Source organism: Lampetra planeri, chromosome 51 (genome assembly GCF_965212315.1).
Source record: "Lampetra planeri chromosome 51, kcLamPlan1.2.h2, whole genome shotgun sequence".
Classification (NCBI taxonomy): domain Eukaryota; kingdom Metazoa; phylum Chordata; class Hyperoartia; order Petromyzontiformes; family Petromyzontidae; genus Lampetra; species Lampetra planeri.
In genome coordinates, this window is record NC_136157.1 from 6,587,111 (window position 1) to 6,701,299 (window position 114,189).

The following is a 114,189-nucleotide window of genomic DNA, read 5'->3' on the forward strand; positions in this document are numbered from 1 at the left end:
GGTGTGTGTTGTGTTTGGTGTGTGTTGTGTTTGGTGTGTGTGTGGTGTGTGTGGTTTGGTGTGTGTGTTGTGTTTGGTGTGTTGTGTGTGTGTGTACTCTGTAATGTTGTACTGTCTGTGCTGTGTACTGAATGTGTCTTGTATCCCTGCGTACTGCCTCTGTGTCTGTCTATGTGCACTCTGTGTGGTCTACTGTGATAATTAGCTGTGCGTACGGTGCATTTAATGCGTAGGGTGTGTACGGTGTTAATGTACTGTGTGTACTGTGTGTGTACGGTGTATTTCATTGGTAATGTGAGTACTGTACTGTTATAATGTACTGTGTGTGCTGTGTGTGTACGATGCAATTCATTGGTAGGGGGCCGTCCATAAATGACGTCACGCACCTGGGGGGGGGGGGTCAGACATTTGTGACGATGTGTGACGAGGGGGGGGTGAGAAATGTGACGTCACATGAAAATGCGAAATTTTTAATAAATATAGAATTGCTATAACAACACTGATTGTTATAACAACACAGGCTATACCGGGGAGGCGGGGAATCTTTGTCTTTATGTACTGTGGGGCTAGTGGAGGTCGCCACGGTGGCTAAGAGATGTTAACTCCCTCGCCTGGTGTGCAGGAGGTCGTGCGTTCCATCCCGACCCTGACACCTGCTGCTGTATATTTGGAGTTTGCGTGTCTCTATCTCATCATCATCACGGTGGCTAGGAGATGTTTACTACCTCGCCTGGTATACAGGAGGTCGTGGGTTCGACCCCGACCCTGACGCCTGCTGCTGTATATTTGGAGTTTGCGTGTCTCTCTCTCTCATCATCATCACGGTGGCTAGGAGATGTTAACTCCCTCGCCTGGTGTACAGGAGGTCGTGCGTTCCATCCCGACCCGTGACGCCTGCTGCTGTATATTTAGAGTTTGCGTCTCTCTCTCTCTCTCCCCGTGTTCGAACGTATTTTGTTCTGGGTTCCCCCACTCCCCTTCTCTTAGTTGTCCGCGGCCAGCACCACCCACTGGAGATGTCCCTGAGCGCCGTGCAGGCGGTGGAGGTGTCCCACGACGCCATCTACAAGTACGTCCTGGTGCGTGTCCACGCGCAGGACGGGGCAGCGCACAAGGACGTGGTGCGAGGCTTCCCCTCGGCAGAGTTCCACGGTGAGGAAGGCCGTCGCGTTCCGACCCCGTTGCCGCCACCCCTTGCTGACCGAGCTTGCGTTACGGTGGAGGAAACGGAAGAGCCGGGAGGGAGCACGTGCAGAGCAGGGGGGAAGGGTGCAGGCTCCGTGCAGAAAGGTTGCCCGCGCGCCGCCCCTAACGTCCGTCAATCGGAAACGTTCACCTGCAACGTTAGCCAGATGCAGGTGGCCGGTTTGCAAAGTCCAGCCTCCGAAGTGAGAGGTCTCACTTGGCTCATACCAGAGGTCGCAATCGGGTACCCGATACCCGTACCCTACCCGATACCCGGCTACCCGTACCCGGCCGGGTACGGGTACCCGTTTGCGACCTGGTGCGGCCGGGTACGGGTAGACCGTGAGTCACTGGTGAGTAACCGTTTGTCACTCATTTCGGGTAGGGTACGGGTAGGGAACGGGTACCTGTACCCGGCCGGTTACGGGTACGGGTACCCATTTGCGACCCTGGTGCGGCCGGGTACGGGTACGGGTAAGGAATCAAAACCCGTTTGCGACCTCTGGCTCACACCGATTTTTTTTACGTGACGAAATAAAGCAAGGCATTGATTTGAATATTTGATGCACCTGACCCCAGGGGGATTTTTAAGCTTCAATTCGCATGCCTCTAACTCACTGGAGCTGTGAGATTTCTGCTCGTAAACGTGGTGGCACTCCCCAAAGTGATTGCGATGGTACGCGGCGGCTGGGGGGGGGGGCGGTTATTTTAAGCAAGACTAAAGATATACTGACACTCGCGACCGGGCTAACTTTAGTTGAAGCAGGTCTTCCGAAAGTGTGGGTGTGTCTGTTTAATGCACAGAGGAAGCTTCAGTTATTCGGTCTTCGTGATTTGAATTAAACGACAGAGTGACCACGTATAACAATACTAATGATTTTGATTTAAAGCTTTCGTGACTGCAGGGATTCATCTTCTTGGTTCTTTCGGTAAAGTCACGTAGAAGGAAAATAATAAAATAATAAAAATAAAACATGAGTAAATAATTCTCACGACGTTTCGGCCACAACGCAAGCAGCCGTCTTCAGGTGGAGAACAGGTCTGTCGAGGAGGCAGACTCTGAATGCGACAGACCTGTTCTCCACCTGAATACGGCTGCTTGCGTTGTGGCCGAAACGTCGTGAGAATTATTTTATTATGTTTTATTTTTATTTTATTATTTTCCTTCGACGTGACTTTACCGAAAGAACCAAGAAGATGAATAACCTCACTCAATTATGAGACTTTTTCACAAGTGTCCTCCTATATTGGAAGTGTTTGGCCTATCTCCTTTTTTGTTTGATAGTTTTACACTAATTTACAATCTATTTTACAAAATACTCCATTAATTCTAGATTTGATATTTTCGTGACCCATACTCTTTGGATCTTTCGGTAAAGTCACGTAAGTGAAAATAAAAATAAATTAAATAAAAATAACTAAATTAAATCATCTCTTTGGCATACCTCAGCGAGTGTTTTCGCTGTTGGTTGTCACCACCTGATGACGGACGCTTGTGTTGCGCCCCAAACGTCGTGATTTAATTTAGTTGTTTTTATTTTAATATGCATGTCTCAGATCCTGGGTGCGTATCTTGCCAGGCGGTTGCAGGTTCTGTCCGTCCACTGCGCGGGAATTAATGCACTTATACAATTTGTACTTGCACAGTAAGGTGTCAGAGTACGCGGACCCGCTGATACGTGACCGATCCCGATTCACACTTACAGTTTGTGACTCGTACTTTCGCTACACGCACGGGGCGAGAAGCCAGGAGTCAAATCACCGCCCCAGCCATCACGCGCGCGATGGGTTTGACGGCGTGTAACTATATCACCAGGCGCAAGAAACGAGTCCAAAGCAATATCTAGTGTTCTAAATAGTGTTATTTATAAATAGTGTTAATAATCTCGTGTTATTTATAAAGTGTTAATAAAATATCTAGTGTTCTATCTGACCCGGATGCTACCGATGATTAGTGAATTATTTACTGTGCACTACCGTACTTTATTACACGTGTGTACATTTATATACATTTTATATCAACCCATACGGTTTACCCCGTATTTTTGTACGGGGAGATTTATTTTTGCAGGTCCATACGGCGTACGGCCGTTTCAATACGGCCAAAAACATATATTTGTCTATGTGTTTGTGTTTTTCCCTTGTGATGGGATTTTTTAGGATGAACGCTGAGTATTATAAGGGGCACGGGGTGACCACTAAGGTCTGAATTGGTCTGTAATAAGATAGGCACTGATAAGGGGTTGACAGGTTTGTTATATCCACTCTTACATTGCACATACTACACTCCTATAGTATACGGTAGTATTATATTACACATCGGGTACGGATACCTATGTAAAAAAAAAACATTTGCACTGCGGAAACAAAGGCGGTCGGGTGTGGTGCTGGCCACCCACCCCCTCGTGCACCATTCTGGCCTTCAAAGGCGCTCGCTAACAGCACTTGCCCCAACAGTCTGTCGAGGCTATACGGGGGATCTTTTTTCTTCGTAGGCGGGTTTTAATTGGCAGCGGTTGTGCAGCGGTTCGTCTTGACGATTCTGATTTCCGTGCCGGGTGCCGCCCCCTTTCCGCCCCGCTGTGCAGCGGACATCTACGACAAACTGAGCGCCGAGGTGGAGAGGCTGGGCCTGGACTGCGAGTGCCTGGGTGGTGGTCGTATCCAGCACGACTCCGTCACCAAGACCATCAAGGTGTACGGCCACTCTATAGTACGTACCGGCCAGACCAACCGCGTCTCCCCGTGCGGCCACGCTAAGGGAGAGGGGGGGGGGGGTCCGCGCGCAGTTCGGATACCGCTTGCCACTAATGTTAGCCGTGGCAGGGAGTCGAACCCAGGTCGTGGGTTTCACGGCAAAGCGTGCCGACCTCTGTGACAATTCGGCTTTGAACGCAGGCGAACAGGGTCTTGACCTAATAGGGTTTTTTCCCCTTTTTTCTGGCAACAAAACTGACACCTTCTGCAAGGAATCGTGTTAACATTAACCACAATACTTGCAGTCAAATGCAAAAAAAAACAATTTTCTGATAATTTATGCATTGTCCTTGAAACTGATTGGTCCACACCAGAGACAGCTTTTCTTAGAGCCTAGTCTCATACGGTGTTCGACCAGATGACGTCGAAAGGCACACAGTTCAAAGACAACGCACCATCAGAGTATTGAGATGATGGGTACAAACTGAGTAATCATTGGAAAGATGTTAATAACCATGTAAAAAAGATTTAACTACACATTTGTACCATCTTATTTGACAGGTACTTTTCTACTTTACCGAGTGTTGACATCCCCAGCGTTTAACAGTACTGCTTTTTAAATCCTTTATATTAAGTTCACTTGCGCGCTTGCTTGCTTGCTTACGACCGTGCAATCTTTCGGTCGTTTTTTAACCCACTTCCCGTGATCCAATCGAGCTGACATTTTCCACACAGACTCGTTGAGCGTGACAATTAATGTTCGTGAAAATTTTTTTCAAAAATTTTACACTTTTTAGGACAAAAATATTATGTTTAATTACCAATTGCTTAATGCTGCCATGCAATCATCTGACCCATAGGTGGCAGCCATCTCAAGCCAGAGGACGAGAGGACTCTAGCCGCCACGCATATAAAGGATTTATAGTGAAAAACTTTGTTTTTACGGGTTATACTTGTTTGTATTTGTATTCTCAGCCAACACCGGTTTAGGTTGAGGTACACCGATTGTTTTCTATTGCCCAGGTCGACGTTCGCCAATTTCTCTTGTAGCCCCGCCCACCACCCCAACACATTCCATTCCCTGGTTACCACATTCAGATAAGCCCCTGCCCCCTTAACTTGTATTTAAGGACTTGTCTCTTGGAATTTTGCCTCACTTGATGCAGTACATTTAGCTGTGACGGTCCCACCTGATGACGGAGACTTGTGTTGCCTCTGAAACGTCGTGATTAAGATCCGAAGAGTATGAATCCTTGCAGTCACGAAAGCTTCAAATCTAGAAAGAAAGAGTAATATGAGCTCGGGGTAAGCATCTACATCATGAGCCCTCCTTTGATGTAGGGTCTTGGACCGTTCGCGCGCAACTCCCGTAATTGTGTGTCTCCCCTGTGCGCACAGGGATTTGGGAAAGCTGACCATTCCGTGACCACGGAGAAGCTGAAGACCAAGTATCCGGATTACACCATCACTCATTCCGATGAGGGCTATTAACGTGGAACCCCCCCGCGGAGATAGCGGTAAACTCGAAAAGGCTTAAGCATCCGCTGCCCCGTACTCAACCACTCCTGAAACGGACGCGCTTTCTCGTTACACTTTGACGTTTTGCATTTTCAATGCACTTCTCCCCGTTTGCTGTCGCGCAGAGCTCGCAACCGGGTACCCGATACCCGTACCCTACCCGATACCCGGCCGGGTACGGGTAGGGTACCCGTTTGCGACCCTGGTGCGGCCGGGTACGGGTACGGGTAAGCCGTGAGTCACTGGTGAGTAACCGTTTGTCACTCATTTCCCAACGTCTTGTCTCTTCTCACAATTCAAGTTCCTAGAATCAACCCACCCGCGCCTGCAACATGGCTTCATCCCAGAGGTCGCAATCAGGTACCCGATACCCGTACCCTACCCGTACCCGGCCGGGTACGGGTAGGGTACGGGTACAGCCGGGTATTGGGTACCCGTTTGCGACCCTGGTGCGGCCGGGTACGGGGAAGGAATCAAAACCCGTTTGCGACCTCTGCTGTCGCGTCGGCATGTGCGTGCGTTTATGAAGCGCTGGTTAGTCGCGTTGAACAGGCGTATCTCGGTGGCTAAAGACCACGACAGGGAATTGTCCACTTTTCCTCTACCGACCCGCACCACTACATACCTGTCAACCCCTTATCAGTGCCCCCTGCCGTATTACAGACCAACTCAGACCTTAGTGGTCACCCCGTGCCCGCATAAATCTCAACGTTCATCCTGCAAAGTCCCATCACAAGGAAGAAACACGAACAAATAGACAACTTTTTTTTGCGCCCGTATTGAAACGGCTGTCCGCCATATGGACCTGAAAACTCAATTTCCCTGTACAAGAATACGGGTGAACCGTTAACAGGAGTGTTGATGTCCACCTTTTTGCAATTGGAAATAAAGGCAGTCTATGACAACATAATGCGCGTATCCTCGAGTTGGTTTTCCGATGAAAAATAAATGAAAAACAAAACGAAACTTCTCCGATGCGTTTTGCATTCGTGCTGCGCGTCTTTCGGCGTGACGTCCCCGACGTTTCGCTCCACGCGCTCGAAGCTTCTCAAGGAACTGGTCGGCTTCGGCTGTGAGTTCCACGTCACCCCTCTCTCGTGCGGTGCAAAGGGCCCACACGGACACATGAGCGCGCACGGTTGGCTACGTGCGGTGCGAAAGAAGTCAAATAACAAAGACACAGCGAGCGGCAACTCGTTTAAGGCCGGGTTGACCTAGGAGAGGGACACGAACCGGCTCAGATGATTATCACTTGACGTTGGCAGGTTCATAGCGCAGAGCGCAAACCCAAGCCAACGCCACTCCTTGCACAGAATTACAGACGCAGACACACAACAGCACACAGACGCGCACACACATATGTAACACGTACAATGCACACATCGAGATGCATACACAACCACATACAAAGACAAAGATCCCCCGTATAGCCTTAACAGACTGTTGGGGCAAGTGCTGTTAGCGAGTAGCACCTATGAAGGCCGGCACGGCACACGAGGGGGTGGGTGGCCAGCATTCACGCCCGGCCGCCTTTGTCTCCCCAGTGACGATGTTTACACACACAGCACCAGGTACTCATTTGAGGCTGAGTCTACCTAGGGGAGGCACAGAACCGGTTAAGGTAATCGTCGCCGGGTTCATAGCTCGGCGTGCTAACCGCTACACTCCAGCTCGCGTACAACATTCGTCACTAAGTGGCGGTGACGTCACCACGGCGCTTGTGCCAGGCTATGTGCACGTTGAGGCTTGCATGCATACACACGCACGCACATGCACGTGTGTTCGGCTGAACCTGCAGCCAATCCCATTCGTCTGCTCCCATGCTCGGTTGGAGGATTTAGGGTCAGAGACTGCAGGGTTACGGTGTAGAATGTTGTCCTGCTTGCCCCCCCCCCCCCCCGTACTCTACTCACAGTCTATACACCTCCTGCTGCACCTATTCTGCCCGGTTGAGCTTCACCGACTGATCTCACCGTGCTGGTGTCGGCGTTCGCGGGGAAATCTCCCGAGATTTGTTGTTGAAGTACGGCAGGCTAAATGTTGCCGGAGACAAAGGGACGAGTTGAGATTTGGATTCTAGATTTGAAGCTTTCGTGACTGCAAGGATTCATACTTTTAGTTTTTTCGGTGAAGTCATGCAGGTAAAAAATGAAATTAAAATTAATAAAAATAAAATAATAAAAATCGCGACGTTTCGGAGGCAACACAAGTCTCCGTCATTAGGTGGGACCGTCACAGCTAGATTTGCTGTATCAAGTGAGGCAGGGATTCCAAGATGCAAGTTCTTAAATACAACTTAGGAGGGTGGAGGAGCTTATCAGAATGTGGTAGCCAATGAATGGAACGTATTGGGAGGGGGGGGGCTAAAAGAGCACGATGTGTACGTGGACGTATTTGTGCGCAAGCCCCTGTTAGTGCACATGATAGAAAAGAACGAAAATGTTATTTTTATTAATTTTAATTTCAATTTTTACCTACGTGACTTTACCGAAAAAACTAAGGGTATAAGATTTGGATGTCGGAGTGAGATTGTGACTTTCATTCTGTCTGCCTTAAAAAGCTGTTGGACGAAATGTTCAGCTGACGCGTGAATTGTGTTTCTGCTGGGAATCTGTTGGGGGGGGGGAAAGATGATTTTTTTTTTACACAAATATATTCAAGTTCTCAAATGTTTCGATTTAAAGCTTTCGTGACTGCAGGGATTAATCTTCTCGGTTCTTTCGGTAAAGTCACGTGGAAGGGAAATAATAAAATAATAAACATAAAACAATAAAATACAATTCTCACGACGTTTCGGCCACAACGCAAGCAGCCGTCCTCAGGTGAAGAACAGGTCTGTCGGAAAGACAGCGTCTGAATGTGTTCACTTTCCATTTCCAATTTTTTTCATGTTTCCCTTAATTTCTAGAGTTAATTAACCGTTTACGTTTGTTTTAAGAGAAACAAAGCTGGCATACAGACGACGCTTTGAAAAATGGAGCTTGTGCTCACATTCGTTCGTTTCTCAGGCCGCTTGTCCTGGTGAGGGTCGCGGTGGCAGCGTGTTGAGTAGTGGCGGTCCACATCTCCCATTCCCTGGCGACAGACTCTAGCACTACTACACTATACACTACTACACTATACACTACTACACTATACACTACTACACTATACACTACACTATACACTACTATACACTACTATACACTACACTATACACTACTACACTATACACTACTACACTATACACTACTACACTACTATACACTATACACTACTACACTATACACTACTACACTATATACTACTATACATTACTATACACGACTACACTATACATTACTACACTATACACTACACTATACACTACTACACTACTATACACGACTATACACTACACTATACACTACACACTATATACTACTATACACGACTATACACTACACTATACACTACACTATACACTATATACTACTATACACTATACACTACACTATACATTACTATACACTACTATATGATACACTACTAGACACTACTACACTATACACTACTATACACGACTAGATTATACACTACTACACTGTACACTACACTATACACTACTAGACTGTACACTACTATACACTACTACACTATACACTACTATACACTACTACACTATACACTACTATACACGACTACACTATACACTACTACCCTATACACTACAATATTATACTATACATTATCTGGATTTGAAGCTTTCGTGACTGCAGGAATCCATATTCTTTGGTTCTTTCGGTAAAGTCACGTAGGTAGAAAAATAAAATAAATCACGACGTTTCGATCGCAACACAAGCAGTCGTCCTCAGGCGGAAAAACTATAGTCCAGCAGTGGAACTGCAGTGGATCTTTGTGCGAATCTATGGATCTCTGTTGCGAGTCTATGGGTCTCTGCAAGTCTATGGGTCTCTGTGTGAGTCTGTGGGTCTGTGTGAGTCTATGGGTCTCTGTGTGAGTCTATGGGTCTCTGCAAGTATATGGGTCTCTGTGTGAGTCTGTGGGTCTGTGTGAGTCTATGGGTCTGTGTGAGTCTATGGGTCTCTGTGTGAGTCTATGGGTCTCTGCAAGTATATGGGTCTCTGTGTGAGTCTGTGGGTCTGTGTGAGTCTATGGGTCTGTGTGAGTCTATGGGTCTCTGTGTGAGTCTATGGGTCTCTGCGAGTCTATGGGTCTCTGTGTGAGTCTATGGGTCTCTGCGAGTCTATGGGTCTCTGTGTGAGTCTATGGGTCTCTGTGTGAGTCTATGGCTCTGTGTGCGAGTCTATGGGTCTCTGTGCAAGTCTATGGGTCTCCGTGCGAGTCTATGAGTCTCAGAGTCAATGTATGTTGAACTTTCGCACCTTACGTAACCAACCGTGCTAAACGGCGGTGCTGGTGGCGGGGGGGGGGGGGAGGACTTGCATGCAAATGACAAGCCCTTCGGAATAAGAATATAAGGTCTACGCTCACACGACCCGTGACTTCTTGGCTCACGTTCTTTGGAGGTTGTAGCGTTTTATGGTCAATTTTTACGAAGCACCTCCGCGTCACAAACACATATATAGCTCAGCAACCTCGCCTTATGCAAATGTTTCAATGTCGTGGAGCCATTCTTACACGGGAAAATGTCAAAACTGGGTGGTTTTTAACTTTTGCCGACAAAACTGGATCCCAAATGTCAAAACTGGGTGCACCCTGGGTGGCCAAAAACTTGAGTTTTGGACACTCAGGGTGCACCCAGTTTTGACATTTGTCAAATACACTTGATAATTGTATACTAGCACAGTGTGCCAGCACCCCATTCATCCAAACACTTGGTATTTGTATACTGGCACACTGTGCCAGCACCCCATTCATCTAAACACGTGGTATTAGTATGCTGGCACAGTGTGCCAGCACCATATAACTACACACACTTGATATTTGTACGCTGGCACAGTGTGCCAGCACCCCAACGACCAACATTTCAAGCTACGGCTCGGACTCGGAAGTGAGCTCGGGGCGGGCTTGCGACCAGGCGGGCGCACTGCCACCTTGCTCACATTCGAATGGCAACCCTCCACCCCAAGAAGACTTTTACCACGCGCCGCGAGGCCATCCACGGCATCCAAGACTTTGCTTTGCAACAAGGCAAGCGTGCGGTCCTTGACCTCAAGCGAAGCGGCGGACGGCACGTTGCCATCGTCTGCTCTAGTTCAACACCTTGTTCCTTCAAGGTGAAGCTGACGAAGCTCACGGGGGAACGACGCGGCTTCTGCGTCTCGGCGCTGTGCACGGATCACCACGGCTGCACGGGCACTACCAAGATCACGCAGCGCCAAGTGGAGGCGAACACGACAGCCCGTTCGGCCTTTCGCGCCAACCCCCGTACCTCCGCACCGACTGTCATTGCCCAGGTCGCCGACGTTGCTCGCGTCATTGTCCCGACCCGGATGATGTACCGCGCCAAGGACACGTGCATCGCGGCGAACGAGAGTGCGGCCCATGCAGGCTTCGAGTTCATCAACTCGCTGGTGGAGACGTTCGGCAAGCTCAACGCGACGACCTGCAGTGTGCGAGAAGACGCGGGCATCTTCTGGGGTGCGTTCATCTGCAACCCGATCGCACGCTCGTTGCAGCCAAGTCTTCAACGCGTCGTCGGCATCGACGGGTCGCACATGAAGGCGCGCGCCTACAATGGAACCATGCTCGTCCTCGTTGGGCGCGACGGCAACAACCGCAACGTCCTTCTCGCCGTGGCGCTGGTGCCGTCCGAGACGGCAGCGGCCTACGACTGGTTTCTCAACTGCTGCACGACCAACGACATCGAGCTCGACGGCACGCCGGTCTTCTGCGATCGTGGCACGGGCATCCTAGCCTCCGACTGGAAGGACCTCATGCTCATCCACTGCACGCGGCATTTGATCTGCAACGGCGTGGACAACATCGGCTCCGCGTTCACGCCCGACCTCCAAGGCATCATCTACGATGCCCAAGGGTGCGCCTCCGAGGCCGCGTTCCGCAGCTCCTTGGGCTGCTTGGGCGTAGCTCTGCCTGCGGCGGCCACGTACTACAACAAGATCGACCCCCACACGTGGGCGCTCTACCCGCACCTGCACACGACGCCATTGTACGGCTGGCGCACGACGAACTTTGTGGAGTCCACGAACAGCGAGGCCCTGCCGGCTCGCGAGATGGACCCCTTCCACTTCCTCATGCACCACATGGAAGACATGATGACGACGGCCTTTGCCCACCGCAGCGACGCCGAGAAGTGGGCCGCTCAAGGGCGTGTCATTACGCCGTACGCTCAAGGACTCATCGACGCTCAGCAGGCGTTGGCCCCGAGGTACAAGGTCTACGAGAGTACCTCAACGCGTGCATACGTCAAGGATCCAGACGCCTACGCCTCTGCCAAGCGCCGAGTCGATCTCAGCTCTCGGTCGTGCACGTGCGGGTACATGAAGCAGATGGGCTTGCCGTGTCGGCACTACATTCGTGCCCTCATGGCGTTTGGGCGGATGCCCGAGCTCTACGACGCATGTGCGGTGTGTTACCAAGTCTCTGCCATCAACACGACATGGACCTCGGTTGCCGGTATCGAGCTGCCCATTGCCGAGGAGCTGCAACGCGACAACACCATGATGCCACCTCCTCGCCAGAAGAAGGCTGGCCGCCCGAAGAAGCGTCGGATTCGCAACCGTGGCGAAGGTGGCCCATTGGGCCTCACGCGGTGCTCCTTCTGTCGCGCCAAGGGCCACAACAAGCGCTCTTGCCCGTCGAAGTAGTTATATATATGTAACAAACATGTTTTGTTCTAAGTGTGCAGCACCATACTTCTCGACGCAAACACTATCTACCGTTGTTCTACTGTAGTAGGTGTAGCATGCAAGCTGGCACACTGTACCAGTATACAAATGGCAAGTTCGTGTATGTTCGCGAGCTGAAAGTGTTACTGTAGTTGCAAGCTGGCACACTGTGCCAGTATACATATGGCAAGTAAGTGTTACTGTAGTAGCGGGCTGGCACACTGTGCCAGTATACAAACGGGAAGTTTGTGGTGCAAGGTATGGAACATGAGCCACGAGAAACATCATTTGGAACGCTCTAAATCTGTGGCGACATATGGATGAATAACGCAAGGACCTAAACGTGTACAAAATGATACATTAAATCGTACACCTTCTTCACCCAGTTTTGACATTTGTCCACATTGAACATCACCCAGTTTTGTCATATCAAAAAGCACCACCCTGTTTTGCCTGTCGTTTTCCAAGACCACCCAGTTTTGACATTTTCCCATTCTTACACCCCTCCCCCCACCTCCTCCCCCACCGTCTGTCGATCCCACGTCAAAGTGCTCCGAAAAAATCCCATTGCAGCCAGGGCCGGATCAAGGCATGGGGGCTTTAGGGGCTGCAAGCCCGGGGGCATCCGTCAGCTGGATGGCCTCCAGAGATGAAGTGAAAAGTTATTTCATTTGTGAATGCTTGAATTTTATTTGTTGTTAGCCTTGGAAAAATATATATTTTTTAAACTTTATTTTCCTTTTGAAAATATTACTGGAGGGCCTCAACAGTAGCTGTAGCCCAGGGGCCTTCAAAATATTAATCCGGCCCTGATTGCAACATCCAGACCCAACGTACGCCAGAGGTCGCAAACGGGTTTTGATTCCTTACCCGTACCCGTACCCGGCCGCACCAGGGTCGCAAATGGGTACCCGTACCCGTACCCGGCCGGGTACGGGTACCCGTTCCCTACCCAAAATGAGTGACAAACGGTTACTCATCAGTGACTCACGGCCTACCCGTACCCGTCCCCGGCCGTACCCTACCCGTACCCGGCCGGGTACCTGATTGCGACCTCTGGGATGAAGCTATGTTACAGGCACGGGTGGGTTAATTCTAGGAACTTGAATTGTGAGAAGAGACAAGACGTTGAGAAATGAGTGACAAACGGTTACTCACCAGTGACTCACGGTCTACCCGTACCCGGAAGCACCAGGGTCGCAAACGGCTACCCGTACCCGGCCGGGTACCCGTACCCGGCCGGGTACGGGTAGCCGGGTATCGGGTAGGGTACGGGTATCGGGTACCCGGTTGCGACCTCTGACGTACGCCACTAATTGCTTAACCCCGTATTCTTGTGCAGGGAAATTGAGTTTTCAGGTCCACACGGCACACGGCCTGTTTCAATACGGGCAACAAGAAAAACACTATTATTAGTGACATGTTTTTGTCTATTTGTTTGTGTTTCTCCCTTGTGATGGAACTTTGTAGGATGAACGTTGAGATGTATAAGGGACACGGGGTGAACAATAAGATCTGAATTGGTCTGTGAGAAGGTAGGGCACTGATAAGGGGTTGACAGGTATGTAGTGGTGAGTGTACTAGTGGTGAGTTAACTAGTGGTGAGTGTACTGGTGGTGAGTCTACTGGTGGTGAGTCTACTGGTGGTGAGTGTACTAGTGGTGAGTGTGCTAGTGGTGAGTCTACTGGTGGTGAGTCTACTGGTGGTGAGTGTACTAGTGGTGAGTGTACTGGTGGTGAGTCTACTGGTGGTGAGTCTACTGGTGGTGAGTGTACTAGTGGTGAGTGTGCTAGTGGTGAGTGTACTAGTGGTGAGTGTGCTAGTGGTGAGTGTACTAGTGGTGAGTGTACTGGTGGTGAGTCTACTGGTGGTGAGTGTACTAGTGGTGAGTGTGCTAGTGGTGAGTGTACTAGTGGTGAGTGTGCTAGTGGTGAGTGTACTAGTGGTGAGTGTACGAGTGGTGATTGTCTATTTGTGTTTCTCCCTTGTGATGGAACTTTGTTGGATGAACGTTGAGATTGATAAGGGGGCACGGGGTGAACAATAAGGTCTGAATTGGTCTGTGAGAAGGTAGGGCACTGATAAGGGGTTGACAGCTACATCATTGTTGATGCAGGAGGTTCAAGGTTCTGGTCGCGTTGGCCACCCACAATTAATACCGTGAGTTTCTATTTCTAACCATTCCGGATCGCTTGTACGCACAATGATGTACTTACTATATACCAAGGCCGTAACCATGGTGTCAACATTGGGGGGGACCAAATCTTCCAGAAAAAAAAAATCTTAATTTGAAAACGAATTTCCTGCATACAATATTAAAAATGCACTAACACATGGGATGGTACTTTTTTTTTTACAATAATGTCTAATAGTGTATTGTATTGCATTGCTCTGTTTAAATTGTTTTTACCTTTTCTTGTTTCATTGTATGTAATGGCAGAGATTAGGGATTAATAAAGTACAACCATAACCACAATCATATGAACAGAAATCTATGCATTGTTATATGAAGACAAGTCCAGATATTGTGGCCGAGGTTTAGCAAATTGTTGTTTTAAAATCCTTTATATTAAGTTCACTTGCTTGCTTGCTTGCGCGCTTACGACCGTGCAAATCTTTCGGTCGTTTTTTAACCCACTTCCCGTGATCCAATCGAGCTGACATTTTGTACACAGACTCGTTGTGCGTGACAATTTATTTTCGTGAAATTTTTTTCCCTAAATTTTACACTTTTTAGGAAAAAATAAATTATATTTAATTACCAATTGCTTAATGGTGGCAGGCAATCATCTGACCCATAGGTGGCAGCCATCTCAAGCCAGAGGACGAGAGGACTCTAGCCGCCACGCATATAAAGGATTTATATAAATATTTTTGATAGCAATATATTCGGGGGATATTTTGAGCATATTTGAATATTGGTGGGGGGATGTGTGTCCCCCCCAATATATATTATAATGACGGCCTTGCTATATATGCAGAAGATTAGTACTTAATATAGCCACCTCTAAGAAATGTGATTTGTAACTTTGATCCTTGCCACCCATGTATCGATTGTTAAATTTGAAGGGATGTATGTTGAACTTCTTTCGCACCATACACATCCAACCGTGCCGATCACAGTCGACGTTAAATATCCTGTGAAGTCATTCACAAGGGTCAGTCGTGATAATAAGAACATATATCCAGAATAACACCGCTTGTGTTGTGGCCGAAACGTCGTGAGAATTTTTTTATTTTATTACGTCTTATTTTTTTTATTTTATTACTTCCCTTCTACGTGACTTTACCGAAAGAACCAAGAAGACAGCATAACACCGCTTCCCACGTATTTCGTTTGTCGAGGGCTTTGTTTTACAGTCGTTTTAGATGTTAACTACCTCGCCTGGTACACAGGAGGTCGTGGGTTCGATCCCTACCCCGACGCCTGCTGCTGTATATTTGGAGTTTTCGTGTCTCTCTCTCTCAACGTGGTTGCGTGGATTTTTCTCCGGGCTTGTCCGGTTTTTCCCTTCCACATTTAGGATCACAAACCTGTCAACCCCTTATCGGTGCCCTACCCGTATTACAGACCAATTTAGGCCTTATTGGTCACCCGGTGACCCTTATACATCTCAACGTTCATCCTACAAAGTTCCATCACAAGGGAAACACATAAGGGGTCGTCCATAAATGACGTCACGCACCTGGGGGGGGGGGGGGTCAGATATTTGTGACAATGTGTGACGAGGGGGGGAGGGGGTGTTTGAGAAATGTGACGTCACATCCAAATGCGCAACTTTAACTAAATATAGACAACACGTTCTACTTAACTAAATAGACTTTGTAATAAATGTTTTCTCCTACAACATCAGAGTGCAGCGGCACACTAAATACGCACTACAATGACAATAGTTTAAAGCGATTTTTTTTTTGGGGGGGGGGGGGCAGAGCTTTGTGACATCATATTTGAGGGGGGGGGGTCTGACTTTTTTTGACGCCGTGTGACGAGAGGGGGGGGGGGGGGTCAAAAATCATCCAAAATCGCGTGACGTCATTTATGGACGGCCCTTCAAACAAATAGACCAAAAAATGTGCCGGTATTGAAACGCATGTACGCCGTATGGACCTGAAAACTCAATGTTCCTGCACAAGAACACGGGCTGATAAACCGTATGGGGTTGACAGCTATGGAATCAACATCACCACGCGTTTGAGAGTACCGTAATTTGGCTGCTATAGTATAAATTCCCACAAGATGATGATGATAAGTTTCTGAAAAAAAGAGATACGTAGATCTGCGGCCGCCTTACCTAGCACAGTGAAATAAAATAAAAGTTTAGTCTTTTTATTTTTGTGAAATAAAATCTTGAGATTTGGGTTTCGGCCCCTATAAGGGCCATCCCCTATAGACTGCCCTCCCCCCCATAGGGACATGCCAATCATTATCACATGGTCCGGAAACTCCTATAAACCCCTTACCTGGAACAGTAAACTAAAAAGTCTACAGTCTTTTATTTTGTCAAATAAAATCTTGAGATTTGGGTTACGGCCCCTATAAGGGTCATCCCCTATAGACAGCCCTCCCCCCCCCATAGGGACATGCCAATCATTATCACATGGTCCGGAAACTCCTATAAACCCCTTACCTGGAACAGTAAACTAAAAAGTCTACAGTCTTTTTTATTTTGTGAAATAAAATCTTGAGATTTGGGTTACGGCCCCTATAAGGGTCATCCCCTATAGACTGCCCTCCCCCCCCCTCCATAGGGACATGTCAATCATTATCACATGGTCCGGAAACTCCTATAAACTCCAGTAAACTAAAAAGTCTACAGTCTTTTTGTAAGGGCAGCCCACCCCCCCTATGGGATGTGCCTACCACAGAGCCCCGCCTATAATCATCACGTGGTACGGAAACTCCTATAAATAAACACACAAACTGCACGTAGTACACACACGGCAAGTACTACACTGCACGTACTGCACACACGGTAAGTAGTACACTGCACGTACCACACACACACTGCACGTACCACACACACACTGCACGTACTACACACACACTGCACGTACCACACACACACTGCACGTACTACACACACACTGCACGTACTACACACACACACTGCACGTACCACACACACTGCACGTACTACACACACACTGCACGTACCACACTGCACCTACCACACTGCACGTACCACACTGCACGTACCACACTGCACGTACTACACCCTGCACGTACTACACATTGCACGTACCACACACACTGCACGTACTACACACTGCACGTACCACACACACTGCACGTACTACACACTGCACGTACTACACACACTGCACGTACTACACATTGCACGTACTACACACACTGCACGTACTACACACTGCACGTACCACACACACTGCACGTACTACACACTGCACGTACTACACACACTGCACGTACTACACTACACGTACTACACTGCACGTACTACACTGCACGTAGTACACACACACTGCACGTACTACACACACTGCACGTACTACACACACACTGCACGTACCACACTGCACCTACCACACTGCACGTACCACACTGCACGTACTACACACACTGCACGTACTACACACTGCACGTACTACACACACTGCACGTACTACACACTGCACGTACCACACACACTGCACGTACTACACACTGCACGTACTACACACTGCACGTACTACACACACTGCACGTACTACACACACTGCACGTACTACACACACTGCACGTACTACACTACACGTACTACACTGCACGTACTACACTGCACGTAGTACACACACACTGCACGTACTACACACACTGCACGTACTACACACACACTGCACGTACTACACACTGCACGTACTACACACACACTGCACGTACTACACTGCACGTACTACACACACACTGCACGTACTACACACTGCACGTACTACACACACACTACACGTACTACACTGCACGTACTACACTGCACGTAGTACACACACACTGCACGTACTACACACACACTGCACGTACTACACACACACTGCACGTACTACACACTGCACGTACTACACACACACTGCACGTACTACACACACACTGCACGTACTGCACACACACTGCACGTACCACACACACTGCACGTACTACACACACTGCACGTACTACACTGCACGTACTACACTGCACGTACTACACACACACTGCACGTACTACACACACACTGCACGTACTACACACACTGCACGTACTACACACACACTGCACGTACCACACACACTGCACGTACTACACACACTGCACGTACTACACACACACTGCACGTACCACACACACTGCACGTACTACACACACTGCACGTACTACACTACACGTACTACACTGCACGTACTACACACTGCACGTACTACACACACACTGCACGTACTACACACACACTGCACGTACTACACTGCACGTACTACACACACACTGCACGTACTACACACACACTGCACGTACTACACACTGCACGTACTACACACACACTGCACGTACTACACACACACTGCACGTACTACACACACACTGCACGTACTACACACACACACTGCACGTACTACACACACACTGCACGTACTACACACACACTGCACGTACTACACACACACACTGCACGTACTACACACACACACTGCACGTACTACACACACACTGCACGTACTACACACACACTGCACGTACTACACACACACACTGCACGTACTACACACACACTGCACGTACTACACACACACTGCACGTACTACACACACACACTGCACGTACTACACACACACACTGCACGTACTACACACACACACTGCACGTACTACACACACACTGCACGTACTACACACACACACTGCACGTACTACACACACACTGCACGTACTACACACACACTGCACGTACTACACACACACACTGCACGTACTACACACACACTGCACGTACTACACACACACACTGCACGTACTACACACACACACTGCACGTACTACACACACACTGCACGTACTACACACACACTGCACGTACTGCACACACACACTGCACGTACTACACACACTGCACGTACTACACACACACTGCACGTACTACACACACTGCACGTACTACACACACACTGCACGTACTACACACACTGCACGTACTACACACACTGCACGTACTACACACACACTGCACGTACTACACACACTGCACGTACTACACACACTGCACGTACTACACACTGCACGTACTACACACACTGCACGTACTACACACACTGCACGTACTACACACACACACTGCACGTACTACACACACTCTGCACGTACTACACACACACACTGCACGTACTACACACACACACTGCACGTACTACACACACTCTGCACGTACTACACACACACACTGCACGTACTACACACACTCTGCACGTACTACACACACTGCACGTACTACACACACACTGCACGTACTACACACACACTGCACGTACTACACACACTGCACGTACTACACACACTGCACGTACTACACACACTGCACGTACTACACACACACTGCACGTACTACACACACACACTGCACGTACTACACACACACTGCACGTACTGCACACACACACTGCACGTACTACACACACACACTGCACGTACTACACACACACACTGCACGTACTACACACACTCTGCACGTACTACACACACACTGCACGTACTACACACACACTGCACGTACTACACACACTCTGCACGTACTACACACACTCTGCACGTACTACACACACACTGCACGTACTACACACACTCTGCACGTACTACACACACTGCACGTACTACACACACACTGCACGTACTACACACACACTGCACGTACTACACACACTGCACGTACTACACACACTGCACGTACTACACACACTGCACGTACTACACACACTGCACGTACTACACACACACTGCACGTACTACACACACACACTGCACGTACTACACACACACTGCACGTACTGCACACACACACTGCACGTACTACACACACACACTGCACGTACTACACACACACACTGCACGTACTACACACACACACTGCACGTACTGCACACACACACTGCACGTACTACACACACACACTGCACGTACTACACACACTCTGCACGTACTACACACACTGCACGTACTACACACACACTGCACGTACTACACACACACTGCACGTACTACACACACTGCACGTACTACACACACACTGCACGTACTACACACACACACTGCACGTACTACACACACTGCACGTACTACACACACACTCTGCACGTACTACACACACACTGCACGTACTACACACACACTGCACGTACTGCACACACACACTGCACGTACTACACTGCACGTACTACACACACACACTGCACGTACTGCACGTACTACACACACACTGCACGTACTACACACACACTCTGCACGTACTACACACTGCACGTACTACACTGCACGTACTACACACACACACTGCACGTACTGCACGTACTACACACACACTGCACGTACTACACACACACACTGCACGTACTACACACACACTGCACGTACTACACACACTGCACGTACTGCACGTACTACACACACTGCACGTACTACACACACACTGCACGTACTACACACACACACTGCACGTACTACACACACACTGCACGTACTACACACACTGCACGTACTGCACGTACTACACACACTGCACGTACTACACACACACTGCACGTACTACACACTCTGCACGTACTACACACTCTGCACGTACTACACACACACTGCACGTACTACACACACTGCACGTACTGCACGTACTACACACACTGCACGTACTACACACTCTGCACGTACTACACACTGCACGTACTACACACACACACTGCACGTACTACACACACACACTGCACATACTACACACACACTGCACGTACTACACACACACACTGCACGTACTGCACACACACTGCACGTAATACACACACACTGCACGTACTACACACACACACTGCACGTACTGCACGTACTACACACACACTGCACGTACTACACACACACTGCACGTACTACACACACTGCACGTACTACACACACACTGCACGTACTACACACACACTGCACGTACTACACACACTGCACGTAATACACACACTGCACGTACTACACACACTGCGCGTACTACACACACACTGCACGTACTACACACACACTGCACGTACTACACACACACTGCACGTACTACACACTGCACGTACTACACACTGCACGTACTACACTGCACGTACTACACTGCACGTACTGCACACACACTGCACGTACTACACACACACACTGCACGTACTACACACACACTGCACGTACTACACACACACACTGCACGTACTACACACACACTGCACGTACTACACACACTCTGCACGTACTACACACACACACTGCACGTACTACACACACACTGCACGTACTACACACACACACTGCACGTACTGCACACACACTGCACGTACTACACACACACACTGCACGTACTGCACGTACTACACACACACTGCACGTACTACACACACACTGCACGTACTACACACACACTGCACGTACTACACACACACTGCACGTACTACACACACACTGCACGTAATACACACACACTGCACGTACTACACACACACTGCACGTACTATACACACACACTGCACGTACTACACACACACACTGCACGTACTACACACACACTGCACGTACTACACACACACTGCACGTACTACACACACACTGCACGTACTACACACACTGCACGTACTACACACACTGCACGTACTACACACACACTGCACGTACTACACACACTGCACGTACTACACACACTGCACGTACTACACACACACTGCACGTACTACACACACACTGCACGTACTACACACACACACTGCACGTACTACACACACACACTGCACGTACTACACACACTGCACGTACTACACACACTGCACGTACTACACACACACTGCACGTACTACACACACACTGCACGTACTACACACACACTGCACGTACTACACACACACTGCACGTACTACACACACTCTGCACGTACTACACACACTGCACGTACTACACACACTGCACGTACTACACACACTCTGCACGTACTACACACACTGCACGTACTACACACACACACTGCACGTACTACACACACTGCACGTACTACACACACACACTGCACGTACTACACACACACTGCACGTACTACACACACTGCACGTACTACACACACTGCACGTACTACACACACACTGCACGTACTACACACACACTGCACGTACTACACACACTGCACGTACTACACACACACTGCACGTACTACACACACACTGCACGTACTACACACACTGCACGTACTACACACACTGCACGTACTACACACACACTGCACGTACTACACACACACTGCACGTACTACACACACACTGCACGTACTACACACACTGCACGTACTACACACACACTGCACGTACTACATTGCACGTACTACACACACTGCACGTACTGCACGTACTACACTGCACGTACTACACACACTGCACGTACTACACTGCACGTACTACACACACTGCGCGTCGGTAAAAATAAATAAATGAAAAAAACAACACAAAATTTCCATTTATTTATATCACGTAGGTACAAATAAATAAATGAAAAAAGAAAAAAATGTCATACTCTTGGCTCTTTTCGGTAAAGTCACCTGGTAAAAATAAGAAATGAAAAATAAACCAAAATTCATTTATTTACATCACGTAGGTAAAAATAAATGTGAGAAAAATAGTTTTTTCATTTATTTATTTTTTACCTAAATAAAGAAAAAAGCAACATTTATTTATTTATTTTTACCTACGTGATTTTACCGAAAAAAACCAAAGTATGAATCATTGCAGTCACGAAAACTTCAAATCTAGAATGATGTGTACAGACTGAGGGGGGTAGTGGCGTTGTTGTATTTGGTGGCACGGTTGTGTTTTTCCACTGCCTCACTACGAAACCCGAGTTGGATTCGAGACCACGGCGAGCGATATCACAACCGACCAGAGTGGTGAAGTATGGTCAAACCAATCGACACGACCATTCAGCAGCGGATCGATAGAGGAAGCGATCACATTCGTGTGTGAGGTAATCGTTCAGCTCTGCAGGCGTGTGTTTGTGTATTCGAGCGATTATTCGAACCGGTCCCTGGGCCTCCCCTAGGTAGACTCGGCCTCAAACGAGTGTGCCCGCAGTGGCGGCCTGCATAGGTGCACTTGCCCCTACAGCCTGTTGAAGGCTACACGGGTGAGGGGGGGATCTTTGTCTTTGTACTGTATATACTGTGGTACTGTGTATACTGTAGTACTGTATAAACGGGAGTACTGTATATACGGCGGTACTGTACATACGAGCGCTGTGTATACTGTATCACTATGTACTGTAGCACTGTATGTACTGTATATACTGTGGTACTGTGTACACTGTTATACTGTATATACTGCAGTACTGTATATACTGTGGTACTGTATACATTGTAGAACTGTACATACTGTAGTACTGTATATACCGTAGTACTGTATATACTGCAGTACTGTATATACCGTAGTACTGTATATACTGCAGTACTGTACATACTGCAGTACTGTACATACTGCAGTACTGTACATACTGCAGTACTGTACATACTGGTGTACTGTGTGTACTGTATATGCTGTAGCACTGTATACACGGTGGTACTGTATACACTGGTACTGTATGTACTGTATGCACTATACGTGTGGAGGCGTACGGGCACATCTGCGTATGTTTGCGTCATACACCCACGAGCATACTGAGCCGGTGTTTGGGCCTCCCCTAGGTCGACTCGACCTCAAATGTGTTGTAGTACGGTGCGGTGTGTAGACATCGCCACTGGGGAGACAAAGGCGGCCGGGCGTGGTGCTGGCCACCCACCCCCTCGTGTGCCGTTCCGGCCTTAACAGGTGCTCGCTAACAGCACTTGCCCCTACAGTCTGTCAAGGCTATACGGGGGATCTTTGTATACATGTGTGTGTATGAGTACACGGGTTTGTGTGTGGCATGTGTCCTTACGCGTGTATGTACAACTATAACATTGCTATATGCGCGTGTGTATGTAAAGACATGAGTTTTTTTAATACGCGTGTTTATATGATTACATTTGCACAGTATTGTATGTGCGTATGTCAACCCAGAGCGCGAGTGGACTAGTGGCCACGATAATGTTCAAGGATAGGGACGTGGCCAGGTGATGTAATAGGACCGTGTAACCAGCTAATCTGGCTGTGACGGTCCCACCTGATGACGGAGACTTGTGTTGCCTCCGAAACGTCGTGATTTTTGTTTTTATTTTATTTTCATTAATTTTGATGTTTTACCTACGTGACTTTACCGAAAAAACCTGAGAATATGATTCCTTGCAGTCACGAAAGCTTCAAATCTAGAATTAGGACCGTGTAGTCAACCTGTAGGGCCGAGTGGTCGAGGGCCAGCGAGAAGGATCGGGAATGGGGGCGAGGACACGCACCGTGTAGTATGAAGGAAATGCGCAGAGAAACTCGGCGCTGCTGCAGTGGCGTCTTCGCCATTTTTGATGTTAGCACGTGGCTCCCTTGATAAAGAATTCCGTAACCGTACAAGTGCGTCGAAGTCGTCTTTACACGAGTAACGAATTGGCATGGTTATGTGACAAACCTTACTAATTGGCGGTGGCGGGTTTAACGACACATTTACTCGATCTAACCCAACAAAACCTGTATTCATCTTCTTGGTTCTTTCGGTAAAGTCACGTAGAAGGGAAGTAATAAAATAATAAAAATTAAACATAATAAAATAAAACCTGTATTACGGATTATATTGGTCGTGAAAGCCTACATGTTTAAACTGGGAGTGAATTTGGTGAGTATGCATATTCTTAGGTTTTTTCGGTAAAGTCACGTAGGTAAAAAAATAAAATTAAATTCTCGAAACGCTGGCCTTCCTCAAGAGATGCCGAGATAACAAGGTAATATACAAGGACTGTTTTCTTGGAATTTCTCTTACTTGATACAGCTATCGTGCTGTGACGGTTCCACCTGAAGACGGAGGCTTGTGTTGCCTCCGAAACGTCGTGATTTTTATTTTAATTTTACTTTTATTAATTAAATTTTTTTACTTACGTGACTTTTACCGAAAAAAACCTAAGAATATGAATCCTTGCAGTCACGAAAGCTTCAAATCTAGAACTTGGTGAGTGCTGGGGTCGTTATTCAACCCTGACGGCTTTGACATTGTTAATTCTGTAAAGTACCGAGCGGAGATATATAGGAACTGGATGTTCGCTCCGTCCCGACTTTTGGGCCGAATTTTGTGCTTGGCTTCGTAGTAATGCCCAAGGGCTTTGCAGAAGGCTTTGGCGCAGAAAATTAACCCACATTTTATTGGTGCCTCCCTTGTTCTATTTGCATCTGATGACATCAGGTCGCATTGCAGGTCACATGGCCTGTGACCAAATCACTTGGAATGCATCCGGTCTCTCACAGATGCAATAATTTCTGAAGCCTTGTCGGCCAAAACAGCCAGATATTCACTTTTTGGCAGTCACAGCAAATACTTAAATGAGTGTTTTTAAACTAACTTTTATTTAGCAAGTAAATCCCATCGAGCTATATAGCTATTTTTTCAGAGGCGATCTGGCCACACGTAATAACTCGTGGAAGTGGCTTATCATGTGGGAATTTTAAGTTGTAAGCAAATAATCTAAACGCATGTTGATTCTAAATCCACGCGACCACGGGGAGAGAGACACGCAAACTCCAAATAGACACGGGTCAGGATCGAACCCACGCACTCCTGCACAAGATTTGTGCAATACCCCCACATAAAACAAATTTTGGGGATATTCTGTGTATATTAAAACAAATATTACAACTTCAATTTCGATTTAAAGCTTTCGTGACTGCAGGGATTCATCTTCTTGGTTCTTTCGGTAAAGTCACGTAGAATGGAAATAATAAAATAATGTTTTATTTTTTATATTTTATTATTTCCATTCTACGTGACTTTACCGAAAGAACCAAGAAGAAATATGACAACATTAATGATAATATTTTAGACGTGAACAAAAATGAATCAAACGGATTATTTATTTCATAATTTTTTTGCTGGGGGGGTGGGGGATTTGCATAAATCTTCAAAAAGAGTTGAACTATGAGAGCCCCCGTGTTTGCATGGGGACAGGCGTATGGCAGCAACGCCCTCCCTTGGCTTCTTACGGCCGCTGTTGCAGGGCCTACTTAAGTACAGATTTGCATTTTCGGCACATGATGACGTGAAGGGGGGGGGGGCAATTTTTAAAGAAAATAAACGGGAACGTCAAACACCGATGTGGTCCTAAAACCATATTCAGGGTTTAGCTTGGGACTTAATACAAATTTACGATCACCGTAACCTCGGCCCCTTGGCCCATGAGTCTTGAGCACTCAGAACATTGTAAATGCACAACAGGAATTGCTACTCTCCGTGGAACTAACTGACCTGAAGAGCCATACGTTTTCTCATTATTTAAGACCTCGGCGTCCGCGTCAAGCTGCATTTCTTGCGCGGGGAAGTTCGTAAACTGGCAACCATATTCTGCTTTGGATATACAACAGCCCTGTGTCAATTCACAGTTTTTTATAACTTTGCTCAATTGAAGAAACGTAGAAACTATTATCTATTGCACCATCAATCGTGCTGTGTTTTGCTCGGCTTTTGGGGCTTTTTAGGCCTGTGCTTTGCACTGGTGATGTCATTTTTTATGACAAACTGTGGTTTATCATCACAGATTGACAAACAGCACTGGACACGACTGCACACTCCTCCAGCTGAACAGTGCCTGTGCACTGGGTTAGTGCTGCATTTTGAGGCTTGCTAAACTTATCAACTCGCCTTACCCAACTCTCTGTCGGTCCGTTTTATTGGCATCCGTGAATCCGCCTAAAGTCACTGAGACCGTGGCTGAACTCATCCCAGTTGATAAGCACAGCCTGCAGGTACAGCCCGTTTGTCAGCCCCAATGTTGGATAAAGGGGCCCTCCTTGTGCCGTGCGGGCAGTGAGTGTCAGCTGACCATTCTTCACAAAGATGGGGAAGTAGAGAACAGCAATGGGCGTTGATGCAAATCGCCTCGACAGTGCCTGCGATTCACGCACTGTGGTTACTCACTTCTTCGCTCGCGATGTCTGACAGGATCGGGTACATTCCAAGTGGGGTTTTCCCCCCTTCGGCACGTGTAGGTGATGCCAACGCATTTCACCTTCAAATTTATTTCGGGATTATTGAGTGGTAGTTGCTATAGCAATCAATAGGGACATTTCAAATGTGCCTCCAGGTGTCATGACCCATCGTGCCTAGCCAAGCGTCCTGGATAGCCGTATGTGAACTAGTGGACATCTGTGAAAAAGAGCTACCTCGCTCATCGGATTCCTACAGGATAAATAAATATTCTGATGTATGTATGTGGAACTTCTTTCGCACCGTACGTAGCCAACCGCCATAATATGAGGGGCGTGGGGGGGGGGGAACGACAACAAACTGAACACAAATCAGTTCTAAAGAAATTCGTTTTAAATCTGGAGTACCAGGTGTAACTTATTGCCATTATTTTAAAAAATCCTAACACCTGAACCTTCTCTCTTATGTGACGTCACTGCACAAGAGTGACCATGCAGATCGGTGTACAACAAAGTCAAGACGGGCATTGCGCCTGATTCGTGTGTGTATTCTCTCTTAGTGTGCAACTAGGAGGCTGATATTGCACTGATCGGGACGTCTTGGCTGACGGGATGGAAGGTGGCCTCGTCTATCACCATGCGTCCTCGCGGAAAGGTGAGCCGTGTGAGCAGCTTGCGATCTCATCGAAACAGCCGTCACGCACTTTAGCAAATGGGGCGTAATTCCCCCACTTGTGCTTTTGAGTAGTAAGATGCTATCTCTCCATATACGTACTTTGCGTTGGCAACTGCAAGTTGTCTCGGGTACGTTGGCGACGGTGATAATTGTGAGTGAGCAACGCGGCGGCGTACCCACCGCGATTTGTCCCGCTGTCTTAACTGCGTGTGCGTAGTTGTACATTCTGTGTCGCCAAACCTCATCGTTGCATTATTGATGGGGGAGATTTGTTTTCGCTTGAACGATTGACGCGGCACTTTACGGGAACGCGTCTGCTGGAGCGCTTAACGGGTTCTTGCCGTATTTCCCGCACCTCCCGATGGGCACGGTTGGCTACGTGCAGTGCAAAAGTAGTTCGATGAACGCACATTACATACCTGATGGAAAAAAATAATGATCGCTTTTACCCTTTCTGGCATTAAACAGGAGGTTTTAAGATTTCGATTTAAAGCTTTCGTGACTGCAGGGATTCATCTTCTTGGTTTTTTCGGTTAAAGTCACGTAGAAGGGAAATAATAAAATAATAAAAATAAAACATAATAAAATAATTCTCACGACGTTTCGGCCGCAATGCAAGCAGCCGTCCTCAGGTGGAGAACAGGTCTTGCCGCGACTCTAAGACCGAAAGAACCAAGAAGAGGTTTTAAGATGTTCAAACACCAAATAGATGCTATTTAAACATACTTGTGGTAAAACATACAAACAAACACGCTTTGATAATATACGCACTGTCTTTGAAACTGATTGGCCTAAACCAGAGACATTCTTTTTTATGGCCTAGTCTCACAGTGTCAGCACAGAGAACGCCAAAAGGGGTAAAACCTCTTCTTATTTTTTCATCGTTTTTTGATGCAGGGACTCCTCTGCTTATCAACGAGTTATGTTCCAGAGGTCCCGTTCGTAAGTTGATTTGTTCGTAAGTCTAACTTTACTCCCGTTAATTCTAAACACGCTGTACGGCACGTGCGCTAAACACGGGGAATGGCTTTAAAAGTTTTATAATCGCCAGTAGATGTAGATGCCACCGCTTCATCACGTTCTGCAGATGTAGATGTCACCACCGTCATCTATTGCGCGGCGGTTGAACTTACGACTCTTCGTCTGAACGGGCACCTGGACATACGGACCAGGGGTTTGTTGATATTGCTGAAAGTTCGTAAGTACTAGCAAAAAAAGGTCACCATAGATTACGTACGTACTTGTTGCCGACCGTGACGGTTCTGCTGGCGATGAGTCCGCCGAGGTTTTGGGTGTTTTTGTTTTTTTAACTTTAACTTTTTTACTACCCCACACGGTCTCCTGCCCCAGTGGTGCCGCTGAAAAGCATCGCAGTGAAGGTGTTGGTGCGGGGCTTCGTTGCCGACGTGAAGGCCTCCATGGTCTACCGCAACGATGAAGCCTTCCCCATCGAGCCCTCCTTCTTCTTCCCTCTTGACGACGACTCGGCCGTGCACGCGTTCCGTGCACGCATCGCCGACAGAGAGATGAGCGCGGCGCTGAAGGAAAAAATTGAGGTGCGTTCGCGCAAGCGTGTGTGTGTAGGGAGCGGTGGTGTCAGTCGACCTGTGGCATCAGGGTCTGCCCCGTGACCTCCTGCCAGCGGGCGTTCGACACTTCACGTGGCCTCAAGGTGCACATGGCTTGGCACAAGCGTTGTGGTGACGTCACCACCATCTTAGTGGCGAATGGCGGTTGTTGTTGGTGTAGCGGTTAGCGTGCTGCGCTACGAACCCAGCAACCCCGAGTTCGATTCGCGCCCACGACCAACACCAGTGACGGTTATTTGAACCGGTCCTGGGCCTCCCCTAGGTCGACTCCGCCTCAAATGCTTACCTGGTGCGGTGTGTAAAAACATCGTCACTGCGGAGACAAAGGTGGCCGGGCGTGGCGCTGGCCACCCACCCCCTCGTGTGCCGTGCCGGCCTTCATAGGTGCTCGCTAACAGCACTTGCCCAACAGTGTTCAGGCTACACGGGGGATCTGCGTCTTTTGCGTGCGTGCGATCGCTAACAGCGCTTGCCACGACAGTCCCCTAAGGCTACGTACGTGGGGAGGGATCCTTTGTATTTGTGTGCGTGTGTGCCCGATCGAGTGACGCCATAGGGAGTGGTAGGGTGCGGTTAATGCACAGCGCAACGAACCCTGCGAACCGAGTGATATTCCCGCTTGGCGAATATCCAAACGGGACTTTACTTCTCTCCTAGGTTGACTTGAAATAAGCACCTGGCATGGCGTGTAACTATCTGCACTGGGGAGACAAAGGCTGCCGGGCAGCTGGCCACACCATGCCCTCGTATGCTATGCCGGTTTGAATAAGCGCTGCGCTAACAGCGCTTGCCCCGGACAGTCTGTTAAAAAGCTGTATGGGGGGACCTTTGAATTATACCACCAAAATCTAACCCCCTTCCTCGTTCAAATAATTTTCATTAACCCCAGTGCCCACATAGCACGTAGCACGAATTTAGAGGTTACTCTTCAACATGTCCATCATCAAGCTATCGGTGTGGTGTCGTACACGTCCGGGGTGTGATCTTCTTCACACACAAAGGCACAAAAACTCCGCGCCAATGGTAATGCCTGTATGCATGCAAGTCTTACTTACTCACTCACTCCTCTTCGCTGCCTGTGGAGCATGAGGCTGTCACAAGACCACGCCATCACGGACGGTCTTTATGCAGGTTTCTCTGCTCCACCCCAAGACAGGCCCATGGTCTTTGGTTGAGTCTATGTACGTGTGTGTGTTGAACTTCTTTGGTGCTGTGCATAGCAAATCCTGATAAACCGGAGGTGCGGGGGGTGGGGGGGACGGACAACAAAACTTAAACGTGAAAAAGCAGTTCTGAAGAAATGAGTTTTTAATCTGCGAGCACAGACTTGCAGATGCATTCTCATCGTAACGTAATGTATTTTAAGAGAATTACGAATGGCGCAGCAACGCATGTGTGTGAACGTAATGGCGGAGATGAGGCGAGTGAAATAGACGAGAGGAAGCAATAGGGGGGCGGACCTGCGATGCGTGAATTTGGTGAAAGCGAAATTGATGACGGCCGATTATGATGATCAATTGATTGAATGAATGGGGTTAATGAGTGACAGTCATGCAATGAAAATATGAAGAGGAAACAGGAACCCCCTGGAACTCTTATCGGGCAGCACGTCTCACTGGGCGGAGACCCCGGGGCCGGCTCGGGACACGCTGTCGGTACCACGTCGCTCGGCTGGCCTGGGAGCGCCTGGGAATTCCCCAGGAAGGGCTAGAGTCTTTGTATAGTGGTGTATAGTAGTGTAGTAGTGTAAAGCAATGTATAGTAATGTATAGCGTACTTGGTGTATAGTAATGTAAAGTGTAGTAGTGTATAGTGTAGTGTATAGTAATGTATAGTGTACTTGGTGTATAGTAATGTAAAGTGTAGTAGTGTAAAGCAATGTATAGTAATGTATAGTGTACTTAGTGTATAGTAATGTAAAGTGTAGTAGTGTGTAGTAATGCTAGAGTCTGTCACCAGGGAAAGGGAGGTCTGGACCACCCTCAGTTTAACACGTAGCAGGCTTTCGCGACCAATATTATTCATAATCAACGTTTTTGGGTTTAGATCGCGTTATTTATAAATGTGTCGTAACCCTCCACCACCCGACACGGCCAATCAGTAAAAAAGTGTCAACACACCAGTGGGCTAAAGCATTGAACTATTTGTCTTTTTGTCAACGTGACGCTTTTTTACTGATTGGCCGTGTCGTGTGGTGGAGGGTTACGACACATTTATAAATAACGCGATCTAAACCCAAAAACATTGATTATGACATGACCACCCTACTCGACATACTGCCGCCACAACCCTCACCAGAACGCGGTGGTGGTGCTGGTGCTGGTGATGAGGGTGAGATTCAGGAGGGGGGGGGGGGGGGGGTGCAGTCGTGGGCTGAGCTGGAGAACAGCGAGGTGAGTTGTTAAGGCGAGGAGCGGGAACGCCCCGAACGAGCGAATGTGCGAGTGACCGCTTTATTTCAGGCCGAAGATGAATACGACGACGCCATCGCCATGGGGCGCCGGGCGTTCAGGCTGTCGAAGGAGTGCGGGGAAGTCTTCCACTGCATGCTGGGTAACCTCGGCGCCGGCGAAGAGGCGGAGCTGTCGCTGGAGTTTGTCTCGGAGCTCGGAGTGGAGCCCGACGGCGCCGTTCGCTTCTGTCTGCCCACCGTGCTCAACCCTCGCTACTCGCTGCAGGGTACACGCACGTTTTGTTCGTCACCCGACGGAGCATCGTCGCCCGCCCTAAGTCGCATCCACCGCACGCGGACCATGGCGGCAAGATAGCGGGCACGTGACGACGCGTGAATGGACGATTTAAAAAACACTATCCGGCAGTTGTCAGGCTGTGGGTTATACAGCACGGACCGTACAACGCGTAACGACGCAACGCCCCCAGATGCTCCGCGCCAGGATGATATGCTCGACTGCTCCTGGAGCGGTTATCTGGCGTGAACTACGTGAATGTGAAATTTTAGTTTGTGTGTCGCTCTGCGTCCACGTCAGCGGCCGCACGGAAGTAGGAGAGCGCGCGCACAGCTAGTCGCCATTCGCAGAGAGGGCTGGAGCTGGCTTCTGATCTTTACGGCACTCCGACACCGTGATGTCGTACAACTGTAATAAAGGTCGTTGAGGCGACTTCTGGAATCCGGTCTTTTATTAACTTTTCATTACAGCTCTCCTTCACGCTGCTGACAGGCAGCGTGAGAGGGACAGAGAGAGAGAGACACACTGCCACGTGGCAACTTGGAGCCCCGCTCCCACGTGGCCCCTTCCTCTGTTCGTTCCCGTTCTGACCACGTGTCGTTCGTCTCCACCCCTATTTAATACCCGGGTCACGTGGTACGTTTCCGCCAATCCTGGTTAGCCTCCGTGGAATATTCCAGGCTCCCTCGTCAGCTCCCGGGACCACGCCCCTGACTCATCTCCCCATTGGCTGTGGCCAAAGCCAGCAGAACCAATCCTCTACTTACAGCTGTCACCTTCCCATTACGTCAGGGCCACGCCCCTAGGCTTCCCCCCATTGGCTATGGACCAGGACCGGCAGAGCCAATCATCGTGACGAGTTGTAATCCGTCAACGACCTGGATATAACCTCACATTACACAACAATGAAGCGAGAGATGGCGCTGCAGCATTGGAACAGAACGTCTTTAGTCCGTATTTTTTTTTCCCACAATTTACTAAAACTTCAAACTTGTGTCACACAGCCCGAGACGACACGGCCTAGGCACGTGTCTACAAAGTTTTAACGGAGTGCCCTTTCATGTATACTCTCTGGTTCTTTCGGTAAAGTCACGTAGATGGAGAACACGACGTTTCGGTCGCAACACAAGCGGCCGTCTTCAGGTGAGAAACAAAAAAAAAGACTGCCGCTTGTGTTGCCACCGAAGCGTTGTGTTTTCTTTTATCCTTTTTTCTACCCACGTGACTTTAACGAAAGAACCAGAGAGTATTGATTCCTGCAATCACGAAAGCTTCAAATCAAGATTGCCCTTTAATTTGTCACTTTGCAGCCAGAGGTTGATGGATCACGATAAGATTGTGAAGCTCCCAAAGGTCATTGCGCTTTAAAGTGACCGGGAAATGACAAGTGCAGGAAACAAATTGTGAACGCATCTGCGCAAACTTTTTTACGCATTTTCCCCTCTTGTTCGTCGATTTTCTCTCGGCGCGCTCCCTTCTTTGTCCTCCCACGTGCAAAACGAACCGTTTGGGGGGGAAAAAAGACCGGAAACCTTAAAGGATTCTCGCGGGATAAAAATTAACCCGTAAAAACAAAGTTTTTCACTATAAATCCTTTATATGCGTGGCGGCTAGAGTCCTCTCGTCCTCTGGCTTGAGATGGCTGCCACCTATGGGTCAGATGATTGCCTGCCACCATTAAGCAATTGGTAATTAAATATAAAAAACATTTCCTAAAAAGTGTAAAGTTATGAAAAAAAAATTTTCACGAAAATAAATTGTCACGCACAACGAGTCTGTGTGCAAAATGTCAGAAGTGATTTGCACGGTCGTAAGCGCGCAAGCAAGTGAACTTAATATAAAGGATTTAAAAAATGCAGGCTGAGCTTGCAATCTGGAGGCCCGCTGGGTCGTGCCGCCCCCTCTGGCACGGCACTCGAAGCAACGTCACAAGCTTCTTGAATTGCCACGCCTGTTATCCTCCAAGCAATGCAGAGTGGGGTACACCGCAGTCGATAGGCGGGACGCGTGGTGGGGTTACCCCCCCACCCCGCCACCTCTTCCATCGTGTCTGGCTGTCGTGGGAGAGTGGAGGGCCTCCAGGGCTCCCTCTAGTGGGACGGCCCTTCTGCCAGCAGTGCCGTAAGCAAGCAGTTGCAGGGGCTGCACCTTTATATTATGAGGGCGATACGTTTTGTGTTTTTCGTCGGGTCGCTCTTGGGAGTGAGTCTGTCGTTGGTATGTTGACCTCTCGCCTGGTTTGAAGTGAAACAAAACTCGAAGGCTTCCTTGAACCGTTTAATAAAAAGTACGTAACGGCCGCAACTCAGAGGCGCGGAGCCAAGCTCAGAGTCGCTCGAAAGTGCCGTGATTGTAGAGGTGAGTTTTTAAGTGTCTCTTGAAGGAGGCGATTGAGGTGATGCTGCGAATGTGCGGAGGGGTGATGGCGTTCCAGACTGTTGGGGCTGCCACCGAGAAGCGGCGCATAGACATGACCATCCTGGATCTTGGCATCAAGAGGAGGTCGTGAGTCGCGCTGCGCAGGCACATACTAGGCTTTCACGGACCAATATTATCCATTTATTTAAGACCGAAACAGGAGGATTTTTCCACAGCTCTGGTTGTCTCGCCTGATGATGACGCTGCTGGTTGTTGTAATTACCGGCGAAGTGTCACAGTAGTGGGTTTACTCTCCCAACACTCAACCGGTGTGCGAATCGGCACGTTTTCGTTTACGTGGCGGCGGGTTTAACGACAGGCACCGACATTTACGCGTTCTAACCCAAACCCACGTCGGTCGTGGAGACTTGTTGAAACGGTCACTCGATGTCGCACCCTCTGCTTTGTTGCCCCTAGGCATGGCGGACCGAGTGTCGTACCTGGCGCCGTCCCAGGACGTGCCCTACACCCTGTCGTTCACGCTCACGGCCGAGAACCCCGGGGGGATCCGTGACGTCTCCTCTCCCAGCGGCCTTCTGGGGCCTGCGGCGTTCGCCGAGTCTGACAGAGCCTCGGCCCAGGTGCTTCCCACCGCTTTCAACGGTTACCACCCCCCCCCCCCCACCGTTGGGTTATCTTTAGGTTTTGGCTTGCTGGTAAAACGCAATATTGCAGCCTCGCAAATACGGTACATTCTTCTATAGCGCTGTGGTAGTTGCGTTCCCGAAGAACGCCGCGTTATTGAAAATTCGCGTGACAATAAGTAATATGGGTTAAACCACAGTCCGCGAAAACACCGCGAGATGCCAACGCAGACCGAACAAAGACAAGACTGTGCGGGGCATGGGTAGCGTCTGGAAGCATCCATCAGCATCCCGCATCCCGCCTCGTGCGATGATGATGATATGCCGAGGCAGCCGCTCCCACCGTTTTCAATCCAACTCTTGCGACGTATAACAATCGGGTTTCTCCCCTTTTTTCTGGCCTGTTACTCCCAACAGGTGTCCCTCGAAGGAGACTTCAAGTTTGATCAGGACATCGAGGTGCTGATTTACTATGAGCAGAAACATCAACCGTTTGCGCTCATCGAGCCTGGACTCCCAGCGACGGGTGAGCGTGCGTGTGAGTCGGGGGAATGCGTTGAGGGTGCCGGTGGCAGTACAGGAAAAGCTCCGATGTCCGGCACTTTTTGCCATCCGGAATGCTTTTATTAACCGGCATCTGTCGTGGGCGGCAAGACTGTAGAGATCTTATTCTCGATTTGAAGCTTTCGTGACTGCAAGGATCCATACTCTTAGGTTTTTTTTCGATAAAGTCACGTAGGTGAAAAAATTAAAATAACAATAAAATAAAAACGTCGTGAGTTTGTCGAGATCTTTCTTCGCGTATCCGGGAAATTAATCCGATAGCCGTTCGGCGTCTTGCCGTGTGCTTCTCGTTTATCCGTTGTTGTTTCTTGGTTCTTTCGGTAAAGTCACGTAGAAGGGAAATAATAAAATAATTAAAATAAAACATAATAACATAATTAAATTTCGATTTAAAGCTTTCGTGACTGCAGGGATTCATCTTCTTGGTTCTTTCGGTAAAGTCACGTAGAAGGGAAATAATAAAATAATAAAAATTAAACATAATAAAATAATTCTCACGACGTTTCGGCCACAACGCAAGCAGCCGTCCTCAGGTGAAGAACAGGTCTGTCGGAAAGACAGCGTCTGAATGACGCTGTCTTTCCGACAGACCTGTTCTGTTGGAAAGTCTGAATGACGCTGTCTTTCCGACAGACCTGTTCTGTTGGAAAGACATTAGCCTGGTCTTCACCTGAGGACGGCAGCTTGCGTTGTGGCTGAAACGTCGTGAGAATTATTTTATAATGTTTTATTTTTATTATTTTATTATTTCCCTTCTACGTGACTTTATCGAAAGAACCAAGAAGATGAATCCCTGCAGTCACGAAAGCTTTAAACCGAAATTTATCCGTTGCTGTTTACGGGAGCTTTGGGACGCTGCCTGAATGGTGGCACTAACGGCAGTCAACGTCCGCCATCCGCGATCGCGCTGTGCTTTGTTGTGCTGTAGCGCGACCTTGTGTGACGTTGATGCCGCTCCTGATGCCGCTGCTTCATGATTTCGCCGCTGTCTCTTTTTCAGAGGTCTCATTCCTGGCGGACACCGTGGCTATGCTGAACTTCTACCCGGGTGAAATGGAGGAGATGGAAGTGTCAACCGCCGAACATGGGGAGTTCATTTTCATCATAGACTGCTCCGGCAGTATGAACAACAACCCAATCATGAATGCCAAGGTACCACGAACACTCCTCATCAACATGGTCAGGTCCACGTGCGTATACTACCTCGCCTGGTATGCAGGAGGTCGTGGGTGATGATTGCTTGTGTTCCGATATCATTTTCCCTTCTACGTGACTTTACCGAAAGAACCAATAATATAACTCCAGATTTGAAGCTTTCGTGACTGCAAGGATTCATACTCTTAGGTTTTTCGATAAAGTCACGTGAGCACGTTTGGCGATGCGCGGTGCGACAGGAGTTGGGCGTACGTGTAACACTCGGAGAACGGCGCGAGACTCCAAATGTGCGAGGTGATGTGAACGCGAGTGGCTGAGTTTGTGTTTTGCCGTTGTGTTTGCAGGAAACGCTCATTCTGCTCTTAAAGAGTTTGTCTCTCGGCTGCCTGTTCAACATCTACAGCTTCGGCAGCCGATTTAGATCCCTTTACACGTATGTTCCGTGACCTCTCCCCCCCCCCCACCCACCCCCCTTCATGGAGATAATTTAGGACAGGGGTTAGGTAAGCTTTTTTTCGCCAAGGGCCATTTGGATATTTATAACATCATTCGTGGGCCATACAACATTATCAACTTAAAAATTTGCCTGTTTTATTTGGTCAAACATTGAATTAACTCGCCCCTAATGCGATGGCTGGAACTGCTTCTCTTTGATGAGGCGTGTGATGATGTTAGCTGGTATTGATGATGTTGCTACTCGCAACTACTTTTCCAGGTTTTTGCTCCGAGATTTATTGAATTTCGAGTCCCGCCTGCGGTTGCGTTTGCAGGGCCACATCAAATGATTTAGTGGGCCTCATAAGGCCCGCGGGCCGGACGTTCGCCACCCCTGATTGAGGACAAGGTGATTGTCAGTGTGCTGGACTAGGAATCTGGAGGTCGCCGGTTTGATTTGATCTCCTGGCACGGAAGTTTGAAGCAAGAGGGGCACGTCTTTTAAAAATCATTCCCCCACACCGCCTCTGTCCACCCGGCTGTATAGGGTTAGCACATAGTAGGCTTTTGCGATCAATATCATCCATAATACAGGTTTTTTGGGTTAGATTGCGTAAATATATATGTGAATGTGTCATTAAATCTGCCACCACCCGGCATAGCCAATTAGTAAGGTTTGTCACGAAAACAGAACGTGCCAATTCGTTGCTCTGCAACAAACCGGTTGTGTTGGAGAGCAAAGCTGCTGTCGGCCGGTATAAATCAGTGATGAACAATAAGAATAAGTTTTACCCTTTCTAACAATCAAACAGGAGGTGTTAACATGTTCAAAGGAATCAAATTTGCATTAACAACAAGTATTTGTGGTGAACATACTTATGTCATACTGATGACAATACTATATTCTATCAAAAAAATATGTCTTTTTAAACATACATTTTTATATGTTATATTTCGGCTTGGGGTCTAATTGTCCACGCTCAACTGACGTTGGCTGTAAATCACCACGCTCCCTTGCAAACAAAAATATATGCATTGTCCTTGAAACTGATTGGTCCACACCAGTGACAGCTTTCTATTGAGCCTCGTCTCAATTGGTGCTAGACCAGAGGACGCCAAAAGGCGTACACAGCTCAAAGACGACACACTATCAGAAAGTGAACGGAACGGCGCAGAGCGCGTGACCTAAACTTCCGCACCAAACGTTTCCCAGCGAGAGCATGCCCTACGACCAGCAGACAATGGACACCGCCCTAAAGCATGTGTGCGGCATGGACGCCAACATGGGCGGCACGAACATCATGGGCCCTCTAGTGGACATCTGCATGCAGCCCTGCAAGCCACAGCACCCCCGCAAGGTACGCGTGAGAGCTTGGGGGTGAGGGGTTTGCCACCTGTCCTGGTTTTTCCCGGGCGGGATGTTAATTATCTCGCCTGGTATACAGGAGGTCGTGGGTTTCGATCCCGACCCTGATGCCTGCTTTATACTTGGCGTTTGCATGTCTCTCTCCCTGTGGTCGCGTGGATTTTTCTCCGGGTCCTTCGGTTTTTCCCCCTCGACATTTAGAATCGCCGTGCGTTTAGAATGTTTGGCTGCGATACATTTCCACATGATAATCCATTACGTTGAGCTATTATTTGTGGCCAGGTAGCTTCTGAAAAACAACTACGTAGCTGAGTAGAACTTACCTGGTAAAATAAAATATATTTTTGTTTAGTTTAAGTGTGAGAACTTCCAAATCCCTGAGGACCCAGTAGCCTCCACCGGATTAGTGATATCTCCCGGCCCTGCACCCTTTGTCAACGTCACGATCATCATCATCATCGTCGGCCATGGTCAATTCATTCAGTGACGTCTTCCATTCTTGCGCATGTCACTCCGTCATTATTTTTAACCATAGGCCCGTCATCCCTTCTTCCGATGTGTCCTGCCCCAAGGCTGCCTGCTTTTATTTTAAAAGCTTGAATCGTGGCATTACCCTGCGTCTGTTCTGTAATCCACGTGCTCTTCATTCCCTCTCTCTCCGTGGAGATGATAATTTTTGTCTAGTTTGGTGGTGGTGGTGCTGCAGGTGTTAGGATAATATTTATAATCGCAAAATGTTTACAGGACAGGCATAACACTCACAAACTTATTTGGATGGCTTTAAAAAAAAACGACTTGTCCAGCGGTTAGTTTGACACGTAGGCTTTCGCGACCGATATTATTAATTATAATGTGTCATTCTTGGTTATTTCGGTACGTGACTTTACCGAAAGAACCAAGAATATGAATCCCTGCAGTCACGAAAGCTTTAAATCGAAATATAAATGTGTCGTTGACCCGCCACCACCCCACACAGCCGATTCTGGAAAAATCTCCCAATGATGCTAGATGTAATTACCAGCGAAACTTCGTACTTAAATTGTAAAGTTGTGAGTTTATTCTCTTAACACACCGGTTTGCCGAACTAGTAACTTAATTGGCACATTTTGTTTCCGTGACAAACCCTCGCAGGTTGGCTGTGTCCGCTGGTGGCGGGTTTATACTTACGTGATCTAACCCCAAAAAACCTTCCTTATGAATTGTCCAGGGGTTACACTCGTTCTACCTTTACTGGCAAACAAACCCCCCCCCACCACCTTTGATTCATGAACGAGATTTTTCCATCCGGCGGTGAACTCTACGTCGCAGTTCGTCCACCGCTCCCGTGAACGCGAGTCGTGAGCTTCCCTTGCCTTGTGCAATTGCAGCTGTTCTTGCTGACGGACGGCATGGTCGACAACACGCAGGGCGTTATCCAGACGGTGAAACATCACTCCATGGACCACAGGTGATCGACCGCGCGTCATCCAATGATGTGATGTTCCCGAAATGAATTTCAGGCGGTCTCTACGGTTTTACGACGATTACGTGTAATGGCCACCACCATGGATCGATTTACGACACAGAAATTGTATTTTGGATGGGTCTTCCCGACACGTGTGTGTGTGTGTTTGTATGCATGTATGTACGTACGTACATATAACTTCTTTCGCACCGTACGTAGGCAACCGTGCTAATCGGTGGTGCGAAGGAAGGACAACAAAATTAAACACGACTCCGGAACGCATCTGAGCAGAGTCGGTCTCGTTTCCCGACGCGATTGACGTGTGCACTGTTGTTATTATAAAAAAAAAAAATTGTGTGGATTTGTACCTCTTGAACCCCGCTAAATACGGCCGATAAAAGGGAGAAAAAAAAACGCAATAGCAACTGATGTTTCTCCCGTTTACACTGTCGATGGGAGAATAGGGGGTCCCATTCTACGACGAAACGGTTTATGACGACGGGGTTTACCAGGAACGCGTCTGGGCCTAAGAATAATAGTATAATAATAGTGTTGTGTCCGAAATAAAGGCTCTTGGTAACCGGAGAAAACACGGGTCGACACCGGTGACGATTGTCTGAACGGGTCTTGGGCCTCCCCTAGGTCGACTCGGCCTCAAATGAGTACCTGGTGAGGTGTGTAATCGTCGCCACTAAGGAGGCAAATGCGGCCGGGCGTGGTGTTGGCCACCCACCCCCTCGTGTGCCGTGCCGGCCTTCATAGGTGCTACTCGCTAACGGCACTTGGCCAAACAGTCTGTTAAGGTTTTTCGGGAGATCTTTGTGCTTGTTCTTGATGGTTTCAGTGTTGTGGATGTCACCGATCGTGACGTTGATGTAGTTGACACTGCCGCTGTTGTATATGATGACGAATGCGAACATGGGCATGTTTTTTTAATAGTGACTTTCATGTAATTGATGTTTCGATTCAAAGCTTTCGTGACTGCAGGGATTCATCTTCTTGGTTCTTTCGGTAAAGTCACGTAGAAGGGAAATAATAACATAAAAATAATAATAATTAAAATAAAACATAATAAAATAATTCTCACGACGTTTCGGCCACAACGCAAGCAGCCGTCCTCAGGTGAAGAACAGGTCTGTCGGAAAGACAGTTTCAGACGCTGTCTTTCCGACAGACCTGTTCTTCACCTGAGGACGGGTGCTTGCTTGAGAATTATTTTATTATGTTTTTATTTTTATTATTTTATTATTTCCCTTCTACGTGACTTTACCGAAAGAACCAAGAAGAAGGCTAATTGATGTTGTTGCTACTGATGACGACGACGACGCTGTATTTTTGTGCGCAGGTGTTTTGCGTTTGGGATTGGCCAGAGTGTCTCCACTGAGCTCATCAAGCAGGTGGCACACGTTGGAAAGGGCCTCTCGGAGTTTGTCACAAGCTCTGACCGTCTTCAGGCCAAGGTGAGGCACAGCAATCGTGCGCGTGCGTATGTTAAACTTCTTTTGCACCGTACGTAGCCAACCCTGCTAATCGGAGGTGCGGGGAAGGACAATAAACTATGGGTCTGTGTGAGTCTATGGGTCTCTGTGGGTCTCTGTGGGTCTCTGTGTGAGTCTATGGGTCTCTGTGGGTCTCTGTGGGTCTCTGTGTGAGTCTGTGGGTCTCTGTGTGAGTCTGTGGGTCTCTGTGTGAGTCTGTGGGTCTCTGTGTGAGTCTGTGGGTCTCTGTGTGAGTCTGTGGGTCTCTGTGTGAGTCTGTGGGTCTCTGTGTGAGTCTGTGGGTCTCTGTGTGAGTCTGTGGGTCTCTGTGTGAGTCTGTGTCTCTGTGAGTCTGTGGGTCTCTGTGAGTCTGTGGGTCTCTGTGTGAGTCTGTGGGTCTCTGTGTGAGTGTATGGGTCTCTGTGTGAGTCTGTGGGTCTCTGTGTGAGTCTGTGGGTCTCTGTGTGAGTCTGTGGGTCTCTGTGTGAGTCTGTGGGTCTCTGTGTGAGTCTGTGGGTCTCTGTGTGAGTCTGTGGGTCTCTGTGTGAGTCTATGGGTCTCTGTGTGAGTGTATGTACGTTGAGCTTCAACATACAGTAGAACCCGTCTTAACGACCACCCGTTAACAACTAATTGCTTAATGACGGGCCTCAATAGAACCCAATGTGTAGTATATAGTGTATAGTAGTGTAGCGCCTCTATAGAGCCCAATGTGTTCGCTTACCGACCATTCCCCTATTCTTGGTTCTTTCGGTAAAGCCACGTAGAAGGGAAATAATAAAATAATAAAAATATACAACAATAAAATTCTCACGACGTTTCGACTGCAACACAAGCAATCATCATCAGGTGTGAAATCCACAGCAAGAAAATTTGAAATTTTCTTATGATTGCTTGTGTCGCAGTCGAAACGTCGTGAGAATTTTATTGTTATTTATTTATTTTATTATTTCCCTTCTACGTGGCTTTACCGAAAGAACCAAGAATATGAATCCCTGCAGTCACAAAAGCTTTAAATCAAGACCATTCCCCTGTTAATGACCGGCTATTGTAGGTATAGTAAGTAGTAATTAAGGCATTGATTAACCATGTTTATTTTAATACCATGTGTTTTAATGTTGTTAGTATCTTTAATGTATTAATATCCAATGTTTAAATATTATAAAGTATGTTTTTAGGTTAAAAAGGGTAACTTTCGATGCTATCGGAACGAATTAAACATCTAACATGTGTAAAAAAAGGTTGTGGAAGTGACTTATATAATCCGGGTCTTTATTTTCATATAAATTCCACTCCTGTCTTACTCCTTCACGCTGCTAACAGACAGCGTGAGCGGGAGCGAGAGACTCTTGCTGCCACGTGGCAGGCCTGGACCCCCACTCCAGCGTGGCCTCACCCTCCGTTCGTTCCAGATCTGACCGTCTCCACCCCTTTTAATGCCCGGGTCACGTGGTACCTTTCCACCAGTCCTGGTTAACCTCCATGGAATCTTCCAGACTCCATCGTACGTTCCCAGGACCGCGCCCCTGACTCGTCCCCCCATTGGCTGTGGCTAAAGCCAGCAGAACCAATCCTCTACTTACAGATGTCACCTTCCCATTACGTCAGGGCCACGCCCCTAGACTTCTCCCCATTGGCTATGGGCCAGGACCGGTAGAGCCAATCATCGTAACGAGGTGTGATCAGTCAACCACCCGGATATACCCTCACATCACAAATGTATTTCCTATGCTCGCTTAACGACCAAATCACTTGACGACCGGTTTCGTGGAACCAATCACCGTCGTCAAGAGTGGTTCTGCTGTACGTGCAAGCAAGCAATTCTCGGCAATTAATTATAACGTAAGTAACTCTAAGCCATTACGCCACGTCATCATGAGACCTCCAGTGCGCCTTTTGGCGTCATCTGGTCGAACGCCATATGAGACTAGGCTCCAAAGAAAGCTGTCTCTGGTGTGGACCAATCAGTTTCAAAGACAATGCATAAATTATCAGAGTATTGTTTTTTGTTTGCATTTGACTGCAAGTATTGTGGTTAATGTAAGCATGATTCCTTGCAAAAGGTGTCAGTTTTGTTGCCAGAAAAAAGGGGAAAAACCCTATTAGTACATTACGCCCCGGTTACAAATGGTTTCTTCCTCGGTCCGCCGCAGGTGCTGAGGATGCTCAAGTGCGCAATGCAGCCATCGCTGAACAACCCCCAGCTGGAATGGACTCTTCCGCCCGGCATCGTCGCCACCGTGGTGCCCCAGCTTCCCGAAAGCATCTTCATAGGAGAGAAGACGATTGTCTACGCGCAGTTCACAGGGACGGTGAGACTCGTGCGTGCGTGCGTGCGTCCAGGGCGGTTCTAATAAAAATAATTCAAATTTATAAAGCGACCTTGAACAATCGTTCTCAGGGCGTTTTGCGAACGTCTGTCATGATTTTTTTTCTTCTTGGTTCTTTCGGTAAAGTCGCGTAGAATGGAAATAATAAAATAATTAAAATAAAACATAATAAAATAATTCTCACGACGTTTCGGCCACAACGAAAGCAGCCGTCATCAGGTGGAGAACAGGTCTGTCGAGAAGACAGAGTCGGCAGACCTGTTCTCCACCTGAGGACGGCTGCTTGCGTTGTGGCCGAAACATCGTGAGAATGATTTTATTATGTTTTATTTTTATTATTTTATTATTTCCATTCTACGTGACTTTACCGAAAGAACCAAGAAGATGAGTCCCTGCAGTCACGAAAGCTTTAAATCGAAAATTTTTTTTTTTTTTTGTCTCGAAATTAATCACAGCGTTGAAGAGATGGGGAGACTGAAACGAAACCATTAAACTATGTTTTTATTTCACCAGGTAAGGCCTGCTAAGCTACGTAACAATGTTTTTCACAAGCGACCTGTTCTTTAGCCAGTAGTTACCACAGAGGGAGAGATAATGACTAATTTCTGCTCTTCCGTTTTATTGCGCCTGCCCAGGCTTTGCAACTAAACTATTAAACTAATTTAATTTATTTTAGCAGGTCAGACCCACTGAACTACGTAACCTTTTTCAGAAGCGACCTGGCTAGCACAAATGATAGCTCAACGAAGTGGCTTTTCACGTGGAAATCTATAGCAGCCAAATACTCTAAACTCGTGTCGACTCTAAATGTGGAGGGGAAAAACCGGAGGACCCGGAGAAAAATTAACGCGACCACGGGCAGAGAGATTATACGCACACTCCAAATATAGAGGAGTCTGGGTCGGTATTGAACCCACGACCTCCTGCATACGAGATGAGGTAGTTACCATCTCACCATCGTGGCACCCCCCTAGGAAGACGCGGAAGTGTTGTTAGAGAGTACAATGTTCCTTAGCCAGCAGTTACCACAGAGGGAAAGGTAATGTCTGATCTCTGCTATTCATACTCTTAGGTTCTTTCGGTAAAGTCACGTAGGTAAAAAAATTAAATTAAAATTAATAAAAATAAAATAATAAAATCACGACGTTTCGGAGGCAACACAAGTCTCCGTCATCAGGTGGGACCGTCACAGCCAGATTTGCTGCATCAAATGAGGCAGGGATTCAAGATGCAATTTAAGATGTATTTAAGAGCTTGCATCTTGAATCCCTGCCTCATTTGATGCAGCAAATCTGGCTGTGACAGTCCCACCTGATGACGGAGACTTGTGCTGCCTCCGAAACGTCGTGATTTTATTATTTTATTTTTATTAATTTCATTTTTTACCTACATGGTGACTTTACCGAAAGAACTGAGAGTATGAATCCTTGCAGTCACGAAAGCTTCAAATCTAGAACTCTGCTATTCAGTTTTATTGCACCTGCCCATGGCTTTCTCACATCTCACATCCCCTCCACTCAAGGAACATTAGCTATCACCCGAATTCCGGTCATCCTCGCAGCGGCTTTTGGCTGGCCATCGAACAAAGACGGAGACCGCGTCGCGCGCGTTAAGGTTCGCTTCTGCGTCCGTCTGGAACGCTCTTTCTTCTGGTGTTAGGAAGCCACTGGAGTTATGCACCTTGAAATCCGGATTGAAAACTCATTTCTTTACAACTGCTTTTTGTATTTAGTTTGTTGTCCTTTCCACGCGGCACCTCCGGTTTAGCACGGTTGGCTACGTACGGTGCGATAGAAGTTCAACATTCATACATATGACTGACTCTAAGACACAAAGAGTAGGAGGCACTCTGTTTAGTAACACGGCCTGACAGTAAACACTTAGCAACCACGGTTCCCAGTCAGCACAGCCGGCAGACCGCCTGACTGGCATCGCCGAGATGGCGAAGACGGAGACGACGGCGAAAACTCCAGCAGCAGCACAACGGGGATCCCGCTCCACACGACAGCCCCGAGCTCCCCTCCCGGGGCCCCTTTTATACCGCCAGCATGGCCTGGCTCCGCCTCTGGCCACGCCCCCCTTCTGGAACCTACTAGCCTGGCTCCGCCCCTGGCCACGCCCCCTTCTGGAACCTGCTAGTGGGTTCTCGATGTGACCCTTCCGTGACCCTTTCCCTAAATCCCTCTCTGGTCTATCACGTGACCTGCTGTCAGCCAGGGCCGCTGTAAGCTGCAGATCCCCTTTCCTGCCAGCAGCCAGCGCTATGCTGCTACGTGACCGATTCTGTGTCACTACACATGCATACAACGGATATTCCAGCGCAGTTAATATTCATGTTTCAGGTGTATTTGTATGTATGTGTGTGTGTGTCTCTCAAAGGTGTGGTGCTGGCCACCCACCTGCATGCGTACCGTGCTGGCCTTCATAGCTGCTCGCTTAACAGCACTTGCCCCAACAGTCTGTTAAGGCTACACGGGGGGGGATCTTTGTCTTTCTTCTGTCTCTCTTCACCAATGCTGTTATTTATACGCCACGTTGTACGATGGCGTACCCGCCACGTGACGGTGTAACAGCAAGCTGCGGCGGAATAAGACAACACCACTGCCTGGGTCACGTGACGATCGCCTTACCCCGTGGACACATCTGTCTTGTCGTGCAGCTCCCAGCGGATCCGTGGCAGGGCACAGCTGTGCTCAAGTACTCGCTGTGCGGCAAGCCGGTTGAGAATCGCATCGTGTTCACCAGCAAGCCTGCTGACCACAATGCTCGGTACGACGGACACACAACGACAATCACAATAAAGTTCCCTGCCCCCCCCCCCCCCTCTCTGTGTAGCCTTAACAGACTGTTGAGGCAAGGGCCCATAGTCCCAACACTGCCCGTAGACCCAACACTGCCCATAGTCCCAACACTGCCCATAGACTCAACACTGCCCATAGTCCCAACACTGCCCGTAGACCCAACACTGCCCATAGTCCCAACACTGCCCATAGACTCAACACTGCCCATAGACCCAACACTGCACCATAGACTCAGCACTGCCCATAGACCCAACACTGCCCGTAGACTCAACACTGCCCATAGACCCAACACTGCACCATAGACTCAGCACTGCCCATAGACCCAACACTGCCCGTAGACTCAACACTGCCCATAGTCCCAACACTGCCCATAGACTCAGCACTGCCCATAGACCCAACACTGCCCATAGTCCCAACACTGCCCATAGACTCAACACTGCCCATAGTCCCAACACTGCCCATAGACTCAGCACTGCCCATAGACTCAACACTGCCCATAGACTCAACACTGCCCATAGACTCAACACTGCCCATAGACTCAACACTGCCCATAGACTCAACACTGCCCATAGACTCAACACTGCCCATAGACTCAACACTGCCCATAGACCCAACACTGCCCATAGACTCAACACTGCCTATAGACTCAACACTGCACCATAGACTCAACACTACACCATAGATACAACACTGCCCATAGACTCAACACTGCCCATAGACTCAACACTGCCCATAAACTCAATACTGCCCATAGACTCAACACTGCCCATAGACTCAACACTGCACCATCGACTCAACACTGCCCATAGACACAACACTGCCCATATACTCAATACTGCCCATAGACTCAACACTGCCCATAGACCCAACACTGCACCATCGACTCAACACTGCCCATATACTCAATACTGCCCATAGACTCAACACTGCCCATAGACTCAACACTGCACCATCGACTCAACACTGCCCATAGACACAACACTGCCCATAGACTCAACACTGCACCATAGACTCAACACTGCCCATAGACTCAACACTGCCCATAGACTCAACACTGCCCGTAGACCCAACACTGCACCATAGACCCAACACTGTTGTTTGCGAGCGGCACCTACGAAGGCCACCTTTGCCTCCCCAGTGGCGACGTTTCCACACCACCACGCCAGGTGCTCATCTGAGGTCCAGTCGACCTAGGGGAGGCTTCAGGACCGATTGAGTTAATCGTCACTGCTGTTGGTGGACGTGAGCGGGAATCGAACTCTGGTCGCCGGGTTTGTCGCGCAGCGCGCTGACCGCTACACCGCCGCTCCCCTCCTCGCACGCACACATTCACGTGTTCCGCAAGCTCCGGCCACTTCCTTGTCTCTGTTGACAAACTCGGTCATTCTCAACATTCTCAAACCAACCAAGGTTGAAAGTGTTTATCCACTCGCTCTGTCCGAATGGTCGGTCTGTAAGCGGGGGTCACGTTAGCGCTCGTAACGATGACCCGATGCGAACAAAAACTTTAGTTGTGTTGCTATTAGGGACCCGCACCGGACGTAGCCAACCTCGCCACTAATCTGAGGTGGGGCCGTCGGCGGTGTGTGTGGCGCCCTTCTCATCGGCAGGCTCGTGCTGCACCGGCTGCTGGCCAAGGCGCTCATCCGCCACCTCGTCGGGGACTTGGGTGACGATCCCAGCGCCGCCGGTCCCAGCGACGACGCGAGGCAGAGGTCCGTGGCAGTGAGCCTGCAGGCGGGCGTCGTGTCGCGCTACACCGTGTTCGTGGCCGTCGACACCTCGCCCCGGTCGCCCATCGCTGAGGCCATGCAGGCCCGTCCCGTGCCACGGCCCCATCCTCATGGTGAGCTGGGGTTAGACCCTCGTTGGGTGGTGGGTGGGCGCGTGGTATGAATGGCAGAGGTCGCAATCGGGTACCCGATACCTGTACCCTACCCGATACCCGGCTACCCGTGGCCGGGTACGGGTACCCGTTTGCGACCCTGGTGCGGCCAGGTACGGGTATGCCGTGAGTCACTGGTGAGTGCACCGTTTGTCACTCATTTCGGGTAGGGTACGGGTAGCGTACGGGTACCCATACCCGGCCGGGTACGGGTATCGGGTACCCGTTTGCGACCCTGGTGCGGCCGGGTATGGGTAAGGAATGAAAACCCGTTTGCGACCTCTGATGAATGGTAAATGATGAGTCGCCATGGGTCGCATAGCTGGCTAGGAGATGTTAACTGCCTCGCCTGGTATGCAGGAGGCCGTGTGTTCGAGCTTCCGCCCCTGTCGCCTGCTGTGCAATTGGGGTTTTCACGTCTCTCTCCCCGTGGTCGCGTGGATTTTTTTCCGTCATGGCCCAAATTTTTCAAAGGCGATCAATTCACATCACGTACATTTTTTAATCCAGCAACGAGAAACTTTGCCGCCGTCTTTCCCGACATGCAGGTCAGTGCTGCGTTCCACCTTGTGCCACACAGGGATAGCTGCCGTCGGCGGGGGTTGGTGGTGGGGGGCGTGGCGTGGTTGGGTTGTGGCTCCACTGCAGCATAGCATGGTGTAAATGCTTACCCCGAGCTCTCATACTCTGATGGTGCATTGTCTTTGAGTTGTGCGCCTTTTGGCGTCATCTGGTCCAACCCATGTGAGACTAGGCTCTAAGGAAAGCTGTCTCGGGTGTGGACCAATCAACTTCAAGGACAGTGCATACATTATCAGAGTTGTGTTTTTGTTTGCATTCTGGCTGCCGGTATTGTGGTCTATGCAAACATGACTCCTTGTAAAAAAGGTGTCAGTTTTGTTGCCAGATTGAAGGGTAAAAAAACAATTATCATGGCATAGTTGTGACGTATGGCTTTTTTGAGTTGCCGAGCCGATAGAAGCAAGTTGCCTGTACATCCAAATCCGTATCCTTTACGTGACACAGATTACACTGGTCAACACACTTTTTCTGGCACAAGGTTTTAAGGTAATTTTGGGGTGCTGATTCCAAATATGGCATCAGTTTTTGTCTGTCACATCAGGTTTTTGAGATATCAAATATTGCATTTTCAATAAAATTGCAGAAGAAAAATATTAAATAAATGTGGATATCTACATAAAATGATATTATAAACACACTATCCTAAAAATACAGCACCATATTTTAACACTAAAGCAGTCACTGACTCGCAACAACTTGCAATCATAAGTGACAGAGTTAATTTCGGGTAAAATCAATGAAAATGGGGTATGCCGATAGCATAAAAATGAGATTTGATAGAGCAAATCTGAGATCAGATTTGGAATCGGCACCCTGAAATTAGTCTAAAACAGCTGCAAAAGTCCAGGCCAGAATTTTTTTTTTGATGACCAGTGTTAACAGGACCCTGCGGGGTGGGCTGGTAGGAATAATACTAATACCGGTACAGGGATATCGACCGGGTATAGAGGAGTTAAAAAGAAAATGATTTGTGCATGGGGGGTGAGCGATGACGTCCACACCCCCCTCCCCACTGACTCGCGCGCCCACAGAGATTGCAGCAGGCGATGTCATTGGCTGCGCCGGATGCGACGGCCATCTTGTTTAGTTCATTTAGTTCACGGATCGCAGGGGGAGCGGGCGGCCATCTTGACGGACAGTCGGACGGACGGACGGACACATTAATCTATTGGTGGTCTGGTCCACTTCGTTCCTACCAGTATTAATCACCCTCTCTCCCACCCCTCTCCCCCACCTGTGCATATTTGTTATCTTTTCAAGCCCCCATGGTCTACCACGTTGCCAGGGATGCCCTGCCGGTTGACTTCTCTCACCATCGGCATGGGCCTTGGATGGATTTTGGAGCTCGGTCCAAGAAAACGTCTCAGCGTAAGTGTTGGAATTTGTAACGTCAGTCCGAGCCCTCATTGTTTATCGATGATGATGATGTTGTTCGTACGCCAAATTGACACCGATTGCAAGTCGTCAAGTCTGTACTCTTAGTTTTTTCGGTAAAGTCACGTAGGTAAAAAATGAAATTAAAATTTATAAAAATAAAATAATAAAAATCGCGACGTTTCGGAGGCAACACAAGTCTCCGTCATCAGGTGGGACCGTCACAGCCAGATTTGCTGTATCAAGTGAATCCTTGCAGTCACGAAAGCTTCAAATCTAGAATCATCAAGTCTGCATCAAACACACATCATGCTTATGGTAAAACGTGCAAACGAACATGCTTTCCATCATACAGGTTTTCTGGGTTGGATCGCGTAAATATAAACGTGTCGTTAAACCCGCCGACACAGCCAATTAGTAAGGTTTGTCATGTAAACAAAACATGCCAATTAATGACTAGTGTAGAGAAGCTCCCACGGACGCACTCTGAGAAGAAGGTAAGTTATGGGCTTCCGCCAAGAGTTTATTAAAGACTTCACAAATACACATAATAAAAACAAAACATAATAAAATAATTCTCACGACGTTTCAGCCACAACGCAAGCAGCCGTCCTCAGGTGAAGACCAGGTCTGTCGGGGAGACTGCGTCAACTTCAGGTATGTCGGGGAGACAGCGTCAACTTCAGACGCTGTCTCCCCGACAGACCTGGTCTTCACCTGAGGACGGCTGCTTGCGTTGTGGCCGAAACGTCGTGAGAATTATTTTATTATGTTTTTTTTTATTATTTTATTACTTCCCTTCTACGTGACTTTACCGAAAGAACCAAGAAGATGAATCCCTGCAGTCACGAAAGCTTTAAATCGAAACTTCACAAATACACACAAGGGTACACAACTCCCAGGGGTTAGGGGTCCTACTCTGAGTCCTGGTTCCTGCCCGGCTAGCTCCGGTCTCTCTCTCTTTCGTGTCGGATCGTGGACTCTGCCGACTCCACCGACCGGAGGGAGAGCACCTCTATCGCAGAGGTCGCAAACGGGTTTTGATTCCTTACCCGTACCCGGCCGCACCAGGGTTGCAAATGGGTACCCGTACCCGGCCTGGTACGGGTAGCCGTTCCCTACCTGTACCCGGCCTGGTACGGGTAGCCGTTCCCTACCTGTACCCGTACCCTACCAGAAATGAGTGACAAACGGCTACTCACCAGTGACTCACGGCCTACCCGTACCCGGCCGCACCAGGGTCGCAAACGGCTACCCGTACCCGGCCCGAGACGGGTAGCCGGGTATCGGGTAGGGTACGGGTATCGGGTACCCGTTTGCGACCTTTGCTCTATCGGCTACCACCGGCTTCTCCCCAGACTCGCTACTAGATCCGTCTCTACCCCTGGTTCCCTCTTCACCCTGCTCACTCTACCCGTTCCCACAGTGACCCCGCTATCATCACGCGGTCTCCCTTAAGTACTCCACGAGACATGACGTCATCGAGCCGCCCAGCGCGCGCATGACGTCACGTTCCGTGACGTCACGTTCCGTGACGTCATCGCACTGGACGGCACACGTGACGTCACGTCCCCATTTTACTCCTCTACACTAGTACAGCACACCGGTGTGTTGGAGAATTGGCATGATTTTTTACGTGACAAACTTTACTCATTGGCTGTGTCGGGTGGTGGCGGTGGTTATAACGACACGTTTATATTTACGTGATCTAACCCAACAACAAAAACACTTTGATAGTGCGTACTCATACTCTTGGGTCTTTAGGTCAAGTCGAGACATCTTCACCTGAAGACGGATTGCTTGTGTTGCGATCGAAACATCGCGATCTATTATTTTTTTTTATCTACGTGACTTTACCGAAAGACCCAAGGGTGAATTCCTGCAGTCACGAAAGCTTCAAATCAAGATTTCTCCCGGATAATATTGGTCGCAAAAAAACTACGTGTTAAACAAACGTGTTTTTTTTATAACAACGCGCGCATTGCCTTTTGAAACTGATTGGCCTACACCAGAGACGCAGCCTCCGTTATGGCCTCATCTCTCGACCACCGGTGTTGGACCGGAGAACAACGCAGACAGTCGAACAGCGCCAAGGCAATGCAGATATTATAGTATGAATACCTCGAGTTGAGCAGTTGATATCCCTGGGAGCCTTGTTTGCCAGTATCCTTTTTCATCACCTCTGATTAGCACAGGTTTGCTATATACGGTGCAAAAGAAGTTCAACATACATGTATCTATGTACGTTGAAATTTTTCTAAAATCTCACTGGGTCCTCCCTCCATCAAGTCATGAACAAATAACATTCTTGACGATTTAAAATTTTGATTTAAAGCTTTCGTGACTGCAGGGATTCATATTCTTGGTTCTTTCGGTATAGTCACGTAGAAGGGAAATAATAAAATAATAAAATAATATTAAATAATAAAATAATATTGTTGGTCGCGTAGAAGGGAAATAATAAAATAACATTTTTATTTCCCTTCTACGTGACTTTACCGAAAGAACCAATAATATGAATCCCTGCAGTCACGAAAGCTTTAAATCGAAATTTTAAATAATATTCTTGGTTTCGATTTAAAGCTTTCGTGACTGCAGGGATTCATCTTCTTGGTTCTTTCGGTAAAGTCACGTAGAAGGGAAATAATAAAATATTATTGTATTATTTATATAAAATATTATTGTATTATTTCCCTTCTACGTGACTTTACCGAAAGAACCAAGAATATGAATCCTGACGATGACGCGCCCTGACAAATCGTCGGTACGTTCCACTTTTGACGATGCGGCAAAATCAGAAGGCAAACCTGTAACCCCTTATCAGTACCCTACTTTATCACAGACCAATTCAGACCTTATTGGTCACCCCGTGCCTTTATAAATCTCAACGTTAATCCTACAAAGTCCCATCACAAGGGAAAAACACAAACACGTAGACCAAAAATATGCGTTTGTCCCCGTATTGAAACGGCTGTAACGCCGTATGGACCTGAAAACTCAGTTTCCCTGCACAAGAATACTACGGGGTAAGCCGTGTGGGCTGGCGGGTGTGAGAAAGCGTCTCTCGACGATGATGCATACATTGTCAGAGTTATGTTTTTTGTTTGCATTATGACTGCAAGTATTGTGGTCTATGTAAACATGACTCCTTGTAAAAAAGGTGTCAGTTTTGTTGCCAGATAGAAGGGTTAAAAAACAATTATATTTTTTACTGGCAAATGAGGTTCCAATGGTGTAAATGCTTACCCCGAGCTCTCATACTCTGATGGTGCATTGTCTTTGAGTTGTGCGCCTTTTGGCGTCATCTGGTCCAACCCATGTGAGACTAGGCTCTAAGGAAAGCTGTCTCGGGTGTGGACCAATCAACTTCAAGGACAGTGCATACATTATCAGAGTTATGTTTTTTGTTTGCATTCCGACTGCAGGTATTGTGGTCTATGCAAACATGACTCCTCGTAAAAAAGGTATCAGTTTTGTTGCCGGATAGAAGGGTAAAAAAACAATTATCATATTTTTTACTGGCAAATGAGGTTCCAATGACGATGATGAGACACTCTTGCCTTGCAGAGCACCAGCTCCAGGCTGCCGAGTCGGGATATGGCTCCGGTGCATCAACTCGCTCTTCGTCGCCAACGCAAGAAATGTCGAGTAAGCACAAAACCTCCAACGTACGGGGCGGGGGGGGGCTGCGATACCGCTGCAGTGTCCGTTGTCGCGTGAGACGGTCTCTCATCGTGGGTTGCCCTTGGCTTCGTGGTGAAGCGAAATGCAAGACTTGTGATAGTCCCAATGTCGGCAATGGCTGGGTGGGGATACACAGAGGGCATGGCTAGGTGGGTCATACAGAGGGCATGTCTGGGTGGCATATACAGAGGGCATGGCTGGGTGGGGGATATATCGAGGGCATAGCTGGATGGTTTATGCAGAGGGGATGGTTGTGTGGAATATCCAGAGGGAATGGCTGGGTGGGACATACAGAGGGCATGGCTGAGTGGGATATACAGAGGGCATGTCTGGGTGGGATATACAGAGGGCATGGCTGGGTGGGATATACAGAGGGCATGGCTGGGTGGGATATACAGAGGGCATGGCTGGGTGGGATATACAGAGGGCATGGCTCAGTGGGATATACAGAGGGCATGGCTGGGTGGGTCATACAGAGGGCATGTCTGGGTGGCATATACAGAGGGCATGGCTGGGTGGGTCATACAGAGGGCATGGCTGGATGGGTCATACAGAGGGCATGGCTGGGCAGGATATACAGAGGGTTTGGCTGGGTGGGATATACGGGGGGCATGGCTGGGTTTGTCACGATTCGCTGAAATTGGCCACACAGCGGAGCTCATGAGCAGACTATTGGCATTTCTCTGTATATTACGATGAGGGCTTGTGAATTTCCTGACCATGTATATTTGCCGTCTTGTGTTTTCTCAGCTTCCAGTGAGAGGCAATCTCAGCGAAGAAGCCATAGGGTCTTTCAGGCGCAAATCTCCAATATGGCCGTGGAAAGTAAGTGACATCAGAAGCTCGTTTTCGCATTCAAAGTCTCTTTGCGCGGTGCTACACACTGTAATCATTATAATAATAATCAGCCACGATCAATTAAAGTTCTATCCTGATAAGTAAATTGATACTAGATGGGACCTTTTTTTTCCAGTTTCAAAGTATGATGGTGCATTGTCTTTGCACTGCTCTCATTTGTGGCCAGGTCGCTTCTGAAAAACGAGCTATTCAGTAAAACCGAGTGAGGCCTTACCTGGTAAAATAAAAAGTCTTGTTTTTACTTTATGTCAGTGGGCAAAGCATTTACAATGAGATTCTCACTGCAGAGGCAACGGACAAGTTTGGGTGGTTACACGGTGATGGGCATGCGGAGGTAAAGATGCAATTTTTATTTCATCGAACTTGTATTTCCGTTTAAGAAACGTTTGGAGAACTGTGACACACTGACCACGTGGGTTGGAAAACGTGAGAGCTGTACCTGCATCAAACTTCAATGCCACAACCGTATCACCAGTCGATTCCGTCACTGTACTGGGAATTGATCTCAAGAATGTGCGAGGTAGCAGTGGTCGTAATAGTGATAATAATAGTGAAATGTTGATTCTGCAAACCTATAAATGTTGTGGCTTTGCTCTGCAACACATCGGTGTGCTGTCCTCGTAACGAATTGGCATGTTCAGTTTACGTGGCAAACCTTACTCATTGGCTGTGTCGGGTGGTGGCGGCGGTGGGTTTACCGACACATTTATTTATTTACGCGATCTAACCCAAAAAACACCTGTATTTATGGCTGCCAATTCTTCCCTGCAGAGAAATACCGGCAAGGATCGCAGCAAATGTGGCAGACTCCTTCGCGCTCGAACAGCACCACCAGCCCCTACTGCGTCGAGATGAGTGAGTCGCGCAGAGTCGGTGTGTGTCCCGCACTTCTGGTTAGAGTGGTTGGCTACGTACGGTGTGAAAGAAGTTCAACATACGCACGGAGGCGCGCGGGTCGCGCAGGGCAAACGCACGCCACTCGCACGTGGCGCGTGTGTCTGCTTTGGTCACAGTTTGCGAAAAAGTGTTAGGTCATTCATTCTAGATTTGAAGCTTTCGTGACTGCAGGGATTCATGCTCTTAGGTTTTTTCGGTAAAGTCACGTAGGTAAAAAAATAATAATAAAATACAATAATAATAAATCACGACTTGTGTTGCCTCCGAAACGTCGTGATTTATTATTTTATTTTATTATTTGAACATACTCTTAGGTTTTTTCGGTAAAGTCACGTAGATAAAAAATAAAAAATAAATTAATGAAAGTTAAATGAAGAGCTTTACTTGATACAGCAATCGTGCTGTGACGGTTCCGCCTGAAGACGGAAGCTTGTGTTGCTTCCGAAACGTCGTGATTTTTATTTTACTTTTATTAATTTTATTTTTTACCTACGTGACTTTACCGAAAAAACTAAGAGTATGTTAAGTCATTCGGTGAACGTTACTAAGTGGTGCTGCACAAAAAGCGAAGATGGGAGGGGGGAGGGAATCAATTTAGCGAGTGATCTTGACGTACATTTTTTAGTTGAAACTAGCTTTACTACTCGGTTTGTTGCATGTTGGGAAGTATGCTAAATATTTCGAACAGACACATATTCACAAATTTCCCTTTTTTATATATATATAGATATAAAATATATACATTTTCAAAAGGTTACAATTGCAGCGAACATTGTGGTTTAACGATTGGTTTAAATCGGCTAAGTGAAGTGATTTATGAAGATCACGAAAGTATCGTGTTTAGCCATGTTGGCCACCGCCTGCCATCGTTTACACCACCAGCTAGCATTGACACTACTCGCTAAACGTTTACAATATTAATCCGCCCGCTCGTCTGTCGACCAACTGTCTCAACAAAGTTCTGCACCGAGGCTACTTGGTTGTAATAATGAACGACGTGGCTGGCAGGGATGACGTCAAACCCAAGCTGGAATTTTCTCCTTCGTTTTCGTTCTCCCCTTTTTAAAACTCAAGTATTTTCCCGCACTTAACCCCGACTCCCCCTCCATGTCCCCCATCACGAACGCCCGTCCCTCTTCCCAACTTCCTCTCACCCATTCATCACCAACCACTTACTGTCACCGTCTGTACCTGTCAACCCCTTATCAGTGCCCTCCCTTATCGCAGACCAATTCAGACTTTGTTGGTCACCCCGTGCCCCGTTATAAATCTCAACGTTCATCCTACAAAGTCCCATCACGAGGGAGAAACACAAACAAATAGACAAAAATTGATTTATTTGCCCGTATTGAAACGTCTGTACGCCGTACGGACCTGAAAACTCAATTTCCCGGCACAAGAATACGGGAAAACCGTATCGGTTTGACGGGTATGGAATCAACGTCGCCACGCATTTATTTCACGTCGTAATCTTCATATCCATCGCACGCCATCGCCGTTCTTCTCGTCGACGCATCACATCGCACCGTTTCACCGTGCAGTTGCTAAGTTCTCTGTTCAGCGCCTTGGTCAAGGCGCGATATCGATTGAGGTAAGGTTCGCACTCGTTCCACACGAAGCGCCCACCACAAATTAACCACAACACCTCGCTGCTGACCTCGTCAAGGAACATCAACCACCACCATCAGCACGCAAACTCCTCCGGTCAACCTCAAAGCGGCGGCGGCTTTTGACTCTGCCATCGAACAAAGCCGGTGGGTCACCGCATCGCGCGGCGCTTTCAGGCGCGCTTCTGCGGCCGTCTGGAACGCTCTTCCGATATTCGGAAGCCACTGGGAGCCTGCGCAACTTTTGAATCGTCTAGATTGACAAACTCATTTCTTGAGAGCTGCTTGCTGTTGTGTTTAGTTTGTTGTCCATCCCCCCCCCGCACCTCCACTTAGCACAGTGCGAAAAGAAGTTCAACATGCATAAGACCAGCCGCCAAGACCACGTTCTCAATCTGCCGCGCGTGGTAACGCGACTTCCCCGGCCTTGCCACCCTTTAACCGTGGGCCGTGGTCTTCTGGGACGGCCCAATCCCCCTTCCCTTCCCCCTCCTCTCTGTGTGTTGTACCCAAAACCAGGTCACCTGGTCCATTTGCAGCAGGCGAACGGATCGTGGGAGAGTTTGGAGCAACTGGCTGTCGCGCTCCAGATCCCGATCAAAACCCTTCGGAGTGAGGCTCCGCAGGTGAGAGCCTCGGGCGGTTTCGCTCTTCCCACCGCCCGCCGGGAGAACGGGCAGCGCCGCGAGCAAAGTGTCCGCACGCCCAAAGAGCTGGAGAAGCCTAAAGCTTGAGAAGTGACTGATTGTTGCAGCCGCGGCGATTGGCTGAAACAAAAATAGCGGTGGGGGGGGGGGGGGAGGTTGGGGTGACCTGCGTTCCCGCGTCCGCCGTTGGATGGGGGGTGATGGACGGGGCTTTGTGGCGTCATCGGTGATGTGAGCTGCGTCACACTAGGCATGGCTCGCCGGCACCAACGCAACAGGGGGTAGCGGTCGGCCCCAACGCAGCAGGTGTAGGGGCGGTCCCTACGCAGCAGGGGGTAGGGGCGGCCCCTACACAGAAGGGGGTAGTGTCTTCTTGGTTCTTTCGGTAAAGTCACGTAGAAGGGAAGTAATAAAATAATACACATAAAACACAATAAAATAATTCTCACGACGTTTCGGCCACAACGCAAGCAGCCGTCCTCAGGTGAAGAACAGGTCTGTCGGAAAGACTTTAAATCGAAATTTAAGGGGGTAGTGGTCAGCCCCAACGCAACAGGGGGTGGGAGCCAGCCCCAACGCAGCAGGGTTTAGGGTCTGCCATAACGCAACAGGGGGTGGGAGCCGGCCCCAACGCAACAGGGGGTAGGGTCGTCCCTAACACAGCAGGGGGTGGTAGGAGCTCGCCCCAACACGGCGTTATAGCTCATCGTATTTCTCCAGTATAATTAAATGTTCTGATTCGGCCCACGCCTGGGTGGTGTTGTGCGTGAGCAGGGCATGGCGAACGAGGTGTGGGCCACGGTACTGGCGCTGGTGTGGCTGCAGTACCGCGCTGCCGAGCAAAAGCTCGAGTGGGATCTGCTCTCCAGGAAGGCTTCGCTGTGGCTCGGCCTGCAAGGTAATAGATTCTAGATTTGAAGTTTTCGTGACTGAAAAGATCCACGTATCACAAGATGCTTATCTATCGGCTTAATTCAGCCAATCCCCCCCCCTGCCCAACCCCCCCCCCCTTCCTCCACGATGCCACGTGCTCTCTCTCCCTTCTCGGCCACTTGGCTGCTCCCCCCTCTAGTATCCCATATAAACATGCGTCTCAGAAATAGCTCTCTTCATACGCTGCAGTGATTTTTCTGGAGCGGCTACCTGATGGCGGAGGCTCGTGTTTCCTTCGAAACGTCGTGATGTTTTAATTTAATTTTCATTGAAATGTATTTAGCTTTTTACCTACGTGACTTTACCGAAAAAAACAGAGCAAGGTAATCGTGAATCGGTGGTAAGGGGCGGCGTCCGTGTGGTGTGCGCGCACGCAAACCGCTGAGGTTCGCTTTGGAATGATCACCCTCGCTCAGAGGTCGCAAACGGGTTTTGATTCCTTACCCGTACCCGGCCGCACCATGGTCGCAAACGGGTACCTGTACCCTACCCGTACCCGGCCGGGTACGGGTATCGGGTACCTGATTGCGACCTCTGAGATGAAGCCATGTTGCAGGCGCGAGTGGGTTTATTCTAGGAACTTGAATTGTGAGAAGAGACAAGACGTTGGGAAATGAGTGACAAACGGTGACTCACCAGTGACTCACGGCCTACCCGTACCCGTACCCGGCCGCACCAGGGTCGCAAACGGGTACGGGTAGCCGGGTATCGGGTAGGGTATGGGTATCGGGTACCCGGTTGCGACCTCTGCCCTCGCTCCACGTTGGCCACATTTAAGTCCCCTCCTCGACTAAACTACAGCAATCTCTCGATTATCCGCGTGCGGTTCATCCGATTTTGCGCATTGATCGCGTACCTGAGATTTTGACGTAAATTAACAACTCGTGGATTATCCCTTAAGCCCAAATTAAGAATCTGTAAGCAGTTATACGACATTGTTATTGTTGGAAATGTGTATTACAAGGCACGTGTTTTAAACCAAACAAAAATATGTTAGCTCCGGTTAATCCGAAATCCACGTGATCGCCTCTACAGTACAGTGGTTGCCAGATCTTTACAACAGTGGGCGGAGTTTGATTGACGTTGATTGGCGTGGCTCTGCTATCATCCACTTAGTGGGCCCAGTCTTCTGCGCGGGAGCAGGAAAGTGTTATCACGGAGCAACTCAATTTTCTTAACTTAAACAACACATCGTCCTGCGGAGGGAGCTGGTAGGAACGTTGGGTTGCTCGGTCAATGGCCAGGGTCAACGGCGGCGTGGTGTATTCCGTAAATGTGCCCGATTTTTGGCATCGGCTCCAGTTGAGAAACAACGTCGGGGCAACTGCTGACGATGGCCACCGATTTGATTTTGTTTTTGTCGTTTCAGGAATTGACATCACCGCCGCGGTCGAGGCTGCCAACAAGGCGCTTGGCTCGTCCGTCAAGCCCTCCGACATTTGCGTGGCGAGAAGCTCATCGATGCAGTGAGAAGATACTCTGAGGCTTTTTCGGTAAAGTCACGTAGGTAAAAAAAAAAATAGAAGTAATAATAGAAATCAAATAATAAATCACGACGTTTCGGAGGCCAACACAAGCTTCCGTCTTCAGGTGGAACCGTGGAACCTGAAGACGGAAGCTTGTGTTGCCTCTGAAACGTCGTGATTTAATATTATTTTATTTCTATTATTACTTAAAAAAAACATTTGTTCCTTTCCTTTCCTACGTGACTTTACCGAAAAAACCTAAGAGTATGAATCCTTGCAGTCACGAAAGCTTCACATCTAGAATCAGTGAGGAGATCTCGGCTCGCAAATGACTTGGCAAAATTCGCGTGGGCACAACGCCGATGTACTGTAAGATCTGGTCGTCGAGGCTCTGCGGTGTTTTTTGCCATGGTACCAAATGTTTTGTTTATTTTTAAGCAACGCATACGATGTGTGTTGTGGGATGGTTGGTGGCAGAGGTGTGGACTCGAGTCATGTGACTTGGACTCGAGTCAGACTCGAGTCATGAATTTGATGACTTGCGACTCGACTTGGACTTGCATAACAATGACTTTGTCCCACCTCTGGTTGGTGGGGGGTGGCAGGCGCGGGGATGTTGGGCAGGTGTGGTGGGGGGAGGTGTTGAGACTCCTGTAAACTGGAAATGGCACTCCCGGCGCTGAGAAATGTCATGGCGAGAAGACTCGAGACAACGTTTATGGGACGTCCCTACGCTGACAATGAGGCGCTGCGTTGAGCTCTCGTTTGTGGTCGGGGTCGCCCGTCATCCCCCTCCGTCCGGGATTCGATTAAACTGAGAAGCACTTTTTCTATCCCACCCCCACACCACCCCTCCCTCGCTCGCCATGAGAATATGGAATTTCCCCAATTGGCTGAGCAGCGAGGGTTGTAAAGTTTTTAAAGGGGAGCACGACCTCGATTGGAAAACGAATTTCTTCAGAACTGCTTCTTGTGTTTAGGTTGTTGACGTCTCCCCCGCACCTCCGATTTTAGCACGGTTGGCTCCGTACGACGTGAAATTATTTAGACATCGTACATAGTCCCAGTTGAGTCGAATGCTGTGCAAGTCACTCCTGTAGCATTCCATTGTGCATATTCCCCCCCTGAATCGGGTTGTGATTTTAGGGTGTGTATTTTTTTTTTTAACATTGCTTCTTGTACCAAATACAATATAAAAAACACAAAAAAATTACATTATGAGCTGTAAGTGATCTCAAGTTAATGTCACGGAAGGCCAAATTTAAGCCATCGGAGGGAGGGGAGGGGAGGGAGGAGATGGAGGGGATTTCGTGGGGCGCCCTACCCCTGAATTAGCCCATAAATCTTTGGGCACACCGTTCGTAAAATTTGTACCTCTTCAGTAAGTGGTTATAAAAAACAAAAACTTTTCTTGTTACATTTCAAAGTGATATCCTGCATAGTGGTGAATTGCACTACAGGTTCACTGCTGCTGTGGTTTCTCGATGTTGCTAGTTTTAACTCCTGTACATCGGATGGGGCCCGTATTTGCATCTCGACAAGTGTTGCTCGACATCCGATGTTCATCTTCTTGGTTCTTTCGGTAAAGTCACGTAGAAGGGAAATAATAAAATGATAAAAATAAAACATAATAAAATAATTCTCGGAACGTTTTGGCCACAACGCAAGCAGCCGTCCTTGCGTTGTGGCCGAAACGTCGTGAGAATTATTTTATGATGTTTTATTTTTATTATTTTATTATTTCCCTTCTACGTGACTTTACCGAAAGAACCAAGAAAATGAATCCGATGTTCAGTTGAAATTTGCCGATGGCTACGTACGGCGCGAAATAAGTTCTATGTACGTACTTTTGAAATACAGAAGTTACCATTTAGAATAATTGCGTTTTTAGTTTGCTGCGTCAGGGATGTGAATCTGGTCCTGCGAGTTTATGGCTCCGTTTGTTTCTTCTGTAATTGCATTTCATTAAACTCATCTGCAGCAAATGGGTTCTTTTTCCCCGTCTTCATTCAGTCGCGCGTTTCCTCGCCTACTCTGTGTTAGATCACGGGACCTTTTTGCCACCAGCAAAGTATGAAAAATAACAACTGGTTTGACCTTTTATGCCAATAAAACAGGAGTGTTAAGATGAAACATAATAAAACAATTCTCACGACGTTTCAGCCACAACGCAAGCAGCCGTCCTCGGGTGAAGAACAGGTCTGTCGGGAAGACAGCGGATTGAGTCTTGGGCTCGCTCCACCTTAAACCTTTTTGCAAGGAATCAAGTCTGCATTAAGCACTCCTGGTAAAACGTGCAATTGCATTTGCACTGTTCACTTAAAGGCGTTCCCTGGTCTCACACTGGTGAGACGAGGCCATCAAGAAGGCTGCTGTCTCAGGTGAAGGCCAATCCGTTTCAAAGGCAATGCATATAAAGAGGAGTCTGAGAATCGTTCAATCACTTCTTTATTTCTCCAACGCACAGCAACGCTCGTTCCAAAACCAACCCCACCACGCATCCCACAGCCCCTTTTAAACCTCTCCATCTCCGCCCTCGCTCCCAATACGTGTTCACGTCTGGCACGCCTCTGGACCGGGTGACGTTCACTGCACTTTAACCCCTGACCCCCGTCCAGCGTATTCCCGCGCGTGTGATTTGGTGCGTGTTGTCGTGAGAGCGAAGATGTCGCAGATCCCTTACACGTGCATTATCAGAGCATGTTTGTTTACATGTTCAACACAAGTGCTGTGAGTGGTTAATGCAGACTTGATTCCTTGCGCAAAGGTATTTAATTGGTGTTTGAACATCTTAACACCTCTTGTTATATCTTGACTTAAAGCTTTCGTGACTGCAGGAATTCATATTATTGGGTCTTTCGGTAAAGAATATGAATCCCTGCAGTCACGAAAGCTTTGAGTGAAGATTTAACCGCCTCGACGGGGAGGCTTTCCACGCAACTATTAGATCTTTTAACAAATCTTCGAGACAATAATGCTCACCTGATCGAGTCGCTCACATTTCGGAAGAGATGTCGGGACACCAAGGTAATGCCCGATCGCCTTTACGCTCACATCTGCTGCTGTCACTTCTCCCAATGCTAAACTGATCTTGTTCAAGGGCTGGCCAAGCCCTGATCTCGGAGAGAATAAGATTGCTAATTGGTTCTTTACCCTTCTATCTGGCAACAAAACTGACACCTTTTTTGTTGCCAGATAGAAGGGTAAAGAACCAATTATCATATTTTTACTGGCAAATGAGGTTCCCATAGAATAAGATTGCTCTTTGATCCTATCTACGTGACTTTACCGAAAGATCCAAGAATATGACCTCCGGTTATATTGCCAGATTCTTGTATTGTTAGATTCTTGGAATTTGTACATATCGGTAAAAAATTGGGAACATGTTTAAGTTCGTACATTTGGGTCATTTTTCACCATGGACAAGTCACCATAGCCATCAACCGACACGGTTTACCCCGTATACTTGTACAGGGAAATTCAGTGTTTAGGTCCATACGGCGTACAGCCGTTTCAATATGGGCAAAACAAAATTAACCCGTAAAAACAAAGTTTTTCACTCTAAATCCTTTATATGCGTGGCGGCTAGAGTCCTCTCGTCCTCTGGCTTGAGATGGCTGCCACCTATGGGTCAGATGATTGTCTGCCAGCATTAAGCAATTGGTAATTAAATATTATGGGCAGGTTCGCAGTGCAGTGTCGGCCAGAGGTCGCAACTGGGTACCCGATACCCGTACCCTACCCGATACCCGGCTACCCATACCCGGCCGGGTACGGGTAGCCGTTTGCGACCCTGGTGCGGCCGGGTACGGGTAGACCGTGAGTCACTGGTGAGTCACCGTTTGTCACTCATTTCCCAACGTCTTGTCTCTTTTCACAATTCAAGTTCCTAGAATCAACCCACCCGCGCTTGCAACATGGCTTCATCCCAGAGGTCGCAATCGGGTACCCGATACCCGTACCCGGCCGGGTTCGGGTAGGGTACGGGTACGGCCGTGTACGGGTACCCGTTTGCGACCCTGGTGCGGCCGGGTACGGGGAAGGAATCAAAACCCGTTTGCGACCTCCGGTGTCGGCTACCACTGTGCCACCGCCGCACGCGCACACATCGCAGAACGGTTTCGCAGTTCCTTTATTTCTTTGACCTCGCGTTGTACAGAAGCCAACGTCCACCGCTCGATTGTTACCGGTATGTGTGTGTTTTCGGCCCGGGATCTAACCGAGGCAAGGTGGATCGGCAATTGCTGCATAACTGTAGTCGCTCATAAAACTTCACATTTACGCGGCTACGTGCACGCACGCACGCACGTGGGACATCGTCGAACTCGCTCGTCGCGACCCCCGCGGAACGCCGATTCGTCACCGCGCTCCCCTCTTTCTTTTTTTTAATCTCTCGCTCTCCCTGGAGAAAATTTTGACTCTTAAAAAAAGAAAAACCTTGAAAAATCCAAAAAACCACAAAGCTCTTTCGAGCGAAAGGCCCCCAACGCCGCCTCCCATTCATTCGCACAGCCATTGAGAGCGTCGAACGCTCTCGGCCAATCAAAGCTCCCCCCACCCGCCGCTGCCGCCCCTCCCTTGCGATTCGATCATCACGACTCGTGGTCAAGCACTCGTGGGTACGGTACACAACGTTTACTGTTATAAATAATGATGTTTATTTACTAACAATAATGTTTTCCATCCGTTGTTATTATACGCACTATTACCGACACCCCAATGAAGCCATCGCGTGTTGCTCGTGCGCAGGAGCGCTCTTGGGAACGCATCCCTATGGAAGCAATGGTATAACGACCCCCGCTTAGCGCCGTTTCGATTAGCGCTGCTCGCTTCCCCGGCAACGCATCTTGAGAGCGCTGCAGCGAGGTCTTCCTGTGATGATTTCAACTCGTAGCGTGCAATAGTCACTCGCTCTCATAGAAGACGACTCGAGAGCGAGAGAGGACGACTCTGAGAGAAAGACAGGACGACTAGGGGAGAGAGAGGACGACTCGAGAGAGAGAGAGAGGATAACTCAGAGAGAGGATGAATAAGAGGATGACTCAGAGGATGACTCAGAGAGGACGACAGAGAGAAAGACAGGACGACTAGGGGAGAGAGAGGACGACTCCAGAGAGAGAGAGAGGATAACTCGGAGAGAGGATGACTCAGAGGATGACTCAGAGAGGACGACAGAGAGAAAGAGAGAGGATGACTCGGGGGGGGGGGGGGGAGAGAATGGATGACTCGGAGGCACCAGGAGGAGGAACCACAGGTGATTGGGAAGGCAGCAGCAGCAGCACGGGGTGACAAGGAGCCGTGCCCGCGTCCACCACCACCACCGAGTCACCCCACGCCCCTAACGGCCGCGTCTGCGGCGTCTGCGGCCTGGCGGCCCGGCGGGTGGGAGAGTGGCTCGCAGCAATCGGAAAGCCTGGAAGTTCAAATCGTCATTGGAGGTTGACTCGGCCCATCATCATCCCAGCATGGTCGATAAAGTAGACACCGCAGAGTTGGGAAAGTCAGTAGCAGTTTGTCCTATGGTTAGACTCATCCGCCGCACCTCCAATTGGCAAGGTTGGCTACGTACGGTGCGAAATAAGTTCAACGTACAACTGGACATCCCCGCCACAGCAATGTGGAACTTCCCTCGCTTATGCTAGCTCCGCAGGGCCGTGACAAGATGGGCACCGATGCTTCGGTGCCGCTCGTTCGAGCAGGAAATCGCTCCGCGTCTTGTTTCTGTATCCACATTCGCCCCAGGCGATTGCGCCGGTCCACCGCCACCCCCACCACCGCCGCCGCTGGCACTCAGGAGCAGGAGCAGCGCCCGCGCTGGCGCTTCCCCGCACCGTCCAGGCGAACCGTGCCGCACGGATCGCGATGCCGCGGCGCGAGCATCTCGAAGACGCCCTCGAACGCCTCGTCCACGCCGCGGCCGCTCTTGGCGCTCGCCACGAAGCAGGCCCGCTCGGCCGCCGGCATCACCGCCCGCCGCGTCCCGGCGGCACCGGCGGCGCTCCCCGCCACGGTGTCGCGGTAGCGGAGGATGCGGCCGTAAAACTCGCGAGCGTCCTCCTCCGTCACTTCCCGTGGGCGCCGTTCCGTCTCCTCCCCGTGCGCCGCCGGCGCCCCGAGGCGGCTCTCGTCGCTCCGGGGCGATGGCGACGGCGGCGGCGACAGGAGGTCGGCCTTGTTGCCGACGAGAGTGAAGATGCAGTCGGCGTCGGCCGAGTCGGCCAGGCCCAGGAAGCGCTCCTCGAGCGCGGCGAAGGTGGCGCGGCTCGTCACGTCGTACACCAGCAGCACCGCGCGCGCCCCGCGGCAGAACATGGAGCCCAGCCCGTGGAACCGCTCCTTGCCTGCGGGGTCGGGGTGTCACGGTGGGGTCGGGGTGAGGTCGCAGTGGGGTAAGGGTGGGGTCGCAGTGGGGTCAGGGTGAGGTTACAGTGGGGTTATGGGAGGTCAGGGTGAGGTCGCAGTGGTGTCAGGGTAGGGTTACAGTGGGATTATGGGGGGTCAGGATAGGGTTACAGTGGGGTTATGGGAGGTCAGGGTGGGGTTACAGTGGGGTTATGGGAGGTCAGGGTGGGGTTACAGTGGGGTTATGGGAGGTCAGGGTGGGGTTACAGTGGGGTTATGGGAGGTCAGGGTGGGGTTACAGTGGGGTTATGGGAGGTCAGGGTGGGGTTACAGTGGGGTTATGGGAGGTTAGGGTGTGGTATCAGTGGGGTTATAGGAGGTCAGGGTGGGGTTACAGTGGGGTTATGGGAGGTCAGGGTGGGGTCACCATGGGGTCAAGTTAAGGTCACATTGGGGTCAGGTTGGGGGCAGAACGGGGTTAGGGAGGGGTCACGGCGGGGTTCAATGCAGGGAGGAGGAAGAGGAGGTGCGGGTTCACCGAGGTTGTGGAGATAACGCTGCACAGGCCCCGGGCGTGTCCGAGCAAAACAGCGGGGAGACCAAAGTGCAGACAGGGAGGGATTCGGGAACAAACTCCAAGCGACCGTTGCGCAACGGGCAGTTGTTGTTTTTTCTTATCCCGTCTCTCCGACACCCGGCCAAACAAGCGCTGCACTGCACACCAAGTCGACTCACCACGTGCTCGCTGGTTCCCCCGGGTCACAGAGCCTGGTGCTGGTGATGGTGGTGGTGATGGTGGTGATGGTGGTGGTGATGGTGGTGGTGATGGTGGTGATGGTGGAGGTGATGGTGGTGATGGTGGTGGTGATGGTGGTGGTGATGGTGGTGATGGTGGAGGTGATGGTGGTGATGGTGGTGGTGATGGTGGTGATGGTGGAGGTGATGGTGGTGATGGTGGTGGTGATGGTGGAGGTGATGGTGGTGGTGATGGTGGTGATGGTGGAGGTGATGGTGGAGGTGATGGTGGTGATGGTGGAGGTGATGGTGGTGATGGTGGTGGTGATGGTGGTGGTGATGGTGGTGATGGTGGAGGTGATGGTGGTGATGGTGGTGGTGATGGTGGAGGTGATGGTGGTGGTGATGGTGGTGATGGTGGAGGTGATGGTGGAGGTGATGGTGGAGGTGATGGTGGTGCTGGTGGTGGTGATGGTGGAGGTGATGGTGGTGATGGTGGTGGTGATGGTGGAGGTGATGGTGGTGGTGATGGTGGTGATGGTGGTGGTGATGGTGGAGGTGATGGTAGTGATGGTGGTGGTGATGGTGGTGGTGATGGTGGTGATGGTGGAGGTGATGGTGCAGGTGATGGTGGGGATGGTGGAGGTGATGGTGGTGCTGGTGGTGGTGATGGTGGTGATGGTGGAGGTGATGGTGGTGCTGGTGGTGGTGATGGTGGTGATGGTGGAGGTGATGGTGGTGATGGTGGTGATGGTGGAGGTGATGGTGGTGATGGTGGAGGGGCGGTGTAGCGGTTAGCGCTACGCCGCGCTACGAACCCGGCGACCAGAGTTCGATTCCCGCCCACGGCCAACGACACCGGTGACGATTATCTGAAACGGTCCTGGGCCCCTCCCCTAGGTCGACTCAGCCTCAATAATGAGTAGCCGGTGGCGATGTGTGTAAACATCGGCACCGGGGAGACAAAGGCGACCCACCCCCCTCGTGTGCCGTGCCGGCCTTCAACAGGTGCCACTCACGAACAGCACTTGCCCCGTCAGTTCGTTACAGGCTACACGGGGGATCTTTGTCTTTTGGTGGTGGAAGTGGGAGGAGTCTGTCCACCTTCGCCCGTGACCCCGTCATAAAAAAAAAACACACGAGCAAACGAAATAAATGTTTTTTAGTTGTCACTGCTTGTGTTTGGCTGACCATTCTAGATTTGAAGCTTTCGTGACTGCAAGGATTCATATTCTTAGGTTTTTTCGGTAAAGTCACGTAGGTAAAAAATGTAAATTAAAAATAATAATAGTAAAATAAAAAAAAATCAAGCAATCTTGCGTGACGGTTCCACCTGAAGACGGAGGCTTGTGTTGACTCCGAAACGTCGTGATTTTTATTTTTTTATTTGATTTAACTTTTATTATTTTTTATTTTATTTTTTTACCTACGTGACTTTACTGAAAAAACCTAAGAATATGAATCCTTGCAGTCACGAATTATTTTCAATTTTATTTTTTTACCTACGTGACTTTACCGAAAAAAAACCTAAGAATTTGGCTGACCAATTTACCTTTTTCTTGTGCTTCGTACTACTATTGTACGTTTGTTATCGTTTGTTGTCGTAGCGTTCCAACCCGCCACCTGAACGGACATCTGTGCAAAGGAGCTGGATAGTTCATCGGATTCTTGCGGTAGAATAAAATGTTCTGATTATGGTGAAAAACAAATCTCATTCTGTGGCCAGAGAGTGGAGATTCCACATTCTCACGGTGGTGGACAGTCTCTCCGCAGGCTAGCCACTGTTGACTTGCCACAGGGGTCTGGACCCTGTAACCCTGGCAAGGAGGACGGATCGTCAAACCGTTGCGCGGAATTGAAGGTTGCGCTGATCACGGAACTGTCAGTCGATTTAAATTAAACTAAACAACTTTTTAAAAAATGTCATCAGGTGAAGGCCCACTGAGCTATACAGCTCTTTTTCAGAAGCGACTTGGACACCACGAATGATAGCTCAACGAAGTGGCTTGTCAGCACGTGGAAATGTACAGCAGCCAAACACTCAGAATCAACGCGTGACGTTGATTCTGGAATGTGGAGGGAAAACAACCGTAAGGAACCCAGAGAAAAATCCACGCGGCCACGGGGAGAGAGGGAGAGACACGCAAAAAACACAGCAGGCAGCGTCAGGGTCGGGATCGAACTCACGACCTCCTGTACACCAGGCGAGGTAGTTAACATCTCATAGCCACCGTGATGATGATGAGAGAGAGACACACACAAACACTCCATATATACAGCAGCAGGCGTCAGGGTCGGGATCGAACTCACGACCTCCTGTATACCAGGCGAGGTAGTTAACATCTCCTAGCCACCGTGATTATGAGAGAGAGAGACACAAAAACTCCAAATATACAGCAGCAGGCGTCAGGGTCGGGATCGAACTCACGACCTCCTGTACACCAGGCGAGGTAGTTAACATCTCACCGTCCCCCCACCCAAGGGTGCCCCCCCTTGCCCCCCCACCCAGGATGCCCCCCCCCCCCGCCCCCACAAGGTGACACGCACCTGCCGTGTCCCACAGGGCCACCGTGTGCCCGGCCCACTCCCGCATGACGAAGGCTCCCCCCACGGTGCTGATGGTGTCCTCGAAGCGGCGCTCCGTGTAGCGCCGCAGCAGCGACGTCTTGCCCACGCTGACCTCTCCCAGGAGGACCACCTTGAAGTCGGGCCGGGTGGACATCGCCCAAGGGACCCCGCGGCGCCTGCGGGGGCGAGCGGCGGAGGATGACGACGAAGGGGTCGCGGCCTCGAACGGCCTGACCCAGCCCCGGCCTCGACCCCCTGACCCAGTCTCGACCCCTGACCCAGCCTCGGCCTCGACCCCTGACCCAGCCTCGACCCCTGACCCAGCCTCGACCCCTGACCCAGCCTCGGCCTCGACCCCTGACCCAGCCTCGACCCCTGACCCAGCCTCGACCCCTGACCCAGCCTCAGCCTCGACCCCTGACCCAGCCTCGACCCCTGACCCAGCCTCGGCCTCGACTAGACTCGCGGCGAGGAGAGGACGAACTCACTACCCCGAGTCGTCACCCCCATACCCTCACCCAGCGCCACTCACCGTATCCTCCTCCTGACCAGCAAGCCGAGTCACGTGGGACAGCCACGCGCCTCTCGCGATCGCCGCTCCCAGCCCGGGCAGCAGCAGCAGCTCCAATCCCTTCAGCAGCGAGAGCTGCCCCTGCTGCCCTTCAGAAGCGAGAGCTTCTCTACAGCCACCACCACCACTGCTGCTGCTGCTGCTGCCTCCTCCTCCTCCTCGGGGTCTCCTCTTCATCCACCACCGCTGTCACCTCCTCTTCCTCCTCTTCCTCGGGGTCTCCTCTTCATCCACCCCGACCACCACCACCACCACCACCGCTGTCGCCTCCTATTCCTATCCCTGGGGCCCCTGCCCGGGTCGTGCTGCGGTCCCCGTGGCCCCAAGGAGTTTGGTGGCAGCGGCGAGGGGAGCGGTCCCGGAGAGACGGCGGCGACTGCGTCGTCCGCGTGACGGGGCCGAGTGGGCGCGGAGAGGGGGGAGGGCGGAGAGGGGGCAGCGACATTCAGCGGTAGCCCTTCCTCCACCTCTTCCGCGTGCCTCACCCCCGCCCCCCCACCCGCCTAGCCACCCCCACGCACTCAGCCTCACCACACGCAGACCTCACCCATGTCGCACCCAGCCTCACCCCTGTTCACCACACACGCCCCTCACCTCACCCCACCCCTATTCAACTCCCACCCAGCCTCACCTCACCTCACCCCTATTCACCACACCCAGCCCTCACCCTCACCTCACCTCACCCCTATTTACTTCCATCCTGCCTCAACCACACGCAGACCTCACCCCTATTCACCACACCCGGCCTCACCCTCACCCTATTCACCCCCCCCCCAGCCTCACCAAACCCAGCCTCACCCCTATTCACCACACCCAGCCTCACCCTCATCTCACCTCACCCCTATTCACCACACCCGGCCTTCACCCTAACCTCACCTCACCCCAGCCTCACCACACCAGACCTCACCCCTATTCACCACACCCAGCCCTGACCCTCAGCCCTATTCACCCCCCACCCCAGCCTCACCACCCTCACCTCACCCCAGCCTCACCACACCAGCCCTCACCCCAGCCTCACTCGTATTCGGCATCATCCCTCACCATCGTCACGCCTGCCCTGTGTCGGAGTCAATTGAATTTCGTGGTGAGCGCATCATGGATTTGCTGGCGAGGTGCATGGATGAGTTTACTGGTGAGTGCAGAGCAGAGGTGTGGACTCGAGTCATGTGACTTGGACTCGAGTCAGACTCGAGTCATGAATTTGATGACTTGCGACTCGACTTGGACTTGCATAACAATGACTTTGTCCCACCTATGAGATGTGGACTCGAGTCATGTGACTTGGACTCGAGTCAGACTCGAGTCATGAATTTGATGACTTGCGACTCGACTTGGACTTGCATAACAATGACTTTGTCCCACCTCTGGTGCAGAGCACTCTACAGGTGACCGGTGAGTGGTGAGCTTAATGGTGAGAGGTCTGTGGAGCGCAACGCGCCCCAGAGGGACGTGAATCGAGGAGATGGAGCATTGAAATCCGTGCACTTTGCTGCTGCTCAGGTGGATTGTTGCACACAGCAGGGACCTTGAGAGAGAGAGAGATGGTGCAGGTCGTGGGGGGGGGATGAGGGGTATTCATCTAGCGGTGGAGTGACCACGGCTGATGATGATCCGAACCCCGTAATCATAACACCACCCACACCCACCCAACCCGGCACCTAATACAGAGGTCTGCCAGTTCGATCTCCGGGCCCGGCAGCTGAAACAACGCGCCAGGTTGCTTGGAGTTTTCAGTTTCATTAATTTGGTATAGGTCTTGTGAGCCATTCGGCTCTTGAATCGGGTGCAACCGCAACAAACAAAAAACAAAACAAGAAAACATCTTAAAGTGACTACTATGTGCAATTACGATTTAAAGCTTTCGTGACTGCAGGGATTCATCTTCTTGGTTCTTTTGGTAAAGTCACGTAGAAGGGAAATAATAAAATAATAAAAATAAAACATAATAAAATAATTCTCACGACGTTTCGGCCACAACGCAAGCAGCCGTCCTCGGGTGAAGAACAGGTCTGTCGGAAAGACAATGTCTTTTATTATGTTTTATTTTTATTATTTTATTATTTCCCTTCTACTATGTGCAAACAGAAAAATCCAGAAAAAAACAGCAAAAATCTGTCTGGACAACTCCGCGCGTGGCTGGGGCACAAAGTGTGGGTACCTCTTGGCGAGGCTCGAGGCAGGGTCGGATTGAGCTTCTCTTTTGAGCCCTTTGGGCACTCGTGGTTCGGTAAGGCCTTCATTATTGGTGACTTTTTAACAGCTGCTGGTGCTGCTGCTGGTGCTGCTGCTGGTGGTGCTGCTGCTGCTGCTGGTGCTGCTGCTGGTGCTGCTGCTGCTGGTGCTGCTGGTGCTGCTGCTGCTGGTGCTGCTGCTGCTGCTGCTGGTGCTGCTGCTGCTGGTGCTGGTGCTGCTGGTGCTGCTGGTGCTGCTGGTGCTGCTGGTGGTGCTGCTGCTGCTGCTGGTGGTGCTGGTGCTGCTGCTGCTGGTGCTGCTGTTGCTGCTGGTGCTGGTGCTGCTGGTGCTGGTGGTGCTGCTGGTGGTGCTGCTGCTGCTGCTGGTGCTGCTGCTGCTGGTGCTGCTGGTGCTGCTGCTGCTGCTGCTGGTGGTGCTGGTGCTGCTTCTGGTGCTGTTGCTGGTGCTGCTGCTGCTGCTGGTGGTGCTGGTGCTGCTGCTGCTGGTGCTGGTGCTGCTGGTGCTGCTGGTGCTGCTGTTGCTGGTGCTGCTGCTGCTGCTGCTGGTGGTGCTGGTGCTGCTGCTGCTGGTGCTGGTGCTGCTGGTGCTGGTGCTGCTGGTGCTGGTGCTGCTGCTGCTGGTGGTGCTGGTGCTGCTGCTGCTGCTGGTGCTGCTGCTGCTGCTGGTGCTGCTGGGCCAGATCGTCGTTGGCCGCTGATGCGTTCACTCTGCAGTCTGTGCCCCTGATTCGATGGGAGTTAATTTCCTGGCCTGAATCTCTCTCTCTCGCCTTATGAGAGAGAGAGAACCGATTGAGATGACTCTGCTGCTTTGTATATACAGTGCACTGTGCCTACCCTTGCAATATAAATATATTTATTTATTTAAGAAGATATTTTGGTTGTTGTTTCTTCTTATCATTCAAACAAACAAAAAAAGTCACATTTTGTGTTTATTGATAGGGCCTCTAGTTTGCGAGTGCCTATTGGATAATACGGCCCTGTCTCTCGGACTCCCTCCACCAGCAGTGGAGTGAGCACGGCACTTGCAGGGCTGCACCTTTACCAACCCGGTGAGATCACCCCTTCCTCTCATCCCCCCCCCTTTCATCCCCTCCCTCTCACCCCCCCTTCTCACCCCTCCCTTCTCACCCCCCTTCTCATCCCTCCCCCCCTCTCATCCCCCCCTCTCATCCCCCCCTCTCACCTCCCCCCCCTTCTCACCCCCCCTCTCACCCCCCCCCTTTCATCCCCCCGCCTCTCACCCCCCCTTCTCACCCCCCCCCCCTCTCACCCCCCCCTCTCACCCCCCCCCTCTCATCCCCCCGCCTCTCACCCCCCGTTATCACCCCCCCTTCTCACCCCCCCCTCTCATCCCCCCCCTTTCATCCCCCCGCCTCTCACCCCCCCTTATCACCCCCCTTCTCACCCCCCCCCTCTCACCCCCCCTCTCTCATCCCTCCCCCTCTCTCATCCCTCCCCCTCTCATCCCCCCCTCTCTCCCCCCCCCCCCCCTTTCATCCCCTCCCCTCTCACCCCCCATTCTCCCCCCCCCTCTCACCCCCCCCTCTCACCCCCCCCCTCTCACCCCCCCTCTCACCCCTCCCCTCTCATCCCCCCCCTCTCATCCCCCCTCTCACCCCCCCTCTCATCCCCCCCCTCTCACCCCCCCGCCACACCCTCTCACCCCCCCCACTTCCCCCCCACTTCCTCCAACTCCCACCCTCCGTGGTCACGCGGCATCAACAACCTCCCCCCGCGCCCCACTCTGATTGGCTACGCAGCTTCCCCCTTTGAAAACATTGCGGCGGCGGCGCCTATCCGCTCTATGAAATGCGAGACGATCCACCCCACACGCACCCCCTCCACCCCCCAAACTCTGGTGCCAATCCAGTCTAGCAAATGTAGTGGCGCTCGAGCCGGGCACGTGACCTGGGGGGGGGAGGTGGGGGGGGGTCACGTGACCTCAGTGCCATTCCGGCGTCTTGTTGGTACACGGCGGAGGGGGAAGACGCCGAACCAGACGCTCGCGTGAGGAGATTCGAGAGGAGGCAGCCAGCGGACGTCGGAACTCCGGCGGCAGAGACTCCGTCCCCCGCTGGGGGTGAGCGCGCCGGGCAGGGTGGCGAGAAGGCCGCTTGTTCGGTTTTTTGTTTTTCCGCTTTGTCGGGGTGGGTGCGGGTTGTAGGCCCGAGCGCGTGCCGCGTACCCCCCCGGCTTACCTGATTGTTACTGCCGGGAGAGGCGCGTGTTGACCGGTAGGGGGTTTACATTTTATGGCGGGGGTTACGACACAAGCTTCCGTAAACTGTGCGCAGTGTGTTGATATTATTGTTGTTGTTGTTGTTATTGTTATAAATCACGGGTGTGTGCTTTCTCGGCATTAAGCAGGGGCGACGAGAGACCATGAAATATGGGGATGTGACCGAACATACAGACGCAGAGAACCCCAAAAACAAACAACGATGTTACGGATGCAGAGATATGTTTACGCAGTGCATCGCACGATCGTTCGCCGTGGTGGCGGAAGCTTTGAGAGGCCTTCATCCCCCAGTGGATTGACCGTGGCTGACGAGGGCGATCGAATTGTGGGACAGAATCAAAAGAGGTTGTAACAAGACGCGATGTAGCGACTGGTGTTTGCATCTGCACGTCTGCGCCTTTCGCACTGATTCTGAGACGTCACTTGAGTGATAACTTCGAGAGACACACCGAGAGGCAGACGCGGAAACTACTACGCATGGGCATATCGCAGACTAATGTGTCGCACGCTGAACGAAGGGCTCCCCACGCTACTATGTCTCGCTACGGGGGTTGTTTGACCATACTTTGCCTCACTGGACAAAGCAGGGATGGCGAATGGGGGGGGGGGGGTGGGTTCATGTGTGTCTCGCCACTGATGCTATCCGGGAATTGAACTCAGGGTAGCCGGGCTCATGCGAGGCGTGGTAAGAAAGAAAGTCGCTGCGACTCTTCTCCCTAAGCCATACACCGTAACCTGCCGGCCTAAACCCTGACATGCAGGCCTAAACCCTAACCTGCCGGCCTAAACCCTAACCTGCCGGCCTAGACCCTAATATGCTGGCCTAAACCCTAACATGCAGGCCTCAACCCTAATATGCTGGCCTAAACACTAACCTGCCGGCCTAAACCCTAACATTCTGGCCTAAACCCTAACCTGCAGGCCTCAACCCTAATATGCTGGCCTAAACCCTAACCTGCAGGCCTAAACCCTAACCTGCAGGCCTAAACCCTAACCTGCAGGCCTAAACCCTAACCTGCACACCTAGACCCTAACCTGCTGGCCTAAACCCTAACCTGCAGGCCTAAACCCTAACCTGCTGGCCTAAGCACTAACCTTTGACCTCCAAACCATAAAGCATTAACCTAAACCCTAACCTTAAACCGTAACCTTAATCCCTTACCCCGTCAACCCTAATCTATTAATCTTTAATCCAAAAACCCTAAACCATAACCACATAAAACCTAACCTCGAAGCCAACCCCATAAACCCAAGCTCCCTAAACTAGAAAACCATAACCTTACACTTCCACGAAGGTTAAAAAGTGGCATCCCTTCATATTTCAAAACTGTTCAGCTAAAGAAGCGGGAATTTGCAAAGGAATGCGAATCTGGGAAAAAAACATCACCCAGAGATTGTCTGATTGAATAGTGCCAGAGACCTAGTCTCACTTTGCCCACATCAAGTGACTCACGCAATTCAATCTCCAGTGTATTCATATTGCGAGCTTATTTATTCAGAGTGTGTGTGTTTTATATCGATCTGCGGCATGCTTTGTTTATAACGCTCTCTCATCTTACACGCTGGGTTGATCGAATGCAATGGGTGTACCTCACTTTTCACAAATATCGTGTTGTGGAATTCGTGCCGGTACGGGCACAAACCACACAACGACAATGAGCCCGTGTTGCCTTCTTCCCGACAAGAAGAATGTGAGAGCGGTGGGCCCCGCATCTTACACGGGGAGGAAGTTAACTTGTTTATTTGGAGGTATTGAGACTGGAAGGGGTAGTATGCAAAGATTTTCAAGAATGTTGTTTTTGCGCCGATGTCTACAGTGTGGTGACTAAATGGGTCATAAAAATAGGTTTTACGCTTTCTGGCGTAAAACCTATTCTTGTTAACAATCTGTTAAAAGCTCTAACCAGAGGTGTGGACTCGAGTCATGTGACTTGGACTCGAGTCAGACTCGAGTCATGAATTTGATGACTTGCGACTCGACTTGGACTTGCATAACAATGACTTTGTCCCACCTCTGGCTCTAACAGATAAGTGGAATCCCTCCCCGTAGAGGTGGTTCATTCTAGATTTAAATCTAGAATTAATTCTAGATTTGAATCTAGAATGAACCATAACGGGACAAGAAATCACAGCTTAATCGAATCGCTTCCTTGCTGTGGTTGTCACACCTGATGATGATTGCTTGTGTTGCAATCGAAACGTCGTGATTCTTTTATTTTGTATTTTCTTTACCTACGTGACTTCACCGAAAGAACCAAGAGTATGGATCATTGCAGTCACGAAAACTTCAAATCTAGAAAGGTGTTAAAATGTTAAAACGCTAAACTGAAACCTTGTGCAAGGAATCATGTCTGCGTTAACCACATGTATAGTTGTGGTGAATATGCGAACAAAAAACATCCTCTGTGGGAAAATGATACATTGTCTTTGAAACTGATTGGTCCATACCAGAGACAGCTTTCATTAGAGCCTAGTCTCAAACAATGTTAGACCAGAGGACGCCAAAAGGCGAACAACACAAAGACAATGCACTATCAGGAACATTGAGAGCTTGAGGTAAGCAGCTACATCATGGGACCTCCATGATTATATAAATGGGTCGCCCGGCATACACACAACACCTTACTGCAAACACATTTGTTACTGGCACCGTGATTACAAAGGACTAGTCCTTTGTAATCACGGTGCCAGACCTTGTAATCGGGTCATGTCCAATTCACATCACAATTTGACTAATTTCAGCTAACAATGCTCCTAACTTAATTGATTACAGGACACATACAATAATGTGGGTGGGTGTGTCTGGTAGTTTCGTGGTTTGCTCGCTGCACTACGAACACAGTGACCCAAGTTTGATTCCCGCTCACGGCCAGTGCCAGTGACGATTATCGGAACCGGTCCTCGGCCTTCCCCCTAGGTCGACTCAGCCTCAAATGATTGCCTGGTGCGGTGTGTAAACAACGCCACTGGGGAGACAAAGGCGGCCGGGGCGTGGTGCTGGCCACCCACCCCCTCGTGTACCGTGCCGGCCTTGATTGGTGCTTCTACTCGCTCGCAGCTAATTGCCCCAAAACGTCTGTTAAGGCTGTGAGGAGGGGGGAGTGATCTTTGTCTTTGTCGTTCTGTGTGTGTTGGCAGGGTGCGTTCATCCGGCGTCGTGATGTCTGGCCTGACTGCGGCGCGGGCCCCGCTGGGCCTGGTGTCGCTCCCCCTGTGCTCCGCCGCGCTGCTCGCCATGATTCTTACGCTGCCCAAGACGAGCGGCGACGTTGTGGCTGTGGGTGTCTCTCTCGCTCTCTCAACGTCTCGGCACGGTCGCGAAAAATCTGTTTTGAAGCAATCGCGTTGCGTCCCATCACCCTTTGTGTTAGAACATCTCGCGGAAGCGGATATGCCAGAGCTACCTTTGAGATCCGTTCAAGTGATTTCTGATCCATAAAGTAGCGGGTAGCCACTTTCTCACCCATTCTGTCACTGAGAGTAAAGTTCTTTGTGTGACGGTGAACCCGATATTTTTAATTCTTAGAGCTCGAATGTAGCTTAAGCTCAAAACTAAATTTGACATGATAACTTTTTTTGGTGCAGTCGTTGGTTACCAGGTTAAGATCATTAACTCGCTACGCTTGAGAACCAGGTTTAATCGCACCTCGGTCTACGCGAGTCGATGGGTCTCCGTGCAATTCACAAGATTTCTATGTAATTCTACAGGTCTCTAATGCAAGTCACCAGTGACCGTGCCGAGACCATCATCTCGCTACACATGAAAACCCAGGTTCAGTCACAGGCGCGACATTCATATGGATTGGAAACCAGAATTCATAATTGGATATTGCGGCCATACCCAAAGATCTATTATGATGAGTAACAGTTACTGCGTAAACCCACGCATTAAACGGCACAACCATGAATGAGACCCACAGCTCTTTTTCAGAAGTGACCTGGCCACAAGCGATAGCTCAACAAAGTGGCTTATAACGCGGACATTTTATTACCGCTAAATAATCGAATTGATCAGCACGCCGTACAAGCCGAAAGCACGTGGGAGAGTTACACGCATCGCTACTCACCCCTGGGTGGTTTTGCTACAGAGGGAGGCACCTGTAGAAAAGCTTTGTCCAGTGGCAGCTTTTCAGAATCAGCATCTTTATTTATTACTGGAGGAATCCGAAGAGCTATAATGCTCTTCTTTACAGATGTATAATACGGGGCCATTTCAGAGGCAGCCGTAGCATGAGTTGTGAAGTCGGGGCCCAGTCATCTTCACTCGGACGCGCCTCATTCAAAGACTTCGATAACTGAGGTCTCACCTTCGAACAAACCGGGCCCCCTCTTGCTGCCGTGGCTGCCTCTTTACCGTTACTGCCATGCACAACACGAGGTTTTTAAGCTCTCCTGGGAAAGCCCCAACCCTTGAGGGCAAGTGGCTCTCAACCGGGGGAGGTACGTGGACCCCTGGGGGTACGTGGAAATGTCCCAGGCGGTACGTGAGGCGGTTTAGCAATGTGTGAAATTATATCATTGGTGAATAATCACGTATGAATGTGCCAATGTAAAATGACTATGATGCAGAGGTCGCAAACGGGTTTTGATTCCTTACGCGTACCCGGCCGCACCAGGGTCGCAAACGGGTACCCGTACCCTACCCGATACCCGTGTAGCCGGGTATGGGTATCGGGTACCCGATTGCGACCTCTGGGATGAAGCCATGTCGCAGGCGCGGGTGGGTTGATTCTAGGAACTTGAATTGTGAGAAGAGACAAGACGTTGGGAAATGAGTGACAAACGGTGACTCACCAGTGACTCACGGCCTACCCGTACCCGTACCCGTACCCGTACCCGTACCCGTACCCGGCCGCACCAGGGTCGCAAACGGCTACCCGACTGGGTACGGGTAGCCGGGTATCGGGTAGGGTATGGGTATCGGGTAGGGTATGGGTAGGGTATGGGTATCGGGTAGGGTATCGGGTAGGGTATGGGTATCGGGTAGGGTATGGGTATCGGGTAGGGTATGGGTATCGGGTAGGGTATGGGTATCGGGTAGGGTATGGGTATCGGGTAGGGTATGGGTATCGGGTAGGGTATCGGGTAGGGTATGGGTATCGGGTAGGGTATGGGTATCGGGTAGGGTATGGGTATCGGGTAGGGTATGGGTATCGGGTAAGGTATGGGTATCGGGTAGGGTATGGGTATCGGGTAGGGTATGGGTATCGGGTACCCGATTGCGACCTCTGCTACGATGCATTTTAAATCCACGTGGTAGTCTAGAATGTTATAAGAGATCTTTTTAAACTCGATGATCGTACACAATGCGGGTTTTCAAGCGTAACCAGCGAGCTCCAACGAATTACGTCACGCGTGCAGAGCGCCCGTAGATATTTATATTTTTTATTCGCTAGGTTAGGATATACCTCACGAAATGGACAATCGGCTACAATGTTCGTTATTCATAAAATGTATTTCTCAGAATCATGTCGGGTCCGGCAAGGGTTGGGGGTGGGGGGGGGTTAGCACTCGGATGAAACAACATTAAACAAGGCGGGTACACAGGTAGCCAACGTGAGGGTTGACAACCATACTCTTTGGTTCTTTCGGTAAAGTCACGTGACTGGATTCCCGCAGTCACGAAAGCTTCAAATCAAGGTTGACAACCACTCCTTTGAGGCGGTGGTGGTGCGTCGCTGGCTTTTGCGGGCGTAAGAGCGCCTTTGGCGAGTGGTGGAGGCATTTCCGCGCCGATACAAACACGGAAGACGATGCCGCGGCGATGAACGACAGGAGGGGGGGGCGGCGTTACGATTCACCGAGTTTCTCGCACCGACGCTTTTACGCCGCTCGTTTATTAGTGGGGGTCGGAGGGGGCGGGGGAGGAGGCGGCGATCGTGAGGTTTGGTCGTCGTGAAGAGAGGCGCGTGACACGAGCCGTCGGGGGTTCACCGCCCGTCCCCCGCCCCCCACCTTGCGCGCAGGTCGGCTGGGACAACCGCACCATGGCGTTTGACGACATGCCAGCGATGTTTGGCTACCAGCTGCCCAAGGAAGGGCTCAAGGTAACACCCTCCCCCCTCCCCCCCCTCCCCTCCCGGTGCCTGCCCGCCAGGAATAAACCGCGGGCTATGCTCGCGACTCTGTAACGTGTTCCGCAATTCGCGTTTGTCCACGGAAGCGTTTGCCCGGCAGGGTCGCTTTGATGAATGTGTCCCGTCTTCTTCTGGAGTGCCTAGTAGCAACGCAACAGTTTGACACGCAGTAGGTCTTTTCGCGACCAATATCGTCCGTAATAAAGGTTTTTTTTCATTTTGGGTGAGATCGTGTAAATGCAAATGCGGTAAACCCGCCACCAACTCGACACGGCCAATCGGCAACGTTGGTCGCGTTAACAAAACGTGGCAATTGGTTACGACGTGAGGCCACACCGGTTGTGTGTTGGAGAGCAAACCCATGACGTTTACAATTCCGGTAACGTGACGTCGCAATACGGCAGCTTTATAAAAAATTCTGTCATTCACACTGGATCGTATTTACCCGCAATGCAGACAGAATCAGAATCGGATGGATAGCGCTCGTTCATTCCCACTTTCTGCGTCGTTAGAACGGGCAAAGGGCGGCTAAAAACCGTATCGTTCGTATAGAAATGGTGAGTTACTAAACGTTCTTGTGACCGTGTCACGTGTGTGTGTGTGTGTGCGTGCGTGGGGAGCGGTGGTGTAGCGATTAGCGCGCTGCGCTACAAACCCAGCGACCCGGCTTCGATTACCGCTCACGACCAACACCAGTGATGGTTATCTGACCCGGTGTAGTAAACATCGCTACTGGGGAGGCAAAGGCGGTCGGGCGTGATGCTGGCCGCCCACCCCCACTTGTGCCGTGCCGGCCTTCATAAGTGCTCCTCGCTAACAGCACTTGCCCCAACAGTCCGTTGGGGCTACACGGGGGATCTTTGTCTCTGTTATTTTTTGTGCGCGCGTGAATGGATGAGCGCTTGGCATATCTGACCAGTCACATGGGGAGTCATGTGATGCGTACACAAAACCCCCGCTGGTCGCAGTGCTTAACAGCCACGCCAACCGCCTTACTGCTGGCAGAACGCTCCGAATTTTAAGTGGATTCACTTTTGAGCGCCTTAACGAGCAAATCTCGGAGCGTGCAAGCTAAGTCGTGTTGAGCCTGGCCAGAGCTTGCGTGGTTGTCAGTCATGCATCAGTGGGGCGAGCAGAGGGCACCGCTGCCAACAAAAAACAATCCAACGTTGTGCTGTACTTCTGTGCCCCCTGCGTGCACGTGCCGTCCGCCGGCAGCAACCCCCGCATTTTCCCGACGTGGCCACGCGTGGTCGAATAATCCCCGTGTGAACCTCGTAAAGCCTCCGTGGGGGGAGGGCCTCATCCTGCAGGGCTGTACGTACGCACGTTGAACTTATTTCGCAGCGTACGTAGCTGACCGTGCTAATCGGAGGTGTGGGGCGGGGAAGGACGACAAACTAAACGCAACAACAAGCAGTTCACAAGAAACGAGTTTGTGAATCCAGACGACGATTTAAAAGTGCACGGCTCTCACTGTCTTCCTGACATCGGAAGGAAGCGCGTTCCCATACGGCCGTAGCAGCGCATCTGCAAGCGTCTTTGGGGTTTGCCGCGGTTGCAGCGCTTCCGTTGCTGCTGGCAGGAGTTTTGAAGGCGAGACCACGTGGCAGTCGGTGTGTGGGAGAGGAACCGAGAGACGTGCGTGTTTTTTGAGAACGCGGCAACCTCCCGGGGTGCCGCGTCACGTGGTTTGTGCGCCACGGTGCCCCCCCTTCCAGTTTCAAGTTCATTTATTTGGTATAGCCCTGTGTGCCATTCGGCTCTTGAATCGGGTGCAACCGCAACAAACAAAAACATGAACAAAAAACATCTTAAAGTGACTATGTGACTGAGTGCAAACAGAAAATCCAAGAAAGGACAGTAAAATATTGCAGAAAAAGCACCGTACACAAAAATGTGCAAAAATCCCAGTGGGATGCAAGTCGAACAACAACAACCACAAGACAACTTAGATTAAGGCCATCAGCCTAACTCTGTACTACAACAAACAAACATGGCCAAACCAAAAAACTTATCGAAAATCACCAAAATAAAGCCATAAAAGCAAGGAAACAGTGATCATAGGAACTGTGACCGAATTTTCACAATAAACGATGTAAACAACATGTACTACCAAACTCTGCAGCCATAGCTGGCTGCATGAGTCACTCCACAACAGCAGGAGCATCATATTCTTAGGTTTATTCGGTAAAGTCACGTAGGTAAAACATCAAAATTAATGAAAATAAAATTGAATAAAACAAAAATCACGACGTTTCGGAGGCAACACAAGTCTCCGTCATCAGGTGGGACCGTCACAGCCAGATTAGCTGCAGGAGCATCAGTCGGAGTATCAACATTTTCCAATGCACCTTTAAGATCAGCACCCTCGCGGCTTGGCCGGCACGTGACCGTGACTGACGGCTTTGGCCGGATCCCAACAATCGTCCGAGAGCCGCCTTCTGCTTTCTTGCCGCCGCGCGCAGACAGACAAAGGTCCCCGTGTAGCTCACGACAGACTTGTGGAAAGTGCTGTTGGCGAGCACCTACTAAGGCCACAACGTGTGGCACACGATGGGGCGTGTGGCCAGCACTTTGCCCGGCTACCTTTGTCTCCTGAAGACACTGCACCATGTGCTCGTTTAAGGCTGAGTCGACCTAGGGGGAGGGAGGCCCTGGACCAGTTCAAATATTCGCAGTCACTGTTGTTGGTCGTCAGCGGGATTTGAACCCGGGTCGCCGGGTTCGTTGCGCGCTGCACTGACCACTGCGCCACCACTCCCCACGTTCACACGCGTAGATACATCCACACAGAAACACGCACACAGAGACAGACACAGACACACGCACGCGCACAACAATCACCTTTCGCCGCTCAGTGGAGGTGACATCACTACGGCGCTTGTGCCAGGCTAGGTGCACTCTGAGGCCATGCGATTTGTTGAAGGCTTGCTGGCAGGAGCTCACGGAAGGACGATTATCGCCATCTCAACCAAGTGCACGATCGCACACACAGAGGCAAAGACAAAGATCCCCCATATAGCCTGAACAGACTGTTAGGGCAAGTGCTGTTAGCGAGCAACTATGAAGGGTGGAACGGCACACGAGGGGGTGGGTAGCCAACACCACGCCTGGCCGCCTTTGTCTCCCCAGTGGCGATGTTTGCACACCACACCAGGTACTCATTCGAGGCTGAGTCGACCTAGGGTTGGACCAGGACCGGTTCAGATAATCGTCACTGGTGTTGGTCGGGAGCGGCAATCGAACTCGGGTCGCTGGGTCTGTAGTGCCGCGCGCTAACCGCTACTGCTCCGCACTCACGCTCACGGACGAACACGCGCGCACACACGGATGAACACGCGCGCACACACACGGATGAACACGCGCGCACACACGGACGACCGTGCGCACACACACGGATGAACACGCGCGCACACACGGACGACTGTGCGCACACACACGGATGAACACGCGCGCACACACGGACGACCGTGCGCACACACACGGATGAACACGCGCGCACACACGGACGACCGTGCGCACACACACGGATGAACACGCGCGCACACACGGACGACCGTGCGCACACACACGGATGAACACGCGCGCACACACGGACGACCGTGCGCACGCACACGGATGAACACGCGCGCACACACGGACGACTGTGCGCACACACACGGATGAACACGCGCGCACACACGGACGACCGTGCGCACACACACGGATGAACACGCGCGCACACACGGACGACCGTGCGCACACACACGGACGAACACGCGCGCACACACGGACGACCGTGCGCACACACACGGATGAACACGCGCGCACACACGGACGACCGTGCGCACACACACGGATGAACACGCGCGCACACACGGACGACTGTGCGCACACACACGGATGAACACGCGCGCACACACGGACGACCGTGCGCACACACACAGACGAACACGCGCGCACACACGGACGACCGTGCGCACACACACGGATGAACACGCGCGCACACACGGACGACTGTGCGCACACACACGGATGAACACGCGCGCACACACGGACGACCGTGCGCACACACACGGATGAACACGCGCGCACACACGGACGACCGTGCGTACACACACAGATGAACACGCGCGCACACACGGACGACCGTGCGCACACACACACGCTCACGGACGAACACTGACGTCGCACGCATTGCCCGTGCAGCCCTTGTGGCAATTCGTTGCTGTAGAAGGGCCTCCTCCCATGCATCACCACGTCGGGCATTGCGGGTAAAATTTCGATTTAAAGCTTTCGTGACTGCAGGGATTCATCTTCTTGGTCCTTTCGGTAAAGTCACGTAGAAGGGAAGTAATAAAATAATAAAAATTAAACATAATAAAATAATTATCACGGAAAGACAGCGTCCGACAGACCTGTTCTTCACCTGAGGACGGCTGATTGCGTTGTGGCCGAAACGTCGTGAGAATGATTTTATAATGTTTTATTTTTATTATTTTATTATTTCCCTTCTACGTGACTTTACCGAAAGAACCAAGAAGACATTGCGGGTTAGTGAAGGCGGCGGTGGGGCATAGACGTTGGCGCAGCAGTACAGTACGACGATGGATTTTTTTGATCGCCGTTCTCCGCTGCCCGCGAGCTCGCGCCGTGCCGGGGCGGCCCCCCCCACCCCCCTCGGCCGTGGCCGTGCCGCAACACGCGGTGGTGCCGTGGCGCTCATCGCCTCTCTCTCCCCCGCCGCAGGGCTACCTGGTCTACGCCAGGCCGGCCAACGCCTGCCAGCCCATCGCTCCTCCGCCGCACAACAGCACCGCTGCCTCCACCTTCATCGTGCTCATCAGGCGATACGACTGCAACTTTGACGTGAAGGTGAGCGCTGGTGGTCGTGGTGCTGGTGGTGCTGGTGGTGCTGGTGGTGCTGGTGGTGCTGGTGGTGCTGGTGGTGCTGGTGGTGGTGGCGGTGGTGGTGGTGGTGGTGGTGCTGGGCGAGGTGCCCACCCTGGGCTGTTTACCACGGTCATGAGTGGGACAACAGCCCGCTCACCTGACAACAAGCGTCGAGTCAGACGAGCAATCGGGGAGTAGGCCAAGGCCTCCCGCTGGGTGCAGAGAGGCCTCCGTTCTTCCGTCGCAGCGACCCTGATTGGTTGTCTGCCTGGGTAGGGTCACGAGAACCGCGCCTCACCGTGTTGTCGATGCTGCTGTGCCCGTGTGCGTGTGCGTGCGTGTGCGTGCGTGTGCGTGCGTGCGTGCCGTGCGTGTGCGTGCCGTGCGTGCGCGTGCGTGTGTGCGTGCGTTCGTGTGTGTGTGTGTGTGCGCACCCAGGTTCTGAACGCCCAAAAGGCCGGATTCAAGGCTGCGATTGTGCACAACGTCGACTCCAACCAGCTGCTCAGCATGGGCACCAGTGATGGTAGCGAGGGAGAGAAATGCACTCATTGCCATCCTCACGTGCCGACTCATCTCTCTCGTCAGTGTGACTGTGATCAAAGTCTTAGTTACCTTGTTAAAACCTACCTCCCTCTCCCCCCTCCCTCTCCTCCCCCCTCTCATCTCCTCCCTCTCCTCCTCCCTCCCTCTCTCCTCTGCTCCCTCCCCTCCCTCTCCTCCCTCCCTCTCCTCCCTCCCTTTCCTCCCTCCCTTCCTCCCTCCCTCTCCTCCCTCCCTTTCCTCCCTCTCTTTCCTCCCTCCCTCTCCTCCCTCTCATCTCCTCCCTCCCTCTCCTCCCTCCCTCTCCTCCCTCCCTCTCCTCCCTCTCCTTCCTCCCTCCGTCCGTCTGTCCGTAGCCGACATCTGGAAGAAGATTGACATCCCCTCGGTGTTTGTGGGGCAGAGCACGGCCAACCGCCTCCTCGAGGAGTTTGTGTACGACGTCGGGTGAGCACGTGGGGACGAGCTGGCGGCACGGCGTGTGCAGCGATGTGCAGCGGTGCAGTATGTGGTGTGTGCGGCGAGCGGCGTGTACGGTCTGTGTAGTGAGCGGTTTGTGCGGCGTGTGCAGCGAGCGGAGCGTGTGCAGCGGCGACGGCTCGCTGACGACGATGACGATTGCCCCCTCCTCTGCGTAGAGGCCACGTGGTGGTAACGCCGGACTTCTCCATTCCGCTCGAGTACTACCTCATCCCCTTCCTCGTCATCGTCGGCATCTGCTTCATCCTCCTCGTCGTGTTCTTGGTACGCAAGCCGCGGCGGCGCGACGGCTCCGGTGGCGGGCGGTCGTCCCTCTCCGGTGGGGGGTTGGGGGCGGTGGCGGTCGTACCGAGTGGCGGTCGTACTGAGCGGGGCTCGGCAAAGGCGCCGCGACGTTTTGCACCGAGTGCTGAGAACTTTGTAGGCACGCCGACGACGTTGACGACAACGGCAACGATGTTGACGACGACGATGTTGACGACGTTGATGATGACGACGATGTCGACGACGATGTCAATGACGACGACGATGCCGACGATGTCAATGACGATGTCGACAACGATGACGACGATGTCGACGATGACGACGATGACGATGACGACGATGACACTGTTGACGACGTTGACGACAACGATGTTGCCGACGATGACGATGACGACGATGAAGACGATGTCGACGTTGACGACGTTGACGACAACGATGTTGATGACGATGACGACCATGAAGACGATGTCGACGTTGACGGTGCGCGTTGTGAACGCGCCGTGGCCTCTCGCCGCAGGTGGTGAAGGTGATGAGGGACCGGAGGAGGGCGCGCAGGAACCGCCTGGCCCGGGAACAGCTGCAGAAGCTGCCCATTCACAAGTTCAAAAAAGGTGCGCCTTGCGTGCGTGCGCGCCACTGTGCGTGTGTGTGCGTGCGTGCTTGTAAAGGACGCTGCTACTGGGCAGTTGGAGGCAGTCGCCCACCAGCAACAGCGGAGGGCAGAGGAGCTCACAACAACGAGCAGAGCCCCGGGTGGATAAAACACAGAGTTGGTACAGTGGGGAGCGCAGTTGGTACATCGGCCAATCATCTCGGACGGTCAACGCATGGCACCAAGGTCTGTTCCGTGACCTCCTGCCAGCGGGCTTTAGACACTTCACCTGGTCTCAAAGTGCACCTAGCCTGGCGCAAGCGCCGTGGTGACGTCACCGCCACTTGGTGGTGAACGACGGTTATGTTATGTGCGTGTGTGTCCCGATTGCTTGTGTGCGTGTGTCTGTGTGCGTCTGCGTGTTGGGATTTGGAGCGGTGGTGCAGTGGTTTGCCCTGCTGCCCGAGTTCGATTCCAGGCCACAGCCAACATCAGCCGTGGTTATTTGAACAATTTCTGGCCCTCCCCTAGGTCGACTTAGCCTGAGGATTGAGTACTTGGTGTGGTGTGTAAACGTCAGCAGCGGGGAGACAAAGGCGGCCGGGCACAGTGCTGGCCCCACCCCAACCTCTCGTGTGCCCCGTCGGCCTGCATAGGTGCTCGCTAACCGCACTTGCCCCAACAACAAGTCTTGTTGGGGCAGGTGCTGTTACACGGGGGATCTTTGTCTTTGTACACACGCGGGGGGGAGCGGTGGCTCGGCAGTTAGTGCAACACGCTGCCAACATCGGCGGCGACGGATATCTGAACCGGTTCTGGGCGGCCCGGGGCGTCGTGCCGGCCACACGACACCTCCTCGTCACGCTTGGCACGCCGGGGCCCGGGGCATTGGCGCGGCCGGCACTTGCCGCAGAGGCTATACGGTGAGGGGGGGACCTTTGTCTCGCGTGCAGGTGACGCGTACGAGGTTTGCGCCATCTGCCTGGACGAGTACCTGGAAGGGGACAAGCTGCGCGTGCTGCCCTGCTCGCACGGTACCCCCCCCCCCCCGCCCGCCCCCCGCCACAGCGTACCACTCACCCTCACGGCGTATCACTCGCCCTCACCGTCACCCACAATGTACCACTCGCCCACAGCGTACCACTCACCCACAGCATACCACTCAACCACAGCGTCACCCACAGCGTACCACTCGCCCTCACTGTCATCCACAGCGTACCACTCACCCTCACTGTCACCCACAGCGTACCACTCGCCCTCACTGTCACCCACAGAATACCACTCGCCCTCAGCGTACCACTCACCCACACCATCACCCACAGCGTACCACTCGCCCTCACCGTCGCCCCCTGCACGCCGTCTCCCGCAGCGTACCCCTGACCCACACCATCACCCATCCACTCCGTCTCCCGCAGCGTACCACTGCAAGTGCGTGGACCCGTGGCTCACCGGCTCGAAGCGCACGTGCCCCGTGTGCAAGCGCCGCGTGATCCCCTCGCGGCGGCGCCGGCTGGGCGCCGCCCCGGAGAGCGACTCTTCGGGCTCGGAGCCGTCGAGCGACTCGTCCCCGCCATCGCCCTCGTCGCCCTCCGACTCGGGGCGGGAGGAGACGCGGGAGGGCGAGCGCACCCCGCTCCTGCGCTCCGGCCGCTCCTCGTTCGGCTCCATGGCCCCCGGGGCCCCCTCCCCGGCCGCCGCCCAGCGGCAGGAGGAGCGCCGGCGGCGGCGGCGGCACCGGCGGCGTCGTCATGGCGACGCCGACGGCGACGCCGACGCCGACCCCTCCGAGCGCGAGGACCCGCGGGGTCGGGCGGCGGCGGCGGCGGGGGGCGTCCTCTCCGCCTCTCCGTCGTCGTCGTCCATGGCCTCCTCCACCTCTTCGTCGACGATGTCCACCTCGTCGGAGTTCGACAGGAGCGAGGGGCGGGGGGCCACGGGCGCCGACGGCGTCGTTCCTCCCGCTGCACCGCCACCGCCAGCGAGCGCCGGCGGGGGCGGTGCCGTCCTGCCGGGAGGCGCCGGCGAAGAAGAGCGCAGGGCTCCGGCGGCGCAGGGCGCTCGCGACGTGGTCACCGTGCAGGTGGAGAAGCACGAGCATTCCCTCGCAGACCGGCAGCAGCAGCAGCAGCAGAACGTGTGATGGGGGGTGTGAGGTGTGCGCGCCTGCGTGCGTGTGGTTGTGTGTGTGTGTATGTGTGGTTGTGCGTGCGTGTGGTTGTGCGTGTGTATGTGTGTGAGCAATGGCACAAGCGTCATGGTGACGTCACCGCCATTTAGTGGCCAATGGCGGTTGTTGTGTGTGTGTATGTGTGCGTGCGTGCATATGTGTGTATGTCTGTGTGCGCATCTCTTGTGTGTATGTGGGGAGCGGTAGTGCAGCGGTTAGCGCGCTGCGTTACAAACACGGCATCCCGAGTTCGATTGCCGCTCACGGCCAACACCAGTGACGGTTATCTGAACCGCTCCTGGGCCTCCCCTAGGTCGACTCAGCCTCTAACGAGTACCTGGTGCGGTGTGTAAACATCGCCACTGGGGAGACAAAGGCGGCCGGGCGTGGTGTTGGCCACCCACCCCCTCGTACTGCACCGGCCTTCATAGGTGCTGCTCGCTAACAGCACTTGCCCCAACAGTCTGTTAAGGCTACACGGGGGGTTGAGTGTCTGTGTGCTCCTCTGTGTGCATTGTATGTATGTGTGCGCCTCTCTGCGTGTTGATGTGTGTGTGTGTCTGCGTCTGTAATTCTGTGTAAGGAGTGGCGTTGGCTTGGGTTTGCGCTCTGCGCTACGAACTTGGTGGCCTGAGTTTCACTTCCCAAAAGCCACTGCCAACGTCGGTGACAATTATCCAAGCCGGTTCTTACCAGCTGGGCATGGCGCTGGCCACACCACCCCATCGTGAGACGTTGCTGCCGGTGTTCGTAGGTGCTCGCTAACGGCGCTTGCTACTCGGCCGTGTGCGAGTGTGGAGATGCGAAAATTGGGAATTTTAACAGGAATCGTAAATGTGTGTGGAAATGGAGCAAAGCCAAAATTATACCGCGTGTGATTGGCCCGTGGTGCAAACGCACGACAACAGTCGTGCCCTGATTGGTTGAGACGGATCTTATAAGCAGTTCTATTCCTACCCTGTTCGCTGCTCGTGATTTACTGGTGCGGTCGCTGCGACCTTGACGGTGCGGTTGATGTGACGTACCATTGCGGTCGCTGTTCTGTTCACGTGCAGGCCATGCTGGCAGGGGCCGTGTTTACTTGCATGTCTTACTACGCGTCGTCGTCGGCGTTACCGCGTCGCGCTCGGTCGCTTTTGAACGGCTTGATTATAATATTCCATTTTTGCAGTTGGGGGAAAGCCGGTGGCGCATCGGTTGGCGCTCCGCACTGGTTGCCATCGGTGGCGAGCGACTATATGAACCGGGCGTGAGGTGGGGGGCACCCACCCCTCACCAACCCGCACAGTTACGGTCGAACGAGACCCGTTGACCGACGCGGCACGGGTGACGGGGGGGGGGGCCGTGTGAACGGTCGCGAGTTCCGGCTGCGTTCGCTTCGCCGGCGGTGTGTGTGGGGTTACGCGCCAGGCCACGGGAGGCATGTGGGTGGTTCCCGAGCCTTGGGCAGCGCCCCACCGACCGCCGGTCCGCAGCTCGGAGTGTGGGGGGGGGGGGGGCTGGAACCGACGCCGATTCCCGGGTCATTTTAATTTTGAGATAGTTGCACGGGCGGCCTGCCGCCACCGCCGTCACCGCCGCCACCCTCCCGAGGGGCTGGCGGTGGCGGCGAATCCCTCGGGTGTGCCGGACCGTCGCGGCCGCAACCGCCGTGCTCTTTACCCCGTCCCTCCACTCTTCTCTGTTCAAATTGCGGTGTCGGGGGGGTGGTTCGTTGTCGTCGTTGCCGTCGTCACAAGAAGGAGTTTTGAGTTCGGAGGCCTCTGTCCCACGCTGGGGGGAGGCAGGGAAGGGATGGGGAGGGCGTCTCTCTCGCGCGCGCGCGTCTCGAGCGTAACTGGAATCGCTGGAACTCTTCGAAGCAACTCCGGTGATGTAAGGAAATTGAGCTTTTAACACGGTGGTGGTGGTATGTTGTGGGGGGGGGGCGGGCGCGGGGAGCGGATCCGCCCGGCTAGCGTGGGCCCCGGTGCAAGAAATGAAAGCGGGGTTGGGGTGGAGGCCCCTTCTCAGATAGCCCCACCCACCCCCCCTCCCACGTAGCCCCGCGCCTTGGGCCCGTCAGGCCGGGCGTGCAGCCCCTGCGGCCGTCGTCCCGGGGCCCGCCGCTCGTGTAAATAGGAATGCCTCGTGGTCTTCGTCGTTGTTGTCGTTTATCCGTTGGCGTGGGTCGCACGGACGCGGGTTTGTTGTTGACGTACCGCCGGGGTTGAGCCCAAGCGAAGCAGCCTTCGTGTTCACCCTGGCTGAGTCTGTGTTCACCCTGGTGAGTCTGTGTTCACCCTGGCTGAGTCTGTGTTCACCCTGGCTGAGTCCGTGTTCACCCTGGCTGAGTCCGTTTTCACCCTGGTGAGTCTGTGTTCACCCTGGCTTAGTCTGTGTTCACCCTGAGTCTGTGTTCACCCTGAGTCTGTGTTCACCCTGGTGAGTTTGTGTTCACCCTGTCTGAGTCTGTGTTCACCCTGTCTGAGTCTGTGTTCACCCTGGCTGAGTCTGTGTTCACCCTGAGGCTGTGTTCACTCTGGCTGAGTTTATGTTCACCCTGACTGAGTTCGTGTTCACCCTGGCTGAGTTCGTGTTCACACTCGCGTTGTCCACGCTCGCGGTTCCCAATAAACTTCCCCGAACCCGAGAGGAGAGAGAGGCGGCGGCGACGCCGGCTGTTTGCGAGTGGCGCTCCTTCGTACGATCCGGCACACCACGTCCAGAATACCATGACCACCCCACCCTCTCCCCCCACGCCATCCCATGTAGGAGGAGAAATGAGAAGAAAAAAAAACATAGCAGCACGTGGCGAGGGTGCAAACGGATGTGTGGGTTGGTGATTCTCGGAAGTGAGCGTGAAGGTTTCGGGATAAGAACTCGGGGGAGGAGAGGTGAATGGGAGGTGATTGGGAGGTGAATGGGAGGTGAATGGGAGGTGATTGGGAGGTGAATGGGAGGTGAATGGGAGGTGATTGGGAGGTGAATGGGAGGTGAATGGCAGGTGAATGGGAGGTGAATGGGAGGTGAATGGCAGGTGAATGGGAGGTGAATGGGAGGTGAATGGGAGGTGAATGGGATGTGAATGGCAGGTGAATGGCAGGTGAATGGGAGGTGAATGGCAGGTGAATGGGAGGTGAATGGGAGGTGAATGGGAGGTGATTGTGAGGTGAATGGGATGTGATTGGGAGGTGATTGGGAGGTGAATGGCAGGTGAATGGCAGGTGAATGGGATGTGATTGGGATGTGATTGGGAGGTGAATGGGAGGTGATTGGGAGGTGAATGGGAGGTGATTGGGAGGTGAATGGCAGGTGAATGGGAGGTGAATGGGAGGTGATTGGGAGGTGAATGGCAGGTGATTGGGATGTGATTGGGAGGTGAATGGGAGGTGATTGGGAGGTGAATGGGAGGTGATTGTGAGGTGAATGGGATGTGATTGGGAGGTGATTGGGAGGTGAATGGGAGGTGAATGGGATGTGATTGGGATGTGATTGGGAGGTGATTGGGAGGTGAATGGGAGGTGATTGGGAGGTGAATGGCAGGTGAATGGGAGGTGAATGGGAGGTGATTGGGAGGTGAATGGCAGGTGAATGGGAGGTGAATGGGATGTGATTGGGATGTGATTGGGAGGTGAATGGGAGGTGAATGGGATGTGATTGGGAGGTGAATGGGAGGTGAATGGCAGGTGAATGGGAGGTGAATGGGATGTGATTGGGAGGTGAATGGCAGGTGAATGGGAGGTGATTGGGAGGTGAATGGGATGTGATTGGGAGGTGAATGGGAGGTGATTGGGAGGTGAATGGGATGTGATTGGGAGGTGAATGGGAGGTGAATGGGAGGTGATTGGGAGGTGAATGGGAGGTGAATGGGAGGTGATTGGGAGGTGAATGGCAGGTGAATGGGAGGTGAATGGGATGTGATTGGGAGGTGAATGGGAGGTGATTGGGAGGTGAATGGGATGTGATTGGTAGGTGAATGGGAGGTGAATGGCAGGTGAATGGGAGGTGATTGGGAGGTGAATGGGAGGTGAATGGCAGGTGAATGGGAGGTGATTGGGAGGTGAATGGGAGGTGAATGGCAGGTGAATGGGAGGTGATTGGGAGGTGAATGGCAGGTGAATGGGAGGTGAATGGGAGGTGATTGGGAGCTGAATGGGAGGTGAATGGGAGGTGATTGGGAGCTGAATGGGAGGTAATTCCACCACGGGCGAGCCGCTGAAACTCATCGCGGCGGCTGCTGTTGCTGCCCGAAAGTTTTCGTCGGTACGAGGTCGACCAAACTACAAAGGACGTTTTTATTTTAGCAGCTAAGGCCCCAATGAGCTGGTACGTAGCTCTCTTTCAGAAGCGACCCTGGCTATCGCATTTGACGGCTCTGCGAAGTGGGATAGTAATGATCATCATCGCGCGGACTTGTACATAAGCAGCCAAATACTCTGAACGCGTGACGTCGATTCTAAACGTGGCCACAAATAATAGCTCAACGTGATGGCTTATCACGTGGAAATGTATTGCAGCCAAACACTCTAAACGCACGCTGATTCTAAATGTCGAGGGGAAAAACCGAAGGACCCGGAGAAAAATCCACGCGACCACGGGGAGAGAGAGAAACGCGGAAACTCCAAATACAGCAGCAGGTGTCGGGGTCGGCATCGAACCCACGACCTCCTGCATACCAGGCGAGGTAGTTAACATCTAGCCACCGTGGCACCGATATTGTATCCGATGTATTTGCTGCTGCACTGGCAGCATACAAGGCCACGCGTCTCGCCTGGCTACGGGCCCGATCCTGTGAATTGAGGGTCGGGTAACGGTGACAACCGCTGACCCACGCAAGAGCCTACCGTGCCCTGCGTTCTCCATTTGTCCTGCGCGGTTTCCATGCCGCAGCCGGACTGAGACCCACAAACCAGAGGTCGCAACCGGGTACCCGGTACCCGTACCCTACCCGATACCCGGCTACCCGTACCCGGCCGGGTACGGGTACCTGTTTGCGACCCTGGTGCGGCCGGGTACGGGTAAGGAATCAAAACCCGTTTGCGACCTCTGCCACGAACGCGCTCCACTGTTCCACGGGCTGGGACCGAGTCCCGGGGAATTTGGTGACTCAAGCCGCGTCGCGTCCCAATTGCGTCGCCTGCGTTCCAATAGACGCGTTGGCAGCAACGGTGGGTTTGGGTTGCGCCCGAAACGTTATTTATTTTATTTTCTACCTACGTGACGAAAGAACCAAAGAGTATGGATTCCCGCAGTCACGAAAGCTTCAAATCAAAATTAGAAGGAATATTATTTTTTTTAAAACCATTATTTTCTGGGATTTTTTTTGGCAGTATCAAAGTATGATTTTTTTTTATCTTTCAAATGTATCATGCGCATTAATAATTATAGGTGTTTACCCTTTCTGGAAATGAAACGGCAGGTGTTGAAGATGTTCAAACACCAAATAGAAACATGTTGTCGGTAACCACACGACACTTGCGGTCAACATGGAAACGAACGTGATCCGATAATATTTGGGTTGTCAAAAAACAATCCATATATCACAATTTTATCAGAGCGTGTTTGTATGTTCACCACATGAATCGCGTGTGGTCAATGCAGTACTTTATGCCTTGGAAGAAGGTTTCTGTTTGGTGTTTGAATATCTTAACTTTCGTGACTGCAGGGATTCATCTTCTTGGCTCTTTCGGTAAAGTCACGTAGAAGGGAAATATTAAAATGATAAAAATATAAGACAATAAAATTTTCTTGCAAATGTTCTTGCTGTGGATTTCACACCTGATGATGATTGCTTGTGTTGCAGTCGAAACGTGAGAATTGTATTGTTTAATATTTTTATTATTTTATTATTTCCCTTCTACGTGACTTTACCGATTGAACCAAGAATATCTTCACACCTGTTTTATTGCCAGAAAGGGTAAACACCTATCATCATTATTATTATTTGTCTTGACTGATTGCCGACAGGATAAGTTCGACAAACTCCCAGATGTGTTCTTTTGTTTCTGTGCGGCGGTCTGAAGCCCCCTTTCTTGGTGTCTGCGGCGCCTTATTAAAACGTAAAATAAATAATCATCATCATCACCATGGCCAGCTGAAGCGGCACAAGTATCTTACGGCAATTAATATAAGTGTGTCGTTAACCCATCACCACCCGACACGGCCAATTCACTACGGGGTTGTCATGTGAAACAAAACGTGGCGATTGGTTTTTGCAACAACAGCCCACACCGGGTTTTGTGTTTGAGAATAAACCCACGACATTTATTTTTACGTGATCTAACTCAAACACCTTTTTAATGAGTAATATTGGTCGCAAAAAGCCGACGTTTTAGGGCATTACAGAATTTATTTGGGCGCGGTAGTGCTCTCATGCTGATGCATTCCGTGCTCTAAGCCAGCCGAGGTAGCGGTCCGGAATTGACGGGAGTGAGATATTAACCTTTGGTTTGTTTGAACCCGAGAGAGCGAAAGAGAGATGCGCTTGGGGTTCGTCTGGGAGTCTTAACTCTCACTAACATTAATCTCGATTTGAAGCTTTCGTGACTGCACGAATCCATACTCTGGTTCTTTCGGTAAAGTCGCGTAGGTAGAATTATACTGGTAGGAACCTCCTGGTTACACCAGCCCACGGGATTATTGTGTCCGTCGTGCAGGGAAGGGCTAGGTGGGGAGGGTGGGAGGGGTGGGGCTGGGTGGGGAGGGGTGGGGCTGGGTGGGGAGGGGTGGGGCTGGGTGGAGAGGGGCCCGTGGTGCCCTTATAAAACTCAACGTTTAACCTACTCACGCCGGCTTGTGCCCGCCCTCACAGTCGGCCATATTTGCGGAATACCCCACGCCGCCGTTGACCCTGGCCATTGACCGAGCAACCCAACGTTCCTACCAGCTCCCACCGCAGGAATGTGTTTTATTTTACTTTTCTACCTACGTGACTTTACCGAAATAACCAAAGAATATATAACTAACATTATTATTATATAAAATAACACGTTTAACGGCTCGTTTTCAGAAGCGACGTGGCCGCATATGATCGCTCAACGAAGCGGCTTGTCATTGCCATCACGTGGACATGCAGAGCAGCAACCGAAAAATCGCGTGAAGTCGATTCCAAATGTGGAGGAAAATCCACGCGACCACGGGGAGAGGGGCCGTCCATAAATGACGTCACGCACCTGGGGGGGGGGGGGTCAGACATTTGTGACGATGGGGAAGGGTTTGAGAAATATGACGTCACGTAAAATGCGCAACTTTTAATAAATATAGACAACACGTTCTACTTAATTAAATAGACTTTTTGATGTTTTCTCCTACAACATCAGGGTGCAGCGCCACATTAAATACGCACTACAATGACAATAGTTTAAAGCGATTTGAAGCATGTTTTATTTTTTGGGGGGGGGGGGGCAGAGCTTTGTGACGTCATATTTGAGGGGGGGGGGGTCTGACTTTTTGTGACGCCGTGTGACGAGGGGGGGGGGGTCAAAAATCGTCCAAAATCGCATGACGTCATTCATGGGCGGCCCCAGAGAGACACGCAAACACCAAATATATACAGCAGGCGTCAGGGTCGGGCTCGAACCCACGACCTCCTGTGTACCAGGCGAGGTAGTTAACATCTCCTAGCCACCTTGATAATGATGAGAGACGCAAACTACAAATATACAGCAGCAACAGGCATCGTCAGGGTCGGGATCGAACCCACGACCTCCTGCGTACCAGGCGAGGTAGGTAACATCTCCCAGTCCGGGATTGAGCTGTTGCTGCTGCTGCGTCAGCCGCTCGGAGAAGGAACGACGCAGCCGGCATCACCGCTGCTCATGCCGCAGCCCTGCGCTCGATATCTTCACCATCGTTGACATGGGAGACGGCGAGACTCGCAAATCCACCGTCACCTCCATCCTATCCGTGTCTCACCCCTCGCTCGCGTCCCCTCCTGCCCCCCCACTCTCCCCCCTCCCTCCCTCTCCCCCACTCTCCTCCCTCTCTCTCCCCTCTCCTCCCTCCCCCACTCTCCTCCCTCCCCCACTCTCCTCCCTCCCCCCACTACTCCCTCCCCCCACTCCTCCCTCACCCCACTCCTTCCCCCCACTCTCCCCCCCCACTCTCCTCCCTCCCTCCCCCCACTTTTCCCTTTCCCACTCTCCTCCCACTCTCCTCCCTCCCCCCACTCTCCTCCCACTCCTTCCCCCACTCTCCTCCCTCCCCCCACTCTCCTCCCACTCTCCCTCTCTCCCCGCACTCTCCTCCCTCCCCCCACTCTCCTCCCTCCCCCCACTCTCCTCCCACTCCTTCCCCCACTCTCCTCCCTCCCTCCCCCCACTCTCCTCCCACTCTCCCTCTCTCCCCGCACTCTACTCCCTCCCCCCACTCTCCTCCCTCCCCCCACTCTCCTCCCACTCCTTCCCCCACTCTCCTCCCTCCCCCCACTCTCCTCCCTCCCTCCCCCCACTCTCCTCCCTCCCTCCCCCCACTCTCCTCCCTCCCCCCACTCTCCTCCCACTCCTTCCCCCACTCTCCTCCCTCCCTCTCCCCCCACTCTCTCCCCCCACTCTCCCTCTCTCCCCGCACTCTCCTCCCTTCCCGCACTCTGCTCCCTCCCTCCTCGCGCTCGCATCGTGCAAGGCGCTCGCTCGGGCTGCTGTACGAATCTTAACGGTGAGACCAGTTCCACCATCACCACCATCACCACCATCATCACTATCATCATCACCACCATCACCACCATCACCACCATCATCACTATCATCATCAACTACCACCACCATTATCACCATCATCACTATCATCATCACCATTAATCACCACCATCACTAGTCATGATCACTATCATCATCATCACCACCATCACTATCATCACTATCATCACCATCATCACTATCACCACCATCATCATCACTATCACCACCGTCATCATCACCACCATCATCACCATCATCATCACCATCATCATCACCACTATCATCATCACCACTATCATCATCACCATCATCACCACCACCACCATCATCACTATCATCACCACCATCACCACCACCATCATCATCACCACCACTATCATCACCACCACCATCATAATCACCACCACCACTATCATCATCATCACCACCATCATCACCATCATCACCACTATCACCATCATCAATACATCATCACCACCACCATCATCACTATCATCACCACCATCATCACCACCATCACCACCATCATCACCACCATCACCACCACCATCATCATCACCACCACTATCATCACCACCACTATCATCACCACCACTATCATCATCACCACCATCACTATCATCATCACCACCATCATCACCATCATCACCATCATCACCACTATCATCACCATCATCATCACCACTATCATCATCACCATCATCAATACATCATCACCACCACCATCATCACTATCATCACCACCATCACCACCACCATCATCATCACCACCACTATCATCACCACCACTATCATCACCACCACTATCATCACCACCATCACTATCATCATCACCACCATCATCACCATCATCACCACTATCATCACCATCATCATCACCACTATCATCACCACCACTATCATCATCACCATCACTATCATCACCACCATCATCGTCTCGTGCACGCGTCCCACCCCCCCGATCGTCACCAACGCCACAACCGCGTTCAGTGACAAAATGGAGCGGAGATTTTCACTGCAGCATCGCCACCCACCGTCACTACCCTCACCATGGCAACCATCATCACCATGACTACCATCACGAACTGCCAGCACCACCACCATCGTTACCACCATCGTTACCACCATCGTTACCACCATCGTCGCCACCACCATAATTACAATCGGCATCTTCGTTACCATCACCGCCGGCATCATCAATACGATGAGCACCCAGTGTTATTACCATCATCAACATCATCACATTCACCAACTCCATCATCACCAACACCATCATCACCATCATCACCAACAACACCATCACCAACACCATCATCACCAACAACACCATCACCAACACCATCATCACCAACACCATCATCACCAACTCCATCACCAACATCATCATCACCAACATCATCATCACCAACACCATCATCACCAACATCACCATCATCACCAACACCATCATCCCCAACACCATCATCACCAACACCATCATCACCAACACCATCATCACCAACACCATCATCACCAACACACTGATCACCAACACCATCATCACCAACACCATCATCACCAACACCATCATCACCAACACCATCATCACCAACACACTGATCACCAACACCATCATCACCAACACCATCATCACCAACACCATCATCACCAACACCATCATCACCAACACCATCATCACCAACACACTGATCACCAACACCATCATCACCAACATCATCATCACCAACACCATCATCACCAACACCATCATCACCAACACACTGATCACCAACACCATCATCACCAACACCATCATCACCAACACCATCATCACCAACACACTGATCACCAACACCATCATCACCAACACCATCATCACCAACACCATCATCACCAACACCATCATCACCAACACACTGATCACCAACACCATCATCACCAACACCATCATCACCAACACCATCATCACCAACACACTGATCACCAACACCATCATCACCAACACCATCATCACCAACATCATCATCACCACCACCATCATCATCAACATCATCACCCTTTCAAGCATAAGCAGCACCAACACACCACCATCATCATCATCACCATCATCATCATGGTTCCAAGAATCAGCATCACCATTGCACCACCATTACCAGCATCATCACCACCACCATCATCATCAACATCATCATCCTTTCAAGCATAAGCAGCACCAACACACCATCATCATCATCATGGTTCCAAGAATCAGCACCACCATTGCACCACCATTACCAGCATCACCACCACCATGATCATCACCAACATCAATACCATCACCACCACCATCACCATCATCGCCCGTGCACGCACACATTGTGTCGTGAAATCATCTCCCACTGTTGTTGACGCGGTGCGGCTGTTGACGCGGTGCGGCTGTGGGCACGTTCATTGACCCCCGCATCCCGCCCTGACCACGGGTGACGACGCAACCCACGCTCGATGGATCGATCGACCGATCGATCATCGATCGGCACGGTCACGTGTGGTGGGGGTAAAGCGCGGGTGGGAAAAGAGCTTTACGGCTCATCGGATTCCTTCCGTACGGATTAGATATTCTGATTAGCGAGGAAGAGTAGGCCAAGCTCAAATATAGCCCACATATTGAGGATCTCTTGAGTGGAGGTGACGAACGGGTGGGGTGGCTGTGACGTCACCAGTGGGGTTGATATGACGTCACCAGTGGGGTGGCTGTGACGTCACCAGTGGGGTGGCACCATTTGCCATTTGGAGTGAAATCTCTCTAACCCTCCTCCCTCTCTCTGCCTCCCCCCCCCCTCTGTCTATTTAAGGCCACCACACAGAGACGATCACCCCTCTCTGTTACCTGTGTTGCTCTCGCTATGTTTCTTGGTGATATCTGTCTGCTAATATGTCTGTCTATAGTTTTCTGGTTAGATTTTATGTCGCTATTTCATTATACCTGATGATGATTGCTTGTGTTGCAATCGAAACGTCGTATTCTATTATTTAATTTAATTTATTGTTTTATCTTTAGACGTGACTTCACCGAAAGAAACAAATAATAATTCCTGCAGTCACGAAGTTCTAAAATTAGAGTGAAATCGATTTTGCAACAGCAGAATGTATGTAGATGATGTATGTAGATGATGTATGTACATCATGTATCTTCTTGGTTCTTTCGGTAAAGTCACGTAGAAGGGAAGTAATAAAATAATAAAAATAAAACATAATAAAATAATTCTCACGACGTTTCGGCCACAACGCAAGCAAGCCGTCCTCAGGTGAAAACCAGGTCTGTCGAGGCGACAGAGTCTGAAACAGCTGTTTCATTCAGACTCTGTCGCCTCGACAGACCTGGTTTTCACCCGAGGACGGCTGCTTGCGTTGTGGCCGAAACGTCGTGAGAATTATTTTATTGTGTTTTCTTTTTTATTATTTTATTATTTCCCTTCTACGTGACTTTACCGAAAGAACCAAGAAGATGAATCCCTGCAGTCACGAAAGCTTTAAATCGAAATACATCATGTATGTTCATTATGTATGTACGTGATGTATGCACATTTAGTTATATGTATTATGTATGTTCGTGCTTTGTCATTTGTCACGTTTCGTGTTACATGACAAACTTTACTAATCGGCCATGTCGGGTGGTGGCGGGTTTAACAACATTCATATTCACGCGACATCACCCCAAAAAAAACACTCAATTATGGATGCATTGCACTGCATGAAACACGTGCAAACTCGCCACGCAGGGTACTAATAATTTTAAGGCTGAGTCGACCTATGAGACGCCCAGGGCAAGCTCAACTACCACTGACCATCGGCGCTGCCCGCGACCGGGAATCGAACGCGGGTTTACTAACTGGGATTGTAGCGCGGTGACGTCACCACGGCGCTCGTGCCAGGCTAGGTTGCACTCCGAGACGACATGGTGTCTGAGGCCTTCCCTGCCTCCCTCCGATAGCCCGGGGCCCATCCTCACACCTTCCATGGACACATCTCTGGCCCTACGTGCTGTGAAGGAGGACCATCATCACCAACATCATCATCACCAACACCATCATCATCACCAACACATCATCACCAACATCATCATCACCAACACCATCATCATCACCAACATCATCATCACCAACATCATCATCACCAACATCATCCATCACCAACACCATCATCACCAACATCATCATCACCAACATCATCCTCACCAACACCATCATTACCAACATCATCATCACCAACATCATCATCACCAGCATCATCATCACCAACACCATCATCACCAACATCATCATCACCAACACCATCATCACCAACACCATCATCACCAACACCATCATTACCAACATCATCATCACCAACATCATCATCACCAACACCATCATTACCAACATCATCATCACCAACATCATCATCACCAACATCATCATCACCAACACCATCATCACCAACACCATCATTACCAACATCATCATCACCAACACCATCGTCACCACCATCAACACCACACCAGGGCTACCGAGCACCTGTGAAGGCCCGAACGGCACACGAGTGTTGCAGTGGGTTTACTCACCAACACACAACCGGTTAGTGCTGTCCTGGTAACGAATTGGCACGTTTTGTCTACGTGACAAACCTGATAAATTGGCTGTTGTCGGATGCTGGCGGGTTTAACGACACATTATATATCTTCTTGGTTCTTTCGGTAAAGTCACGTATAAGGGAAGTAATAAAATAATGCAAATAAAACATAATAAAATCATTCTCACGACGTTTCGGCCACAACGCAAGCAGCCGTCCTCAGGTGAAGACCAGGTCTGTCGGGGAGACAGCGTCTGAATGAAACACCACCATGCTTGGAGCGTATATTTAAGCTGGGTTGGAAGGGGGGAAGGGCGCCTTGACAAAATAATTTGCATATCAAGAGGAATTTGGCATATTTATGGTAAATGCAGGTATGTGATTAGTACTACTTGTGAAATGCGTAGGAGGTGTGCGGGGGGTTTAAAAGTCATATTATGCCCGTGCATTATGCAGGATTAGCAGCATCAAAGGGAGGGGATAGGGGTAGCATTAATAAAGGGAAGGAATGTTAATAGTATGTAGCTGCAGTAATTAAACAAACACGTAAAAAACTAAAGTATAAACTACATAGTATCATCAGTATACTAAATATACTCTTCAATAAGCTGAGCTACTAACAGTAAGTAATACATTGCAATTCTATGTCGCAAAAAATATAATATGCTTCCAGCTAAACTTTTACATCACACGGGTCTACCCCGTACTATATGCTGCCATAGACAAACCCAACATTAAATTATATACTGTATTACTATACACCACCCTATACCTTAGAATAATACATAGTGTAATGTTACACTATGTATTATTCTATCCACCCTACTGTATATCACACTGCTGTATATTCACTATACCAGGGGTCGGCAACCAAAATAACAAGAAGAGCCATTTCTTTCCAATTCGGTACAAAATTCAGTATTTCAAGAGCCGCAATGCATCTGAGTACATACTGTACATACGTACATATCGTCAAGAAGCAGCCCGCAAATAGCCGCATGCGGCTCCGGAGCCGTAGGTTGCCGACCCCCGCACTATACAATTACGATACTATATATTGCCTTATACATTGTATTAAACATTACAATTTTATACTATTTATTATTATACAATCTGCTATACACTATACCATTGACCGTCGAGTGAAAGATACTAAGAGAAAGCAACGAAATATGTCAATGGGAGAGTGGTGGTAGGAGACTTGCAGCAGAGCAAAGCATCCATTCCCTGCGGAGAACACAAGATATATAGTCATGCGAGTGAGTGGACTGCAGTCTGAAAGTCACCGTAAACGTGAACACAATCAGTTAAGATCCGAAATGGTTTATTACGTCCTTCCAATGATTGCTGAGCCAGAATCCATCTTCTCGGTTGAAATTGTCTCTGTGTTTGTATATGTGGATCGCCTCATGAACGAATCTCTCATGGTAGCCAGATGGGGTTCAGATAATCGTCAGCGGTGTTGGTGGTGGCCGTGCGCGGCTCGTAGCCGGGTTCGTAGCGCGGCGCGGTTAACCGAAGCCGCCGCCGCCGTCATCATCACCGCACCGTCCCCGTCCGCGTTCCTGCAGGTCGCTGCCCTCCCCGGCGCCACGCGGCCGAAGCCATGGCCCGCGCGCTCTCCGCCTGCCTGGCGCTGTGGGCTCTGACCGCTGGCCACTCCGTCTACGCCGGCGTGGCGATCTCCCCGCCGCCGCCGGCGCGCTCCTCATCCTCCTCGTCATCGTCTTCGCCGGCACCGCCGCTCGCCGCCACGCCGTCGCCGGGACGCGCCCGCATGCACCTCGACCCGTCGGCGGCGCTGGGCCTGGAGCTGTACCACGCGCTGCGCGCCGCCGCCGGCGCTGCCACCCGCAACCTCCTCTTCTCGCCGCTCGCCGCCGCCGCCACCCTCGGCCTGGCCAAGAGGGCCGAGCCCGGCGGTGGCGGCGGTGGTGGTGGTGGCGGTGGCGGTGGCGGTGGTGGTGGTGGTGCCCGTGCGGCGGCGCGTCGCGAGATGCACGGTGCGGTGATGGTGCAGTGCGACTATTGCCCACCCTGCCACCCCCCCCACCTTCCACCCACCCACCTCCCCTGCCCCAACCTCTATCACTACCACTACCCCTATCGTTACCCCTACACCTACCACTACCCCAACCCCTATCACTCCCTTTACCACTACCCCTACCACTACCCCTACCACTACCCCTACCACTACCCCAAACCCTATGACTACCCTTACCACTACCCCTATCACTACCCCAACCCCAACCCCTATGACTACCCCTACCACTACACCTACCACTACCTCTACCACTACCCCTACCACTACACCTACCACTACCTCTACCACTACCCCTACCACTACAGCAACCACTACCCCTATGACTACCCTTACCACTACCCCTATCCCAGAGAGACTCAGAGAGATGGAGTTGGACAGAGACACTCAGAGAGACAGACACAGAGACACTCAGAGAGACAGACACGGAGACTCATCTCCAGAGCCCCAGGGGAGTGGAGGGTGTCCCTGGACGTGCTGCTGCGCGGTGCCTGCCGAGACAAGAAGTTCGTGGCGATGTCGCGGTGACCGGGTGTCTCCCCCCCCCCCGCTCAGGAGGCGGTGGCACCGTGGACGCGGCAGCTCCGGCAGGCGCCGACCGCGGAGACCTGGGCCCCCCGGCAGCGGTGGGGGTGGCCGCCCCCCCCCCGTCGCTCTCCGTGTCCGAGTGGAGCGACCAGGCCCGCCTCGCCAGCGCGCTCTTCCTGCGCGCCAACGCCACCGGCCCGGCGGAGGGGAACGGCAGCGGCGGCGGCGACGACGCCGGCGTCTACCGCCTGGGGGCCGTGAGCGCGCACGACGCCGCCGACTCCATCAACAGCTGGGCCGAGCGCTGCACCGCCGGTGAGCGGTCCGGGGTCGCGGCGATCGCCAGGCAGGCCCCCGCGTGGGGAGTCGCCGGGGATCATGGGCTGGGGTCACGGGTTCGGGGTCACGGGCTGGGGTCATGGGCTCGGGGTCACGGGCTTGGGGTCACGGGCTCGGGGTCACGGGCTCGGGGTCACGGGGATGGGGTCATGGGGATGGGGTCACGGCCTCAGGGTCATGGGCTTGGGGTCACGGGCTTGGGGTCACAGGCTCGGGGTCACTGGCTCGGGGTCACGGGGATGGGGTCACGGGCAGGGGTCACGGGCCGAACTTGATTCCGCGAGTTACCAAGGTGACCAACTCAAGACTGCAGCTCTGCAACTCGCCTCCCGAGTGACCGAGCGTCCAGTCCGGCGCGGCGAACTCCGGCGCGCCAGGCGACTAACGCGACGTCACCCGCGGCCGCAGGCGGCGTGCCGGAGCTGGTGACGGAGCAGGACATGGGCGGCCCCGGCGGCGCTCGCTGGGGGGGGGCGGCGGACGGCGGCGCCGCGCTGGTGAGCGCCGCCTGGTTCCACGGCCGCTGGCAGAGGGCCTTCCCCGCCGAGAACACGCGGCGATTCCACTTCTCGCGGGACGACGGCGCCGAGACTCAGCTCTCCATGATGTACCAGCAGGCTGAGCTTCCCTACGGTGAGGGGGGGGGCGGGGGGCGGGGGGGGGGGGGTGGGGGGGGTGGGGGGGGGTGGGGGGGGGCGCTGGGCATCGGCGAAACCGAGCGAGGTCCCAAGTGGCCTCGGGGAGATCGGCGGTTGCCCTTCACTTCCTCGGCTGCCCTAGGCTAGACCACGTAGCAACATCGCGCCCTCGTGAGAAACCACAGCATAGGGACAGCTGCCATCGGGGGTGCACTAGGCTAGACCACGTAGCAACATCGCGCCCTCGTGAGAAACCACAGCATAGGGACAGCTGCCATCGGGGGTGCCCTAGGCTAGACCACGTAGCAACATCGCGCCCTCGTGAGAAACCACAGCATAGGGACAGCTGCCATCGGGGGTGCCCTAGGCTAGACCACGTAGCAACATCGCCCCCTAGTGAGAAACCACAGCATAGGGACAGCTGCCATCGGGGGTGCCCTAGGCTCGACCACGTAGCAACATCGCCCCCTCGTGAGAAACCACAGCATAGGGACAGCTGCCATCGGGGGTGCCCTAGGCTCGACCACGTAGCAACATCGCCCCCTCGTGAGAAACCACTGCATAGGGGACAGCTGCCACAGGGGGTGCCCTACGTTATCTCCGTGCCCGTCCGGCTGTTGTCTGCCCGCGGGCGCAGCGGAGGTGAGCGAGGGCCAGCTCGTGGAGGTGCCGTGCGAGGGCGGCGAGCTGGCGCTGGTGCTGGCGCTGCCCCGGCAGGAGGTGCCGCTGGCGTCGCTGGAGCGGGCGCTGCGGCCGCGGCTGCTTAGCGACTGGATCCACGCGCTCAAGCGCCAGCGCGTGGAGCTCTACCTGCCCAGGTGGACGCGCGCTCTCGCCACGGGCACACGCGCACGCACAGATTGGTGGGGGCCTTGATGGGGCTGTGATGGAGCCCTGATGGGGCCTTGATCGGGCCCTGATGGGACCCTGATGGGGCTCTCACGGGCCCTTATCGGGCCCTGATGGGACTCTCATGGGGCCCTGATGGACTCTGATGGGGCTCTGATGGGACCCTGATGGGGCTCTGATGGGGCTCTGATGGGCTCTGATGGGGCCCTGATGGGGCTCTGATGGGGCTCTCATGGGGCCCTGATGGGACTCTGATGGGACCCTGATGGGGCTCTCATGGGACCCTGATGGGTCCCTGATGGGGCTCTGATGGGGCTCTGATGGGGCCTTGATGGGTCCCTGATGAGGCTCTCACGGGGCCCTGATCGTCCCTAATGGGGCCTCCATGGAGCCCTAATGGGGCCCTAATCGTGACCCGCGCCGCTCTCTGGCGCCGCAAGGTTCCGCCTGGACGTGCGCACGGCGCTGGGCGAGGCGCTGGTGAAGATCGGCCACGTGAAGGACGCGCTGGCGGCCGGCGGCGGCGGCGCTGGCGGTGGAGGTGGAGGGGCGGCGGCGCTGGCGGCCGCCTCGCTGCAGCGCGCCGTCCTGGACGTGACGGAGGATGGCACTGAAGCGCTGTCACCCGCCGGTACCTAGGCGCGCGTCTGTGCCAGTGTGTGCGTGTGCGTGTACGTGCGTGTGTGTGTACATGTCTACGCACATACACACGTACATATTGTATTTGTCTTTGATGTTTCTGTGTATGTGTCCATGTAGTGGGGGAGTGGTGGTGCAGCGGTTAGCGCGCCGCGCCACGAACCGGCGTGCCGAGTTCGGTCGCCGCTCTCGACCAATAACAGTCGCGATCCTGGGCCTCCCCTAGGTCGACTCGACCTCAAACAGCACCTGGCGCGTTGTGTTAACATCATCATCGGTGAGACAAAGGCGGCCTTCGTGGGCGCTCGCGAAGCACACTTGCCCCAGAAGTCCGTTGAGGCTACCTGGGGGACCTTTGTCTGTGTGCCGCAGGTCTGAATTCCATGGGCAAGTCCCCCGGGTACCTGTACCCACAGGTGATCGCCGACCACCCGTTCTTCTTCCTGCTGCGGAGCCGCGTCACAGGTGTCGCAGATCGCCACCGGGGCACCTCACGCACCCACTGCCATCGTCATCATCATCGCCGCCATCATCATCATCAACTTCATCGTCATCGCCATCGCCGTCATTGTCATCGCAATCACCATCGTCATCACCATCGTCATCAACTTCATCATTATCATTGACGCCACCATCATCATCATCATCGTCGCCGCCACCATCATCATCATTGCCATCGCCATCACCGTCATCGCCATCACCATCGTCATCACCATCGTCATCAACTTCATCATCATCATTGACGCCACCATCATCATCATCATCATCGTCGCCGCCACCATCATCATCATTGCCATCGCCATCACCGTCATCGCCATCACCATCGTCATCACCATCGTCATCACCACCGCCATCATCACCATCATCATCGCCGCCATCATCATCAACTTCATCGTCATAGTCATCACCATCGTCATCACCACTGCCATCATCACCATCATCAGCATCATCATTGCCATCACCATCATCACCGTCATCATCAAAATCGCCATCGCCAGAGTAAGATGAGAGGGGAGAGGCAGGAGAGTGCGTGGAGGGGAGTAGAGTGAGATGAGAGGGGAGAGGTAGGAGAGTGCGGAGTAGAGTGAGATGAGAGGGGAGAGGCAGGAGAGTGCGTGAGGGGAGTAGAGTGACATGAGAGGGGAGAGGTAGGAGAGTGCGGGAGTAGAGTGAGATGAGAGGGGAGAGGCAGGAGAGTGCGTGGAGGGGAGTAGAGTGAGATGAGAGGGGAGAGGTAGGAGAGTGTGTGGAGGGGAGTAGAGTGACATGAGAGGGGAGAGGTAGGAGAGTGCGTGGAGGGGAGTAGAGTGAGATGAGAGGGGAGAGATAGGAGAGTGTGTGGAGGGGAGTGGAGTGAGATGAGAGGGAGATGTAGGAGAGTGCGTGGAGGGGAGTGGAGTGAGATGAGAGGGGAGAGGTGGGAGAGTGCGTGGAGGGGAGTAGAGTGAGATGAGAGGGGAGAGATAGGAGAGTGTGTGGAGGGGAGTGGAGTGAGATGAGAGGGAGATGTAGGAGAGTGCGTGGAGGGGAGTGGAGTGAGATGAGAGGGGAGAGGTGGAGAGTGAGTGAGAGGGGGAGGAGTGGAGTGAGATGAGAGGGAGATGTAGGAGAGTGCGTGGAGGGGAGTGGGAGTGAGATGAGAGGGGAGAGGTGGGAGAGTGCGTGGAGGGGAGTAGAGTGAGATGAGAGGGGAGAGGTGGGAGAGTGCGTGGAGGGGAGTAGAGTGAGATGAGAGGAGAGAGGTAGGAGAGTGCGTGGAGGGGAGTAGAGTGAGATGAGAGGAGAGAGGTAGGAGAGTGCGTGGAGGGGAGTAGAGTGATGAGAGGGGGAGAGATAGGAGAGTGCGTGGAGGAGAGTGGAATGAGATGAGAGGGGAGAGGTAGGAGAGTGCGTGGAGGGGAGTGGAGTGAGATGAGAGGGGGAGGAGTGGGAGAGTGCGTGGAGGGGAGTAGAGTGAGATGAGAGGGGAGAGGTAGGAGAGTGCGTGGAGGGGGAGTGGAGTGAGATGAGAGGGGAGAGGTAAGGAGAGTGTGTGGAGGGGAGTGGAGTGAGATGAGAGGGGAGAGGTGGGAGAGTGCGTGGAGGGGAGTGGAGTGAGATGAGAGGGGAGAGGTAGGAGAGTGCGTGGAGGGGCTGCTAGGCTGGAGCTGTAACTGTTGTTGCTGTCTGTGTGCTGCTTGTGTGTGCTGCTGTGTGTGTGTGCTGTCTGTGTGCTGTGGTTGTGTGGGCTGTGTGTGTGTGTGCTGTGTGTGCTGGGGTGTGTGCTGTGTGTGTCTGTGCTGTGTGTGCTGTGGTGTGTGCTGTGTGTGTGCTGTGTGTGTGTGTGCTGCTGCTGTGTGTGCAGGTGCGGTGCTGCTCATGGGGCGTCTCACCGACCCGGACCCCGTGGCCGACGTGGACTTCAACGTGGACGTCCTCTAGGGGGCGTGCCAGGGACCAGCGTGGACACGCCCCCCCTCTCCTGAGCCCCCCCCCCCTCCAATTCCCCCCTGCCCCCCAGGCCCCTCCCCCCCCCCCTCCTAAACCCTCCCAGTCCCCCCCGTTCCCCCTCCTGACCTCCCCCCAGCCCCCTCCCCCCCTCCCCTAGCCCCCTCCTGCCCCCCCCCCTAGCCCCCCCTTCTCTAGCCCCCCTCCCCTAGCCCCCCTCCCCTAGCCCCCCTCCCCCTACCCCTAGCCCCTCCCCCCCCTCCTCTAGCCCCCCTCCCCTAGCCCCCCTCCCTAGCCCCCCTCCCCCTCCCCAAGCCCCTCTCCCCCCTCCCCTAGCCCCCCCCTCCCCTAGCCCCCCTCCCCTAGCCCCCCCTCCCCTAGCCCCCTCCCCTAGCCCCCCTCCCGTCTCCCCTGACCTTTCCCAGCCCCGCTTTTCAGCCCCCCCCCCCCCTCCAAACACGAATCAATATTCAAGTAAAATAATTTTCCACCAAAAGCGTCCGTGGGGGGCTCACCCGGCCCCCGGCCAGAACCACCAAGCCGGGTCTGGTGACCACCACCCACCAACACCACCGCCACCGCCACCACCACCGCCACCACCAACACCACCACCACCAACACCACCGCCACCACCAACACCACCGCCGCCACCGCCAACACCGCCACCACCACCAACACCACCACCGCCACCACCACCGCCACCACCAACACCACCACCGCCAACACCACCACCACCACCACTGCCAACACTACCACCCCCACCACCGCCACCACCACCGCCACCACCACCGCCACCACCACCACCGCCGCCACCACCACCGCCGCCACCAACACCACCACCACCAACACCACCGCCACCACCACCACTGCCAACACTACCACCACCACCCCCGCCACCGCCACCACCACCGCCACCACCACCACCGCCACCACCACCACCGCCACCACCACCACCGCCGCCACCAACACCACCACCACCAACACCACCGCCGCCACCACCACCAAGTCTCATGCCGCGTGCTGTACGGAGTGGGGGGGGGATTGTTGTCGATCTGCTCACGAAGTGACACACACACGCGGTGTCGCACCTCGCCCCAACAGCCCAGCTGTGTGACACACACGCGTGGCAGTGCCTGTAGGAGCGTGCATCTGCCCATATATGGGAAAAAGTTGGGCGTGGTATTGTCTATAGGGGCGTTTATCTGCCCATATATGGGAGAATGTTGGGCGTGGTGTTGCCTATAGGGGCGTGCATCTGCCCATATATGGGAGAATGTTGGGCGTAGTATTGCCTATAGGGGCGTGCATCTGTCCATATATGGGAAAAAGTTGGGCGTGGTATTTCCTATAGGGGCGTGCATCTGCCCATATATGGGAGAAAGTTGGTCGTAGTATTGCCTATAGGGGCGTGCATCTGCCCATATATGGGAGAAAGTTGGGCGTGGTATTGCCTATAGGGGCGTGCATCCTCCCATATATGGGAGAAAGTTGGGCGTAGTATTGTCTATAGGGGCGTTTATCTGCCCATATATGGGAGAATGTTGGGCGTGGTATTTCCTATAGGGGCGTGCATCTCCCCATATATGGGAGAAAGTTGGTCGTAGTATTGCCTATAGGGGCGTGCATCTGCCCATATATGGGAGAAAGTTGGGCGTGGTATTGCCTATAGGGGCGTGCATCCTCCCATATATGGGAGAAAGTTGGGCGTAGTATTGTTTATAGGGGCGTTTATCTGGCCCATATATGGGAGAATGTTGGGCGTGGTATTGCCTATAGGGGCGTGCATTTTCCCATATATGGGAGAAAGTTGGGCGTGGTATTGCCTATAGGGGCGTGCGTCTGCCCATATATGGGAGAAAGTTGGGCGTGGCATTGCCTATAGGGGCGTTTATCTGCCCATATGTGGGAGAATGTTGGGCGTTGTGTTGCCTATAGGGGCGTTTATCTGCCCATATATGGGAGAATGTTGGGCGTGGTATTGCCTAGAGGGGCGTGCATCTGCCCATATATGGGAGAATGTTGGGCGTAGTATTGCCTATAGGGGCGTTTATCTGTCCATATATGGGAGAATGTTGGGCGTGGTATTGCCTATAGGGGCGTTTATCTGCCCATATATGGGAGAATCTTGGGCGTGGTATTGCCTATAGGGGCGTGCATCTGCCCATATATGGGAGAATGTTGGGCGTAGTATTGCCTATAGGGGCGTTTATCTGCCCATATATGGGAGAATCTTGGGCGTGGTATCGCCTATAGGGGCGTGCATCCTCCCATATATGGGAAAAAGTTGGGCGTGGTGTTGCCTGCTGTATTTGGAGTTTGCGTGTCTCTCACTCATCATCATCACGGTGGCTAGGAGATGTTGACTGCCTCGCCTGGTACACAGGAGATCGTGGGTTCGATCGCGACCCTGACGATGCCTGCTGCTGCTGTATATTTGGAGTTTGCGTGTCTCTCTCTCTCATCATCATCACGGTGGCTAGGAGATGTTGACTGCCTCGCCTGTATGCAGGAGGTCGTGGGTTCGATCGCGACCCTGACGATGCCTGCTGCTGCTGTATATTTGCAGTTTGCGTGTCTCTCTCTCTCTCCCCGTGGTCGCGTGGATTTTTCTCCGGGTCCTCTGTTTTTTTTTTACGCCTCCGCATTTAGAATCGACAGACACGCATTCAGAGCATTTGCCCTGCTGCTGCTGCTGCTATAAATGTCCACGTGATGATGATGGTGGTGAGCCGCTTCGTTGAACGATCGTTTGTAAAAGCCAGGTAGGTCGCTTTTGAAAATAAAAAATTAAATATAGTATAGCTTATATATTCTTAGGTTTTTTCGGTAAAGTCACGTAGGTAAGAAATGTAAGTTAATAAAAGTAAAATAAAATAAATAGTTTATAAAACAGTAAGGGGTCGTCCATAAATGACGTCACGCAGCTGGGGGGGGGGTCAGACATT

At 51.7% G+C, this 114,189-nt stretch overlaps 5 protein-coding genes across 8 annotated transcripts in view; 4 read left to right on the plus strand and 1 right to left on the minus strand.

Annotated features, from left to right (window-relative positions):
• The window catches only part of PHPT1 (phosphohistidine phosphatase 1), a 7,702-nt gene extending 1,336 nt beyond the window's left edge, over positions 1–6,366 (plus strand). The window contains exons 2-4 of the mRNA XM_078616764.1: positions 988–1,152; positions 3,774–3,898; positions 5,281–6,366. Coding sequence (XP_078472890.1) covers positions 1,017–1,152; positions 3,774–3,898; positions 5,281–5,373 — 354 coding nt within the window. The 5' untranslated portion in view covers positions 988–1,016 and the 3' untranslated portion in view covers positions 5,374–6,366. The remainder of the gene's footprint in view (positions 1–987; positions 1,153–3,773; positions 3,899–5,280) is intronic.
• Positions 6,367–17,072: 10,706 nt separating this feature from the next.
• On the plus strand, positions 17,073–62,897 carry LOC144734518 (von Willebrand factor A domain-containing protein 5A-like). 4 transcript variants are annotated; one of them, XM_078616749.1, is made up of 21 exons: positions 17,073–17,165; positions 28,010–28,104; positions 29,476–29,681; positions 32,177–32,393; positions 35,237–35,400; positions 35,821–35,929; positions 36,968–37,119; positions 37,467–37,555; positions 38,771–38,915; positions 40,291–40,370; positions 41,713–41,827; positions 43,999–44,157; positions 46,835–46,944; positions 48,587–48,822; positions 50,704–50,811; positions 54,385–54,465; positions 55,252–55,326; positions 56,131–56,214; positions 58,383–58,489; positions 59,285–59,408; positions 60,813–62,897. In XM_078616749.1, exons 2-21 carry the CDS (start codon positions 28,062–28,064, stop codon positions 60,911–60,913), a joined length of 2,505 nt encoding a protein of 834 aa, XP_078472875.1. In that variant the 5' UTR covers positions 17,073–17,165; positions 28,010–28,061; the 3' UTR covers positions 60,914–62,897. The 4 variants fall into 4 exon arrangements, with proteins under 4 accessions (XP_078472875.1, XP_078472876.1, XP_078472877.1 ...); XM_078616750.1 differs by lacking the exon at positions 17,073–17,165 and adding an exon at positions 21,500–21,526 and having other exon boundaries at positions 28,009–28,104; XM_078616751.1 differs by lacking the exon at positions 17,073–17,165 and adding an exon at positions 21,693–21,714 and having other exon boundaries at positions 28,009–28,104.
• A 443-nt stretch (positions 62,898–63,340) lies between these two features.
• On the minus strand, positions 63,341–71,547 carry LOC144734525 (ras-related protein Rab-20-like). Its single transcript, XM_078616763.1, has 3 exons — positions 71,087–71,547; positions 70,534–70,730; positions 63,341–67,250 (listed from the first exon to the last, which is right to left on the minus strand). Exons 2-3 carry the CDS (start codon positions 70,706–70,708, stop codon positions 66,700–66,702), a joined length of 726 nt encoding a protein of 241 aa, XP_078472889.1. The 5' UTR covers positions 70,709–70,730; positions 71,087–71,547; the 3' UTR covers positions 63,341–66,699.
• A 2,797-nt stretch (positions 71,548–74,344) lies between these two features.
• Positions 74,345–92,674, plus strand: LOC144734564 (E3 ubiquitin-protein ligase RNF13-like). The gene is made up of 13 exons (XM_078616811.1): positions 74,345–74,369; positions 78,698–78,836; positions 81,526–81,606; positions 86,368–86,493; positions 86,950–87,037; positions 87,411–87,501; positions 87,693–87,798; positions 88,316–88,409; positions 89,344–89,424; positions 89,806–90,195; positions 90,370–90,470; positions 91,613–91,686; positions 92,623–92,674. Exons 2-13 carry the CDS (start codon positions 78,720–78,722, stop codon positions 92,672–92,674), a joined length of 1,401 nt encoding a protein of 466 aa, XP_078472937.1. The 5' UTR covers positions 74,345–74,369; positions 78,698–78,719.
• Positions 92,675–99,120: 6,446 nt separating this feature from the next.
• Positions 99,121–111,288, plus strand: LOC144734565 (neuroserpin-like). Its single transcript, XM_078616812.1, has 8 exons — positions 99,121–99,194; positions 105,355–105,786; positions 106,380–106,667; positions 107,100–107,324; positions 107,967–108,147; positions 108,619–108,809; positions 109,190–109,282; positions 111,162–111,288. Exons 2-8 carry the CDS (start codon positions 105,390–105,392, stop codon positions 111,236–111,238), a joined length of 1,452 nt encoding a protein of 483 aa, XP_078472938.1. The 5' UTR covers positions 99,121–99,194; positions 105,355–105,389; the 3' UTR covers positions 111,239–111,288.
• Positions 111,289–114,189: the final 2,901 nt, after the last annotated feature.

Coding starts and splice junctions, on each gene's coding strand:
- LOC144734518 (XM_078616749.1), top strand. CDS start 28,062: ATGGAAGGTGGCCTCGTCTATCACCATGCGTCCTCGCGGAAAG. Junction 35,930..36,967: donor GCCTGGACTCCCAGCGACGG/GTGAGCGTGCGT, acceptor TCTCTTTTTCAG/AGGTCTCATTCCTGGCGGAC. Junction 58,490..59,284: donor TTCGGAGTGAGGCTCCGCAG/GTGAGAGCCTCG, acceptor GTGCGTGAGCAG/GGCATGGCGAACGAGGTGTG.
- LOC144734525 (XM_078616763.1), bottom strand. CDS start 70,708: ATGTCCACCCGGCCCGACTTCAAGGTGGTCCTCCTGGGAGAGGTCAGC. Junction 67,251..70,533: donor GGCCCTGTGGGACACGGCAG/GTGCGTGTCACC, acceptor CCGACCCCGCAG/GCAAGGAGCGGTTCCACGGG.
- LOC144734564 (XM_078616811.1), top strand. CDS start 78,720: ATGTCTGGCCTGACTGCGGCGCGGGCCCCGCTGGGCCTGGTGTCGCTC. Junction 87,038..87,410: donor CAGCATGGGCACCAGTGATG/GTAGCGAGGGAG, acceptor GTCTGTCCGTAG/CCGACATCTGGAAGAAGATT. Junction 87,502..87,692: donor GAGTTTGTGTACGACGTCGG/GTGAGCACGTGG, acceptor TCCTCTGCGTAG/AGGCCACGTGGTGGTAACGC.
- LOC144734565 (XM_078616812.1), top strand. CDS start 105,390: ATGGCCCGCGCGCTCTCCGCCTGCCTGGCGCTGTGGGCTCTGACCGCT. Junction 105,787..106,379: donor GGCGCGTCGCGAGATGCACG/GTGCGGTGATGG, acceptor CCCCCCGCTCAG/GAGGCGGTGGCACCGTGGAC. Junction 107,325..107,966: donor GCAGGCTGAGCTTCCCTACG/GTGAGGGGGGGG, acceptor CCGCGGGCGCAG/CGGAGGTGAGCGAGGGCCAG.